At 42.9% G+C, this 144179-nt stretch overlaps 2 protein-coding genes and 4 non-coding genes across 8 annotated transcripts; 5 read left to right on the forward strand and 1 right to left on the reverse strand.

Moving 5' to 3' along the window:
* Nucleotides 1-6202: 6202 nt before the first annotated feature.
* Nucleotides 6203-44762, reverse strand: tti1 (TELO2 interacting protein 1). 3 transcript variants are annotated; one of them, XM_072280864.1, is made up of 8 exons: nucleotides 44675-44762; nucleotides 28176-30527; nucleotides 24413-24577; nucleotides 17943-18094; nucleotides 13667-13807; nucleotides 13240-13444; nucleotides 10874-10961; nucleotides 6203-10029 (listed from the first exon to the last, which is right to left on the reverse strand). In XM_072280864.1, exons 2-8 carry the CDS (start codon nucleotides 30481-30483, stop codon nucleotides 9849-9851), a joined length of 3240 nt encoding a protein of 1079 aa, XP_072136965.1. In that variant the 5' UTR covers nucleotides 30484-30527; nucleotides 44675-44762; the 3' UTR covers nucleotides 6203-9848. The 3 variants fall into 3 exon arrangements, 2 of the variants coding, with proteins under 2 accessions (XP_072136965.1, XP_072136974.1); XR_011889405.1 differs by lacking the exons at nucleotides 6203-10029; nucleotides 10874-10961; nucleotides 13240-13444 and adding an exon at nucleotides 15400-16463 and having other exon boundaries at nucleotides 13737-13807; XM_072280873.1 differs by lacking the exons at nucleotides 6203-10029; nucleotides 10874-10961; nucleotides 13240-13444; nucleotides 13667-13807 and adding an exon at nucleotides 15287-16463.
* A 65-nt stretch (nucleotides 44763-44827) lies between these two features.
* LOC140211242 (regulation of nuclear pre-mRNA domain-containing protein 1B-like) lies at nucleotides 44828-76825 on the forward strand. The gene is made up of 7 exons (XM_072280891.1): nucleotides 44828-45219; nucleotides 47266-47395; nucleotides 48473-48606; nucleotides 67238-67347; nucleotides 70533-70659; nucleotides 71250-71425; nucleotides 72103-76825. Exons 1-7 carry the CDS (start codon nucleotides 45069-45071, stop codon nucleotides 72250-72252), a joined length of 978 nt encoding a protein of 325 aa, XP_072136992.1. The 5' UTR covers nucleotides 44828-45068; the 3' UTR covers nucleotides 72253-76825.
* A 32216-nt stretch (nucleotides 76826-109041) lies between these two features.
* Nucleotides 109042-109123, forward strand: trnas-cga (transfer RNA serine (anticodon CGA)). The gene has a single exon. It is a non-coding gene; the product is annotated as a tRNA-Ser (tRNA).
* Nucleotides 109124-125528: 16405 nt separating this feature from the next.
* Nucleotides 125529-125600, forward strand: trnaw-cca (transfer RNA tryptophan (anticodon CCA)). Its single transcript has one exon. It is a non-coding gene; the product is annotated as a tRNA-Trp (tRNA).
* A 5544-nt stretch (nucleotides 125601-131144) lies between these two features.
* On the forward strand, nucleotides 131145-131216 carry trnaw-cca (transfer RNA tryptophan (anticodon CCA)). Its single transcript has one exon. It is a non-coding gene; the product is annotated as a tRNA-Trp (tRNA).
* A 10698-nt stretch (nucleotides 131217-141914) lies between these two features.
* On the forward strand, nucleotides 141915-141986 carry trnaw-cca (transfer RNA tryptophan (anticodon CCA)). Its single transcript has one exon. It is a non-coding gene; the product is annotated as a tRNA-Trp (tRNA).
* The last annotated feature ends 2193 nt before the right edge of the window (nucleotides 141987-144179 follow it).

Here is a 144179-nt window from a genome sequence, read left to right on the forward strand (position 1 = left end):
TTGCAGGTAAAGTCAACGGAGAGGAAGGCAAATCCAATGTTAGCATTCATTTCAAGAGGTCTAGAATACAAGAGAAGGGATGTGATGCTGAGGCTTTATAAGGCACTGGTGAGGCCTCAGTTGAGTATTGTGAACGGTTTTGGGCTTATCTAAGAAAAGATGTGCTGACATTGGAGAGGGTTCAGAAGAGGTTCACAAGGATGATTCCAGGAATGAAAGGGCTATCATACAAGGGATATTTGATAGCTCTGGGTCTGTACTCACTGGAATTTAGAAGGATAAGGCCGGATCTCATTGAAACCTTTCAAGTTTTGAAAGGCCGAGAGATGGAATTACATCTGTAGAAAGAGGTGACATAAAGTGTGAGAATGTCGAATCTTCCTGGCTGGAGTTAAGAAACTGCAAGGGTAAAAAAAAATTACAGGAATCATATATAGTCCTCCAAATAGTAACCAAGATGTGGGGATGAGATTGGAAAGGCATGTAATAAGGGTAATGTCATAATGTCACAATGGAATAAAGGGAATTACAGGGGCATGAGAGAAGAGCTTGCCCAAATGGATTGGAGCGGGATACTGACAGAGAAAGCTTAAGTTTCTGGGCAAACAACAGGAATTCTGCAGATGCTGGAAATTCAAGCAACACACATCAAAGTTGCTGGTGAATGCAGCAGGCCAAGCAGCATCTCTAGGAAGAGGTGCAGTCGACGTTTCAGGCCGAGACCCTTCGTCAGGACTAACTGAAGGAAGAGTGAGTAAGGGATTTGAAAGTTGGAGGGGGAGGGGGAGATCCAAAATGATAGGAGAAGACAGGAGGGGGAGGGATAGAGCCAAGAGCTGGACAGGTGATAGACAAAAGGGGATACGAGAGGATCATGGGACAGGAGGTCCGGGAAGAAAGACAGGGGGGGTGGGGACCCAGAGGATGGGCAAGAGGTATATTTAAAGGGACAGAGGGAGAAAAAGGAGAGTGAGAGAAAGAATGTGTGCATAAAAATGAGTAACAGATGGGGTACGAGGGGGAGGTGGGGCCTTAGCGGAAGTTAGAGAAGTCGATGTTCATGCCATCAGGTTGGAGGCTACCCAGACGGAATATAAAGTGTTGTTCCTCCAACCTGAGTGTGGCTTCATCTTTACAGTAGAGGAGGCCGTGGATAGACATGTCAGACTTCGCTACATCGACGACTGCATTGGCGCTGCTTCCTGCACGCATGCAGAACTCGTTGACTTTATTAACTTTCCCTCCAACTTTCACCCTGCCCTCAAGTTTACCTAGTCCATTTCCAACACCTCCCTCCCCTTTCTAGATCTTTCTGTCTCTGTCTCTGGAGACAGCTTATCCACTGATGTCTACTATAAGCCTACTGACTCTCACAGTTATCTGGACTATTCCTCTTCTCACCCTGTCTCTTGCAAAAACGCCATCCCCTTCTCACAATTCCTCCGTCTCCGCCGCATCTGCTCTCAGGATGAGGCTTTTCATTCTAGGACGAGGGAGATGTCTTCCTTTTTTAAAGAAAGGGGCTTCCCTTCCTCCACTATCAACTCTGCTCTTAAACGCATCTCCCCCATTTCACGTACATCTGCTCTCACTCCATCCTCCCACCACCCCACTAGGAATAGGATTCCCCTGGTCCTCACCTACCACCCCACCAGCCTCCGGGTCCAACATATTATTCTCTGTAACTTCCGCCACCTCCAACGGGATCCCACTACTAAACACATCTTTCCCTCCCCGCCTCTCTCTGCATTCCGCAGGGATCGCTCCCTACACAATTCCCTTGTCCATTCGTCCCCCCCATCCCTCCCCACTGATCTCCCTCCTGGCACTTATCCGTGTAAGCGGAACAAGTGCTACACATGCCCTTACACTTCCTCCCTTACCACCATTCAGGGCCCCAAACAGTCCTTCCAGGTGAGGCAACACTTCACCTGTGAGTCGACTGGGGTGATATACTGCACCCGGTGCTCCCGATGTGGCCTTTTATATATTGGCGAGACCTGACGCAGACTGGGAGACCGCTTTACTGAACATCTACGCTCTGTCCGCCAGAGAAAGCAGGATCTCCCAGTGGCCACACATTTTAATTCCACATCCCATTCCCATTCTGACATGTCTATCCACGGCCTCCTCTAATGTAAAGATGAAGTCACACTCAGGTTGGAGGAACAACACCTTATATTCCGTCTGGGTAGCTTCCAACCTGATGGCATGAACATCGACTTCTCTAACTTCCGCTAAGGCCCCACCTCCCCCTCGTACCCCATCTGTTACTCATTTTTATGCACACATTCTTTCTCTCACTCTCCTTTTTCTCCCTCTGTCCCTCTGAATATACCTCTTGCCCATCCTCTGGGTCCCCTCCCCCCCCCCCGTCTTTCTTCCCGGACCTCCCGTCCCATGATCTTCTCGTATCCCCTTTTGCCTATCACTTGTCCAGCTCTTGGCTCTATCCCTCCCCCTCCTGTCTTCTCCTATCATTTTGGATGTCCCCCTCCCCCTCCAACTTTCAAATCCCTTACTCACTCTTCCTTCAGTTAGTCCTGACGAAAGGTCTCGGCCTGAAACGTCGACTGCACCTCTTCCTACAGATGCTGCTTGGCCTGCTGCGTTCACCAGCAACTTTGATGTGTGTTGCTTAAGTTTCTGGGAATAGTTCACAAGATGCAGGATAGATATGTCCCACAGAAGAAGTTACTTTCAAATGGCAGGGGTCGGCAATGTGGATGACAAGGGAAGTTAAGGACTGCACTAAAGCCAAGAAAAGGCTATATAATGTAGCAAAAGAGAGGGGAAGTTGGATGATTGGGAAGTTTTAAAAATCCAACAAAAGGCAACTTAAAAAGCCATAAGGGAAAAGATGAAATATGAGGGCAAACTAGCCAATAATATAAAGCAGGATACTAACAGTTTTTTTTTCAGTTACTTATTGAGTAAAAGGGAGGTGAGAGTTGATATTACACCACTGGAAAATGATGCTGGTGAGGTAGTAATGGGGGACAAAGAACTTAATAAGTACTTTGCATCAGTCTTTTCTGTGGAAGACACTAGCACTGTGTGCCAGAGGTCCGTGAGTGTCAGGAAGATGTGAGTACCATTGCTGTTACAAAGGTAAACGTGCAAGGCAATCTGAAAGGTGTTAAGGTGGAAAGTCAGCTGGACCAGATGAACTGCATCCAAGAGTTTTGAATGAGGTTGCTGAAGAGATAACAGATGCATTGGTTATGATCTTTCAAGAAACACTTGATTCTGGCATGGTTCAAAAGACCTGGAAAATTGCAAATGTCTTTCAGAAAGGAGGAAGGGAAAAGAATACTGAGGCTGTCTACAAGAAGGGTCAGAGTCGTCTCTATTTCCTGAGGAGACTGAGATCCTTTAACATCTGCCGGACGATGCTGAGGATGTTCTACGAGTCTGTGGTGGCCAGTGTGATCATGTTTGCTGTTGTGTGCTGGGGCAGCAGACACCGACAGAATCAACAAACTCATTCATAAGGCCAGTGATGTTGTGGGGATGGAACTGGACTCTCTCACAGTGGTGCCTGAAAAGAGGATGCTGTCCAAGTTGCATGCCATCTTGGACAATGTCTCCCATCCAATACATAATGGGCTGGTTGGGCACAGGAGTACATTCAGCCAGAGACTCATTCCACCAAGATGCAACATAGAGCGTCATAGGAAGTCATTCCTGCCTGTGGCCATCAAACTTTACAACTCCTCCCTTGGAGGATCAGACACCCTGAGCCAAAAGGCTGGTCCTGGACTTATTTCCTGACATAATCCACATATTACTATTTAACTATTTATGGTTTTATTACTATTTAATTATTTATGGTGCAACTGTAACGAAGACCAATTTCCCCCCGGATCAATGAAGTATGAGTATGACTATGACTATGAAAGGAAATTATAGGCCAGTTAGTCTAACCCCAGTGGCTGGGAACGTGTTGGAGCCCATTATTAAGGATGAGGTTTCAGGGTACTTGGAGACTATTGATAAAGTCAGTCAAAGTCAGCTTGGTTTCTGTGAAGTAAAATCTTGCCTGACAAATCTGTTCTTTGAGGAAGTAACAAGCAGGATGGACAAAGGGGAGGCAGTGGATGTCATTTATCAGACTTTCAGAAGGCATTTGATAAGGTGCTTTACATGAGGCTGCTGAACAAGATAAAATCCTATTACATTACAGGAAAGATACTAGCATGGATAGAGGAATGGCTGACAAGCAGGAGACAGCGAGTGGGAATAAAGGTTCCTTTTCTTATCGTCTGCCAGTGACTAGTGGTGTTCCTCAGGGGTCAGTAATGGCACCACTACTTTTCACATTGTTTTGTAAATGATTTGGATAATAGAATTGATAGTTTTGTGGCAAAGTTTGCAGACGATACAAAGATAGGTGGAGGGGGAGGTAGTGCTGAGGAAGCAATGCGAATGCAGCAGGACTTAAGACAGATTGGAAGAATGGGCAAAAATGTGGCAGATGGAATAGTGTTGGGAAATGTACGATAATACATTTTGGTAAAAGAAACAAAAATACAGACTTATCTAAATGGGGAGAAAATTCAAACATCAGAGGCGCAAAGGGACTTAGGGGGTCCTCATGCAAGACTTCCAGAAGGTTAATTTATAAGTGGTCTGTGGTAAAGGTGGAAAATTCAATGTTGGGATTTATTTCAAAGGGAATAGAATATAAAAACAATGATAATGTTGAGGCTTTATAAGACTCAAGTCAGGCCACACTTGGAGTATTATCAACAGTTTTGGTCTCCATATCTCAGAAAGGGTGTGTTGTCATTGGAAGGAGTCCAGAGGAGGTTCACAAGGATGATTCCGGGAATGAAAGGTTTAACATAGAGGAGCTTTTGGCAGCTTTAGGCCTGTACTTGCTGGAATTTAGAAGAAGGTGTGGGGGGGGGGGGGTGGAGTCTCATTGAAACCTACTGAATGTTGAAAGGACTAGGTAGGGTGGATATTATGAGGATGTTTCCTATGTTGGGCGTGTCTAGAACTAGAGAGCAGAGCCTCCAAGTTGAAGGGTGACTCTTTAGAACAGAAGGAAGAAGGAATTCTTTTAACCAGAGAGTAGTGAATCAGTGGAATGCTCTACCACAGAGAGCTGTGGAGACCAAGACTGTGGGTATATTTAAAGCAAAAACTGATAGTTTTCTGCTTGGTCAGAGCATCAAAGGTTATGGTGAGAAGGCAGGAGTATGGGATTGAGTGGGATCTGGGATCAGCCATGACTGAATGATGGAGCAGACTCAATGGGCTGAATGGCCTAATTCTGCTCCTATGTCTTATGGTCTCATGGACAGATTGTAGCTTGGAGGAGTGAACAAGAAATTGCAGAATAGTCTGCAGAGACTGGAAATCCTGAGCAACAAACAAACTGTTTGTGGAACCCAGCAGGTCAGGCAGTATGTACAGAGAGATATAAACAGTTGATGTTTCAGGCCAAGACCTTTCATCAAGACTGGGGAGGAGCCAGAATAAGGTGGTGGGGGAAAGGAAAGGAGTACAGGCTGGCAGGTGAAATGATGGGAGGGGGAACGTAGGTGGAAGAGGTAAAAGGCTGAATGAAGAAGCAATCTGATAGGAGCGGAGAATGGACTGCAGGAAAAAAGAGGAGGAGCAGCACTTGGGGAGGTAATAGACAGGTGAGGAGAGGAGATGGGGTAAGAGTGGTGCCAGAAAGGGGAATGGAAGATTTTATATTGGAACAGAAGAGCTTGACTCTTTTAATCAAGAGTTCATTGCATTTTCCAGCATGACTGAAATAAATAAAATTGGTACTTTACTGTGTCTGGTAACACCTGCCACTTGGAAGTCACCATGTGATGTTTCATCAATTAACATGACTGGAACTGCAATAAATACGTTAGCCAACTGTTTCCCCGTCTTGACACTGTTCTTTTAGGGATACAAAAGATCCTGCAGTGGCATGAAATCTTCAGCAACACACACACACACTCACACACACACTCACATACACACACACACACACAAAATGCTAAAGGAACTCAGCAGGTCAGGCAGCATCAAATGAAGGGAAATAAATGTTTGGGATGAGACCCTTCAATCAGGCCTGACTTTCTGAGTTCCTCCAGCATTTTGTGTGTACTGTACTTTAAGGCATCTTTTTATGATTACAAAAAATGTACACATAAACAATTGACTAAAATTTAAAGAATGGAAATTTCACTTTTTTTTATTATAAATCATTTCAATATACAACCAGAATTGGGGAAGAAATATTTATACAATTTTAATAATCATCTGTTTGTTAATATGCATTTATTTTTATGCAGTCAAAATATGATTCACAAACCCTCTTCAGAATCTAATGCAAGAAAAAATTTTTTAAAAATGGATGGCTATGAGGGAAAGGTTAGATTAATCTTGGAGTAGTTTGAAAGGTCAGAAGATTGTGGGCCAAAGGGCCTGTACTGTGATGTAATGTTCTATGCAACAGTTTTGAAATTAAACAAATTGCAACTTATGACTTCTTATAGGCAGGAGATGGCATTTTATTTTGTAGGGGTTACATCAAAAAGGTAACCCCTACAAAATAAAACCCCAGCTTGAGTATCTCCTCAGCAGATGAATCCAGTGTGAACTCTGTACTGAGCTGTTAAACATACAGTACCTACAAATGCAGTAAGTAAAATAAATAACTTAAGAGATAAAAAAATGTAAGCTAGTACTCATAAGGAAGCAAACTGTCACTTAGGAGGCTTTAGTGGGATGGCGAATTAAGTATTAAATGGTCATAGTTCTAAAACTAGTTTTAAAAACTACGAGATGTGCACTTTGCTAGTAAAGGCAGAGTTTATTGTCCAACCCTGATTGCTCCTGCATAAAAGGCATTTAAGAAACAACTACATAGAAAGGTCTAAGGTTACATGCAGTAGGTCCCCATGTTAGAGGGTTCTGTTCCCAAGATCTGTTAATCACCCAGAATGCTCATGAATTGGAAATGAACAAGATTGCTGTAGCAGGAAAATGAGCAGCTGCCAGCCAGCTTCACTGACTCAGTGTGAGTCTTCTGATTACTCCCAGCTCCGCTTGGCTCAGTCAAGCCCCACTGTTGTGACGCAGGAGATGAGGGAAAGGGCGAAGGGGCAGCATGCTGCATTTCTATCTAGCGGGTATCTGCAGCTCCGTAAATCCACTGCCATCCAACCTACTAGTCCACCAAATGCTTGTTTGTACACAGAAGTGCCATCAAGTCGGCCTTCATCACCGGGGAGGAGTTTGACTGGGTACCATCACAAGTTTACTTTCATGCTGCTAGTTCTTTTTCTCTTAACTTAAAATCCAGTGCATTAATCTCCGTTGGTGTTTTCAAGATTATTTCAAATTTCCTTACTGCTACAGTGGGATTTGAAACTCAAGTACCAGCTGGAACAGACATAACCATTTTTTCTTTTTACTTTTGACACTGCAGAAGAGCCTTGGGATAGAGCTTGTATTTGACAGCTGAAAACTTGCTCCTAGACCATTGTATTAAGCATGCTGTAACCGTATCAGTGCATGGCAATCTGCCTATAAACCCACTCCGTTATATTTCACTTGCCACCATGCAAGGGGATGAACCTACAGAGATTTATTTTGTTTTGAAAGCGAATGCAAGGGTTGAGAGGATGCAACATCACAAGGATCAGTCATTTTGAACACAGACCATACATTTCCTCTGAGAGGCTTGCTGGCCTGTCAGAAGCCCCAACATAACCAATAATGAGATTTTTGTTCAGCACCAAGATATATTAGAGCTGAGAGGTCTTGATGGAACATGATTGAGATGCTTTTATGGGAAAAATAATTGAAATGGTCTAATTAAGGTCAAAAAATTATTGCGATAGATAACGCTTGATCCAACCTGCTCTATGTACATTGACATACTTTTCACAGTGCCACATCGTCCAAGCATCCTCTGGACTAAGCTGCTGTAGTTCTGTTCCATGATGCAAGGTCAGGTGAATTGCAGTGAGGGGTCAGGCAACAGACCCTACAGTCCTTCACCCATACCACCTTCATGGATTTTCCGCTGCTTGTACTGTTAAAGCCCTGTACATGAGTTCAAAGAGCCTCAGTTAAAGGCTCAAATTTTTAAAAATAATCTTGCTCCAATACATACAAACTTAAGTAGTGGAACTTAAGTAAATTTAAGAGTATTGGAGGAAAGTATAGGAGATGTCAGATTTTTTTTTTAAACAGAGTGGCAGGTACGTGGAACACACTGCCAGGGATAGTGGTAGTAGGAGAGGCCACTTGATTAGGCACCTCCACTGAGTGTATGTTGGTGGTCTTCTGGTGCTGTATCCCAAGGTTTGACATGCATGTTCAGATATGCTCCTCTGACACCACTGCTGTAACGTGGGATTATGTGAGTTACTGTCACCTTCCTGTCAGCTTGAACCAGCCTGGCCATTCTCCTCTGATGTCTCTCATTAACAAGGCACATTTTCACAGAACTGTAGCTCATGGATGTTAATTTTGGTTTTAGCACCTTTCTTTGTAAATTCTAGAGATTGCTGTGCATGAAAATCCCAGGAGATCGGCAGTTTCTGAAATACTCATACCAGCCTGTCAGGCATTCCACAGTCAAACTCACAGAGATCCCATTTCTTTCTCATTCTGATGTTTGGTCTGTATGTCACCAGAACGCCTCAAGCTGTAAGAGCATCACGCTAACCGCTCCACTGCCCTGGCACCCACTATGATGGAATGGTGGAGCAGACATGATAGGTAGATTGGCCTAATTCTGCCATGTTTTCTGCTCTTGAAAGACAAACAGCTATCCCCACCCATCATGTTTTGAAGGAAAAGAGTCGGATTGAGCAATTAAGAATGTCTTTAACTCCTATTCTTTCTTGCTACCTGTACCACAGTGCAGTTAACAATTTGTACATTCTGAAAAAAGGCGAAGTATACATGATACACACGAGGAATCTATTATGTTCCTGGTTCAAGCAATTCTGTAGATAACTAGTAGGACATGCAAAATCCTGAAGATATGACATTCAGACTTATTAGTGGAGCAACCTTCATTGCTTGGACTTGCAACAAGTAAGACAGAAAGTTGCTGCAATAACTCATGGCAGTTTGTACTTAATTCTCAATAGCTCAAATTTCAGCTACCTATCAGTAATCTACTTCCCTTCAGACTCTCTAAGGTGGACCTCTTGGGAACTAGTCAAGAATCGATCAATATCAAGTCACCAGCCTAAATGTGAAAAAAGCACATCTATGCTTCTGCGGTTTCTCCAAGGTCAGCAATACAGATCAGTTTCAGCAATAAACACCTCATTATTATCCACAGCTCTTTGGTAAGAATCCTAAAATTGGTGAAATAGCTTTGAGACTCAACTCTATTCAAATCTGAAGTACGCTCAAGACTTTGAGTGCATATTCAAGGAGTTTGACAGGGTTAATACAGCTGTAAATCTCAACCCAGCTACTCACCAATCAACTAAGTTCTTTGTGACTGCCTTGGGGTTCTCTAAAGTGCATGATTTATTTGTGGACACAAGCGGAAGACAGCAAGCGTGTTCTAGCCTACCACAGGTCCAGCCTCTGCAGTAAACAAGATCACTATGACTGCTGTTTAATGTGTGAAATCCTTCTATGAGTCATAGATCAAGAAGTCTGTGTACTTACATCTTTGGTGATGACATAAAATAAGCCGCGGAAGCTGGTGTTAAGTCCATCAGATAAAATTATGTACTGCAGTAACTAAGTTCCTGCACTCAATGCATTTCTTACACCAAAATGAATGTTCATGCAAAGCACCAAATGAGAGGATTTTTATGTTGAGATACCCAACATGTTTACAGGTACCACAACTTGTGTCATAAGCTCTTCAAAAGTCGAATCACATTATCAGTGAATTCGTTCCTTGGTTTTCCCATTCCACTGAGCCGAATTGGTGGAAGGCTGGTGTGTGGTGGATTGTAAGCATCTGGACAATAAAGTTCATTCAAAATCAGCCAAATGGCATCAGGGTCAACTTTAGACAGATGGGAAAACACACTGGTGAAACAAAAGAAGGCATTAAACATTCATAAGTGCCTTTGATACCAAGTGAAATAATTTTATATTGTAAGTGATTGTCATATACCGTATTTTCCATCAAATTTCTTACATTTGCTTTGATTTCAGCCAAAGACTCTTTACTATCAGTTCTCCCCTCTCCAACCCCAGGCATTGAGAACATTTGCAGAATCACTCCATCTCATGGAAATCAGACAATTTACCACAGGCTAAGATGCTCCTTGTCCAATTGGCTCAGCTATTTAGTCTTAATTATTGCACCATTATTGGGTTCTTACTTTCAATTTTGATGCATGTGAGTGGGAATGTTAAACATACCTACAAAATACTTTGTGGGGGATGAACTTACATGTAGGCCAACCACGTTAACACTCAGCATTGTAACTTCATTCTTGGGGAGGCAAGTTGATTAGGAAGAACAATGGAATTTACAGCACCATTTACCATGTTTAACATGAGACCCAATAAATCTAAATTGGAATGCCTGAAATATACATTATGCCTTGATGCTGTCCAGACACTTAAAATGTATCCAATACTTAAAAAGGATATTAAAAATTAGAATTTATTTAAATATTATATCCATCCCACAATTTGAGGGGAGTAAAAATCTTTGTGTTATGATTCCGTCGCAATGTACAGACATGTTGATTTAAAAAAGTCGAATGGCTTGTAAAAAATAAACTGTTCTGGCTTTAATGCTGCAGTACCCTTTGCCAGATGGAAGCAGCTGAAACAGTTTGTGGTTGGGGTAAATGCAATAAAAGTAGTTACAGGCAACAATTTCCTTATAATTTATTTAAATCTGTGACATATAAATTACCTGCAGGCTGCTTCCTGAAGTTTTATTGGCTGCCTGCTGCTCAGATATGATAAACAACTGCTAGCCACCGTATCCAAGTCAACTTCACCTGCAATAAGAAAAACTGTGCTTTTATCCCACATCAAGAAGATCAAACCATTTTTATGCCACTTTTATACCTCAAACTCAGTCAAGTTTATTATCAAAGTACGAATATGTCACCATATACTACCTTGATTCATTTTCTTGCAGGCATTTACAAGAAAATTGTGAGAAACAATAGAATTTATGAAAAAATATATACAAACAAAAACAGGCAAACAACTAATGTGCAAGGCAGATTGTCCAAATAGAAAAGAAAATACTGGTAACACGACTTAAAAAGTGAGTCCATAGGTTGTAGAATTAGTTCTGAGCCGAAGTACTAGATATTAACGAAACTGAACAGTTGCAGCAGCTATGCCAAGCCAAGTTCAGATTTTAGAGCTGGCTGAAGACTGAAACCAGCCACCCAAATTCAATATGGTAATCTGCCATTTGTTACATCTGCCACTCTGTAACCACTGAATGAGAAGCTAATTAAAATTATTTGAAAGTAAAAAAAAACTGCAGATGTTGGAAGTGTTCAAGAGATCAGAAACTATCTTTGGTCTGAAGCAGAAGTTAATGTTTCAGGTTGACAAAAAAGGTCATCAATAAAAAAAGTTAACTCAGGAGAGCGCAGCAGGCAAGTTGCTTGACCTTCTCATTATCGTTTTTATTTATAGGTCCCTATTTCAACTACACAGCTAATTCAGCATTTAAACAAAAAAATAAAATCACCTTTCTGATAGACCGAGATATATATTAGATACATAGTCCTCAATTACAAAGGATAACATGGTGTGCATTTTTAATTCTTGATTGTAATAAAAATGAGAATTGGCATACAATTAGTGTTGCACTAACAACTACACAATCCTATATTACCACAGCCAGAAGAACAAGTAAACACCTTACCGAAATGACATGGATTAGATACTTCTAGTTTTAAAGTTAATGAAGAAAAACTATAGAACATAGAATAGTACAGCACTTCGGCCCACAATGTTGTGCCAACCCTCAAACCCTGCCTCCCATATAAGCCCCCAACTTAAATTCCTCCATATACCTGTCCAGTAGTCTCTTAAACTTCACTAGTGTATCTGCCTCCACCACTGACTCAGGCAATGCATTCCACGCACCAACCACTCTCTGGGTAAAAAACCTTCCTCTAATATCCCCCTTGAACTTCCCACCCCTTACCTTAAAGCCACATCCCCTTGTATTGAGTAGTGGTGCCCTGGGGAAGAGGCGCTGGCTATCCACTCTACCTATTCCTCTTATTATCTTGTACACCTCTATCATGTCCCCTCTCATCCTTCTTCTCTCCAAAGAGTAAAGCCCTAGCTCCCTTAATCTCTGATCATAATGCATACTCTCTAAACCAGGCAGCATCCTGGTAAATCTCCTCTGTACCCTTTCCAATGCCCCCAACTTCTCTTACTTCTGTATACTTTATACTTTGAAAAGTACAAATCAATATGATCATTGATGAATGCGGATTTAAATAGGTAGATATCACTGTTTCAAATTCACCGAATACAGCCAAACAAAACGACGTTTCTCCAAACCAAGGTGCACAACACAATACATATAACTCACACAACACAAAGTAATATTACCACAAATAAGTTACCTACTAATATATATTCCAGAAGATTGACATTTTGCATAATGTGAATTTACAACACAAGTAAAACAGTAAACAGTATAATGCTACTGTACATGTATGAAGAAACCCACTTCAACCACCTCCTAAACACGAGGAAATCTGCAGATGCTGGAAATTCAAGCAACACACACACAAAATTTTTTGTGTGTGTTGCTCAACCACCTCCTAGATGAATAGTTGCACAGTTTTAACCGTTAACAGATTATTTTAAGTAGCTATCTCCTTACAAGTTGCAATCTGAAATGCATAAATTTATCAAAATATATAGGCATCCGTTAGTCTCTTGAGACCATGGATTTGTGCCTTGGAAGGTCTCCAGGGTACAGGCCTGGGCAAAGTTGTATGGAAGACCAGCAGTTGCCCATGTTGCAAGTCTCCCCTCTCCACGCCACCGATGTTGTCCAAGGGAAAGGCACTAGGGCCGATACAGCTTGGCACCAGTGTCGTCACAGAGCCATGTGTGGTTAAGTGCCTTGCTCAAGGACACAACATGCTGTCTCAGCTAGGGCTCGAACTAGCGACCTTCAGATCACTAGACCAACGCCTTAACCACTTGGCCATGTGCCAACACAATCAAAATATAGCTGCATTAATAGCAATAGGTCACGCATTGACTTCAGAAGTATATACTTACTAAGTTCCAGTTTCTCACATAATTTTCCAAGTCCTTGAAGCACAGCTAGCTGAAGTTTATAGGCGAGTGTGTGGCTATAGATGGGCCCAGCCTTGACACTAACCAGGGCTTGACTTACTAAAGTTTTGGTCACCTTTGGCAAAACGTCTTTAGAAACTCGGCTCCTCAGGAAATCACCACATATATCAGCTAGTGTGCACAGCACCTAAACAAGATAGAAACAATTCAATATCCTTCCCTATACATACATAACCAGAGAAAAAAAAAATCGTTATGAATTTCTGATATCCAGAACATTATTTTTCATTCATAGGCATGCAAATGTATGGTAATGAAGTCAGCCTAAAGCATCTTGCTCTAGTTTAATCTAAATCATGCGAGCTACATAAATTCACCAATAACAGCTGGTAAGAAATACAATTTTTACCTTGAATGCCCTGAGGACAACAAGGGCTTCATCATTGGTCAATCTCTGTACAAGGGGACTCCACGCACGGTGAACCATTGGAAGTAGTTCATTCAGATTATTCTGGAGAACAATTACACACAGCTCCAAAACATCCAAGATCTGTTTGAAAACGAAATTCCATAGATGCAGATGAGGCAGTTGAAAGGGTTACAGAAAAAGCAGAGGCTTTTATATATTCATTCTAACTATCTTGCATTAAACACTTCAAACACTTGTTATTAAGAAATTTTACTGTGCTAAGACATGTTGATTAAAAAAACATTTATTGTTACAATTATCTATTAGATCTATAGGGCTTGTGGGTTCAATTGTTTTGAAATTTAGGTAATTAAATAAATTACACCTCAGTCACATAAGCAACTGGGGGAACAGCAGACTGCAATTGAAAATGAAGATTTTAATAACAATATCTCTATTATTGCAAACTGTTGATTGGGGTGTAGAATTCATATTTTCCCTTGCATTTTTCTTGTAGTTTAACTTTGCTATGTTTGTTTGTGTTATTATATAATCAATTATATACATGTAATTGTTCAGTGTATTTTCCAGTAATTATGGTACAACTGCTCCTGTATTTTTCTAGAAACTTCTGTTTTCTGCAGCAGGTGTCACTCTACTTGAATCCAGCTATTCCACAGGTTAATTGCTATCACTGGAATTTTGTTAGTTCTAGTTTGAGTATGAGACGACCATAACTACTTTTTCCTTTTTACACATCTTTGTTCTCTCAGCTCCTCTTTCTTGTTTGTTTCCTGCTCTTGTAATACTTAATGAAACTATTGTAAGCAGTAAGTTTTATGCCTCATTATTGACTTCTGAAGAACCTTTGGATCACACAAGTAACAAGATCCAACAAAACCAATTCATCCCTCCCCTCCACCCACTTCCTCTTGACATTCAGAACTCCTTGTGAACACTAAAGTTGCAAGCTTGTCGGCTGAGTTATTCCCATCTTCTGGTGTTGGAATCCACATAAAATCCAATGCAGCAGGAAGAACCTGTTGCATTATACCAGAGGATTTGCTAGCTGAACCAGACCCGGATTAGCGTCATACAGAAACAGACCCTTTGATCCACCATGTCCATGCCAACCAACAAGTTTCTCTGTGCACCAGAGAAAGCAGGATCTGCCAGTGGCCACACATTTTAATTCCACATCCCATTCCCATTCTGATATGTCTATCCACGGCCTCCTCTACTGTCAAGATGAAGCCACACTCAGGTTGGAGGAACAACACCTTATATTTCGGTCAGGGTAGCCTCCAACCTGATGGTATGAACATTGACTTCTCTAACTTCCGTTAATGCTGCACCTCCCCTGCGTACCCCATCCATTATTTATTTATTTATTATTTAATTTTTTTTCCCCTCTCTCTCCTTTTTTCTCCCTTTGTCCCTCTCACTATACTCCTTGCCCGTCCTCTGGGCTTCGCCCCTCCCCCTTTCTTTCTCCCTAGGCCTCCCGTCCCATGATCCTTTCCCTTCTCCAGCCTCGTATCCCTTTTGCCAATCAACTGTCCAGCCCTTGGCTCCATCCCTCCCCCTCCTGTCTTCTCCTATCATTTTGGATCTCCCCCTCCCCCTCTCAAATCTCTTACTAGTTCTTCTTTCAGTTAGTCCTGACGAAGGGTCTCCACCGAAATGTCGACTGTACCTCTTCCTAGAGATGCTGCCTGGTCTGCTGCGCTCACCAGCAATTTTTAGGTGTGTTGCTTGAAATTCTAGCATCTGCAGATTTCCTCGTGTTTGAAGTTTCCATCCATGTTGCTTCCATCTTCCAGCAGTCGATCTGTAGCTTTTCACAGCTTGGCAATTAAAGTGCTTGCCCAGGTATTTAAATGATGAGCGAGTTCCTGTCTCCATCACCTACTTGCGTCGGTGCATTCCAAATACCAACCACATTTTTCTTCAGATCATCTCAGAATCTCTTACACCTTATTCTACCCTTATGCCCTCTAATTTTAGACATCTGTTCTATGGAGGACAAGCTTCTACTATCTATACCCCTCATAATTTCGTACACCTTCATTAGGACCCACTTCAGCCTCCTCCTCCTTTGCAAGGAAACAAACCTATTCAGCCTCTGTAAATACAACTAAAACGTTCCATTTCATGCAGCATCTGGGAAAATCCTCTCGAATGCAATCATATTTTTTCCTATACTGGAGTGACAAAAACTGCACATAATATTCCAGCAAAGGCTTAACTACAGCTTTATAATGTGTGTACTATGATCTCCTAGCTCTTATATTCTACTCCTTTGCTAATGAAGACTTATTCCTTGTGCGCATTTCATCTTCTTACCCATCTGTGCTGTCACCTTTATATACCAAGGTTTTTCTGTTCTTCAATACTCCCTGGAGACTGACTGTTCATTGTGTGCCCTACTCTTATCAGACCTCCAAAAATGCATAATCTCACACTTATTAGAATTAAATTCCAGATGCCATTGCTCTGCCTAACTCCACTGTTTATAAATATCATTCTGTAATTTAAGTCTACCATCCTCACTTGCAACCTCTCCATCACTTCTTGTGTCGTCTGCATTTACTCATCATACGTCTTGTGAAATATTCAAGACATTAAAACGCTTAAGAAATAGTAAGAGTCTAATCACAGATTCCTGTAACACACCACTGCGTACAGGCTTCCATTTGAAAAAGAAACCTTCCACCATTATTCTCTGATTCCTATAAACGAGCTATCTTTGGATCAAATTTGCCAGTTTAACTTGGATTCCTTGGCACGGAACAGCCTTGAGGAAGAATTACACAGTTAATACACAATTTTAAAATTGAGCTTAAATGCATTCTTAAACAATCAAACATTAATGTTTTCATTACATTTTTCTTTGAAGTTTTGCAAACTTTTGCTGCTTTCAGGTTTCCAAATGTGAAGACTATTCAAAGTCTTCAACATTCTTTGCCGCTGGTGAAGTTAGTGGACTTGCATCAGACCTCTCAGTTGAAGGTAACATCCGGTTGCAAGATCACAACTGAAGAATCCACAAAGGTCAGTAGCAGAACAGCAGCAAGTGCTCACTGCTCACTACTAGCATCAAACTCTGGGCCACTAAACCCACGTCTCATCTATTGTTGCTGACTGGTCTTATTTATATTTCAGCCTACATGAATTTCTTTTTGCAAATCAGGTCATGATTTCTCAACTTTTACAGACACAAATTAAAAGTATGTCACCAAAACTATTAATTTTTAGACCTATGAAATGTGTCTTGGATTTGAATCACAAAGCATCCCAATTTTGTAATTATGCAACCACATTTCAATGAGAAAAAACAAACATTTAGAAATAGAGAATTTCTCATAGACAGAGGATTTTTGATAACACAATGGCCTCAATGTATGCTGGTGACCAATTCTATGGTTCGTATCAATGCATGCATGGTTGGCTGCATATTGAAAAAGAGGTTTCAACAACACATCTGCACGACTTAAGATACCACCCTGATTTTGTCTAACCCACTGCCTCTCAAACACTGAACTCAACCTCCCTCCCCCCGCCTTCTAACCACTAACACCCTCCAACCTGTCTGCTGGTCCATCACAGTTCAAATACTAAAAATGTCTTACAGCCACTGAACAATTTCCAGACTGCCTTTATAATTGTCTAAAGCAATTCTTCAGGAAATGGAAACTGAAATCCATAACCACTTTAATATTGAAAAGGTAAATAAAGATAAATGCATCATTCTGAAATGACAGGGAAAACAAGAGTAAAGCATTTTACATAACTTGAGGTTTCAAATAAATGCTTCAGCTGGATTTGTTCACCCTGAAGTTTAATGCATTTTGTTTTAAACAGAATATCAGATGACATTCACTCTTACTCTTAGAACAGTTTATCTTCAAGGTGCGGCATGGTAGCATAGTGGTTGGAAAAACACTATTACAGTGCCAGCAACCCGGGCTCAATTCCAACTGCTGCCGGGAAGGAGTTTGTATGTTCTTCCCATGACTGCATGGGTGTTCTCTCATGCTCTTCCCATGACTGCATGGGTGTTCTCTGGGTGCTCGGTTTCCTCCCACATTCCAAAGGCATATGGGATGATAGATTACTTTGTCATATGGGTAGAATTAGGCTGTGCAGGCTCATTGGGCTGCAGGGCCTGTTAATGTGCTGCACTTCTAAATAAATAAAATATGCAACTCAAAAGATACCCAGCAAGTGCTTAAAAACTTATATTCTATCTTCTGGACATAGAACAATACAAGACCTTCAGTCGCAATTTAATGCTTTTGTCTGATAAGAGGTGAATACATCTTTCCATCACGTCCTTGGTAATTTGGATATGAGCCGGCAGTTCTTTCTTCACATCAGGGTGGTCATAGCTCACATTAGGTTCAGCTTGACTGGGAATTTCACATTCTGAAACAGAGCACATACAGACATACCTGAAGGCTGTTAGAAATCTCAACTATCATCAGCACACAAAGGATTCTGCGGATGCTGTAAATCCAGAGTAACACACACAAAATGCTGGAGGAACTCAGCTGGTCAGGCTGCGTCTACTTAAAGGAATAAAGAGCCGAATCTTCAACGGGCACTGTTACACAAAGACTATCAAATAAACAAAGCCCAGGGTTGAATAGCAGGCATGATAAATCAGATCGTCATAAATATAAGATTATTGGTTTGTTCACATAAAGCTATTAACTATAGACACAAAGTTCAAAAGCAGAAAACACCAGAATTCTGATGAAGGAATAATTGACTTGAATTGCTGACTCCATGTCTCTCCACAGGAGCTGCTTGACCTGCATAGCGGCTAGCATAACGCTTTAGTGCTAGCGATAAGAAGTCTGTATGTTCTCTCTCTCTTTCTCTGTGAGCTCCCTCTGGAAATATCAGTTTCCTCCCACATTCCAAAGACATATGGTTAGGGTTAGCAAGTCGTGGCCGTGCTATGTTGACACCATAAGCATAGCGACACTTGCTGGCTACCTCCAGCACACCCTCGAACTGTGTTGATGTAAACCACCCATTTCACTTTATGTTGCAACGTACATGTGACAAGTAAAGCTAATTCTAAATCTTTGATAGTTCATAAACTCAATAGATTCTGCATATGCTGGAAGCATACACAAAATGCTGGTGGAACAAATACAGCGTCTGTGGAAAGGAATAAAGAGCTGACATTTCAGTCTGAGACCCTTCATTGGGATTGTAAAGGAAGAGGAAAGAAGCCAGAATAAGAAGGTTGGGGACAGGAAAGTGTATAAGCTGGTAGGTTCAAAGTTCAAGGTAAATTTCTTATCAAACTATAAATATGTTACCATATACAACGCCAAGATTCATTTTCTTGCAGACCTACTCAATAACCATCTAGTAACCATCATAGAAACATTGAACCACCACACCAACAGGTGTACAAGATAATAAGAGGAATACATAGAGTGGACAGCCAGCGCCTCTTCCCCAGGGCACCACTGCTCAATACAAGGGGACATGGCTTTAAGGTAAGGGGTGGGAAGTTCAAGGGGGATATTAGAGGAAGGTTTTTTACTCAGCGAGTGGTTGGTGCATGGAATGCACTACATGAGTCAGTGGTGGAGGCAGATACACTAGTGAAGTTTAAGAGACTACTAGACAGGTATATGAAGGAATTTAAGGTGGGAGCTTATATGGGAGGCAGGGTTTGAGGGTCGGCACAACATTGTGGGCCAAAGGGCCTGTACTGTGCTGTACTATTCTATGTTCTATGTTCTAACAGGGCAGACAGCCAGTGTGCAAAAGATAACAAACTGTGCAAATACAGAAAGAAAGAAATAATAATAATAATAATGATGATAAATAAATAAACAATAAATAGAGAATATGAGATGAAGAGTCCTTGAAAGTGAGTCCAAAGGTTGTGGGAACAGTTCAGTGTTGGGGCAATTGAAGTTATCCCCTCTTGTTCAAGAACCTGATGATTGAGGGTTAATAACTGTTCCTAAACTTGGAGGCGTGAGTCCTGAAGCTCCTGTATCTTCTTTCTGATGACAGCAGCGAGAAGACAGCATGACCCGAGTGGTGAGGTCCCTGATGATGGATGCTGCTTTCCTGCAACACTACTCCATGTGGATGTGCTTAATAGTGAGGAGGGCTTTACTCGTGATGGACTGGGCCATATTCATTACTTTCTGTAGGATTTTGCGTTCAAGGATATTGGTGCTTCCATACAAGGCTGTGACGCAGCCAGTCAATATACCCTCCACCACACGTTTGACAAAGTTTTGTAAGTCATTCCGAATCTTCGCAAACTTCTAAGGAAGCAGAGGCACTGCCAAGCTTTCTTCGTAATTGCACTTGTGTGTTGGGTCCACAACAGATCCTCTGAAATGGTAACACTGAGGAATTTAAAGTTACTGACCCTCTCCATCTCTGGTCCTTCAATGAGGACTGGCTCAAATAATCAGGTTGATCTTGCTGACATTAAATAAGAGGTTGATGTTCAGCCAGATTTTCAATCTTCCTCCTATATGCTGATTCATCACCACCTTTGAGAGGTGAGGGGGAGGTAGGTGGGGGAGGGAGAATAAAGTGAGAAATATGGAGATGGAAGGTGGAAAAGATAAAAATTTGTAGGCTTTGTCTGGCCTAGAGTCAATCTAGGTTAGTGAACAATAAGTGAGATATGGGACAAGTGGAAGCTAGGGCAGAGTTTTAAATGGGCTCAGGTTTATGAAGGTGGGATCCGGCCAGGAAACGTAACACCTATAGTAAACAAAGAATATATGAAGGTGTCAGCAATGGATGAGTTGGGACAACAGCAGAGAAGTAATCCGCTACAGGGGTGGAAAGTGGTGGATTAGTGACAGATAAAATAGAAGCAAGAAGCTCAGTCCACAGTCAAAACAGTTTTGCTTTGGCACCCAGGGAGAAGTGTTGGAGGTGAAAATAAAACAAATTTCTGGCAGGTTTTAAAGCTAACACAACACCTGATCCTCTCAATTTTTTTAAAATTTAAACTTGGGGTTCCCAAACATTTTTTATGCATGGACTAATACCATTAAGGAAGTGGTCCATTGGAAACCCGTGATTTAGAGAAACAGCATAATAACAGGTTCTTCTAGCGCAATGAGCTCAATTATACCCGTCTGACCAATTAACCTTCTAATCTGTATGTCTTGGGAATGTGGGAGGAAATTGGAGCACCTGGAGGAAACCCACATGGTTATAGGGAGAAGGTAAACTCCTTACAGCTGGAGATGGAATTGAACCTGGATCGCTAGTGCTTTAATCGCAGTATGCTAATCATTATGCTGCCGTGTCACCTTAACTGCTGCAAGAAATTTCAACGAATGAAACCGCATTCTATTTTGTTAGTTGGCTTTGCAGTTGTAACCGTCCTCCTTAAAGGTTAAACAAACACCAATTCAGCACAACTGTTTCAAAGCTACAAAGTCAAAGTAGTACGTAATTATACAGAACTTACTATTCAGCATATAAAAGGACTATATAAACTTAGCGCCCATTTTATTAAGTATACTTGCTCGTTAATATAAATATCTAATCAGCCAATCATGTGGCAGCAATTCAATGTACAAAAACATGCAGTCATGGTCAAGAAGTTCAGTTGTTGTTCAGACCAAACATCAGAATGGGGAAGAAATGTGGTCTAATTGACTATCACCGTGGAATGATTGCTGGTGCCAGACAGGGTGTTTTGAGTATTTCAGAAACTGATCTCCCGGGACATTATGCACAACAAAATCCTGAGTTAACAGAGAATGGTGTGAAAAACTAAAACACGTCCAGTGAGCTGCTGTTCTGTGGGGGGGGAAACATATTGTTGATGACAGCGGTCAGTAGAGAAAGGCCAAACTAGTTCAAGCTGACAGTAACTCAAATAACCACACATTACAACAGTGGTGTACAGAAGAGCATCTCTGAGTGCTCAACACTTCGAATCTTGAAGTGGATGGGCTACAGCAGCAGATCACCATGAACATACACTCAGTTGCCACTTTATCAGGTACAAGAGGTAGCTAATAAAGTCACTACTGAGTGTACATGTTACTCAGAATGATTCCATTAGGGTTGAGCAAAAGAGAGGGCATACAAGGAAGCCAAAGCTAGTGGGAATATAGAGGATTGGGAAGTTTTTAAAAACTTGCAGAAGGAAACTAAGAAGGTCATTGGGAAGGAAAAGATGAGTTATGAAAGGAAGCTGGCGACGAATATCAAAGAAGATACTAAAAGTTTTTTTTAAGTATATAAAGGGTAAAAGAGTTGACGGTAGGTACAGGACCAATAGAAAATGATGCTGGAATCATTGTAATGAGAGACGCAGGGATGGCAGAGGATCTGAATGCGTATTTTGCATCAGCCTTTACAGTGGAAGACATCTGTACTACACCGGACATTCAGGAGTGTCAGGGAAGTGAAGTATGTGCAGTGAAAAGTATGACTGAGAAGGTGCTCAGGAAGCTTAATAATCTGAGGGTGGATAAATCCTCTGGACCTGATGGAATGCACCCTTGGGTTCTGAAGGAAGTAGTTGGAGAGATTGAGGAGGCATTAACAATGATCTTTCAAGAATTAATAGATCCTGGCCTTGTACCAAATGTCTGGAAAATTGCAAATGTTACTCTGCTATTTCAGAAGATTGGGAGGAAGCAGAAAGGAAACTATAGACCTGTTAGCCTGACATCATGGTTGGGAAGTTGTTGGAATCGATTGTTAGGGATGAGATTACGGAATACCTGGAAGCACATGACAAGATAGGCCAAAGCCAGCATGGTTTCCTGAAAGGAAAATCCTGCCTGACTAACCTACTGCAATTTTTTGAGGAAATTATAAACAGGGTAGACAAAGGAGATGCAGTAGATGTGCTGTACTTGGATTTTCAGAAGGCCTTTGATAAGGTGCCGCACATGAGGCTGCTTAGCAAGATAAGAACCCATGGAATTACAGGGGAGTTACTAGCATGGGTGGAGCTTTGGCTGATCGGCAGAAAACAGAGAGTGGGAATAAAGGGATCCTATTCTGGCTGGCTGCCGTTACCAGTGGAGTTCCACAGGGGTCAGCGTTGGGACCGCTGCTTTTTACAATGTATGTCAATGGTTTGGACTATGTGATTAATGGATTTATGGCTAAATTTGCCGATGATACAAAGATACAAAGGAGCGAGTAGTGTTGATGAAACAGAGAGACTTAGATAGTTTAGGGGAATGGGCAAAGAAGTGGCAAATGAAAGACAATGTTGTAAAGAGTATGGTCATGCACTTTGGTGGAAGAAATAAGCGGGCAGACTATTATTTAGATGGGGACAGAATTCAAAATGCAGAGATGCAAAGGGACTTGGGAGTCTTTGTGCAGGATACCCTAAAGTTTAACCTCCCGGTTGAGTCAGTGGTGAAGAAGGTAAATAATAAATGTTGGCATTCATTTCTAGAGGTATAGATTATAAGAGCAGGGATGTGATGTTGAGGCTCCATAAGGCACTCATGAGACCACACTTGGAGTATTGTGTGCAGTTTTGGGCTCCTTATTTTAGAAAGAATATACCGACATTCAGAGAAGATTCACGAGAATGATTCCAGGAATGAAAAGGTTACGGTATGAGGAACATCTGGCAGCTCTTGGGCTGTATTCCCTGGAGTTCAGGAGAATGAGGGAGGATCTCATAGAAACATTCCAAATGTTAAAAGGCCTGCACAGATTAGATATGGCAAAGTTATTTTCCATGGTAGGGGAGTCTAGGACAAGAGGACATGTCTTCAGGATTGAAGGACGTCCATTTAGAACAGAGGTGTGGATAAATTACCTTAGTCAGAGGGTGGTAATTCTGTAGAATTTGTTGCCACGAGTGGCTGTGGAGGCCAAGTCACTGGGTGCATTTAAGGCAGAGATAGATGGGTTCTTGATTAGCCAGGATATCAAAGGGCATGCGGCGAAGGCGGGAGAGTGGGGATGATTGGAAGAATTGGATCAGCCCATGATAGAATGGCTGAGCAGACTCGATGGACCGAATGGCCTACTTCTGCTCCTGTATCTTATGGTTATGGTCAGAGTTTTGTATTCTTTCTCAGCAATCTACATGGACCTAATGCAATATTACTTGTCTGAAATTAGACTGAACATGAAGGATGGCTGATCTGGGAAAAGAAGAACAAAGTACGCTGATTAGGAGACTGTCCCATTCTGATATGGAGAATTCTCACATACCACCTTCAACAACTCATATGACATTCAAGAATTAATGAATAAAAGGAGCTTAAACAAATGTGAAAGATGGAAACAAATTCGGAAAGGAAAAGGCAGATTATGAGGAGGCACATTGAAGCAAATGATGATTGTGGAATGCCACAGAGCAGATGAGAAGGGATTAAATAATTCACTCAAAGTTGGGGCTATTCAGTCATTGCATTCAATAACTAATAGGCTAAATCGAAGGAAAAGCTGGCACATTTCAAAAGAGCTGCCTGTTCATGCAACATGATTGAATTTTCACTTCCAAAATACATAAAATGGAAGTTAAAAACATTCAATTCAGTGAAATATAATAGTGTCAAGCTAAAGCTTGTACAATGCAATCTTTAGAGCATTAGTCTGCTACACAAACATGAATGGATCACAGGCTCCTAAGTGATAGCTGACGTTTTTCTACTGTATGTGCCTTGAGAATTATGTTTCCTATTGTAACTAGGATAAAATGCTTTCACTATGTGGGAGAGAAATCTTTATCCAGAAAAGTACCTGTTTGGTCCAGATCAATGCCTTCAATATCTCCTTCTGCTAGACGTTTTAGGTTCCGATATTCCTGGAAAAAGCACTGGATCTCTTCTGCCGTGGTACCAGACCTGCAGACTTCATGAAATTGCCCCACTTTCTGATCGGAATCCGTGAGTGGAAACCAGCAAGCTGTTCGGTGATTAACGATCAATAGGTTATTTTGATCTGTCTTTCAGTAATATCTGACAAACTGATTTTGTGATTTCTCAATTTACATAAGTCTTCAGGAGCCAAACAGTTAAACAGAGAAAAATATCAGGGGAACATTTATCCTTGGATTCATGTCTCTATTAAATTTGGCAGTGATCATTTGCGATGGCACAGGAATTTAATTATAAGTAGAACAGGTAGCACAATTGTTGTTCTATTTTAAATGAACATTGTCAATTATCAATGCTAGCAATGCCTGTTTAACTATCCCTAACATCAACATTTATTAAAGAACTAAATCACATTTACTGCAATGTGAAGCAGATATTAAGGTTAGATCTGTCAGATAAGTGCAACAGCTAAAAAAATAAAAATCATGCTGTGTGTTGTATTCAGCAAAACACACAGATACAGTTGAAAGAAAAAAATATTGGGCAGCAGCAAGCAGTACAAATTATGAAGAAAGCTCACCAAACATCTAAAACAAAAAAGCAAGCCTAGTAAATAGTGATATTCATGTAGGAATCCCAAAGGAAGTCAGAACACAATTAATACTGCATGCAATGCCTGGCTATTATGCTGTAGCTGATGAGGAAAAAGAACAAATTTCATGACAAATGTCAGTGGTAATAAACTGAATTGTGAGTTTCAGTCTAACAGAATTTAAAGATTAACCAGACTTTAAATGACCGTTGATATAGATCACTGAGACACTCTAAAGAACCAAGATATATCTAGCTATGTTTAATTGTCTAATTTTTTCACTAAGTTTAATAATCTTTGTGAAAGATGGTCTTTCTGGCTGTTTTGTAAAAGTAGCTTCAAGATCACACACCTCACTGTAACAGATGATATTATCACCTAAATTTCACACGTTTATTATCATTCTCTTATATGATGCAAAATTTGTTGTTTTGTGTTAAGTGTTACAGCGCACAATATAAAATTACTATAAATTGCCAACAAATAAACAGTGCAAAGAGGGTTGTGTCTACGGTGTTGCTGGCAAAGTATACAACCCTCTTCAGCATCTTGCAATCCTATGTATCATGTCAACCAGAGAGAAGGTTCTCCACCATACATCTGTAGCACAGCTCACTGAATGGTCAGGGAATTGGGAACAGCAGTGTAGCATGTGGCTGAGTGTGGCACACTGCAAACAGTGGGAGTACAAAAACCAGGAAGTCGCATTGTGAAACCTTATAGAAGGACTGGCAACCCTAACCCTATCCTATCCTCTGGAGCTAACAACAAACACATGATATCTTTTCACAGCTGTCTGAACAAAGCGAAAATCATTTTGGATACAAGATAATCACTTCATCAAATAGTGCCTTGTTTACGAGTGAACAGACAGGCTTTTAGTTTAATGTCATATCTTAAAGATAGGGGAAGCCTTGGAAATTCACTTGGACAAATTAAAGAATCCTTCGTTCAAAAAAAACTGAGGTAACCTAGAGTAGAACAAATATGTGCACACTCCCAGTGTTTTACACTGAAATTGCCCTCATATTTATGTCCTTATGAGAACCAATGACCTCCTGACTGGAAGACCTGGCTGTAAACAGAGTCTCTATAACACCTACATATAAAGAATACGCTTCCTATAGATACAGCATTTTACCAATAAGACTAGCCCCCTCCCCCTGCCCCTCATCAGGTCACTGGGAGCATGTTCCAACAATTTCCCATTATTGCAGTATCCACTCATTTAGCAACAACACTCCCTTTTGGTTCTAAGTGTTGTCTGTATGTGGTATACGCCTTTAAGAGCTGATCACAAATACCTCTCACTACGCTATTTGCTAAGAACAGTGAAGAATGCTATGTTGAAAATTGCAGCTTGACATTACATAGGGAAACCTGACCTCAACTACAGTTCTCGCTCTATCAATGGCTTTTATAGACAGAGTCTGTGGGGCCTACACTAAATAATCTCTTGGCCTCACTTCCAACATTAACCTAAGGGGTTTCAGGGTCAGGCATAAGACCATAAGGCGTAGGAGCAGAATTAGGCCATTCGGCCCACTGAGTCAGCTCCACCATTCTATCATGGTTGATTTATTATCCCCCTCAACCCAAGTCTCCTGCCTTCTCCTGTTACCTGTTAGACTAGTACAGTGTCTAAGATCCAGATGAACTTGATAGCTACGGAAGGAAAACATAATGCAGTAACCAAGCAATGTACTTGGAGGACCAAAATGCCAGAACGCCCGTAGAGAATCTGTTGTAATGCATAAGATATGACTTTTAACTGTTGCTTAAGTAGGCTTGTGTTCCATGAGTGGGCCATCTTATTCAGGAAGGCTCTGATGTGTAAGTTAATTTAGCACGAATGACATCAAACCACATGTGCTGAGAAACATTGTGCTATTTCAAGCATAAACGATCTGCAATAATTGTTCACAATAAATTTAACTGCATCATCAAACGAGTTTCCATTAAACTCCTTCACATTGTGCAGTTAAACACTGCATCACACAAAAACATTTCAAGCCCATTTACTTTAAACTATAAAATTTAACAGAGCCAAAGAAACCAAACCTTTATTAGATCAACATAGAGTATCATCACCCTCTAGTGGTGAAACCACATATTACTATTTGCATGAAATTTTATAGGTTATATTTGATTTAATTGAAATGCCTACTTGGCAACCTCTAAAGGTCTTATTTTCCTGAAACCATAACTAGATCAGTAAAATCTTCTCTAGAGCAGAATGCAATAGGTACAGGAGTCGGTCCCCAGCCCTTTGAACCAACTCCACCATTCATTAAGATCCTACTGAGGTTTTAAAATGCATTGGTCAGACTGCACTTGGAATACAGTGAGCAATTTTGGGCCCTTTATCTAAAAAAGGATGTGATGGCATTAAAAACGTTCCAATGGAGGTTTATGAGAATGAATCCAGGAATGCAAGAGTTGATGTATGAGGACCATTTGACGGTTCTGGGCCTGCATAAGCAAGAACGAGGAGGGGGATCTCATTCGAACCTACTGAATATTGAAAGGCCTAGAGTGGATGTTTCCAATAATTGGGAAGTCTAGGGCCAGGAGGGCACAGACTCAGAATACAAGGCATTCCTTTAGAAAAGAGATGAGGAGGAATTTCTTTAGCCAGAGTGATGTATCTGTGAAATTCATTGCCATGGACAATGGTGGAGGCCAAGTCATTGGGTATAATTAAAGCGAAGGTTGACAGGTTAGTAATTAGTAAGGGTGTTAAAGGTTACAGGGAGAAGGCAGAAGAATGGGGTTGAGAGGGATAATAAATCAGTCATGGTGGAATGCTAGAGCAGACTCAATCAGCCAAATGATGTAATTCTGCTCCTATGTGTTATGGTCTATCTTCTATCTTAGCTCCATTTTCCAGCATCACCCCAAAGCCCTTGATTTCATCAATATCCATGTCATGTCCTAGTTTTTACCCTCGAAACAGTGATGCTATTTATAAAATGAGAGAGCTGGTTAAATTTGGAATCTTTTTGCTATGGCACATTATTTGATATACGTCAAAATTCACACACAAATTAACAACATTCTGGTAGTATACTTTTCCTCAATGCACATTACCTACCAATGGCTGTTAACAGGGAGTGGAGGACAGTAAAAATTAGCTGAGCATTTTCATTATGGTAATGATCAAGAGAGAGGAGCACATCCTGAACCACGTCATCAACTAGAGGCAGAAAGCTGGCATCCAAATAGCTAAACATAACGTTGATAACACGGGTTGTGTGAGGGTGCTGAGCTATTCTTCTCAAATTCAGTGAAATGGTGTTCACTAAATAGTCCGAATTTTGATTTATCAATTCCTGAAATGAATTATAGCCACATGATTGGCATATGTCTACCAATGTACTTCTTGCCATTTGACTAACAAGCACGGTTTCAGCTCCAAATTTTTCTAACACCGGGTAAAGAGTAGTCATCAAAAGCAAACGGAATTCCTTCTTTAACACACGAGCAAAATACCCAATCCCTTCGAGCTGGATGCAGATTTGCCAGATATTGCTGTTCATAGAGTGAACTGTTAAAGTTGAATATTGGAAACTGCTTTGGATTCCTTCAGCGAAAACCTGACGTTTTGCATGATTTTTATGGAGGCCAACTTGATATTCTGACTCCAGACTTGTTACCAAGTGCCAGTTGTCCATGCTTGTATATTCTTCAACAACAGATGTGATGGTTGCCTTCAAATCATCGGTGCTAACTGGAGTTCCTCTTTCATGCAGAACACTCACATCTAATCCAGCACCTCCCAGCAATAGTTCATTAATCACCAGTGCAGCCTGTTTCCTGTACATTACAGACTCGTGGTACAGTTCCATAAAGTGATCCACCAGTAGATAGAGGTTACCATAATAACCTAAAAGCCTGCAAACCTGTAGAAGCAATGTAAATATATGTCCTTCATTAAAATATTTGAAGTATTTTCTCTGTGTAGCAGGCTTGGCAAATGCTTGTAAATAACCCATGCTGGATGAGCAGCGTGCTGACTCCTGCAGATTTGCAGCTTCAGAAGTCGATTGTCTTTCTTCCACAATCCTCACATCTGTAACATCCAACTCTAGGATTTGCATCAGTGCTTTTGAAAGACGCCTAAGATGAACAGTTGAATTTAGAACGATGTTGACTTTACTACCTAACAATCTTAAGTAACCAAGCAACAAATTTAATGACGCCACTTTGTTCTGGTCATCATGAGTTCTCATGAGTCTTGGAAGGGCTGTTGCAAATGCATGCAGGTTCTCTGAGAGTACATCCACGAAATCTCTGTTGTCACACATCACACACTGCACAGAGACGTGCTTCAAAACTTCACTACATCTTGTCTGCACCTCTAGTCTTTCGTCTCCTACAAGCCTTATGAGAACTTCCAGAAGATGGCTGATGGATTCCTTGAGTGATTTGTTACACTGTGACAGCAAATGGTGAAGCAGTTCAACCAATTCCAGTCGTACTTTCCAATGTGGATGACCAGCAGCACAACTACATAGCTTCTGCAGCAGCACATCCAGTTTGCTTGCTGTGCTTTTTACCCATTCAGGCTTTCTGCAGATTACAAGTTCAGCATGCTTACTTTCCTTTGTACAAGTCAATTTTTTGCCAAGCTCGACATTGGACAGTTGTTCGTTGGCCATGACAATACACACCACCTTGTACCAAATCCTGATGGCATGAGTCGTTACTAAGTAACCCTGCTTGACGTCTCCAGAAATTATGCGTGTCATTCCTAAAGTGACCCCAGGCAAAAACGAGGCAAATGTGTCTCCAACACGAATCAGGTCACTGTTGTCAAAAGAACAGTGCGTATCTGAGCAATTACATTGCAAACTCAAGGTCAACAAACATTTCAGAGCATGAATTTGGAGCTGTCTTGATTTCTCATGTTCAGCAATGCTTAAGAGCACAGAAATAACATAACCAAGGACAGGAAGCATGTTTGGCTCATATAAACTTAGAACTATGTCACCATATGCTGAATGCAGAAGGGCATCAAGTCCTTGGATAGCAGACAATTTAAGCTCTTCAGAAGTCTTGGCTAGCTTTCCATGGTTGCCCGGAGAGGACAGGGAAAGGGAAAGTTCAGAGAAGAGTTCATGGAGAAGTTGCTGACTCCGTACACATGTTCGAGAAATAATAAAATTTATGCACTCCACGATGCTTTGGAGAAGCCTGTCTTGCTTTGGACCAGGTGTCTTCAGTGAAAATCTGAGTGGAAACAGTACATATTCCTGCAGATCTTGTAATGCCGCATCTCCAACATTCTGCAGTTTTGACTGAAGGCACTGTATGTTACTAATAGTCTGCTCCTTCGTTATCTTAACACAAATTGGACGCAGAACATTAAAAGCCTCCTTTGGCGTGTCAAAGATGGCCATATCGCAATCCTTTGTGCTTCCAACACTTCATCTGCTGCTCTATCCTGTAAAAAAACAAAGAATGTCAGGTTCACTTCGCACTACAGAATCAGAAAGGTTACAAGAATAAATTTATTATTAAGCAGTTACATTGAATAGAGGAAATTATTTAGAATGGTGCACAGAGATGAAAACCAAATAAGCAATAACCACAGTGAAACCAATTCACATATCACAGTATGAGGATTTATGTACAGTCTGACAAAATGGTGCAGACATTACAGTCAGTTACTGATCAAAGCCCATGCTCTGTTCTCAAAATGCAGAAAAATAACATAACGATCTCTGTGAATTGCAGTTAACACAGATCTGAAAACACCTATTAGCCTTATTTATCATGTCCTGAAAAACCCCCAATGTCAACTCAGGACTATATTTCTTTTTTTCGCTCCCTCAACTTGAGCTAATGCATTAATGTTTGTTTTTATTTATTTTGTTGTGCTAGTTATATTCAATTAAGTTTATAAGACCATAAGACACAGGAGCAGAATTAAGCCATTCACCCCATTAAGTCTGCTTCCATCTTGGCTGATTTATTATCCCTCTCAGCTCCATTCAAGTGGAGCACATGAGCAAAACTTCAAATTCTAGGTAAGGCTATCCAAGTAGCAGTATCATATATCATGGAAGTAACCATTCAGCCAATTTGTCCACATTAACTAGTGGGCACCCTCACTATACTAATCCCCTCTTACAGCAATTGGCCATTGCCTTCTGAGCACCAGCGATTTAAGTGCTTATCCGAACACTCCTTAAATGTTGTCATTTATTTTTGACATATTTGTAATGTAATGTGCTGCTGCTACAAAAAGCTAATTTTCGTGGCATTTTCACCCTGAGTATATACACCCATGACAATAAACTTGAACTTGAGACCTTAGTGACATTGCATTTCTGGTGTTGCATTAAAAACATGGAAGTTTATCTGCAACCATGCAGCATCTATCATGGAGCATTCTCCACTGGAATTTATCTGAGAATGGTGCTGCACATTAAATATATACAACCTCAAGCTTTGTAATACAAGTTGAATACCCCTTATCTGAAATGCTCGGGGCCAGAAGTATTTCGAATTTTTGAATATATAATGAGATAGCTTGGGATTGGCATAATTCCTGAATCTGAATTTATGTGCTATAGACAAGCAGTCATTGTCTAAAACTCATTCATCACATATATGTACTTAGTCATAAATTTAAGTCAAGTCAAGTCAAGTCAAGTCACTTTTATTGTCATTTCAACCATAACTGCTGGTACAGAACATAGTAAAAATGAGAGGTTTTCCAGGACCATGGTAAATGTCTCATTTTTACTATGTTCTGTACCAGCAGTTACTACATAACATTAATATAATGAAACTATAACGTGCACAGGGTAACAAAAGCAGCACAGCAACATCAGGAGAACACCTGAATCAGCTGTTGAACAACAACAAACAATGGTAGGTTTTCAGTCTCCACCTATGATGCCGTGTTTTGATTAAAAGGTTACAGTATATTGTGTTTGTATCTTACATATTTTTAGTTTGTGAAGGTATAAAACCAAACAGCATTGTAGACTTGTTCTGATGTTAGATTTTCACCAGCGAAGATCTTCACAAGCTTATCAATGAATTTCTCTGCTGCTTTCTGATCAGAGGCTTCATCTTCAAAGTGTTTAAAATCTTAAACTTCTGCAAACCAGCCTGCTGAATATTCACAATTACCTTCAATTTTCAGTTTGTTGTGATAGATCTTTGTTTCATGAAAGCATACTGTTAAATGGAATATGTTCACTGACAATTCTTTCAATACATGATCAAGATCTTTTTGCTTTATGCGGTGCTTTTCTACTTTTCATTAACTTCTGCTCATTGCATATGTGACTTCTCAAGCCTGCCAGAGCCTTATGGAATTTTCCATTTGTGAAATTACAGATTTGGAGGTTTTTGGATTTTGAAATTTCAGATAAAGGGTACTCAACCTGTACTACCAACAGTGGAATTACCTGAAAATATTTTCACAACATTCAGCAAAAGGTACAGAGGGCATCCCATGCCAATGGAGTTGAACTTCTGGAATAGGTGGAAGAAAAATATCTTCCTATTCATTACAACGGCTAAGAACAAGCAATGAATGAATGAAACAGAGCAAAACTATATATTTAACCAGTAATTTTACAAGATTATTGTTCATTTCAATCGAAGACTTATACCAGCATTGAAAATTTACAACTGTGCAAGCAAGAACCATCTAAATGAAATGTATTTTTCTGTACCTATGCAATTTCCAACTGTGAAGTCCAGACCCTTTGAGGTAAAAAATCATCTTCTTCATCTGTCCCCAATCCAACCAAAATTACGCTAAACCTTCCCTCCCACATAGTTCTCCATTCTTCTGTCTCTTAAATCTCCTTATGTATCCACCTCTACCACAATGCATTTATCACTCTATGTCAAAAACAACCACCTCTGATATCCATCCCCCTATATTTTTCTCCAATCACCTTAAAATGATGCCCTCTTCTATTAGCCATTTCTGCTCGAGGAAAAAGACACTGTCCACTCTACCTATGCTCCTTATCAACTTTATACATACCTATCAAGTCACCTCTCATCCTCCTTTACTTCAACCTTTCCTCATAGGACATGCTTTCTAATCCAGGTAGCATCCTGGTAAAAATCCTTGTTACGTGACCAAAAATGAACCCAATACTCCAAGTGTGGTACAACCAGAGTTTTATAGATCTGCAACATTGATGAACCAAAGCCACTAATGAGGGCCAACACACAATATGCTTTCTTAACCATCCTACCAACTTGTGCAGCAAATGCACCTGTACCCCAAGATCCTGCTATTCCTCCACACTGCTAAGAATCCTACCATTAACCTCGTACTCTACCTTCGCTGGACTTTCCAAAGTGTATTATTTCACACTGTTCCAGATTGAACTCCATTTGCCATTTCTCAGCCCAGCTCTGTATCCTATCAATGTTCCATTGCAACCTATGACAACCTTCTACACTATCCATAACACCACACCTACTGCTCTACCTTCAACTTGTTTTGTCACTTCTTCAAATAATTTAATCAGGCTTGTGAGACAACCTGTTCCTCACAAAGCAAAGCTAGTTATCCTTATTCAGACTATGCTTCTCCAAATGCTTACATCTCCAATCCTCTCCACCACTGATGTAATTATAGTCTCACTGGTCTATAATCCCCAAGATTACCCCTATTACTTTTCTTGATCAAAGGAATAACACTTGCAACCCTTCAGCCTTCTGGTACTATTACAGTTAGTGAAGGCGCAAAAGTCATTGACAAAGGTGCAGCAATCTCTTCCCTGGTTTCTGTAGAAAACTGGGGTACATCCCATCTGGCACTTGGAACTTATCTATCCAAGCAACACACACAAAATGCTGGAGGAACTCAGCAGGCCAGGCAGCATCTAAAGAAAAAAGTACAGTCGACATTTCGGTCCAAGACCCTTTGGCATAGATGGAAAAACCCTTTCATCTGTTGCTTGGATTTCTAGCACCTGAAGATTGAACTTCATCTATCCTAATGCTTTTCAAAACTTCAGGCACATTCTCTTTCTTAATGTTGACATGTTCCAGCATATTAGCCTGTTCTTTGCTGGGCTCACTTTATCAAAGTCCCTCTCACTGGTAAATACTGAAAGCACTTAACATTTAAAAAATAATTGGGAAATCTTAATAACTTACAATTGCTACAGGAATTTTAGAATAAAAATACATGATCAAAAATTTGAATAGAAAGAGGGTTTGTGGACAGGAAGTTCAAAATGAATCCTAATAAATCAATCCCAGACAGAGAAACCCATGGTACAAGCTGTCAGGAGGAACACAAACAAAAAGTTGTGCTAATGTGCAAAGGGGCAGGTCTTCATAATACCACAAGCATGTTCCTCAATTCAACTGGATCATGGCTAACATATAGCTTAAACTCACTATTGATAAAGTTATGAATATCCATTGAAACTGAAAAATATCAAGCAAGAATACTGAAGAAACAGTATTAGGCAAAATTATAGGTTCACAAGATTATAAGTCACCTGGATGCATCCTTGGTCTAAAAATTGCCCATCAAGACATTGGGTACATTGGTTGCAATCTACCAAACTGGAAATGTATTTTAAATGATAACTGAGCTAGATCTACACCAGTCAATTCAAATGGCAGAATCATATGAAATATTGTCCAAAAGAGTAATTCCTCACTCATTCCCACAGCCTGCACATTATTCCCTCACAAGTGCCCATACTAATCCCTTTTGAAAGACTTTGACAGTTTTCATTTTAAGCACTTCCTCAGTCCTTTAGCTTAGAGAGGAATTGGTGTGATATATTGGATTAAGGCGCATCCTTTAAGCAGGAATTCAATTGCATTCCTAATTTAGTCAATTGCATTTGGTACTCAGAATGCACTGCAGTAACTAAATACAGACTGGTGATCACTTTGCAGGTCATCTCAATTCACTGCATAACATGTAACCTGAATTTCAAATGGCTGTCCCATTACTTCTTTGTATCCTTCCCACTCTGACCTCCATTACTATTGCAATGTTCAATGCAAGCTCAGAGAACAAATACTTTACCATCAGATCATAAGACATAGGAATGAAACCTTCTGGCCCATCAAGCTTGCTCTGCCATTCCATCATAGCTGATTCACAATCCCTCTCAGCCCCATTCTCCTGCCTTCACCCATAACCTTTCACATCCTCACTAATCACGAACCTGTCAACCTGTTTTACATATACCTGACTTGGCTTCCACTGCTGTCTTTGGCAATGAGTTCCACAGATTCACCACCTCCTAGCCAAAGAAATTCCTTCTCACCTCTGTTTTAAAGGGACATCTTACTATGCAGAGGTTGTGCCTTATCCGATAAGATCACAAGACACAGGAGCAGAATTATTGCATTCAGCCCTTTGGGTCTGCTCTGCCATTCCATCATGGCTGATCCAATTCTTCCAATCATCCCCACTCTCCTGCCTTCACCCCATACCCTTTGATATCCTGGTTAATCAAGAACCCATCTGTCTCTGCCTTAAATGCACCCAATGACTTGGCCTCCACAGCCACTCGTGGCAACAAATTCTACAGATGTACCAACCTCTGACTAAGGTAATTTCTCCACACCTCTGTTCTGAATGGACGTCCTTCAATCCTGAAAACGTGTCCTCTTGTCCTAGACTCCCCTACCATGGGAAATAACTTTGCCATATCTAATCCGTGCAGGCCTTTTAACATTTGGAATGTTTCTATGAGATCCTCCCTCGTTCTCCTAAACTCCAGGGAATACAGCCCAAGAGCTGCCAGACGTTCCTCATACGGTAACCCTTTCATTCCTGGAATCATTCTCGTGAATCTTCTCTGAATGTCAGTATATTCTTTCTAAAATAAGGAGCCCAAAACTGCACACAATACTCCAAGTGTGGTCTCATGAGTGCCTTATGGAGCCTCAACATCACATCCCTGCTCTTATAATCTATACCTCTAGAAATGAATGCCAACATTGCATTTACCTTCTTCACCACTGACTCAACCTGGAGGTTAACCTTTTGGGTATCCTGCACAAGGACTCCCAAGTCCCTTTGCATCTCTGCATTTTGAATTCTCTCCCCATCTAAATAATAGTCTGCCCGTTTATTTCTTCCACCAAAGTGCATGACCATACATAGAACCATAGAAACTACAGCACAGAAACAGGCCCTTTGGCACTTCTTGGCTGGGCCGAACCATTTTCTGCCTAGTCCCACTGACCTGCACACTGACCATATTCCTCCATACACCTCCCATCCATGTATCTGTCCAATTTATTCTTAAATGTTAAAAAAGAACCCGCATTTACCACCTCATCTGGCAGCTCATTTCATACTCCCACCACTCTCTGTGTGAAGAAGCCCCCCCCTAATGTTCCCTTTAAACTTTTCCCCCCTCACCCTTAACCCATGTCCTCTGGTTTTTTTCTCCCCTTGCCTCAGTGGAAAAAGCCTGCTTGCATTCACTCTATCTATACCAATCATAATTTTATATACCTCTATCAAATCTCCCCTCATTCTTCTACGCTCCAGGGAATAAAGTCCTAACCTATTCAACCTTTCTCTGTAACTGAGTTTCTCAAGTCCCGGCAACATCCTTGTAAACCTTCTCTGCACTCTTTCAATCTTATTTATATCCTTCCTGTAATTTGGTGACCAAAACTGAACACAATACTCCAGATTTGGCCTCACCAATGCCTTATACAACCTCATCATAACTTTCCAGCTCTTATACTCAATACTTCGATTAATAAAGGCCAATGTACCAAAAGCTCTCTTTACAACCCTATCTACCTGTGACGACACTTTTAGGGGATTTTGTATCTGTATTCCCAGATCCCTCTGTTCCACTGCACTGCACTGTTCCACAGTGCCTTACCATTAACCCTGTATGTTCTACGTTGGTTTGTCCTTCCAATGTGCAATACCTCACACTTGTCAGTATTAAACTCCATCTGCCATTTTTCAGCCCATTTTTCCAGCTGGTCCCAGTCCCTCTGCAGGCTCTGAAAACCTTCCTCACTGTCTACTACACCTCCAATCTTTGTATCATCAGCAAACTTGCTGATCCAATTTACCACATTATCATCCAGATCATTGATATAGATGACAAATAACAATGGACCCAGCACTGATCCCTGTGGCACACCACTAGTCACAGGCCTCCACTCAGAGAAGCAATTCTCTACCACCACTCTCTGGCTTCTTCCATCGAGCCAATGTCTAATCCAATTTACCACCTCTCCATGTATACCTAGCGACTGAATTACTGAATTTTCCTAACTAACCTCCCATGCGGGACCTTGTCAAAGGCGTTACTGAAGTCCATGTAGACAATATCCACTGCCTTCCATTCATCCACTTTCCTGGTAACCTCCTCGAAAAATTCCAACAGATTGGTCAAACATGACCTACCACGCACAAAGCCATGTTGACTCTCCCTAATAAGCCCCTGTGTATCCAAATGCTTGTAGATTCTGTCTCTTAGTACTCCCTCCAATAATTTACCTGCTACTGATGTTAAACTCACCGGCCTATAATTTCCCGGATTACTTTTCGATCTTTTTTTAAACAACAGAACAACATGAGCCACTCTCCAATCCTCCGGCACTTCAACCGTAGACAGCGACATTTTAAATATTTCTGCCAGGGCCCCCATAATTTCAACACTAGTCTCCTTCAAGGTCCGAGGGAACACTCTGTCAGGTCCCGGGGATTTATCCACCTTAATTTTCCTCAAGACAGCAAGCACCTCCTCCTTTTCAATCTGTACAGTTTCCATGGTCTCACTACTTGATTCTCTCAATTCCATAGATTTCATGCCAGCTTCCTTAGTAAATACAGACGCAAAAAACCTATTTAAGATCTCCCCCATTTCCTTTGGTTCCGCACAAAGCCGACCACTCTGATCTTCAAGAGGACCAATTTTATCCCTTACAATCCTTTTGCTCTTAATATACTTGTATATATACACTTATATACTTAATATACACTTTACATTACAACATTGTATTTCATTTGCCACTTCTTTGCCCATTCCCCTAAACTATCTAAGTCTCTCTGCAGGCTCTCTGTTTCATCAACACTACTCGCTCCTTTGTATCTTTGTATCATCGGCAAATTTAGCCATAAATCCATTAATCACATAGTCCAAATCATTGACATACATCGTAAAAAGCAGCGGTCCCAACACCGACCCCTGTGGAACTCCACTGGTAACGGCAGCCAGCCAGAATAGGATCCCTTTATTCCCACTCTCTGTTTTCTGCCGATCAGCCAAAGCTCCACCCATGCTAGTAACTCCCCTGTAATTCCATGGGTTCTTATCTTGCTAAGCAGCCTCATGTGCGGCACCTTATCAAAGGCCTTCTGAAAATACAAGTACAGCACATCTACTGCATCTCTTTTGTCTACCCTGTTTATAATTTCCTCAAAAAATTGCAGTAGGTTAGTCAGGCAGGATTTTCCTTTCAGGAAACCATGCTGGCTTTGGCCTATCTTGTCATGTGCTTCCAGGTATTCCGTAATCTCATCCCTAACAATCGATTCCAACAACTTCCAAACCATGATGTCAGGCTAACAGGTCTACAGTTTCCTTTCTGCTTCCTCCCAATCGTCTGAAATAGCAGAGTAACATTTGCAATTTTCCAGACATTTGGTACAAGGCCAGAATCTATTAATTCTTGAAAGATCATTGTTAATGCCTCCTCAATCTCTCCAACTACTTCCTTCAGAACCCAAGGGTGCATTCCATCAGGTCCAGAGGATTTATCCACCCTCAGACTATTAAGCTTCCTGAGCACCTTCTCAGTCATACTTTTCACTGCACATACTTCACTTCCCTGACACTCCTGAATGTCCGGTGTAGTACAGATGTCTTCCACTGTAAAGACTGATGCAAAATACGCACTCAGATCCTCTGCCATCTCTGCGTCTCTCATTACAATGATTCCAGCGTCATTTTCTATTGGTCCTGTACCTACCGTCAACTCTTTTACCCTTTATATACTTAAAAAAAACTTTTAGTATCTTCTTTTGATATTCGTCCTTCATAACTCATCTTTTCCTTCCTAATGACCTTCTTAGTTTCCTTCTGCAAGTTTTTAAAAGCTTCCCAATCCTCTATATTCCCACTAGCTTTGGCTTCCTTGTATGCCCTCTCTTTTGCTTTTACTTTGGCTCTAACTTCACTTGTCAGCCACAGTAGTGTCCTTCTTCCGTTCAAAAATTTCTTCCTATTTAGAATATATCTGTCTTGCACTTCCCTCACTTTTCGTAGAAACTCCAGCCACTGCTGCTCTGCTGTGCTTCCTGCTAGTGTTCCTTTCCAGTCAACCTTGGCCAGTTCCCCTCTCATGCCACTGTAATTTCCTATATTCCACTGAAATTCTGACACATTGGAATTTACTTTCTCCTTCCCAAATTTCAAAGTGAACTCAATCGTATTGTGATCACTGTTCCCTAAGGATTCCTTAACCTTATCACCTCCGGATCATTGCACAACACCCAATCCAGCACAGCCAATCCCCTAGTGGGCTCAACAGCAAGCTGTTCTAAAAGGCCATCCCTTAGACATTCTATAAATTCTCTCTTGAGGTCCAGTACTGGCCTGGTTTTCCCAATCCACTTTCATGTTAAAATCCCCAACGATTATCATGACATTGCCCTTCTGACGCACCTTTCCTATCTCCTGCTGTACTCTCTCACTAAAAAATTTCCTCCTTACCTCTGTTCTAAAGGGTCACCACTCAATTTTGAGGCTGTGCCCTCTAGTTTGGGATGCTCCCACCATGGAAAACATTCTCTTCACATCTACCCTATCCAGTCCATTCAACATTCGGTAGATTTCAATGAGATTCCACTCACATTCTTCTAAATTCCAGTGAGTACAGGCCCAAAACTGCAAATTGTTCCCCAAATGTTAACCCCTTCATTCCCGGAATCATCTTTGTGAACCTGCTCTGTACTAGCTCCAATGACAACACATCCTTTCTGAGATATGGGGCTCAAAACTGTTGACAATACTCCAAAAGTGGCCTGACTAGTGTCTTAATAAAGACTCAGCATTATCTCCTTGCTTTTATAATCTATTCTCCTAGAAATAAATGCCAACAATTGCCTTCTTTACTAAAGACTGAACCCGTAACCTAACCTCCTTCGAGTCCTGCCCAAGGACTCCCAAGTCCCTCTGAACCGCTGATGTTTGAACCTTCTCCCCATTTAGATCATAGTCTGCACCACTGTTCCTTTTACCAAAGTGCATTATCATACACTTCCCAACATTGTATTCTATCTGCCATTTTCTTGCCTACTCTTCCAATCAGTCCTGCTGCAAATGCATTGCTTCCTCAGCACTACCTACCCCTCTACTTATCTTCGTATCATCTGCAAATTTTGCCACAAAGCCATCAATTCCAATATCCAAATAATTGACAAACAATGTGAAGAGCAGCAGACCCAATACTGACCCCTGTCACTGGTCACCAACAGCCAACCAGAAAAGGCCCCTTTTATTCCCACTCACTGCCTCCTGCCTGTCAGCCATCCCACTGTCCATGCCACACACGCAAAATGCTGGAGGAACTCAGCAGGCCAGGCAGCATCTAAGACAAGAGTACAGTTAACATCTCAACCCAAAACTTCCCCATACTCTTTTCCTAGCTGCTGCCTGGCCTGCTGAATTCCTCCAGCATTTTGTGTGCGTTGCTTGGTTTTCCAGCATCTGCAGATTTTCTCTTGTCCAATACCCATGCCAGTATCTTTCCTGTAACACCATAGGATTTTATCTTAAGCAGCCTCACGTGTGGCACTTTATCAAACGCCTTCTGAAAATCCAAGTAAATGATATTCACTACCTCTCCTTTGTCCACCCTGTTTGTTACTTCCTCGAAGAACTCTAACAGATTTGTCAGGCAAGATTTCCCTTTACAGAAACCATGCTGACATTGACTTATTTTATCGTTAGTCTCCAAGTACTTCGAAACCTCACCCTTAATAATAGACTCCAACATTTTCCCACAGGTAAGGCTAACTGGCCTAAAATTTCCTTTCTTTGTCTTCCTCCCTTCTTCAAGAGTAGACTGACATTTGCGATCTTCCATTTCTCTGGGGCCATGGCAGAATCAAGTGATTCATAAAAGATTATGACCAATGCCTCCGTTATCTCTTCAGCAACCTCTCTCAGGACTCTGGGATGTAGTCCATCTGGCCCAGGTGACTTATCCACCTTAAGACCTTTCAGTTTGCCAAGCAATGACACTCACTCCTGCTCCCTGACACTCACGGAGCTCTGGCACACTGCTAGTGTCTTCCACAGTGAAGACAGATGCAAAGTAGCCAAACAACAGGAATTCTGCAGATGCTGGAAATTCAAGCAACACACATCAAAGTTGCTGGTGAATGCAGCAGGCCAGGCAGCATCTCTAGGAAGAGGTGCAGGCGACGTTTCAGGCCGAGACCCTTCGTCAGGTCCTGACGAAGGGTCTCGGCCTGAAACATCGACTGCACCTCTTCCTAGAGATGCTGCCTGGCCTGCTGCGTTCACCAGCAACTTTGAAGTGTGTTGCCTGCAAAGTAGCCATTAAGTTCATCTGCTATTTCTTTGTCACCCATTACTACCTCACCAGCATCATTTTCCAGTGGTCCAATATGAACTCTCATCTCCCCTTGACTCTGTATGTAACTGAAAAAGCTTTTGGTATCCTGCTTTATATTATTGGCGAGTCTGCCCTCATATTTCATCTCTTCTCTTCTTATAGCTCTTTTAGTTGCCTTTTGTTGGATTTTAAAAGCTTCCCAATAATCCAACTTCCCATTCACTTTTGCTACCTTATATGCCCTTTCCTTGGCTTTTATGCAGTCCTTAACTTCCTTTGTCAGCTGTGTTTGCCTAGCCCTACCATCTGAGAACTTCTTCCTCTATGGGATAAATTTATCCTGCACCTTGTGAAATATTCCCAGAAACTTCAGCAACCTTAGCTCTGCCGTCATCCCCACCAGCATCCTCTTCCAATCCACCTGGGCAAGCTCCTGTCTCATGCCTCTGTAATTCCCTTTATTCCATTGTGATACTGATACATGTGATTTATGCTTCTCCCTCTCAAACTGCAGTATGAATTGAATCATATTATGATCACTGCCTCCTAGGGTTTCCTTTAAATTAAGCTCCCTAATAAGATCTGGGTTATTACACAACAGCCAATATATGACAGCCTTCCCCCTAGTAAACTCAAGCAGAAGCTGCTCTAAAAAGACATCTCGTAGGTAATCAACAAATGCCCTCTCTTGCGATCGGACACCAACCTGATTTTCCCAATCCCCTTGCATATTCAAATCCCATTACAATTGTGACATCACCCTTCTCACATGCCTTGCCCAGCTCCCTGTGAAATCTCAACCCCACACCTTGGCTTCTACTTGGAGGCCATAATGGTTTTTTATCCTTGCTATTTCTTAACTCCACCCACAAAGATTCAACATTCTCTAACTCCCCGTCATCTCCTTGTAAAGATGTAATTCCATCTCTTACCAACAGAGCCACACCACCATCTATGCCTTCCTGCCTGTCCTTTTTGATACAAAGTATATCCTTTGATTTTAAATTCCCAGCTATGGCCTTCTTTCGGCCACAACTCAGTGATGCCCACAACGTCATACTGACCAATCTCTCATTGCGCCACAATATCGTCCACCTTATTCTGAATGCTATACACATTTAAATACAGCAACTTCAGTCCTGCATTCTTCACCCTTTTGAATTTTGCCTCTGCGGTACAATTTAACTCTGCTCTGTCTGTATTTGTACCCATTCCCTTTTGTACAGGTCCCACCTGCCCCAGGAGGGGTCCCAATAATACAGAAATACGAATCCCTGTCCCCGCTCCAATACTTCAGCCACACATTTATCTGCCAACTCCTTCTACTCCTATCCTCAATGACACATGGCACAGGCAGCAATCCCAAGATTACTACCCTTGAGGTCGTACTTCTCAGCTGCCTTCGTAACTCCCTGTATTTTTTTTTCAGGACCTCCTCCCTTTTTCTTCCTATGTCATTGGTACAAATATGTACCACAACTTCTGGCTGCTCACCCTCCCTTTTCAGGATATTGTGGATGCATCTAGAAACATCTCAGGCCCTAGCACCTGGGAGATAAACTACCATCCGTGTTTCCTTTTTGCGTACACAGAATCGCCTATCTGTTCCCCTAACTATACAGTCCACTTTTACTACTGCCACCCTCTTCGGTTCCCTACCCTTTTGAGCCACAGGGCCAGACTCAGTGTTACAGGCTGTCCTGACGAAGGGTCTCGGCCTGAAACATCAACTGTACCTCTTCCTAGAGATGCTGCGTTCACCAGCAACTTTGATGAGTGTTGCTGTTGCCTCACTCAGGTACACTGACCCCATCCCCCCCACAAACAGCATTCAAAATGGAGTACTTATTGTTGAGGGGGATGGCCCTTATTCTTGAGTCTAGGCCTTCAACTTACACCAATTGCTTTCGCCCTCCCCCATTCTAGTCTTCACTTTCATTCCCATGCCAGCTGCTACCAATCACCCTTGCTTCCTCAAAGCACCTCACCCTCCCCAAAACCTCCCTCTGCCACAAGCACCTCACCCCCTGCCTAGACACAGCTCAGCCTACCACAAAAAAAATCATCTCCTCCTTTAAATTTCTCAATGCCTCAGTAAAGCAGCCAACACATTTTTCCACTTTGTATAAGATACAAAATGGTGAAAGACTGTACTACTAGGCTCAAGAATGTAGATATAGTAAGACTCTTGACCTCACAATCTACCTTGTTACGACCTTGTACCTTATTGTACACCTGCAATGCGCTTTTTCTATCACTTTATTCTGCATTCTGAATATTCACCTGTATTCTAGGACAGTTATTTCCCCTCAACCATCAGTCTCTTGAACCAAAGGGGATAACGTCACACACCACGACACTTAAGTAATTCTACAAATTATGGACTTGCTTTCAAACACTCTGCAACTCCTGCTCTCGATAGACATTATTTAATGTTTTTTCTCTTTCACTTGTTATATGTAGTTTGTTGTCTTTTGCACATAGGTTGCTTTTCCATCTTTGTTGTGTACGGTTTTTTCATTGATTCGTAAACACGAGGAATTCTGCAGATGCTGGAAATTCACCAGCAAATTTGAGAAACGTTCACCAGCAAACTTGAGGTGTGTTGCTTTTTCATTGATTCTGTTTCTTTGAAATTCTATTGTTATTGTGAAATACCCACAAGAAAATTAATCCCAGGTAGTACTGTATGTGGTGACGTACACGTACTTTCGTAATAAATTTACTTTCAACTTTGCTTTCTTTTGCACTACACCAATGCACTGTGCAATGAATTGATTTGTACAGCGACATGTAGACAAAGTTTTTCACTCTATCTCGGTACACGTGACAATAATAAACCAATTTACCCTTCAGCCCCAAGTACCTCACCCTTTCGCCTTTCACCTCAAAGTTTACCTACACCAGGTATGTCCCTCTACCCTCCGTGCCCAAAAGGTAGGACTGGACTTCCGTCAGGCCCCCCAACTCAGCCGGTACCCCGACCCACCACGTTCGCCCCCTACCCACCTCAGTGCGCACCCCGCGTCCAATACTCCTGCCGCTAACCTCCACCGCGCATGCGTCAACTCCAAGCTCGGCACGCGCACGCAGGCTCGCCCTTTGCGCCTGCGCGTTAACATCGACGCTCTCCCCTCACTTTCGCGGGGATTCGCCCCCACCTCTACCCCTCAGATGAACAACATGCACACTGGTGAAGTTTTCCGACCGTCGCTGAGCCCGCGAGGTCGTCTGTTAATGCCAGAAGCCCCCCGGACACCCGCTGTCACGTGATCCGATCCCCCCGGCGGCGACACCCTCTGACCTCCCGGGGCGGGGTGAGAGGTCACGCCGCCATTTCACCAGCTGGGGAGCGGAGCGCGGGGAGTCGGTATCTCTCCTCTTCTCTGTCCGCTGCAAGGAGATGTCCTCCTTCTCGGAAAGCGCGTTGGAGAAAAAACTCGCCGAGCTGAGCAACTCGCAGCAGAGCGTGCAAACCCTATCGCTCTGGCTGATCCATCATCGGAAACACGCCGGCATTATCGTGCACGTCTGGCACCGAGAACTGAAAATAGGTGAGCGGGTCCCTGGTCACAGTAACCCCGCCTCTCGGCCCTCCGTCCTCGCTATCAGCGCAGCTCGTTATGTTGGTGTACGGATCCGATATAGTAAGCTCCCACAGTTAGAGCAATATTACCTGTTTCTGTGGGAATTGGGAGAGAGGACAGCAAACTTTTATGAATGTTGGACATCTGTAAAGTGAGCAACAGTAGGTGCTGTGAGTACTTAGAACGGTCAGGCAGCGTCAGTGAGGGAGTACGCAATTAATGTTTTAGTTGAGTAATCAGAAAGGGTCGTAGGGAGAAATTGAGGTGTTCAGGTCATTGGAGTGACTTTATTTCTGCTTTTGCATACTGTAAAGGCATCTTTTACTTCCTGCTTACATGAAATAATGCGATACACACCGCCTGTGACGATCTCTCAGTAATATCGTGCATTGTCAGTTATGATTTCGCAGTAAAAAAACTTGACTCCATAATTTTCTGACCTCTTGAAAAAGTAGATTGATGTATATTAAAGTGCTGACATTTGTATTTAATAGTAAACCGTTAAATAGTATTCCTGGATTTGTAGTTAAGCTACAATAGGAGTCAATTTCAGAAATGTTTGTATGGTTGTGTAATGTACTCTTATAATCTAATTATTATTTTAATGCTGCAAGTATTACTCCAAACAGTGTTATTCTACAACGTTCATATGGAGTTGAATATTTTTCAAACGGATGGAAATAGGTAATATTTTAATAACCCAACTGCAAAAATATCAATACATTGTATTACTTCTGATAATTTGCTTTATCTTACAGTTTTTTCTGCTTGTGATTGATTTTTCAATTTGACTTTTTACTTTTATTGTTTGATAGTCAATTTATTTTGGCTTTCTTTATTCAAATGTATGAAATTGATGTTTTGCATTCAAAGGATGAGGAGGTAGAAGGTGACATTTGTGGAGGATGGGAGTAGGGTAGAGAGCAAATTATACAGAATAGCATCTTGGATTTCTATCTATTCTATCGGCTATGACCAGCTGATCTTTGTAACTTATTGCTCTGTGCTAAAGCTAAACACTATTCTGTTTTTGAATTACAATGTCTATTTAAAATAGGTTTAGTCCCAGCATTTCTGTTAATGGACTGGCACAATTGTTTTAAGTTTGCTGGCAATTGTTAAAACAGATTTAAGGACACAAACTACTTGAGATCGAGTTGTATCTCAGCTCATATACTGTGTGATCAAAACTTTTTAATACTTGCAAAGTTAATTTTCAGGGATGCTTTCTCAGTCAAGTACTATAGGCTTCTAACAAAATATTACCATTTTAAAGAATAATAAACTTGAGGCTGTCACCTACATATTCAACCAACTGACAAAGAATACCATTAATTGTGGATTTAGACACTATCAATCATAGTTGCTGCCTTAAATGGGTTGACTACAATTTGGAACAAAACTAGGGGCTTTTATAAATTTTTAAATGATTCAAACTGAAGTAAGTTGACAAGATGAATGTGGAGCTGATGTTTCCTCTCGTGGAATAATTTAGAACTTGGGTGTCATTATTTTAAACTAATAAGTAGATAAGAGAGAATTTTTTTATTCTCCAAGACTTGTGTTTAGAACCCTCCCTCTTCCTAAAAGTGCCTTGACTGAATAGCGTTTCAGTATTTTTAAGGTATGTTATCTTTGACCAGCAAGGTTACCATACGTAAGCAGGAATTGGGTTACAATCAGATCTACCTAGATTTTATTAAATGGTGGGGCAGGCTTGAAGAACACAGTCATCTCGTATTCTAAATTTGTATATGTGTAAAACAAAGTAAGTTACTAGAAGTACAAGCAACACACATAAAAGTTGCTGGTGAACACAGCAGGCCAAGCAGCATCTCTAGGAAGAGGTACAGTCGACGTTTCAGCCCGAGACCCTTCACCAGCAACTTTTATGTGTGTTGCTGAAATTCCAGCATCTGCAGATTTCCTCATGTTTGCATTACTGGAAGTGCAGTTATGTTACCTTCAATGTTTGTGTTATCACTGATGGTGACTTTGTTAAACCACATCTAGCTAAACCAAGCAGGAAGCTGACGTTCATCTATCTGGCTAACGATGTCATTCAGAACAGTAAGAGAAAAGGTCCCGAATTCACCAAGGCCTTTGAAGGAGTTCTTGTGGATGCATTTTCACATGTTGCCAGGTATTTTTTTTTACCTAAACCTAAAAGTATTGATGCCATTGGGTCATTGAGTGTATTCCTTGCTACTGATCAGTTAGAATGGTCCATTTGGAGTGCAAGCCAGTCCAATAAGGTACAGCATATCAACTTCCACAGACTAGACTTTGTTAGGATGGGATCTACTTCCTCGGGCAGGGCTTTGTGCGGGTCAGCTGTAAGTAACCAAGGCAGTAAAGACTTTTCAGTGTTTCTTTTGGTCAGCCAGTGGCGCAGTGACATCAGCGCCAGACTCCAGAAGGGAGGTTCCCGGGTTCAGATCCAGTCGGGTTGTTCCCGACTACGCTTTCCATCCATGCCGGGTTGAGTGTTGAGTTCACAACTCGACCTCGTAAAATAGACAAAATACTGTATTGCGAAATGTCTGTGCGAGGAGTGCCGCGCCACACAGTCTCTCGTTCTGCGCCTTGTAAGGCGTGAAAATGCCCGACGCTAGCCTCTCAGGTCTGAGTCGACATCATCATCATCATCTTTTAGAAAAAAAAAAGTGTGGCGTTTTGAGTGCAGTTATTCATGATGAAAAGCACTGATGTCTGATATACATTTATTTTGCGTTAAAGTGGTATGAAGTGCACTGTATCTTGTTGTGTTACTGTTTTAACACGGGATTCTACAGATGCTTGAAATCCAGAGTAACGCATAAAATGCTGGAGGAACGCAGCAGGTCGGGCACACCTATGGAAAGGAATAGGCAGTCAGTGTTTCTGGTGGAAATCCTTCATCCATCCTGATGAATGAGAGGAATAATCTGGACTGTTTATTCCTTTCCGTAGATGCTGTTTGACATGCTGTAGGGCAGACAGTCTTAATGAATTCTTTCTATTTTCATCAGAAGAATAGTTTTCTGAAGGCTTAGACATACTAAACCTATCTTTACAAAAATAATTGTTATAGTCATTATGGGCTTTATATATCTTGCTAATTTCTCTACGCTGAGTATCTTTTAATGCTGAACTACTTTATAAAGTACCTCAGTATTGCCACATTCTTCAAAATGATGTTGTTACTGGTGTTTTTGTTGATCTTTCTTTCTTCTCCCAGAGAATCTGAACAGAGCTGTAAGAAGCAAATGGAACGAGTCCTGAATATATGGCAAGAAAGAGTCGTGTACGATGCTGATTTTATTCAGCAGCTTAAGTTGACCGTGGATGAGTCCAGCAGTCCAGTTTCAGTAGGTATGCACATAATAAACTGAAATCATATAACTTTGCATGCTATAATCTCAATCATATCACAAGACAAAGGAGCAGAAGTAGGCCATTCGTCCCATCGAGTCTGCTCCGCCACTCCACCATGAGCTATACTATTCTCCCATCTAATTCCAGTTTCTGGCTTTTTCCCCATATCCCTTGATAACCTGACTAATTAGATATCTTTGCATCACAGGTACTTGGTTGCAATAAACTATTTAAGAAAGTTCACTGGCATTGCTTTGAGCTGGTACCTTGAGGCCCTCCATTGGTTGAGATTAACCATGGATGTTGTGCCCTAGCTGTTTACAAGATATGTGAGCCAGGGCAGAATGATAAGGAGCCCAAGCTCAGCCCATGCAGCAGTTTCCCCCTCTCTTTTTAGCTAATGAATCCAAAGAGATGACAGGGACCCATACAGCTTGGTACCAGTGGTGTCATAGGAGTTGCCAGTTCAACTCAATATAGGACTGCCTTAGGGACTCCAGCTCCAGATTTTTCCTCAGGGTTTATTTCCAGAGCTTCCCCATGAGTGGCTCCATCCCTCCCCCTCCTTTCTTCTCCTATCATTTTGGATCTCCCCCTCCCCCTCCCACTTTCAAATCTCTTACTAACTGTTCCTTCAGTTAGTCCTGACGAAGGGTCTCGGCCTGAAACGTCAACTGTACCTCTTCCTAGAGATGCTGCTTGGCCTGCTGCGTTCACCAGCAACTTTGATGTGTATTGCCACAAGGCAGCATAGGTTTGAGATAAGAGTTTTCCTTTTCCTTCTAGGTGAGCCGCCAAACACAAATGGTTAGCTCCATCTGCCCAGAGCAACTTGTTTTAAGGCGTCAGTTACCCGCCCTTGCCCCTTCTCCTGTCAGAAATGGTTCTGCCATGCTTGGAAGCTAATCATGCGTGAAGGCCAGGGGCTGGATTTAGTTGTCAGGAAATTTAAGATGCATGCTATTGGAGCGTTTAATCAGTAGCAGATATCAAATTCAGTGTATTCATTATTGCGAAGTTTGAGACTACTGGAGGATCATCTATTCCAGTAGTCTTAAACTTTGCCTCCACGTATGTGGCTTTGTGGTTAGCAAGTAATGGTCTGAATATGTTTCCACTCTATCCTTTTAAAAGGAAAATGTGGAGTCAAATCATAAGAGGTATCTTAAATGGTAGAGTCACAATGGGATTGTAAAATTTCAAGAACATAACTCATAACTCTGTGCTGTAGAAGGAATGGCACAGTTTATACCCTGCATGCAGAAAAGTTGCTCTGCAGTGATTTAATTGAAAATAATTGAGCCAAGGTGAAATGTTTACCAAAGTGAGGAAAATACTTTATGCAGTATTGTGGTAACGAAGAATGAATAAGGATGGATCCTCATGTACAGCTCATGAATTTAATCATGTAAACTGAATTCAGATCAAATTGGACATTAGTTACTGGTTTGTCTCTTGGTTTGCACACATGTGGATTTGAGTAATTGAAAGTACGGGAGAATAGTAATGGATTCTTTTGACGGTTTTGAACAGTAAACAGGTTGATGTCAGCATATTTGCATGTTTGTGTAACTTAGGCAATTACAGAAACAGTGTGATATAGCAGTTACAATTGCTTTACTGCACCAGTGATCACTGCTTGCAGTTGGATTCCCATTATACATTCTCCCCATACTGCATGGGTTTCAACCAAGTACTCTGGTTTCCTCCCACATTCCAAATATGTACAGTTGTGGGCATGTTATATTGGCTCTGTAAGTAGGCATAAGTACACATTTCACTGTTTCAATGTACATTTGACAAATAAAGTTAATTGTTATTTTTTTTTAAATCTTTGTTATGAGCCACAGGAAATAATGGTGAAGCTGTAAGAAATTTTGAGTGAACATTACAAAGCTCTCCAACATTGATTTTGGGAACAGTCAAACAGCTCTTGCTTTAGAAATATTAGTTGTTGATTAAAGTATGGTAAAAACATTTTAAACTTCAGTTTATTCTGCCCTTCTCTGGTTGTCACAAATCTTAATTAAGTTATACTTGAAGTTAAGTTGAAGACTGAGTAGAGCCAATAAAACTGCATACTGCTTGACAAGTTATTCATTATATCCTTTGAAAATCACAGATACAGATAGTTACCAGGTAAGGCTGCAAAGAAAGCACTGAATTAATCACTGACGTATTGTAAATAAGCATTTGAAAGAATTTATAGGTGAATTTTTATCCTACTGGCTAATATTAAGCTGTACAGAGAAAGGTAATAGGAAGATTAAATTGATACTGTATTAACAAGACAATAAATTAAGTGGGTTTTAAAGTTCCTGCTACATGGGAGGAAAAATGTTCTTGTTAAAGCATTTGGCTTTAATTGTTTCAGAAATGTTTAGTTGCTTTCTTGAATCCCCTTTGAAAACTATTAAAGCTTAAAAAATAATTACAGCTAATGAGAATTGAGACTATTTATTTTGGGGAAAAGAATCAAGAGAATAGTGTTCAGCAAAAGTGAACTAAATTTTGACAGTAAAATTTAATGATAGTTTTGATTTGTTCTTTAAAATTATTTTGATATAACAAAAGTGTTAATCTTCAGCAGTAAGGTAAGTATTTTGCTTAGAAATGTTACAGAATTTGGCACTGAAGATGAATAACAAAGAATATTACATGTGATACCTTCATTTGCTCTTTTGGGGAACTGTCTTGGCCATGTAATATCACTGTCCTGTTAGATTTCTTTTTGGGAGGAATTAAAACACATCATAATAATTGCAAATGTAGCTGAGCTAGGTAGTGTATTTGCCTTTTCTGTTTGCCTCCCATATCAGATGATTATTTCACTGAATTCATCACTTTAACATTATTGGTTAATATTAAAATATGCTTGTAGCCAATTGTATTTTTTTTTTGCAGACCTTCAATAGTGGCCTTTTTTTGTGACAAGAAAAGCTGACTGTGTGCGTGTATATCGTAATAAATTTATTGTGTGTCAGATGTATGTCTCGTTTGGTGGCGCAATAATATCAGCGCCGGACTCCGGAGCGAAGGTTCCCGAGTTCAAATCCAAGTCAGGTTGAGCATCGAGCTAGCAACTCGGCCTCGTAAAAACAAGAATAACTTGCTATGGAAACACCATCATGACGGTGCCCCGATAACTCCACTGTCGAGTTGAGGGCTATTCTTCCTTTTCTTCTTCAGATGTATGATAACTCAAAGCAAAATATATAGAAGGATCTCTAAGCATCTAATTTAGATATTCAGTTTGTTTTTAGTTGCCTCTTGACAAATTCAGTAAATTATCAGGTGAATTACAGCAAGGAGGTTGGAGAAACCTGTGAAGAGACAATACAGAAATGAGTAAATTGTAACAGTAGTGCTCGCTATAATTTAAACACCAGTACTTTTAAAAAATATGGAAAACCTGTGCCACAGATTTTCTATGTGACAAAATGTTCCATGTCATTCAGTATCAAATAAATGTAGTCTTCCGTTTATAATGTGGTCCGTTCCTGAGAACTGTTCATAACCTGAACTATTTGTAAGTTGTAAATGTACAGATTATACTATGGGAGAGCAAGTAGGTTTGGGAAGAGTGGATATGCCGTTTGGCCTCACTGACTCAGTGAGTCTGTTCATCAGTCAAAGCGTGGGAATAAAGGGAGCCTTTTCTGGTTGGCTGGCAGTGACTAATGATGCACGGGGGTCTGTCTTGAGTCTGATACTTTTTCCGTTCTATGTCAATGATTTGGATGATGGAATTGATGGTTTTGTTGCAAAGTTTGCAGATGATATGAAGATTGGTGGAGGGGCAGGTTATTTGTGAGGAAATAGAGAAGCTACAGAAGGACTTGGGCTAGAAGAATGGGCAAAGAAATGGCAGATGCAATATAGTGTCAGGAAGTGTATGGTCATGCACTTTGGTAGAGAAAATGAAATGAAAGGGTTAACTTTTCTAAACGGAGAGAATATACGAAATAAATTGAAGCACAAAGGGACTCGGGAGTCCTTGTGCAGGATTCCCGGAGTCTGTGGTGAGGAAGGCAAATGCCATATTAGGGTTAATTTAGAGTATTGAGAGATATTTTGGGCTCCTTACTTTAGAAAGGATGTGCTGTAACTGGAGAGGGTTCAAAGGAGGTTCATGAAAATGATTGCAGGATTGAATGGCTTGTCACATGAAGAGCGTTTAATGGCTCTGGGCCTGTATTCTCTGGAATTCAGAAGAATGAAACCTATCAAATGGTGAAAGGCCTTGATAGAATGGATGTGGAGAGGATGTTTCCTATAGTGGGAGTCTAAGGTCAGAGGACAGAGCCTCAGTATAGATTGCTGTCCTTTCAGAACAGATGAAGAGGATTTTTTTTTTTATCCAGAGTGTGGTGAATCTGTGGAATTCTTTGCCACAGGCAGCTGTGAAGACCAAGTTTTTATGTGTGTATTTATAAGGCAGAGGTTGATGGGTTCTTGATTGATCAGGGCATGAAGGGGTATGGAGAAAAGTCAGAACATGGGAGCTGAGAGGAAAATTGGATCAGCCATGATGAAATGGTGCTGCAGATTTTATGAGCCAAATGGCCTAATTCTGCTTCTGTGTCTTGTGGTGTATTAGTGCATATATTTGAAAACAAGGTTAAAGTGAATCATGTAAAACAAGTAGTTCTGAAGTACATTTGACTTCAAATATTTTTGCTGTAATCAAAATTTGTACATAAATTCTCTGACCAGGAGATGTAATTTATAAGCAGTAATTATGGCTTTGTACACTAAACATTCCTACAGCATTCAAGTGTAACTATCAGGTCTTTTATGATGTATTTATTAATGATTAAACTTCAACTTGGAGCACTATATTAAAATTGAGCTGAAGAACACTGCAGAATTCTGGAAGAGAAAGTCACTGGCAACAACAACTATTATGCTTAGTTCAGACATTGTTTTGCTGTCAACACAATTTCACAGTTCAGGTCACTTTGTATAAACTCCAGATAAGTTGCCCAAGCTGTAATTAGAGTTCCCAAAGAAATTGCTCTTTTAAAAGATAAGCTGTGATAATATTGAGAAGAGGGGAGCTCTTAATTTATTTTGAAAACAAAGGAATTGGAGCTAGGATTCACTTAGGATGTTAACCATTAATACAAAAAAACACAATTTTAGCAACAAAATAGGGAACTGTATACATTACAATTGTATAACCAGAAAGAATGTCTTTTCTTCTGCTTTGGATGTTGTGAAATGCAAATTTTGTTTTCTCTGTCTCAGCAGATGGGAAATCCTCAGACCTTTGTCTGTGATTCTGGGTTAGTGATTTATGTCAAAATTGTGATGGTCTAACATTAGAACCATATTTTTGATCTGTAACAATAACAATTCAGTGGAATTGGGGAAAATTTTTGGAGAGGGAAAAGAGGGAAAGACTATTATAGCCTTTGTTAGGCTATAATCAAAAATGATCAGTTTTACTTCCCCATTCTTCCCACTACACAGAAGCATTTCTACCACTTAATCTTTTTAGTACTTGTTCAGAGCTTTGAAATCTGAAACTATTGACTAGGCTAAATGTATATTTCTCAATAAATATACACTGCCATATTGAGCCATAAATTGCACTTGTATTGATGTGAAATTTATCAAATACTTCACAGCCGGTGGTAATTTAAAACTCTTTTATAGTCTGCTTTCAGCAGTTTAGACTGGGAATCTGGGAATTAATTCTAAACAGACTTGGCCAACATACATTGCTTATGTCAAAGTATACTGGCTGTATGAAATACTTAAATTCTCGGTATCAAAATATTACTTAATGACAACTGCTATGAATGCTGAATACCATTACATCTCTTTTTTTTCCTCCATATTTCTTAAACCAATAGATGTTGGTCTTTATTTGTGTCTGCCGTGAGAGCTGTTCATTGGGTAAAATGCCCAAGAGCATTTTAACTCCACAATCATTAATCGGCTTCAAATCAGTAGTAATGCCTTGTGGCTGTTATCTGTCTTCTGCTAGTCTGAATCAGAATCAGCTTTATTGTCGCTAACATATGTCATGAAATTTGTAATTTTGTGGCAGCTGTACAGTGCAAGAGAAAAAATACACTGTGCAAAAGCAGAATAGTAAAGTGTTTATGGGCCTGTGGGCAGTTCAGAAATCTGGCAGAGGGGAAGAGCTGTTCATAAAACATTGAGTGTGGGTCTTCAGGATCCTGTAACTCCTTTTGTGATGGTAATAATCAGAAAAGGGCATGTCCCAGATATTAACGGTCCTTCATGACACATGCGGCCTTGTTCAGGCACTACCTTTCGAAGATTTCTTGGATGTTGAGGAGGATTATGCCTGTAATGAGAGTTGGCTGAATCTGCAACCCTCTGCATCCTCTTTCAATCTTGTGTATTGGAGCCTCCAGAGTAGGCAGTGATATAACCAGTCAGAATGCTCTCTAGGATATATCAGTAGAAATTCGCTTGTCTTTGGTGACATGCCAATTCTCCTCAAACTCCTATAAAGTATAGGCACTCGCTTGTCTTCATGACTGCATTGATGTGTCAGCCCAAGAACTTGAAGCTGCTCACTCTTTCCATGCTGACCCCTCAATGAAGATTTGAGTGTTCTCCACAGTCCTAAAGTCTGAGTGTTCCTGAAGTTGACAATCAAGTCTTTAGTCTTGCTGATGTTGAGTTCAAGGTTGCTGTTGTGACACTAATCAGCTATCTCGCATCTGTATGCTTCATTGCCATCTGAGATTTTGCCAACAATAGTAAAAATCATTGGTGAAGTTATGGCATTTGAGCTGTGTTTAGTGACATCATGAATTTAAGGAGTAGAACGGTAGCACTGACTGCTCTCTTGATGACAGTATCAATTATGCAGTAGCAGAGGGAGATAGAGGCTCAGGGTTTGAAGTTTGTTGAGGGGATGATGGTATGTTTATTGAATTAGCCTTTTATGTAAAATTGGCTATGACCATGTGGAAACTAATAGGTGTGGCTCAGATTAGAACTTGGTTGGTGGTTAGGCTTTAGCAAGGTACATTGCACTTTATGTATTTTCATAATTAAGTTTTAGTACAATTTGTTAGCTGTGGTGAGAATCTGTAGAAATGCAGGAATCTGGATATTATTGCAGGGGCTGTAAGAAGAAGATAGTTTCATGCTTATTGCACCTTTCAATCCTCTAGTCATGTAAAGGCCTTCCTGTTTATCCATTACTTTATAGTTAATATGAAGGTAACTAAACCAATGAAATTAGTTCAAGAAGGCATTGCAATTGCATTGAAATCAAGGGACATAAATACATTTGGGGTGACTAAGTTCATTCAGAGAAGGAAAATGCAGTAGTCCCTCAGTTAATCTCGATGTACACAGTGGCCGTTTTATTATGTACCTCCTGTACCTTATAAAGTGGCCACGGGAGTGTATGTTCATGTTCTTCTGCTGCTGTAGCCCATCACTCAAGGTTCGATGTGCTATGCTTTCAGAGATGCTCTTCTGCACACCACTTGTAGCACTTGGTTATTTGAGATACTGAGTTCCTGTCAGTTGGAAGCAACTGGGCATTCTCCTCTGATCTCCCTTATTAACAAGAAGTTTCACCCACAGAACCACTGCTTACTGGATGTTTAGTTTTTTTTTGTTTTTCACAGCATTCTCTGTAAACTCTAGAGACTGTTGTGCGTGAAAATCCCAGTAGATCAGCAGTTTCTGCAATACTCAAAACATTCCACCTTGCACCAACAATCATTCACTTAGATAGATTTCTTCCCCATTCGTATGTTTGAGTCTGAACATCAACTGAATCTCTTGACCTCGTCTGCATGCTTTTATGCATTGAGTTGCTGCCACGTGATTGGCTGATTAGATATTTACATTAATGCATTAATTTGCATTATTCACATATCAAACGTGAATGCTAAAGCAAGCTGACCAATACAATGATCAATTACAAAAATATGACAAATGTGAGGAAAATATTGCCAACACTGGAAAAGGAAAGCATATTATAAGTAGTGGTAGTGTCTTGAGCTAAAATTATACATTTTGAAATTAAACCCCTGGTTTATTCAACTTTAGTATTTTTGTAAGTGCTGTCACCTTATAAATTTTGTTTCAGCTGTTTTAGAATGGGGAGCTGGTGATCAGAATTGATCAGTGGTGCTCAGGGCAATAATCAGTGGGGCAACTTGGACCATTACTTACACATCTGGTGGTTGCTGGCTGACTTAATATGCATCCACAAGGGCGTGAGCACCCTGTTCAGGGTAGGTGGGCTTGGGTTAAACACAATGAAAAGACTGCACTAGTTTATCATGACCTCAGTCATTACGGCATTTTTACCAAGCATCTTCATATCATTCTTTCATATATAACCATATAACAATTACAGCACAGAAACAGGCCATCTCAGCCCTTCTAGTCCATGCCGAAAGCTTACTCTCACCTAGTCCCACCGACCTGCACTCAGCCCATAACCCTCCATTCCTTTCCTGTCCATATAGCTATCCAATTTAACTTTCAATGGCAATATCAAACCTGCCTCAACCACTTCTGCTGGAAGCTCGTTCCACAGAGCTACCACTCTCTGAGTAAAGAAGTTCCCCCTCATGTTACCCCTGAACTTTTGCCCTTTAACTCTCAACCCATGTCCTCTTGTTTGAATCTCCCCTACTCTCAGTGGAAAAATCCTATCCACGCCAACTCTATCTATCCCCCTCATAATTTTAAATACCACTATCAAGTCCCCCCTCAACCTTCTACGCTCCAAAGAATAAAGACTCAACTTGTTCAACCTTTCTCTGTAACTTAGGTGATGAAACCCAGGTAACATTCTAGTAAATCTTGTCTGTACTCTCTCTATTTTGTTGACATCTTTCCTATAATTCGGTGACCAGAACTGTACACAATACTCTAAATTTGGCCTCACCAATGCCTTGTACAATTTCAACATTACATCCCAACTCCTATACTCAATGCTCTGATTAATAAAGGCCAACATACCAAAAGCTTTCTTCACCACCCTATCCACATGAGATTCCACCTTCTGGGAACTATGCAGTATTATTCCTAGATCCCTCTGTTCTACTGCATTCCTCAATGCCCTACCATTTACCTTGTATGTCTTATTTTGATTAGTCCTATCAAAATGTAGCACCTCACATTTATCAGCATTAAACATCATCTGCCATCTTTCAGCCCACTCTTCTAACTGGCCTAAATCTCTCTGCAAGCTTTGAAAACCTACTTCATTATCCACAACTCCACCTGTCTTAGTATCATCTGCATACTTACTAATCCAATTTACCACCCCATCATCCAGATCATTAATGTATATGACAAACAACATTGGACCCAGTACAGATCCCTGAGGCACACCACTAGTCACCATCCTCCAATCTGACAAACAGTTATCCACCACTACTTTGGCGTCTCCCATCCAGCCACTGCTGAATCCATTTTACTACTTCAATATTAATACCTAATGATTGAACCTTCCTAACAAACCTTCCGTGTGGAACCTTGTCAAAGGCCTTACTGAAGTCCATATAGACAACATCCACCGCTTTACCCTCGTCAACTTTCTAGTCAAAAAATTCAATAAAATTTGTCAGACATGACCTTCCACACACAAATCCATGTTGACTGCTCCTAATCAGACCCTATCTATCCAGATAATTATATATATCATCTCTAAGAATACTTTCCATCAATTTACCCACCACTGATGTCAAACTTAACAGGCCGATAATTGCTAGGTTTATTCTTAGAACACTTTTTAAACAAATGAACAACATCAACAATACGCCAATCCTCCAGCACCATCCCTGTTTCTAATGACATTTGAAATGTTTTTGTCAGAGCCCCTGCTATTTCTACACTAACTTCCCTCAAGGTCCTAGGGAATATCCTGTTAGGACCCGGAGACTTATCCACTTTTATATTCCTTAAAAGCGCCAATACTTCCTCTTTAATCATCACAGTTTCCATAACTTCCCTATCTGTTTCCCTTACCTTGCACAATTCAATATCCTTCTCCTTAGTGAATATGGAAGAAAAGAAATTGTTTAAAATCTCCCGCATCTCTTTTGGCTACACACATATCTATCCACTCTGATTCTCTAAGGACCAATTTTATCCCTCACTATCCTTTTGCTATTAATATAACTGTAGAAACCCTTTGGATTTATTTTCACCTTACTTGCCAAAGCAATCTCGTATCTTTTAGCTTTTCTAATTTCTTAAGATTCTTTTTACATTCATTATATTCCTCGAGCACCTCATTTACTCCGTGCTGCCTATAATTATTGTAGATATCTCTCTTTTTCCAAACGAAGTTTCCAATATCCCTTGAAAACCATGGCTCTCTCAAACTTTTAACCTTTCCTTTCAACCTAACAGGAACATAAAGATTCTGTACCCTCAAAATTTCACCTTTAAATGATCTCCATTTCTCTATTACATCCTTCCCATAAAACAAATTGTCCTAAGCCACTCCTCCTAAATCCTTTTGCATCTCCTTAAAGTTGGCCTTTCTCCAATCAAAAATCTCAACCCTGGGTCCGGACCTATCCTTCTCTGTAATTATATTGAAACTAATGGCATTGTGATCACGGGACCAGAAGTGCTCCCCAACGCAAACCTCCGTCACCTGACCTATCTCATTCCCTAACAGGAGATCCAACACTGCCCCTTCTCGAGTTGGTACCTCTATGTATTGCTGCAAAGAACTATCCTCAACACATTTTACAAACTCCAAACCATCCAGCCCTTTTATAGTATGGGCTTCTCAGTCTATGTGTGGAAAATTACAATCTCCCAGAATCACAACCTTGTGCTTACTATAAATATCTGCTATCTCCTTACAAATTGGCTCCTCCAATTCTCGCTTCCCATTTGGTGGTCTATAATACACCCCTATAAGTGTTGCTACACCTTTCACATTCCTCAATTCCACCCAAATAGCCTCCCTAGACGAGCTCTCTAATCTGTCCTGCCAGAGCACTGCTGTAATATTTTTTCTGACAAGCAATGCAACACCTCCCCCTCTTGTCCCTCTGATTCTTATCACACCTGAAGGAACAAAATCCAGCAACATTTAGTTACCAGTCACAGCCCTCCTGCAACCATGTTTCACTAATAGCTACCACATCATACTTCCAGGTATCAATCCATGCTCTAAACTCATCCACGTTTCTTATAATGCTCCTAGCATTAAAATAAATGCATCTAAGAGATTTTCCCCCTCTTACTCTCCATTTATCACTAACAGTGCAAACAACTTTACTATTTTCTTTTTCTTCCTTTTCCCCTACATCTGTTCCTACACTCTTGTTCCCCTCCCCCCTTGTATCTCGTTTAAATCCACTGGAGCCTCTCTAGCAAACCTACCTGCAAGAATATTTGTCCCCTCCAGTTCAGATGTAAACCATCCCATCTTCCCTGGAAAACTGCCCAATTAGATTAGAATATGAAGACACTCAGTCCTTGTTTATTATCATTTAGAAATGCATGCATTTAAAAATGATATAGTGTTCCTCCAGAATGATATCACAAGAAACACAGGACAAACCAAGACTAAAACTGACAAAATCACATAATTATAACATATAGTTACAACAGTGCAAAGCAATACCATAATTTGATAAAGAGCAGACCATGGGCACGGTATAAATGTCTAAGTCCCGATAGCCTCGTCATCTCATGCAGACGGTAGAAGGGAGAAACTCTGCCTGCCATGAACCTCCAAGTGCCGCAAACTTGCCGATACAGCGCCATTGGAAGCACCCGACTGCAGTGGACTCTTGAGTCCGTCCGAAAACTTTGAGCCTCCGACCAGCCCTTCGACACCGAGCACCATCCGCTGCCGAGCGCTTCGACCCCGCCCCGGCCACCACGCAACAAGCAAAACCGAGGACTCAGGGCCTCCCCTCCAGAAATTTTGGACCACACGGTGGCAGCAGCAGCGAAGCAGGCATTTCAGGCGTTTCACCAGATGTTCCTCCGTGCTCTCACGTCTGTCTCCATCAAATCAGGATTGTGCACGGCCTCCTACTTGACAAATAACAGACATCACCACCAGAGTGGCCACTGTGAGCTGTGTCGCATTGCCATCTTCTCCACTCCTATAGATTATCTCTAAATCTAAGCCCTCCCTCATGCACCATGTATTCAGCCACGTGTTGATCTGTGCTATCTTACTATTTCTAAACCTGCCCACACATGGCACTGGTAGCAATCCTGAGATTGCTATCCTGGAGGTCCTGTCCTTTAACTTGGCGCCTAGCTCCCTAAACTCGCCTTTCAACACCTCCTCACTCTTCCTACCTACGTCATTGGTCCCTACATGGACCACGACATCTGGCTGCTCACCCTCCCTCTTAAGAATACTGAGATATCGCGGACCTTGGCACCAGGGAGGCAACAGACCATCCCGGATTCTTGATCTCTTTCACAGAACCTCTTATCTGTCCCCCTAACTATCGAATCCCCTATCACTACTGCTCTCCTCTTTTCCCTCCTTCCCTTCTGAGCTGAGGGTCCCGTCTCGGTGCCAGAGACGCAACCACTGCAACTTGTCCCTGGTAGGTCATCCCCAACAACAGTATCCAAAATGATATACTTATTATTGGTGGGAATGGCCACAGGGGTGCTCTGCTCATTCTGCCTATTCCCCTTCCCTCTCCTGACAGTCACTCAGCTACCTGTCTCCTGACCCTAAGGGGTGACTATCTCCCTGTAACTCTTGTATATTTCTGTCTTTGCCTCCCGAATGATCAAAAGTTCATCCAGCTCCAGCTCCAGTTTCCTAACTCGATGCATCTTTCACAGGTGTAGTCATCAGGGACAATTGTGCTCGCCCTGACTTCTCACATACTGCAAACGGAGCACTCAACTGCCTCCATTATCTACTCCTAAGTTAATTAAATTAATTTAAGGAACTTACCCAGCCTTACCTCACTTGGAGTGAAGCTGGTCCTCAACCTCTGCTCGCCAAAGCCTTCCTACTCTTGTCTCCCTCTGCTCCGTCGCCCGCTCCGTTAACCTTCTGACTTTTAAACACTCCTGATGCCTCACAGTCGGACTTAACACACGCTTGCGCAGTTGTACCCCATTCAACTGCCGAAGAAATCATGTATTTATTAGAACTGTCAATATGTCACGTACAGTGCTTTTCACTGGGCATTTGTGAACTTCATTTCAGTTTGGCAGTTGCATGAACTCCTATGGATTGGGAAACACAACACTGAAAAGAAATTGGACCATAAGATATAGGAACAGAATTAGGCCATTCGGCCTATTGAGTCTGCTCTGCCATTTGATCATGGCTGATCCATTTTCCTCTTAATCCCATTCTCCTGCCTTCTCCCCATAACTCATCAGGCCCTGACAAATCAAGAACCTGACCTGTCAACCGTTGCCCTGCATGCACCCAATGATCTGGCCTCGGAGCTGCCTATGGCAACAGATTCTGCAGATTCACCACCTTCTGGCTAAAGAAATTCCTCCTCATTCTGTTCTAAATGGACGTCCCTCTAATCTGAGTCTAAGCCCTCTGGTCCTAGACTTCCCCCACTAAATGCACTGTCTAGGTCTTTTTTCAAATTTCGATGTGTTTCAATGAGATCCCCCCCCTTATTCTTCTAAAGTCCAGAGCCATCAATCACTCTTCATACGATAAGCCATTCATTCCTAGAGTCATTCTTGTGAACCTCTGAACCTTCTCCAATGTTAACACATCCTTTCTTAAATAAGGAGCCAAAACTGCTCTCAACACTCTGTGAGGCCTCACCGGTGCCTTGTCAAGCCTCAGCATTACATCCTGGCTTTTACACTTGTCCTCTTAAAATGATTGCTAACATCGCATTTGCCTTACTCACCCCAGACTCAACCTGCAAATTAACCTTTAAGAAAACCTGCAGAAGGATTCCCAAGTTCTTTGCACCTTAAATTTTTGAATTTTCTCCCCATTTAGAAAATAGTTTATGCTTTTATTCCTCCTCCCAAAGTGCATAACTACACTTCCCAACACTATTCCATTTGCCACTTCTTTGCCTATTCTCCTATTCTGTCAAAGTCCTTCTACAGCCTCCCTGCTTCTTCAACACTACCTGCACCTCCACCTGTTTTCATATTGTCCACAAACTAGGCCATAAAGCCATCAATTCCATCATCTAAATCATTGACATATAATGTAAAAAGAAGTGTTCCAACACCGGCCCCTGTGGAACACCACTAGACACCAGCAGCCAATCAGAAAAGGCTCCCTTTGTTCCCACTATTTGCCTCTTGCCAATCAGCCAATGCTCTATCCATGCTAGTCTTTTTCCTACAATACCATGGGCTCTTATCTTGTTAAGCTGTCTCCTGTACAGCACCTTTTCAAAGGCCTTCAGAAAATCCAAGTACGCAACATCCATCGATTCTCCTTTGTCTATCCTCCTTGTTATTTAGTTGAGGGATTCTAACAGATTTGTCAGGCAAATTTTTTTCCCCTTGAGGAAGCCACGTTGACTTTGATCTATTTTATCATGTGCCTCCAAGTATCCCAAAACAACATCCTTAACAATCTGCTCCCACATTTTCTCAACCACTGATGTTGGGCTAACTGGCCTTTGATTTCTTTTCTCCAGCCATCTTCCCTTCTTGAAGAGTGGAGTGACAATTAGGAGCTATCAGATCACCAGGAGGGTTCCTTTCCTGGAACTCCTTGCGGGCCAGAAGAAATGAGTTTGCTCCCTTAGATGTTTTCACTTTTTTTTTTGTCCCATTTCACTCTTGTGCTCTTTCTGCACTCACTCTTACTTTGATCATAGAATTCCCCAGAATAGCTCTTCTTTTGATTGCTGCTCATCTGTCATTTCCATACTTCCACCTTTTCCCAAATGCCTCAGCTGCTGTCTTGTATAGTTGTTTGTCAGCTGGTCTGGTTGTCATTCTGTCAAGATGAGAAACAAGAAACTAAAGAAAGAAGTGATTGACCACCTTAAATGGCCTTGCTGGGTTCCTCTGCTGTTTTCTGTCATCTCATAAATGGTATACATAACAGTTTACAGATTATTTGTTTTGCCACTGCTGTTTGAGCAACAGGTGTTCACCAGTATCCAACTAATCAAATTGTGCCATGGGAATTTTTTTTCCATACTACTGTAATGTATCATCCAAACCACTGCACCTCTGACAAAATATAATTTGCTTATTACTGTATTGGCTTGTCACCCAATATATTGCAAAAGCTAAAAGAAATATTCCACACTTCCTTTTTTGTATGTGGTTTGGATTTGCAGCATCTGCAGATTTTCTCTTCTTTTCTCGCTTCCATATCTAGCTTGGCCTTAATGGTAAGTTATTAACTAACATTTTCAGAAATAACTGCTTTCCCAAAATTTCTGTATTAGAAATTGCACAATTTGAGTTGAATTTCTATAACAGTGGGGAATATTTTTTGCATTCCAATATTTTTGACAACACACTTTACCACTGTTATACCACCATCAAGAATGCTTACCATGCTTTGGCAAATCCGATCACCCAGCTGTACTTATACTCCTGAATTGTAGGCAGAGACTAAAGACTCCAGTAGCAGTGGTGAGGACCAAGAAGTTATGGTCAAGGGAAGCAGAGGAGTACTTATAGCACTGCCTTAAATCAGTGGATTGGACAATCTTCAAGGAGTCCTCTTTAAATCTGCATGAATATGCTACAATTTGTCACCGATTTTAAGACCTGTGTGGCTGAGTGTTGCCTTTTGACATACCCAAACCAAAAACCATAGTTGAACTAGGACACTTGAGGGCTAGGTCTATGGCATTCAAGACCAGTGATTCAGAACCAAACAAGAAGTCCGGGTACAACCTATAGAACACGGTTTAAGAGAAAACAATTTTAATTGATGTTAGAAATGGAAGCAGATGTACATCAGAGGAGAAGATGGCAGCGCGACACAGTGCACAGCAGCCACTCCCGTGACTGATATCTGTTATCTGTCAAGTAGGGTGCCGTGCACAATCCTGATTTGATGGACAGACATGAGAGCACGGAGGAACATCTGGAGAAACTTCTGGAATGCCTTCTTCACTGCCGCTGATCCAGAATCTCTGGAGGAGAAGGTCCTGAGTCCTCTGCTTTGCTTGTTGCTTGGCGGCCAGGGTGGGGTCGAAGCGCAAAGGGCAAGAATCATACCAGCACCCAAGAGCAGGGTGCGCTGTCTCAACAACTATCACCCAGTTGCACTCACATTTACTGTGATTATGTGCTTTGAGAGATTGTTCAGTTGCTGTCTAAGCATGGACCTGGACCGGACCCACTGCAATTTGCTTGTCGTCACAACAGGTCTACAGCAGATGCAGTCCCTCTGGTTCTGCACTCGGCCTTGCATCACCAGGAAAATTGTCATATCTACGTCAGGCTGCTGTTTATTGATTACAGCTCAGCATTCAACACAATCATACCCTCAGTTCTAATGAACAAGCTCTAAAACCTGGGCATTTGTACCCCCCCTCTGCTACTGGATTCTTGACTTCCTCACTGGACGTCATTGTCTGTGTGCATCAGAAATGTCATCTCCTCCTTGCTGGCAGTCAGCACTGGCGCATCTCAAGGATGCCTGCTTAGCCCACTGCTTTACTGTCTGCACCCACGACATCGGTAACTTTGAGAGAGATGGGTCAGCTGGTGGTATCGTGATAACAGCCTTGCACTCAATGCCAGTAAGACCAAGGAATTGACTGCGGACTTCAGGAAGGGGAGGTTGAGGGAGCACACACCAGACCTCATCGAAGGATCAGCAGTGAAAAGAGTGAGCAGTTTCAAGTTCCTGCATGTCAACATCTCTGAAGGTCTTTCCTGGGCCCCAACATACTGATGCAATTACAAAGAAGGTATGAAAGTGGCTAAAGTTCATCAGGACTTTGAAGAGACTTGGTATGTCAGCAAATACACTCACAAATTTCTTTAGATGTACTGTGGAGAGCATTCTAATTGGTTGCATCACTGTCTGATATGGAGGGGCCACTGCACAGGGAAGTTGTAAACTCAGACAGCTCCATCATGGGGACTAGCCTCCCTAGCATAGAGAGCATCTTCAACTAACATGGTTACAAACAATATTGCTAATGTGGTTAGAGCATTGGCTGATTGATAGGAGGCAGCAAGTGAGAATGGAAGGATCCTTGTCTGGTTGGCTGCCAGTGACTATGGTGTTCCGCAGGAGTCAGTGTTGGACTCTTCCTTTTTATGCTGTATATCCATTATTTAGCTAATGGAATAGATGGCTTTGTTGCCAAGTTTGCAGATGATACGAACATTAGTGGAAGGGCAGGTACTGAGGAAATTGGAAGGCTGCAGAAGGACTTGGACAGAATAGGAGAATGGGCAAGAAAGTGACAAACGAAATCGTGCTTGAAAATGTATAGTCATGCATTTTGTTAGGGGAAGTAAATGTGCGGAGTATTTTCTAAACTGAGAAGATCCAAAAATCTGGGATGCAAAGGGACTTGGGAGTCCTAGTGCAGAACACCCTAAAGGTTAACTTGTAGGATGAGTTGGTGGTGAGGAAGGCAAATGCAATGTTACCATTCATTTCTAGAATACAAGAGCAGGGATGTGATGCTGAGACTTTATAAGGCACTGGTGAGGCCACATCTTGAATATTGTGAACAGTTTTGGGCTCCTCATCTAAGAAAAAATATGCAGGCATTGGAGAGGGTTCAAAGTCGGTTCACAGGGATGATTCGGGGAATGTAAGGGTTATCATGTGGGGAGTGTTTGATGCCTCCGGGTCTGTACTCGCTGGAATTTAGAAGGATGAGGGACATCTCATTGAAACCTTTCAAATGTTAAAATGCCTGGACAGAGTAGATGTGGAAAGGATGTTTCCCATAGTGTGGGAGTCTAGGACAAGAGGGCATTGCTTCAGGATAGAGGGGCATCCATTTAAAACATATGTGGTGAAATTTCTTTAGCCAGAGGGTGGTGACTGTGGAATTTGTTACCGCAGGCAGCTGAGGAGGCCAGGTTGTTGGGGGTATTTAAGGCAGAGATTGATAGGTTCTGGATTGGGCATGGCATCAAAGGTTATAGGGAGAAGGCTGGGGAAATGGGGTTGAGGAGGGGATAAAAGGATTAGCCATGATGGAATGGCAGAGTAGACTCGATGGGTCAAATGGCCTAATCCTGCTTCTATGCCTCAGAAAGGTGCATCCATCATTAGGGACTCCCATCACTAGTACATGCCGTCTTGTCATGGCCACACGCTCAAAGTTTCAGGAGAGCATTTCCCCTCTGCCATCAGATTTATGAATGGACAGTGAACCCATGTGCACTACCTCACTATTTCTCTCTTTTTTTGCTCATTTTGCATAATTTAATTTTTAATGTATTTTTTACTATAATTTATCATTGTTTTGTACAATTATAAAAACATTGCCAGTGATACTAATTCTGATTTAGATTTTTCTTTCTTTTAGATGCTATCAAAACTTAATGGTCTGCATTTCACCTTTTTTTTTGTTACCTATATGTTGTAATATACTTTTAATCCAAAAAACATCTACAAATAGCTCCACTTTAGCCAGATTTAAGCAAGTTACTATACTACTTTGGTTTAACTGTGTCTGCAGAACTATAACATCTAAAGCTCTTGTTTTCAAAGGTGAAGAGAAAAGAACACTGAAACGCAGTTATCCAGTTGTTGAAGATGATGAAGATGACGATTATAGAGTCAACTATTCCCCTATTGACACTGGTGCAGGTCCAATGTTGGTATGTTTTTGAAGCCAAAGAGTTATCGCATGTGATGCTAAAAGTCCTGACTACTTCAGTGTGTATATTGTCTTCGCTACACAAGTGTGACTTAATTGTCAGTGGATATCAATAGCCAGTAAAGTTGGGTATTACTATTGAGGACAAAATGGTTATGTTGTAAACATTCGTTATAGATATGATGTCAGCCCTTCCCATTCTTGAGATATTAAGTTTACCTGCCTAACTTGTGCTAGACAAACACAACAGTATATGTTCTGTATCTGCTTACAATACATTTCCATTAATTGTGAAACTTAGAATAACTAGAATAAAAGTTCAATGTACTTATTGGCTAAATAGCCAGTATCCACGCTAAATAGCCAGTATCCACTCTTATGTTTCTGATGTTATTTTTCAAATTGCCCATACTGATGTGTGTAATTGCAATATTTCATCTTGTATTTTCAAAAAAAACTTGAATCATTCATCCAGTTCAAATAGCTTACTATAGGCTATCTATTTTTATAATGTCAGATTAATTTTGTATAATTATTTCAATAATATGTCAAATTTGATTTTTCCTTAATTATACCTTCTGCATGTATAGTTGTGAAGCCTTTGCAATTACCTGGTTTCCTGCATTAATTACTAATAAAATATTAGATTAGATTAGATTATGAGGACACGCAGTCCTCTTTTATTGTCATTTAGTAATGCATACATTAAGAAATGATACAATGTTCCTCCAGAATGATATCACAGAAACACAAGACAAACCAAGACTGAAAAACTGACAAAAACCACATAATTATGGTCTGATCTTCGAAGTTACAATAAAAAACAAACACAATCTGCCTAAACTAATAACACAAACAATTGTACTTTTTATGTCTTTATTGAACACATTGTTTAATAATTCATAGTCCAGGCTAGAAAGAGTATGTGAACTCTTGTATTTAATAACCGCTGGAACCTCCTTTAGCAATAATAACCTCAACCAAATGTTTCCTGTAGCTGCTGATCAGACTTACACAACACTGAGGGATTTTGAACCATTCCTCCATATAAAACTGTTTCAGTTCATCAATATTTCTGGGATACCTTGCATGAATGGCCTTCTTCAGGTCTTGCCACAGCATTTCAATTAGGCTAAGTTCCAGACTCTGACTTGCCATTCTAAAACATGAATTTTCTTCTTAAACCATTCTGGTGATTTACTCGTGTCTTTCAGATCATTGTCTTGTTGCAGCATCCATCATCTATTAAGCTTCAGGTGATGCTACCCTGACATTCTCCTGTCAAATGCCTTGATACAGTTTTTAATTCATTGCTCCCTTGGTGATAAATTGTCCAGGCCCTGAGTCAGCAAAGCAGTCCCAAACCATGATGCTCCTCTACCATGCTTCACAGTTGGGATGAAGTTTTGGCACTGGTGTGCCAATGCCCTTTGTCCTCCAAGCATTTTTGCATTTCTGCCGAAAAGGTCAACTTTTGTCTCATCTGTCCACAGAACATCATCCTAGAAGTGTTGTGGAACATCCAGGTGGTCTTTTGAAAACTTGAGACATGCAGCAATGTTTTGTTTTGGAGAGCAGTGGTGTCCTTCCATAAACAACATTCTTGTTCATTAGGAGTTTGAAGAGATTTGGTATATTAACAAAAAGACTCAAAAGCTTCTATAGATGTACTGTGGAGAGTATTCTGACAGGCTGCATCATTGTCTGGTATTGGGGGGGGGGGGGGGGGCACTGCTCAGGACCAAAAGAAGCTGCAGAGGGTCGTAAATTTAGTCAGCTCCATCTAGGGTTGGGTACTGGCCTACAGAGTACCCAGGACATCTTCAAGGAGTGGTATCTCCAAAAAGCAGCATTGGTTTATTAAGGACCCCCAAGCACCCAGGGCATGTCCTTTTCTCACTGTTACCATCAGGTAGGAGGTACAGAGGCCTGAAGGCACACACTCTGCGATTCAGGAACAGCTTCTTCCCCTATGCCATCCTATTCCTAAATGGATATTGATCCCATGAGCACTACCTCACTTTTTAAATATACATTTATGTTTTTGCCCAATTTTCAATCTATTAAATATACATATACTGTAATTGATTTTTTTTCTATATTATGTATTGCATTGAACTGCTGCTGTGAAGTTAACAAATTTCACAACACATGCAGGTGATAAACCTGATTCTGATTCTTGTTCAGTGTTTTTCTTATAATGGACACATGAACAGAGACTTCAAGTTCTGGAGGTTTCTACATGTCTTTTGCTGTTGGCCTTGGGTTCTTTTTCACCTCCTCAGCATTGCACATTGTGCTGTTAGTGTGATATTTGCAAGAAACCCATGCCTAGTGAGAATAGTAGGAGTGCTAAATTTTTTGCTATTGTAAGATAATTTCTCTTACGGATGAACACTTGGGTCTTCAGAAATGTTTTCGTAGCATTTTCCAGTTTCATGTATCTCTACAATTCTTCTAAGGTCCTCCAGTAGTAGTTCTGATTAAGGCATGGTGCATAAACAGATCTTTCTTGAAGAGCAGCTCGTTCATACATTTATTTGTTGAGAACACAGCATGGAGTAGGTCTTTTGGCCCCTTCAAGCTACACCACCCAGCAATCCCACAATTTTAATCCTAGCCTTATCACAGGACAATTTACAATGACCTATTAACCTACCAATCAGCCCATCTGTTGGACTGAGGGAGGAAACCAGGGCACCCAGAGGAAACTCACACATTCATGGGGAGAACGTACAAACTCCTTACAGGCAGTGGTGGGAAATGAAACTGGGTCACCTGTACTGTAGTGTTGTGCTAACTGTTACACCACCGTGCTTCCTAAGCAGAGCATCTCTGCAACCCATACTCCAATCTCACCTCATTGATGGAACACCTGACTCCAAATAGCTTTTGTAGGAGGCATTACCCCAGAGGATCGCATACATTTTTTTAAAATGGTGTACTCGGTACTGACAGGAAGAAGTATAATTGTGTGTTATTAATTTAGGCAGATTGTCTTTATCTATCGTGACAGATGAAGATCTGACCACGGTTTATGAGTAATTAATGCAGAAAACCAGGTAATTGCAAAGGGTTCATAAAGTTTTTCTTGCAACTGTAAATATCTTATTGTACGTACCATTAACTGTTCTTGTTTACACCAGCAAGTATATTCTTAATGTACTTTTTTTTGTTAAAAAAAAGACTGAAAATCTGATTAAAGCTTTGCAAGACTTGGAAAATGCAGCATCTGGGGATGCAACTGTTCGTCAGAAGATTGCATCGTTACCTCAAGAAGTACAAGACGTCTCACTCTTGGAGAACATTGCAGGTAATTAGTTTGCGATGTAATTGATAGCTTGGCTTGGATGGTATGTCTTTATTGACCAGTACTATTAATGTATAAAATAAGCAACCTAATTTGCCGTTATGCCAGTGAGTAACATTGTTAGAAGTGTAAATTAAAATCAAACTGGAAATTCACATCTGTCGTTGTCTGTCAGGTACAATTGGTAGGAGGAACCAGAATATTACCCTTAGTTTCTTTATGGTTGCTTTTTATTATTTAAATTTTACAATAACCATTACAGTATATAGATTAATAGTTCAGAGGAACTTGTGTAGTTCTCATTTTTAGTTAAAGTAGGTTGAGTATATGCACATGAACTTTGTCCTTATTTTTGACATAATTACGTAACTTAGCCTAGGTTAACCACATTGGTTCTTTGCACACAATTTCAGAATATTGTTTTCTACTTAAACTGTTAATGTGGTTTCAGGCATTGCGTTGTCAACAAATCCAAGTAGTTTTATTTCTTTTAGCAGCTGAAAACATTTGGCAGCAGAAAATTGGTTTTAATTTTCCCGACTCTAAATCTGAAATTTGCTGCAGTGTTAATTTTGCCTGTCTCTTACACCTAGATAAAGCAGCTGCTGAAAGGCTATCAAAAACAGTTGATGAAGCTTGTTTGCTGTTGGCTGAATACAATGGGCGACTTGCAGCAGAACTGGATGACCGAAGGCAGCTGGCAAGAATGCTGACTGAGTACATCAGTAGTCAGAAGGAGATCCTGGGAGAGAAAGAGAAAAAGCTAGCAGTGGGTACCTCCTTCTCTACAATATTAATCTAAACAATATCTCCTCATCTGCTTATCGCCCTTGTCACCTCCCCCTTGTGCCCCTCTTCCTTCTGTTTTTCCCATGATCCACTCTCCTCTCTTAAAAGATTCCTTCATCAGCTTTTATTTTTTCTGAACCTGTGTTACATTAAAATCCAAAGGGTTAATCTGTGTTTTATATAAGCTGCTGCTCTTGCTCAAAACTGGAGAGTTTTATGAACTACTGTTCAGCAAAGTTGCCTCTTAAACAGGTAGTATTTTTGTACTTGCCTGCAAATGTAATAGATCAAATTTTTTTTAAGCCTTCATCCAAAAGCTTGAAATGCTGATTCATTTCAATTGATAATATTTAGCAATCCAAGCAGAATCTTTTTTTTTCCTTTGGGTACAGGAGGTACCTAATGTAGTGGCCACTGAGTGAATTTCTGTAGGTTCATGATCTTCTGTTGTTCTACTTCAAGGTTCAACACGTAAATTCAGAGATGCTCTTCTGTTGGAAAACATAATTATTTGACTTACTGTTGCCTTCCTGTCAGCTTGAACTCACCTGGCCATTCTTCTGACCTCTGGCTGGTTAGATTTTTGCATTAATGAGCAGGTGTACCTAGTAAAGTGGCCACTGAGTGTAACTTTGGTTTGTTTGTTTTTTTTTGCAGGAATATAAACAGAAACTGGCTCAAGTAACACAAGTTCGGAAAGAGCTGAAATCGCATATCCAGAATTTGCCGGACCTATCGTTGCTTCCCAACGTTACTGGTGGTTTAGCACCATTGCCTTCTGCTGGTGACCTTTTCTCCAGCGACTGAACCTCTACCCATTTCTCAGGCGTCAAACCACAATACCTCCACTGTGTGACTTCTTGATGGTGTGGACTTAGAATAAATGATGGAAGTGAATCAGCAAGGCCAAACTTAGGCACAGCATCTGTGTGCAAACTTCATTAGAGCTGTAGTAACCCTAACATAATGGCTTACAACAGATTGAAGCATACAGAGGAAAATAAACACTATTCACCTGCAAGTTCCAAACACAACTTCAGTCCTAGACCAGGGATGGTGGGAACTCTGTAACCAGGATGGCAAGTGACACCTAGTATGAATCAAATGAACAGTGTTAGCTGTGCTCATGAGTCCATTGTACAGAACATGCTGTTCTTCTCAGGCTTTAATATTCAGGAAGCGGGCAAATTGTTGGCAGTAAAGGTGGTGCACTATTGCTGGCTGCTTGTATACATTTCCTGTTGACAGATTAATTGCAACTGAATTTGACATAATAAATATGCATTTCTCCAGGTTGACCAATCAACTTGCCCTTTTTAGCCAAATCATTTTTAAATTTTTACATGTCTCTCCAAGAGTAAGGAAACTTTAACCATGACTGTTACGTAAACTGGAATAAACATTTAGTATGTAGCTGGTCTTTTTGGCTTGTGGTGAAAAGATGTCTTAAAAGCTGTTCCTTCCAGTTTGTGGTAAGAGCACAAACTCTTTCCCAATTTAATCAAACAATGAAAGGAAATCCAAAAAAAAAAAGATTTTTAATGTTGGAAGTGTTGTTTCCAGAATAGAACAAGAATTACTTTGGGGCTTCCAATCTGTCTGACAATACTGCTTTATCTTTAGTGCACTGTGACAGTGTTCAGACATTAAGCAATTTGTCCAGCTGTGTGACTGCTACGTTTGGTTTTATACTGTGGGCTCATAATTCAGCTTTTTCCTCTCTAAGAGCTATGTAGCCTACGGTAAAGTCTGCTCCGTTTATACAGTGGCATGCAAAAGCTTCGGCACACCTGGTCAAAATTTCTGTTACCGTGAATAGCTGAGTAGAAGATTGAACTGATCTCTAAAAGTCATAAAGTTAAAGATGAAACATTCGTTTCAACATTTTAAGCAAGATTAGTGTATTATTTTTGTTTTGTACAATTTTAGAGTGGGGGGGGGAAGGAAAGGAGCACCATGCAAATGTTTTGACACCCCAAGAGATTTGAGCTCTCAGATAACTTTTACCAAGGTCTCAGACCTCAATTAGCTCGTTAGGGCTATGGCTTGTTCACAGTAATTGTTAGGAAAGGCCAGGTGATGCAAATTTCAAAGCTTTATAAATACCCTGACTCCTCAAACCTTGTCCCAACAATCAGCAGCCTTGGGCTTCTCTAAGCAGCTGCAAAGCACTCTGAAAATTAAAATAAATGATGCCCACAAAGCAGGAGAAAGCTATAAGAAGATAGCAAAGCATTTTCAGGTAGCCGTTTCCTCAGTTCGTAATGTAATTAAGAAATGGCAGTTAACAGGAACAGTTGAGGTCTAGAAGACCAAGAAAACTTTCCGAGAGAACTGCTCGTAGGATTGCTAGAAAGGCAAATCAAAACCCCTGTTTGACTACAAAAGACCTTCAGGAAGATTTAGCAGACTCTGGAGTGGTGGTGCACTGTTCTGTGCAGCGACACCTACACAAATATGACCTTCATGGAAGAGTCATCAGAAGAAAATCTTTCCTGCATCCTCACCACAAAATTGAGCGTCAGACGTTTGCAAAGGAACATCTAAACAATCCTGATACTTTTTGGAAACAAGTCCTGTGGACTGATGAAGTTAAAATAGAACTTTTTGGCCACAATGAGCAAAGGTATGTTTGGAGAAAAAAGGGTGCAGAATTTCATGAAAAGAATGTAAGCACGGGGGTGGATCGATCATGCTTTGGGCTTGTGTTGCAGCCAGTGGCACAGGGAACATTTCACTGGTAGAGGGAAGAGTGAATTCAATTAAATACCAGCAAATTCTGGAAGCAAACATCGCACCGTCTGTAAAAAAAAACAAAGCTGAAGATGAAAAGAGGATGGCTTCTACAACAGGATAATGATCCTAAACACACCTCAAAATCCACAATGGACTACCTCAAGAGGCGCAAGGTGAAGGTTTTGCCATGACTCTCACAGTCCGCCGACCTAAACATCTTCGAAAATCTGTGGATAGACCTCAAAAGAGCAGTGTATGCAAGACAGTCTTAAGAATCTCAGAACTAGAAGCCTTTTGCAAGGAAGAATGGGTGAAAATCCCCCAAACAAGAATTGAAAGACTTAGCTGGCTACAGAAAGTGTTTACAAGCTGTGATACTTGCCAAAGGGGGTGTTACTAAGTACTGACCATGCGGGGTGCCCAAACTTTTGCTTCGGGCCCTTTTCCTTTTTTTGTTATCTTGAAACTGTAAAAGATGGAAATAAAACAGTAATCTTGCTTAAAATAGTAAACAAATGTGTCATCTTTAACTTTTATGCCTTTTGGAAATCAGGTCATCTTTTACTCGTTTAGCTATTCACAGTAACAAATTTTGACCAGGGGTGCCCAAACTTTTGCTTGCCACTGTAGCTCTCTGTTGCATAACCATGTGTTAGATGTTCCAGGTATTTGACGGTATGGAACCAAATCAATATTGCCTGAATAGCTTTTCCTTTAAATTAAATCTAGCATTATTTTAAAGATCATCCACCTGAATGAAATCAGTTTAGTTGTGCAAACAAGACTTGTACTGGACTAGCTTTTTGTTGAAAAGAATTCTTATTTCAAGTTTAAACATTTTTGAAGCTGCAGTTTAGAAGTATTGTGACTGAAGTTCAGCCTTTTACAATGTAAAGGTACGAGGTGGTACGCCATTTTTACTTTTCATTAATTTGATTATAAGCATACTTTAGAAAAAAATCAGCTGAGAAGCAAATTAATTGAAACATCATTATCTCACACTGAATGTACAAGTTTTTGAATGAATTCAGTGGGTTAGAAACTTGTGTATTTCAAGACCACCCCCCCCCCCACCCCACCATGGATTTCGCTCCAACAGTTCTGAGAAAAGATTTTAAGCTTTTTTTTAAGAAAAGGTTTCAGCAGCCATTGTAGTACTTTTTTTTTTGGCATGTCCACTTCACATTGGTTTCTTTTTGATGGTAGAGGTTTTTTTTTTAGCATGTTGCACCAGTCAGCCAGCCATTCTTGTCTGGCGTGTGGTGTCAGGATTGGTCTCCTTTTGGATTAACCGATGTGAACGTTCCTGACTCGACCCTGTTTTTTTTTTATGAGGCTGAGTGGCTAGCTCGATGCTCAACCCGGCACGGATGGAAAGCGTGCTCGGGGGTGGCTCGACTTGGATTCGAACTCGGGAGTCTTCGCTCTGGAGTCCGGCGCTGATGCCATTGCGCCACCAGCCGGCCACATGGTAGAGATATTAAGAAGGAAAGTATAGTATTCACTCTTTAGATGAGATTTGAAAAGCAGTTGTTTCTCAGTAAGTGAAGTATTAAAATGCTAATCTTCTGAGTTATCCATGGAAAATGGACGCATTATCATTGGGTTTACATGGTTTGGAAAGATTGATTTAACTGAAATGCCCCGACCCCCTGCAAAAACTCAGTCATAACTAATAGCCCTCTGACCACATGAAATTGGAATCATTAGTATCATAGGCATTTCTAACCAGCCATAGTGGGAAGTGCAGGTCATAGAGTAATCTGAATTAATTTGAGAAAGGAACAAAAGCTTTCTAATTTTATATTTACACTGTGTTTGTGGCATACAATTGGAACTGCCTGTCACAGTGTCACAGAGTAATTCATTCATTTTAAAAGGACTGACTCAAGATTTGACTGACTAGTGTCAGTTGTTAGTTTTCTTTATGATTGATACCTTTCCGTTATCTCTGCAATCTGTACAAGGGTCATCATTGCCTTTTCAAAGTGTTTTCTTCAAAAATTACTAATTTCTATAACTAAAAAAATTACTAGCATTTGAAATGTGTTTCAAGAATTCACATACAAGTTTGCCTGCATCACACATGCATCCCATTATTTGGCACATCTATTAAATATGTACCTGAAAATTTTGCTTGGTTGAGGGTAAGTTCTTTGCAAGGCATTTTTTTTCTTTAGGAAGCTTTGACAAAAGTAGTATTTTCACAATTTATTCTGGGCAAGCTGTCACTTCTGCTTTCACAATTTTTTCCCAAATATGGTACACTTACACGAAGTTTGAGCATCTCGGTGTTTGATCTCCGTGTAAATATATAGTATTTTCAGTGGAATCGCATATTTTTCCTCCAGAAGTGTACTTTGTTGGGATCAACATCTTTTTGGACGGCTATTAGTGAGTGATTTCTGTTTCAAATAATGAGTCATAATGTGGATACAATGGAATACAACACAAATTGTCATGTTATCTTTAACACCCTTCAGAATATGCCTTGTCAAAGCCATGCATAGTTTTCCAAAATGAAGCATTCTGGAATAAAAGATTATTTCTTTATTTTGTGGGAAATTTCTCCACTTTGAAAATGTGCAGAAACTTTTGAATGTATTTTAAGAAACCTTAATAAAACTAGTAATTTTGAATAGAACTCAAATTGCCAGTAAATGTATAATGGGTTCATTTTGAATATATTTAAAAAATGGATAAATCATCATATTTTGAGGCACTAATTAGTCAATACATCTATTCTTAGATTGATTGGAAAAACACATCCAGCCAGACCAGTAAAGGTTGGAAGGTATTCCTCTAGGTATAGTGGGATGCAGACACAATTCATAATGAGTTGTACACATTGGTTGTAAACAAGTAACAACCAATTTGTTTAAATGAAAGTTCCAGCAAGAAAACACACAACTTGAATCAAAAATCTTTGTATACTGTGCAGCCATAACTTTTTAAAGTTTATTATGATTATTTTGCATAACCTGAGCATCAGAAAGCATAAAAGGACTTAATTTGACCAAAACAGAAATGCAACTTTTCTTGCAGATCCCACCTTTCCTACAACACCATATTAAGTAGAAGTTGAGGATCAGACCTTGCAATTCAGCCTTTAGCTTGATTTAACTGATCTGCCTGGGCTTACATATTAAAGGAAAAAGAGACGGAATACTCCAATATGGTCATCTACAAATTTAAACTGCACCCTAGAATGTAACCTAGGATATTGAAATCTTGCATGACAGGAACTCCCTCACTATCTGACCACGAAGTGGGGAGTGTCGGGGCTGGGCAGTGACAGGTAGGAAAGGTGAACGGACAGGTTAGATTTCTGCTTGACGTTTGGGGTCACTCATTGCCAGCCACCAGCTGACAAGTTGCATAATTTGCTGGATGGGCAGGAAAGCGGAGGAGTGGGGGGGAGGGATTGTGGTAAGGTGATGGAGCAGGGCAAGGAAGGGACAGGAGGGTTGGGGTCTTGGGAAGTTGGGAACATGTGGAGGGATAGTTGAAAGGGAGAAGGGGTATCAAGATAGGTGCAGGTGGAATGGAGTGAGAAGAGAAATGGAACAGAAGAAGGGGAGATGGGGTTCAACAAAAATGGGAAGGTTTGGGGAATAGGCTGAGGGGGATGGGCATTTGGGTATCAGATAATGGGCAATGGGAAAGATATCTATCTTGTGTTTATTGATCTTGTTACTTCAGATTATTTTCCAGCAGCCCAATATCGAATCGCTTCTCTTAATTGTTATATAGCTGAAAAAACTTTTGCTATCCTCGTTGACATTAGTGGCTGGATTACTTTGGTTCATCTTTTCTCCCCTTATGGTTTTTCTAGTCGCCTTCTGTTGGTTTTTAAAAGTTTCTCAATCCTCTAACTTCCCACTAACTTTTGCTCTATTATATACCCTCTCTTGTCAGCTACCGTTGCATCATCCTACCTTCAGAATATTTCTTCTTCTTTGGGATATATCTATCCTGCAACTTCTGATTTGCTCCCAGAAACTTCAGCCACCGGTGCTCTGCTGACATCCCTTCTAGTGTCCCCTTCCAATCAACTTTGGCTAACTGCTCTCTCATGCCTTTGTAAATCCCTTTACTCCACTGTAATACTGATGCATCTAACTTTAGCTTCTCCGTCTCAAATGGCAGAGTTCTATCATTCTATAGTCATAGTCATACTTTATTGATCCCCGGGGAAATTGGTTATAAATGAGACTTCAGCCGGGGTGCCCGCCGCTCTGCTCGCTAAACCGGCCGGCATAAGCTCTATCAGCTGGTCCCTGGAAGAAACAATGCGGCCATCCTGCTGCCACGCTAATGAGACGTGTCCGAATGTAACTATTTCCAGCGCTAAAAAAACAAATAAAACTCTCTCCACCAGCATGTTAGAGAGGGTGCAGCTTCAACGTGTTACCGTGAGAAAAAAATACAACAAATAACCTAAGTTAAAAAGTTTAAAAAGTAAGAATCTTGACGGAGCAACTGTAACAGGCTGCATACACGACCGGCGCAAGCGCACTATTATATTATGATCGCTACCTAAAGGTATGCTCCCTAATCAATCTGATTCATTGCCCAAAATTTAGAAGGGTGAGAGGGTACCTCATTGAAACCTCAAATGTTGAAAGACATGGTAGATGTGGAAAGGATTTTTCACACAGTGGGAGAGTGTAGGACAAGAGGGCACAGCCTCAGGATACAGAGTTGCAGAGAAATTTCTTTAGTCAGAGGGTGGTGAATTTGTGGAATTTATTACCAGAGGCAGCTGTGGAGGCCAGCTCATTGGGTATATCTAAGGCAGAGCTGGATAGGTTCTTGTTTGGACATGTCATCAAAAGTTATGGGGAGAAGGCTGGGGACTGGGGCTGAGGAGGAAGGAAAAAAGGTTCCGTCATGATGGAATGGCAGAACAGACTCAGCAAGCCAAATGACCTCATTCTGCTCCCATGACTTATGCTCTCGTGGCCTCATGATCAATCTAAAATAGCTGATTCTTTCGTGGGCACAACCACAAGCTGCTCTAAAAAGCCATCTTGCAGGCATTCGACAAATTCTCTCTTTTGGGTTCCAGCATCAACTTGATTTTCCCAATCTACCTGCAATCTATCGTAATATTGTCCTTGTGACATACATTTTCTACCGCCTATTGTATTTGTAGTTCACATCCTGGCTACTGTTTGGAGGCCTGTATAGAACTCCCATCAGGATCTTTTTTACCCTTGCGGTTTAACTCTACTCTCAAGGATTCCACATTTTCTGATCCTATGTCACCTCTTTCCAAGGATTTGATTTCTACTCTCACCATCAGAGCCACTCCACACCTCTGCCTACCCGCTTGTCCTTGGATGTTAAGCTCCCAACTATAATCCTCTTTTAGCCACAAGTCAGTGATGCCCACAATGTCATAACTGCCAACCTCTAACTGTTCTACAAGGTCATCTACTTTATTCTGTATTCTACATGTATCCGAATATAACATTTTCAATCCTGTATCTGTCACCCTTATCAGTTTTGTTCCCCTTTTATACTGCAACTCATCCCACTGACTGCAATTTTGCCTGTCCTTCCTGACAGTCTCATTGCACACTACCGCAGCTTGCAAACTGATGAGCCTATCCTCAGCATGATTTCTCAGCTTCCCATCCCCCTGCCAAATTAGGATACTGGTTTCCCTCAGGTCAGGTGTAACCTGTCCTTTTTGTACAGTTCATACCTTCCTCAGAAGAGATCTCAATGATCCATAAATCTGAAACTTTGCCCCCCTGCACCAGTTTCTTGGCCACATATCCATCTGCCAAATCCGCCTATTCTTACCCTCACTGGCACATTGTACATGCAGCAATCCAGAAATTGCTACCCTGGAGGTCCTGCTTATCTGCTTTCTACCTAGCTCAATAAATTTTCTCTTCAGGGTCTCCTCGCTTTTCCTACCAATGTCATTGATGCCAATATGTACCATGATTTCTGGTTGCTCACTTTCCCCCTTTAGAATGCTGTGGACCCGATCTGAGATGGCCCTGACCCTGGCTTCCGGGAGGCAACATACTATCTGGGAGTCTCTTTCACATCCCCAGAATCTCCTGTCTGCTCCCTTCACAGTTCAATCTGCTATCACCACTTCACTGCTTTTCTCCCCAACCTTCCATTCTGAGCTACTGAAGTCAGACATTGCCAGAAATCTGATCGCTGCACTTTCCCCCTGGACAACAGCGTCCCAAACGGTATATACCTGTAAGTTTTCAAAAATAAAATGACGTGAGGCATTTTATGTTTAAGAAAAGCAGTAACAACTCATTTATTGTACTCCAAACGCCGACCACAAAAGTGCAGTAACAGTACTTCACGTAATTACGTCATCACTTCAGACTAGCCTCTAAAAAGTGAACCCCAACTCAATAACGGAGGTTGCGAATCACGTACGAAAAGGAAAGGTACGTTGCATCTGAAGTTTCTCCGGTTAGCAGACGACTTCCCTCCACACCTCTCTGATGTAGTGGGGAACCGCGTACGAGGCAAGTTACAGCAGTGGTTTGCCATGCCTTCTGCCGGGTGAGTTTCCAAAGAGATCACCAGCTGGCAACCCAGCACGGATGGAAAGCGTGCAGGGGAGCCAGCTGGATTCGAACTCGGGACCTTTCATCCTGAAGTCTGGCACTGATGCCACACCACCACCAGCCGGGTCTGAATTATGTACATTTCCACTAACTACATTAGCCTACACCCCCGCCCCCAGAATTCACTAAAACCAGCATCATGAGCCGTCTGGCTTGTGTCCTGTGTTCCATGGGTGGAGGACCAGCAGGTGCATCTGGCTCATTCAGAGGTGTGTTCACACACTTATGGTCAAGTTGTGACAGCAGGTGCACGGCAGCAGAATCTTCCAAACTTTGGTGAGTTGGTTTAAGGCGATCTACCAGAGCGCATTCAGATTTACCTCACTTATCTATGATAAAAGTCTTTTCTCTCTGTTCCAAAATGTGGAATAGGCCATCGTTAGGGGGCCTAAGGGGATGTTGGTGTGCATCATGGCGGACAAAAACAAATGAGACAGAATGTAAGTCAACAGGAACCCAAGAGTGCTGTACTCTTGGTAGTGCAGGAACATGGGAGCAAGGAATAGGTGCAAAGGAATTGAATTCACTGAGGAGGGTGGAATGCTGTTGAGAGGCCAATTACATGGTCAGGCATAAAATCACCTGGCACTTGTAACAGCTGCTGTATACCAGCTCAGCCTTGGTGGTCCTTTTTTGGAGCTGATCTGAGCCACAGCCAGACCCATGGGAGATGATCAGGCCAACTCTCAGGGAAACCCTCAGAGCAGCCTTTAGGGAGTGATGAAACCGCTGGCATAAGCTATTGGACTGTGTGATGTAGCCTAATGCAGAGGTTCTGGGCCATCACAGCCCAGAGGTCTGGTATGAATTGGGGACTGGTCATAGGAAATATCAGATGGGTTGCCAAACCGAGCTGATGAATGCCCAAGCCATGTCTGCGGCAGTAATCAATGTCAGAGGGACGACCTCCGACCACCTGGTGGTACTGTTCACCATGTGTGAAACTGCGGAAGGGGGCAAGCCTTGGTCAAACCGCCGCACAGGGACCTTAAGCGGTGCCAATGACACGTGTACAGGGCGGTTAATCTTTGCCCGCTCACACTGACACTCCACTTCTGGCCCGGAGGCGAGAGGTCATGTATGGAGTTAAAATCAGCCCGCCTCTATGGCGTGAAGGCGACTGGTTGAGACATCGCGCAGGAGAGAAACCCCAGTTTCCCCGAACTTAATGTCAGCAAACCACAGGCCTCTGACCGCTGTTCGGTAAGCCTGGGCCTGTGGCTCAGTAGCCTGGTCGGATGCCCTTATGAGTATAGATAGCCTCAACGGGTGGCATGAGAGGCAATCAGCCACGGCATTATTTTTCCCCTTGGTATCTTGTATATCAGTAGTGAATTCGGATAGTTGCCGTTGCTGCCGTATTTTGGCTATCGCCTGTGGTCGACAAACGCTGTGAAATGGCGACCCTCGAGAAGAAAACGAGTATGACGGAGCGAGAAGCTCACGGCCAACCATGCTGTACTTCCTCTCGGGGAGACGGACGTGCTGGCTGAAGAGGGCGGGCGGCTGCCTCACGCCTCGACGGCGCTCACAGCGTAGTGTGAAGCGTCAGCAGTGGCGGCTATGGGTGCGTTAGGGAGCAGGTACGCCAGCAGGGAAGCTTTGGAAAGAGCTCGTCTGTTATGAAATACCCTGATCATGCCCGTCAACCAGTCAAGCATGTGATTAGGGGTATTGCCTTGAAGCGCACTATACAGGGGAAGCTTAATTTAAGCGGCTCACGGAATGAAACGGTGATAGAAATCCGCCGTACTTAAAAAGACTTGTTTTTTATAATAGTGCGGGGAGGTGGGAACTCCATATGAACGACTAACTCTGACGGGAGAGGTTTCGCACCTTTTTCGGAGATGCGATGGCCAAGAAAAATCAATGGTTGACCATCCGAACTGGCGTCCAGAAGCGTAAATAATCAGCCTGTGTTGGTTTAGGCAGTTGAAAAGTGAGCGGAGATGAGATCACGTGCTCGGATTAGGCTGCACTGTCGACAAGTATGTCATCCAGGTAAACAAAAAGAAAATCTAAATCTTTCATCGGCCGTTGGACAGTCTGTGCTGCACTTTCAGCCCAAACGGCATGCAGAAAGTCAGAGAGGCAGAACGGGGTAATCACAGCCATGTCCTGGATGTCCTGAAAGCACGCAGGCCCCTAACTAGATTGACTTTGGGAAAAATTAACTTTCCGACTAAAAGTGCCAAAAGACTTGGATTTGTGGGAGTGGGTAATGACCGGGGGGTGGTGGCCTCGTTAAGGCGTTGGTAATCACCACTTGGAGAGCAACCACCATTGGTCTTAGGGGCGGTGTGGAGGGGCGAACCAACTTTTCTGTTTGGTTGAACCCATATCATTCTGGCCCTACATGTGTGTTGCTTATTGAAGGCGGCCTTCTCACTGGTTCCTGAGTCCCATGGCTCTTAGCCAGAGCTAGCTAATGAGCCAAGTTTGTTACGAGCCCCAGTGAGAGGGTCACATTTTATTTTGTACTATTTAGAGAAACTGTGTCCATACAGACCATTTCAGAACATCAGAATGTCAAGGGGGTACAGATGTAGAATAAAGTGAGAGTTACAGAGAAAGTGTGGTGCAGGCAAATAAGTGGCAAGGTCATTACGAGGTAGATTGTGGGATCCCGTGTCTACGTTTCATTCTAGGGAACCATTGAACTATCTTATAGCAGCGGGATGGTATCTGTCCTTGGGCCTGGTGATACATGCTTTCAGGCTTTTGCCCAATGGGAGAGGGGAGAAGAGAGAATAAAATGCCTCATCCCATGCTGGGAGGAAGAGACAAGATAAGAAATGAGTGGGGGGGGGAGGTGGTTGGTAGGCAAGGGGCAGGTCTAGCCCATATATTATGGGGGTGAGAACAACTCTCCTTCCCCCTAGTCTTGTGACATCTCCCTCTCTGGGACGTCATATAGCTCTCCTGTCCTGGCATCTGGGGAATTGGTGAAGACCTGGACAGATATTTCTGGGGTGGCCTAAGTGAGTCAGGAACATCATAGAGCCTCTCTCCAACATACTATTTGATTCCAATGAGGAAGATGTGTTAACTTTGAAATTGCTGAATACATCGCCGATGCGACCTACATCTGCCTACCAGACCACAGAGAGAAGGTGGAGTACTGCAATTTGAGAGGGAGAAGCACAAGTCAGATGTATCAGTATTGCAGTGGAATAAAGGGGATTACAGAGGCGTGAGAGAGGAGCTTTCCCAGGTGGATTGGAGGAAGATGCTGATGGGGATGATGACAGAGCAGAGATGGCTGAAGATTCTGAGAAAGGACATATTTCTGGGAATATGCCTCACAGAAGAAGTTCTCAAATGGCAGAGATAGGCAACCGTGGCTGACAAGGGAAGTTAGGGACTGTATAAACGCCAAGGAAGGGGCATATAAGGTAGAAAAAGTGAGTGGGAAGTTGGATGTATAGGAAGCTTTTAAAATCCAACTAAAAGGCAACTAAAAAGGCTATAAGAAGAGAAAAGATGAAATATGAATACAAACTAGCCAATAATATAAAGCAGGATACTGAGAGCTTTTTCAGTTTCAGGGGGTGATTGATAGGTTCGTGGCCCAAGGTGGAAAGAGTCAATTTTAGAAAACCTAGCACATTTATTTTTCCTGCATTTACACACTTAGTCCAGCGGTCATGGAGCATACGGATCCCTTCTTCGTGGAAATTGGCATCTTGGACCTCCAGAAAGTGGTCCACAGCAGGGGTGATTGATAAATTTGTGGCCTAAAGTAGAAGGAGATTAGAAGAAACCTCAAACTTTCTGTATTTTCACTCAAAGAGTTGAACTGCACATGCATGTAACCAGAGCTGTATAACTCATCTCCTTCTATCTTAGGCTATGAACTTACCAGTCACCCCTGCTGTGGACCACTTCTACAAAGAAGGGATCCGTATGTTCCACGACCGCTGGACTAAGTGTGTACATGTAGGAAGGGACTATGTTGAAAAATAAATGTGCTCGGTTTTCTAAAATTGACTCTTTCTATTTAGGCCACAAACTTATCAATCACCCCTCGTATATAAAGAGTAAAATGGAAGTGAGAGTTGATATTGGACCACTGGAAAATGATGCTGGTGAGCTATTAATGGGGAACAAAGAAATGGCAGATGAACGTAATGGCTAATTTGCATCTCTCTTCACTGTAGAAAACACCAGCAATGTGCCAGAAGTCCGTGAGTGTCAGGGAGCAGAGTGAGTGTCATTGCTATTACAAAGGAAAGTGTACTAGGCAAACTGAAATATCTTAAAGTGGATAAGTCACCTAGACCAGATGGACTACATCCCAGAGTCATGAGAGCAGTTGCTGAAGAGACAACAGATGCATTAGTCATGATCTTTCAAGAATTACCTGATTCTGGCATTGTCCCAGAGGACTGGAAGGTTGCACACGTCACTCCACTCTTTAAGAAGGGAGGAGGGCAAGAGAAAGGAGATCATAGGCCAGTTAGTCTAACCTCAGTGGTTGGGAAAGTGTTGGAGTCCATTATTAAGGATGAGCTTTCCGGGTACTTGGAGACTAATAATAAAATAAGTCAAAGTCAACATGGTTCCTATGAAGGGAAATCTTGCTTGACAAATCTGTTAGAGTTATTTGAGGAAGTAACAAGCAGGGTGGACAAAGGGGAGGCAGTGGATGTCATTTACTTGGATTCTCAGAAGGTATTTGATAATGTGCCACACATGAGGCTGCTAAACAAGATAAAATCCTGCAGTGTTACAGGAAAGATACTGGCATGGATAGAGGAATGGCTGACAGGCAGGAGGCAGCAAGTAGGAATAAAGGGGACATTTACTGGTTGGCTGCCAGTGACTAGTGGTGCTCCTCAGTGGTCAATATTGGGACTGCTACTTTTCACATTTCCTGTCAATGATTTGGATAATGGAATTGATGGCTTTGTGGCAAAGTTTGCTGCTGATACGAAGATAATGGAGGAGTAGGTAGTGCTGAGGAAGCAATGCGATTGTAGCAGGACTTACACAAATTGGAAAAATGGGCAAAAAAGTGGCAGATGAATACAGTGTTCGGAAATGTAAAAGGAACATTTTTGTAAAAGGAACAATAGTATGAACTGTTTTCTAAATGGGGGAATGTTCAAATATCAGAGGTGCAAAGGGATTTGGGAGTCCTTGTGCAAGACTCCCAGAAGGTTAATTTACAGGTTGAGTCTGTGGTAAAGAAGGCAAATGCAATGTTGGCAGTTATTAAAGGCAAGGAATCTTCAGCGGTTTTAGATACGGAGCGAGAAGGCTGCGAGAGGAACAGCTAAGGATTTCCGGAGTGAAGGCATTTTACTACCTGGGGAAAAGAGAGACAAGACTGCACAGGCACGTGACATCCACCAGTGGAGCGGGAAAAGTTTAAAAAGAAGACTGCCATATCCAGCAGGCAGCGGATTGAGAGGTTAGCAGAGTGAAAGGGCTTTGGCTCAATGGGCTTAGGCAGTAATGGGACGAGGCGTGGTAGGTTTACCTGTGTTAATTGCGGAAAGGTATGTGTGTGAGGCCGGTGTTCTGTGCTTGGTGTCATATGTGGGAAATCCTGGAGTCTCCCAGCCTCTCAGGCAGCCATATCTGCACCCAGTGTGTCAAGCTGCAGCTCCGAAGGGACAGCATTAGGGAACTGGAGCTGCAGCGTGATGACCTTCGTCTGGTCAGGGAGAGCGAGGAGGTGATAGAAAGGAGTTATAGGCAGGTGGTCACACTGGGGCCAAGGGAGGTAGACAAATGGGTAACAGTCAGGAGAGGGAAAGGGAAGAGTCAGGTACTGGAGAGTACCCTGTGACTGTAACCCTTGACAATAAGTAGTAGCAGTAATCATAGTCATACTTTATTGATCCCAGGGGAAATTGGTTTTCGTTACAGTTGCACCATAAATAACAAATAGTAATAAAACCAGAAATAGTTAAATAGTAATATGTAAATTATGCCAGGAAATAAGTCCAGGACCAGCCTATTGGCTCAGGGTGTCTGATCTTCCAAGGGAGGAGTTGTAAAGTTTGATGGCCACAGGCAGGAATGACTTCCTATGACGGTGGACTGAGTCTCTGGCTGAATGTACTCCTGTGCCCAACTAATACCTTATGTAGTGGATGGGAGACATTGACCAAGATGGCATGCAACTTAGACAGCATCCTCTTTTCAGACACCACCGTGAGAGAGTCCAGTTCCATTCCCACAACATCACTGGCCTTACGAATGAGTTTATTGATTCTGTTGGTGTCTGCTACCCTCAGCTTGCTGCCCCAGCACACAACAGCAAACATGATGGCACTGGCCACGACAGACTCGTAGATCATCCTCAGCATCGTCTGGCAGATGTTAAAGGACCTCAGTCTCCTCAGAAAATAGATACGGCTCTGACCCTTCTTGTAGACAGCCTCCGTGTTCTTTGACCAGTCCAGTTTATTGTCAATTCGTTTCCCCAGGTATTTGTAATCCTCCACCATGTCCACACTGACCCTCTGGATGGAAACAGAGGTCACCAGTACCTTAGCTCTCCTCAGGTCTACCACCAGCTCCTTAGTCTTTTTCACATTAAGCTGCAGATAATTCTGCTCACACCATGTGGCAAAGTTTCCTACCGTAGCCCTCTACTCAGCCTCATCTCCCTTGCTGATGCATCCAACTATGGCAGAGTCATCAGAAAACTTCTGAAGATGACAAGACGCAAACACGAGGAATTCTGCAGATGCTGGAAATTCAAGCAACACACATCAAAGTTGCTGGTGAATGCAGCAGGCCAGGCAGCAACTTGGAAGAGGTACAGTTGAGTTTCAGGCCGAGACCCTTCCTAACTGAAGGAAGAGCTAGTAAGAGATTTGAAAGTGGGAGGGGGGAGGGAGATCCAAAATGATAGGAGAAGACAGGAGGGGGAGGGATGGAGCCAAGAGCTGGACCCTTAGTCCTGACGAAGGGTCTCGGCCTGAAACGTCGACTGTACCTCTTCCTAGAGATGCTGCCTGGCCTGCTGCATTCACCAGCAACTTTGATGAAGGTGACAAGACTCTGTGCAGTAGTTGAAGTCCAAGGTGTAAATGGTGAAGAGAAAGGGAGACAAGACAGTCCCCTGTGGAGTCCCAGTGCTGCTGATCACTCTGTCGGACACACAGTGTTGCAAGCACACGTACTGTGGTCTGCCAGTCAGGTAATCAAGAATCCATGACACCAGGAAAGCATCCACCTGCATCGCTGTCAGCTTCTCCCCCAGCAGAGCAGGGCGGAGATTACACAGCATCAACACAAACTGGGGCTTGGGGTGGGAGGGCCGTCTCAATCTCACGGGTTTGGTGGTACCGGAGTGTCTCTTCCCGACACTTACATAGCCAAGGAAACCAGCAGGGGTTCATTTTGAAGCAGGGGAGCACTCTACACTGGGAGAGGGAGAGATTAGAAATGTCACAAAGACACCAACCAGTTATGCTGCTCACGTTCTGAGTACCCGCCCTGGGATGCTGTCTGGTCTCACAGCCTAGTAGCTGTCCAATCATTGGAAACACCTGCGTACTTCAACCTCAGAGATGACCAAGGTGCAGGTTGTATTGGCAGCTCTGCTCGAGCTAATAGAAATCTAAGATCAACGTTTTCATCTCAGAACCCGGTCAGTATATGGAACAAGCTGCCAGATGAAGTGGTTGTACAATAACAATATTTTGAAGGCAGTTGGACAGGTACATGGATAGGAAAAGGGATGTGGGCCAAATGGTGGCAAATGGAACTGGCTTAGATGGACATCTTGGATGGCATGGAACAAGTTGAGTCATAAGGCCTGTTTCCATGCTAGATGACTCTTGAGAAAATGTGGTGATAGAGTAATATCTTACCCCTGTGCAAGAATGCCAGTACATTTCATTTGTCTTGCCGTGCTCTTTTTGAGGATAATGGTGCTCATCATCTTTGATAGACCAATGCTTTTTGATGACTGGGCCAAGACTGTCAGAACTCACTTCACGTAGGACTGCTCACAGCAGTGGAGAGATGTAATCACCATCTCATCACTGTGGGCAGGATTTAAAACCATCCAATCCCATCATTAGAGGTTTTAGGGAATAGGCACAGAACAGCTGAAGGAAGTAGAGAATGAAAGGTCACCTTTAAAATAAAATTGATTTGAAAATACATTTCACACAGCTGACTCCTACAGCTGCCAGGTGGGTGTTGCTGTTATTTAATTAACTTTGTGGAAGTTTGTATGAAGTATAAATCAGTACATTTTATAAAAGCAGTGTCCCATCCATTTAGTCAGTCAGGCTTATGATTGCTCTGCATTCTCCTCACGATGACTTGTTTCCCAAACCAGGTCAGGTGTGAAGCTGTGAAACATTATCAATCAAGTTCGAGATGCAATCATCTTGAATTGTTTTGCAGAGGCAGGCTGCAGGTTAAGGCAGTCAATATATGTACAGTACATTGACCTTACCTTGACCACCATCAACTCACTAAGCCAACCACTACCAAGGGCTGTGTGTAGTTTGTACAGTCATGTGCTTTATATCATGAAGCTAAATATGGAATAGGAGAAAAGTCTACCACATTTCTTTCAACCTCCACCTTCTTCCCCTCTCAACCTCTCACCTACAGTGGTTAAGCAAGCTGAATCCATTTTACTTCAGATAATGAAGTCCATCCCATATGATTTGACTGCATTGACTTCCGTCAGAGAGGAACCATTAAATTGGTAAATTGGTTTAATATTGTCAAAGCACAGAGCAAAAGTGAAAAACTTGTCTTACATACTGTTCATACAGATCAATTCATTACAACAGTGCATTGAGGTAGTACCAGAACTTCTGCTTCCTGGGGGGGGGGGGGGGACTAAAGAAATTTGGCACGTTCCCTTTAATCCTCATCAATTTTTATTGATGCGACATAGAAAACATTCAATCCAGATTCATGACGGTTTGGTATGGCAACTGTTCTGCCGGAGAACATAAGAAACTGGAGAGAGTTGTGGACACAGCTCAGCCCATCACAGAAACCAGCTTCTCCTCCATGGATTCTGCTGGCAGTTCTTGCTGGCTTGGTAAAGCAGCCAGCATAATCAAAGAAACATCCCATCCCGGACATCGTCTATGTTCAACCCTGACATCAAGCAGAAGATACAAAAGCCTGAAGGCATGTACCACAGGCTCAAGAACAACTTCTATCCCCTGTTATTGAATGATCCCTAGTACAACAAGATAGGCTCTTGATTTAATAATCTACCCTATTATGAACTTGCCGGCTGGTGACGTAGTGGCATCAGCGCTGGACTTCGGAGCGAAGGCTCCCGAGTTCGAATCCATCCGGCTCCCTTGCACGCTTTCCATCCGTGCTGGGTTAAGCGTCGAGCTAGCAACTCGGCCTGGTAAAAATAAGAAAACCTGTTAAAAAAAACGCTGTCATGACAGCGTCCCGATGACTTCACTCGGAGTTAAGGGCTTTCTTCTTCTATTATGACCTTTGCACCTTATTGTCTGCCTGCGCTGCACTTTCTCTGTAACTGTAATACTTTCTTCCGCACTCCTTTATTTCTTTACCTTGTCCTACCTCGGTGTACTGAGTAATAGTTTGATCTGTGTGAATAGTATTGCAAAACAAACATTTCACCGGACCACAGTACATGTGACAATAATAATAAACAAATGAGGGACATGGTAGGAAGCGGTTAGCGTAATGTTATTATGATAACAGTGACTCTGGTTCAATTCCGGTGCTGTCTGTAATGAGCTTGTACATTCTCCCCATAGCTTGGCTTTCCTCTGGGTGCTCCTACATTCCGACCACACCCGTCACATGGGTGCAATTGGGTGACATGGGCACATTGGGCTGGAGGGGCTTGTTACTTTGCTGTATGTCTAAATAAAATACCTGTAGCCACTGATGCTGAAGGGGCTGAATGTTTCTAGAGGTGTATAGGACTCCAAAAGTCCAGGTTGCATGGTTTTGGATGTTACCAGACCTAGCAATGACCTTCTGATGCACGGAATATAATTGGAAGCAGTGGGAAATGGCTGGACAGCTGAGAGGTGAGAGATACTCCTGCAGCAGTGCCCTGCAGATGAAATAATTTACCTCTAAGAAGCATGCCTATTTTTATCCATGTTGCCTGAAATTACGCAAGTTTCTCTGTCCACGGATGCCTTCTGACCTGCTAAGAGTTTTCAGTATTTTCCATGTTTTGTTAAAGTTTCAGATTTCTACAATCCTAATTATTCCCTGAGTAGCGTTCCTATTGATTCCTATTGACTACAGTTGTGTGGAACATGTTAATGTCCAGCTTAGTTTAATGCTGAAACCAGACTGTGTACTGTCAGTTCCCACAAATACTAAACACCAGATAATTGGTTTTACTGAAGGGAGAAAGTATTGACCAACAAATCTGGGAAACCTGCTCACTTGTTTTCAAACTAACAGCATTGCATCTTTTGAATCCACAGCAATCTTGTTATTCTTCTGTGGCTGTTACCTAAACGACAGAAGCTAGACAGGTGCAGTCTGTTCAGTGTACCAGAATATCATCATGAATGCACTTATTCAACCAAATAAATGACATAGTACAGTGGATTCCAGTTAATTGGAACTCATCAGGACCGGTACATTTTGGCCCAAATAAGGGGCTGCCAAAATCAAAGTTTGAAGTAAATTTATCATTAAACTATATACTGTATATGTCACCAGATACAACCCTGAGATTCGTTTATACTACGTATAACCCTTGTGGGCATACTTAGTAAATTCAAGGACCTTAAAAGACTTGTGAAAGGTGAAACCCAACAACCAATGTTCAAAAGACAAATATGAAAGAAAAAAATAATCATCTTAAATATGTAAGCAATAAATATTGAGAACTTGAGATGAAGAGTCCTTTAAAGTGAATCCCCATAGGTTGTGGGAACATTTCATTGATAGAGCATTGAGTGAAGTTATCCCTACTGGTTCAAGAACCTGATGGTTGAGGGGTAATAACTGTTCCTGAACCTGGTGGTGGGGGTCCTTAGGCTCCTGTACCTCCTTCCTGATGGCAGCAGCAAGAAGAGAGCATAGGCTGCGTGGTGGGTGTCCCCGATCATGGATGCAGCTTTCTTGTGACAACACTCCATGCAGATGAGCTCAATGTTGGGGAAGGCTTTACCCATGACGGACTGGGTTTTATCCACTACTTTTGCAGGATTTTCCTTTTAAGGAAATAGTCAAAGTTTCATAGAACTAGTTATAAAGGTATAAAAAAGACAAGTTACCAATTAATTGTGTAACAAATTATGTATTTAAATGAAGTACAGAATAAATTAGAACACTATCAATGCTGCTACAGTCCTATGAAACTGCGTATTATTTACTGATATTTATCGAGGGAGGAATTAATCCAGTGTCTGTGTTAAGAAGTACAGCATAGAAAAGGCCCTTTGGCCCATCTAGTCACTGCTAAACCATTTAAACTGCCTACCCTCAATGACCTGAACCTGGACCGTAGCCCTACTATAAATGTATCTATCCAAACTTCCCTTAATTGTTGAAATGGAGCTCACATGCTGGCAGCTCATTCCATACTCTCACGTCCCTCTGAGTGGAAAAAGTTACTCCTCATGTTCCCTTTAAACTTTTGACCTTTAAGCCATCACCTCTGTCTGTAGTCCCACCAAACCAAAGTGGAAAAAAGCCTGCCTTCTTACCCTCTCTATACCCCGCATAATTTTGTTTACCTTCTCTCAATCTATTACGTTCTAAAGAATAAAGTCCTAACCTATTCAATCTTTCCTTATAACTCAGATCCTCCAGTCCAGGCAACATCCTTGTAAATTTTCTCTGTACTCTTTCAACCTTATTTACATCTTTCCTGTTCGCAGGTGACCAAAACTGCACACAATACTCCAAATTAGGCCTCACTAATGTCTTATGCAACTTCAACACAACACCCCATCTTGTGTACTCAATACATTGATTTCTGAAGGCCAATATGCCAAAAGCTTTCTTTATGACCCTATTTACCTGTGACACCATTTTAAAAGAATTATACACCTATATTCTCAGATCCATTATTCTACCACACTCCTGTTTCCAACCATTCACTGTGTAAGGTAGCTTGGTTGGTCCTGCCTAAGTGCAAAACCTCACAGTTGTCTGCAATTACTTCTTCCATTTTTCAGCCAATTTTTCCAGCTGATGCAGACCCCTCTGCAAGCATGATAGACTTCCTCGCTGTCCACTACACCCCAGTCTTAGTCTCCTCCACAAAACTTGCTAATCCAGTTGACCAAATTACCATCCAGATCAAAAAATCAAAGGATCCAGCACTGATTCCTGTGGCACACCACTAGTCACAGGCCTCTAGTCAGAGAGGCAACCCTCCACTACCACTCTCTGGCTTCTCCCACAAAGCCAATATCTAATGCAATTGACTACCTCATCCTGAATGTCAAACAACTGAAGCTTCTTGACCTGTCTCCCATGCAAGACTTCATCAAGAGTCTTCCTAAAGCCCATGTAGACCACATCCACTGCCTTGCCTTCATCCAATTTCCTGGAAATTTCCTCAAAAAAGTCTATAAGATTGGTTAGACATGACCTACCACACACGAAGCCATGCTAACTATCCTTAATCAGTCTATATCTGTCCAAGTACATATATCTGTTGCCTTAGAATACCTTCCAATACTTTTCCACAACTGATATCAGACTCTCTGGCCTGTAATCTCCTGGTTTCTGTTTAGAGCCTTTTTTAAACAGCAGAACAACATTGGCTACTCTCCAATCCTCTGATACCTCTTCCGTCACTAAGGATGTTATAAATATGTCAGCTGGACCCCGGCAATTTCCGATCTTGCCTCCTGTAGGGTCTGAGGGAAGATCTTGTCAGGCCTTGGGGATTTATCCACACTGATTTGCCTCAGAGTAGCAAACACCTCCTTCTTTGTTATCTGTATAGTGTATATGAAGTTAGTTCCACTTTGACTCACTTCTGTAGACTCTGCATCCATCTCCCAAGTAAATACAAAGGCAAAGAGAGCATTTAAGATCTCCCCCATCTGTTTTGGCTCTACACATGGACTACCATTCCGATCTTCCAGTGGACCAATTTTGTCCCTAGCAATCCTTTCACTCTTAAGGTCCCTGTAGAATCCCTTAGGATTCTCCTTCACCTTGTCTGCTAGAGCAGCTTCATGCCTTCTTTTGCCTTTCCTGATTTCTCTTTTTTAAGTGTTCTCTTGCATTTCTTATACTTCATAAGAACCTCATTTGTTCCTACTTGCTTATACCTGCTGTGCACCTCTGTTTTTCTCTTAACCAGGGTCTCTCGAAAACCAATGCTCCCTGCACTTGTTATCCTGACGTATTCTGACAGGCACATACAGCTTTATACTGCAAAAAATTTGTTTTTGTAGGCCTTCCACTTTCCAAGTAAATCTTTGCTGGAAAACAGCCACACTTGCTAGATCATTTCAGCTACTGTCAAAATTGGCCTTTCTCCAATTTAGAATCTCAACCCACTTACCACATCTATCCCTTTGCATATTTACTTTGGAATTAATGCCATTGTGATCACTGGAGGCAAAGTGCTTCTCTACACAAAGTTCTGTCATCTGCCCTGTCTCATTCCCTAATAGCAGATCCAGTATTGCACACAATCTTGTAGGGACTTTTGTGTACTGATGAAGAAAAACTTTCCTAAACACATTTGACAAACTCTATCCTGTCCAGCCCTTTTACAGTATGGGATTCCCAGTCAATACGTGGAAAGTTAAAATCACCTATTATAACAACCTTTCTTGCAACAGTCTGCGATCTCCTTACAAATTTGTTCCTCTAAATCCCTAGGACTGTTGGATGGTCTGTAATATAGCCCCATTAATGTGGTCATACCTTTCTTATTTCTCAGTTCCACCCATAACACCTCACTAGTTGCTGTGGATGTTCTTCGAGTTTGTGGTGGCTAGTGCGATCATGTTTGCTGTTGTGTGCTGGGGCAGCAGGCTGAGGGTAGCAGACACCAACAGAATCAACAAACTCATTCGTAAGGCCAGTGATGTTGTGGGGATGGAACTGGACTCTCTGACGGTGGTGTCTGAAAAGAGGATGCTGTCCAAGTTGCATGCCATCTTGGACAATGTCTCCCATCCACTACATAATGTACTGGTTGGGCACAGGAGTACATTCAGCCAGAGACTCATTCCACCGAGATGCAACACAGAGTGTCATAGGAAGTCATTCCTGCTTGTGGCCATCAAACTTTACAACTACTCCCTTGGAGGATCAGACACCCTGAGCCAATAGGCTGGTCCTGAACTTATTTCCTGGCATAATTTACATATTACTATTTAACTATTTATGGTTTTATTACTATTTAATTATTTATGGTGCAACTGTAACGAAAACCAATTTCCCCCGGGATCAATAAAGTATGACTATGTCTATGGTGGTGTGCTGAGGCAATGGCATCAACATGGTGATGCCAACAGGCTCAATAAACTGTTTAATATGACTGTCTATGTTATAGGAGTCAAACTGGACACACTGGAGTCTGTGGTAGAACAAAGGACACTATGGAAAAATCCTGACAATTCTGGGCAATGTTTCGCACCCTCTGTGTGCCCCCTTGGCTGAACAGAGGAGTACTTTTAGTAATAGACAAAGGCAACTGCACTGCTCCATAGAGCACTATATGAGGTCATTCTTACTCTTGGCCATTAGGTTTTATAATGAGTCAATCTACAGCTGGGGAAGTGCTCACCCCCTCCTGTTAGACAGTTTGTGATAATTTGTTTTTTATTCTTTCTACTTCTCTTCTAATATTTTTATCTGTGCACGTAATGCTACTGTGACACTGTAATTTCCTTTGGAATCAATAAATTATTTATCTAACTCTCCTCTACTATGTTTTAAGTGGTTAAACAGTCAGCTGTGCACAGTCTATTTACTTGAACATTTGGCATAATCTAACCAGCTGTGTACAGTGCATTTGAATTTTGACCACACATTCTATTGATTTAGGCTTTTAGCGCCCATTAAGTAAACAATTGTTGTATATCTACATGTGTAGTAAGAGAAGGATCAAAGCCATGGACAAATTAAAGAGGAAACCTACTTCAGGAGTGAGCCTCTAGTAGTTACGTGTGAATGGATGACTGAGGGTTTGAGTTCTTCCAACTGATAAAACTATTGAAGGAATCAGAACTAAATACACCATCAATGCTGAACCTAATGTAACTTAACTCCTAATGCAACTGGGTCCTCAATTTCCTCACTTGCAGATCGCAGTCAGTACAGACTGGCAACAACACAGTTGTGGAATGATTAATACAATGTTATTATAGCTCAGGGTGTTAGAGTTCGGAGTTCAGCTCCGGTGCTGCCTGTCAAAGTTTCCATGCCCTCCCCCTGACAAGGTGTGTTTTGTCTGGGTGCTCTGGTTTCTTTTCATAGTCCAAAGACATACTGGTTAGTTGGTTAATTGGTCGCTGTGAATTGTCCAGTGGTTTGGCTGGTGTTAAATAAGTGTGTCGCTGGGATGTGAAACTTGTTGAGCTGGAATGGCCTGTCCTACGCTGTATCTCAAATAAACATCCTCTCGACAATCACCATCAGCACAGGTGCACCACACAGTTATGTGCTTAGCCCCCTGCTCTGCTTGTTTTCTACTTATGCCTGTGAGGCCAAGTACAGCTCCAATGCCATTTTTAGGTTTACAAGTAACACAATTGTTGTTGGCTGAATCAACTGTAGTGATGGAGGGAGATTAAAAATATGGTTGAATGGTGTCACAACCTTTCACTCTCTCAAAAGCTCACACCTCTCAAAATCAAAGAGCTGATTATTGCTGATAGGATGTCATGGCCCGGTCCATGAAGTCCGTATTCCGGTTCACAGTCCAGTCCATCGACCCTTGCTCCAGGTTTTCCTGTCTACTCTGTTTCTGTTCCTGTTAAGCACTAATTAAGGCAGCTGATGCTCGTTGGGGCTGGCTGCATAAATACCTCCAGAGACCAGGGCGTGGCTGCTGGATTGTTCTTGTCCTTACTCCTGGTATCCCTTCCTCTGCCTTCTGTTTCATCACCTGAAGCCTTGCCTTGTCTTGCCGGCAACTCTCACCTCACCTGAAGTTCTCGTCTCGCCTTGCTTTGCCAGAAGCCTTGCCTTGTCTTGCTGAACTCTCGCCTCGTCTCGCCTGCAGTCTTGTCCTGGAGCCACCTTTTGAGGAAGGACATTCTTGCTACTAAGGGAGTGCAGCGTAGGTTCACAAGATTAATTCCTGCAATGGCGGGACTGTCACATGTTGAAAGATTGGAGTGACTGGGCTTGTATACTCTGGAATTTAGAAGGCCGAGAGGGGATCTTATTGAAACATATAAGATTATTAAGGGCACAAACAAGCGGAATTCTGCAGATGCTGGAAATTCAAGCAACACACATCAAAGTTGCTGGTGAACACAGCAGGCCAGGCAGCATCTCTAGGAAGAGGTACAGTCGACGTTTCAGGCCGAGACCCTTCGTCAGGACTAACTGAAGGAAGAGCTAGTAAGAGATTTGAAAGTGGGAGGGAGAGGGGGAGATCCAAAATGATAGAAGACAGGAGGGGGAGGGATGGAGCCAAGAGCTGGACAGGTGATTGGCAAAAGGGATATGAGAGGATCATGGGACAGGAGGCCCAGGGAGAAGGAAAAGGGGTAGGGGGGGAAAAACCCAGAGGATGGGCAAGGGGTATAGTGAGAGGGACAGATGGAGAAAAAGGAGAGAGAGAGAAAGAATGTGTGTATATAAATAAATAACGGATGGGGTACGAGGGGGAGGTGGGGCATTAGCAGAAGTTTGAGAAGTCAATGTTCATGCCATCAGGTTGGAGGCTACCCAGACAAAATATAAGGTGTTGTTCCCCCAACCTGAGTGTGGCTTCATCTTTACAGTAGAGGAGGCCGTGGATAGACATATCAGAATGGGAATGGGATGTGGAATTAAAATGTGTGGCCACTGGGAGATCCTGCTTTTTCTGGCGGACAGAGCGTAGGTGTTCAGCAAAACGAACTCCCAGTCTGTGTCGGGTCTCGCCAATATATAGAAGGCCACATCGGGAGCACCGGACGCAGTATATCACCCCAGCCGACTCACAGATGAAGTGTCGCCTCACCTGGAAGGACTGTCTGGGGCTCTGAATGGTGGTAAAGGAGGAAGTGTAAGGGCATGTGTAGCACTTGTTCCGCTTACAAGGATAAGTGCCAGGAGGGAGATCAGTGGGGAGGGATGGGGGGGACGAATGGACAAGGGAGTCGCGTGGGGAGCAATCCCTGCGGAAAGCAGAGAGGGGGGGAGGGAAAGATTATTAAGGGATTGGATATGCTGGAGGCTGGAAGCATGTTCCCACTGATGAGTCTGTGAGTCCAGAACCAGAGGCTACAGTTTAAGAATTAGGGGTAGGCCATTTAGAACGAAGTTGAGGAAAAACTTTTTCACCCAGAGAGTGGTGGATATATGGATTCTCTGCCCCAGAAGGCTGTGGAGGCCAAGTCTCTGGATGCTTTCAAAGAAGAGATAGATAGAGCTCTTAAAGATAGCAGAATCAAAGGTTATGGGGATAAGGCAGGAACTGGGTACTGATTGTGGATGATCAGCCATGATCACAGTGAATGGCGGTGCTGGCTCGAAGGGTCAAATGCCCTACTCCTGCACCTGTTGTCTATTGATATTGATCCCCTACTTTTCAAATCACTTTGGTAGCTTCTTGGATGTGATTTACCAGGTTAGTTACATTTTCTGATTTATCAGGTATGTAATACAGCAACACAGGAGTCCCATTTGCCTGATACAATAAAATCCAAAGTCATTCTGTTCAGTCCAAACAGACGTCGGTTCTGCTGACAACTTGGTTAATGTTATTTGGGTTTGATCAAAGGCATATATGGTTTCATTCACTATTTCTCCAAAACCCAGGACAGTCTAGCAGTCCCATGTCCTGGAAAAGGCAACCATTCAGAAATTCTCAGCCTTGCTATGGACCTCTGGTCCCGCCAGACCAGAGGGTGGTCAGGTAGTGACACCAGGTGTTGCTTGTGGGGCACTTCGTTGGCAAGATAACACCAGTCGTTCCAGGGCCACGGCTCTCTCCACTTGTCACCTTACTCGGGGGACAGCCCCAGCATCCAGGGTAGGCTTGGAATCTGTGGAATTCGTTGCCACAGGCAGCTGTGGAGGCCAAGCCTTTATGTATATTTAAGGCAGATGTTGATAGATTCTTGATTGGTCAGGGTATGAAGAGATATGGGGTGGGGGGGAGGGGTGGAAGACAGGAGATTGGGACTGAGAGGAAAAATTGAAATCAGCTATGATGAAATGGCGGAGCAGACTCAATGAGCCAAATTCTGTGCCCATATATTATGGTCTTGCTGGGGGACACTGTCGAGTCCATGTCACACCCATCCTGTAATTCCTCAGAGTTCAGACAGTGGCGCTGCACAGGGAGACTGTTCAAAGTGAACTGTAATTCCTTGGGTGGAATAGATGGTTCCCACAGGAATAGGTGTTTCCCATATGGTCCAAACAGAATGAAGAGAAATCTCCAGAGGCTTTCAGGGCACTCTCGTAAAAATATTCCAAACTTCTTGATAGGTGGTAGTAAGTAACTGCCACTTATTCATAATAGGTTGATTAATACAGAAATAGTATAATCCACAATGGCTCTCTGGTGTACAAACATTAAGACACTCAGGAGTGCAGGTAATAGAAGCTCCTATTTTACATAATAAAATTCTTCCAAATAAGTTTACAGGTATACCTGGAGAAAATAGGAAGGGATAATGAAAATCAGACAGTATATGAAACTAAACATAGTTTGCTGATACTCATACTGATACTAAACATAGTCTGGATTTTGGTAGTCCTCACTATTGTTCCATTTTCTGTACAATCTTCCTTATATATTCTTCTAGGGACTTGCATCCATCTTGTTGTGTCTCCATAATCTTAGACCAATGAGCATTTTTAGGAAATACATTGTACACATTTTTATAAAAATCTTTGGCATGGTGGCAGGTCCTGGCTTAGCTGTGCTATGGTGTTCCTGAATGCCCTTAATTTAACCTCATAAAATTTGAATTTGGGCCTAACCATGCCTTCATTAAGTTTTCCAAATGTATAATACTAGGTTTATGACACAAAGCAATAGTTTTAAGTTTCTGAATAGCTTTTCCCAAACCTGTCTCTGTCAGGCTGTTCTTCTATGATGCTGTGTACTCCTCCTGCTATCGAAGGTTAATGTACCCACCCCTTAATTATTCAACATATGCCATGCTACTCTACCCTTATTTGAGACAGGGAAGGATTTCCCTTGTCCCATTATTATAAATTTCTAATCTATCTTCCTCACCCCACTGACTGATTTTCTTTCTTTTGTTTACTACAATGTCCTGTAGGGATGAAGCTTATCTCAGTTTCCACAAATCCTACTCTTACTTGCTCTTTTTACCAGCACCAGTGCCCCCCCAACCCAATACCAGATCTGATATGTCCTTGATGTCAGATCTTACATATCCCTGACACTCTTACCATATGGATTTGCTGTGCCCCTGACAGGGAGCAGGCAGTCTCCAGAATCCCCTTAGGTCCACTCCCGCACCTGATCATACCATCTCAGTGGAACCTTGAGTACCCTTTCACTCTGTTTGATAACAAACAACATTCAGAGTGAATCAATCATAAATGTATTTATTTTACTTGCAGCAAGAGAAGGCCATCACCTCGCAAGAGCCAGTTTCATAAAAACAGACAGCATAGTCACGATTTTATGCACAAGGATTATCTATCCACGCCAGTTCAAAGTTAGGGTGCATTCTGCTTGCCTGCATTCTTCCAGTAACTGAATCCACTTGTCTTCCTTTAGTTTGTCATATACTCCAGGTCCATTGGCATAATATTGCATGAACACCATCAGCATAGAGTTTCCATGCTGTTACAGATAAAAATACTTTACTTGCAGTAACAAGATGATATATTTCAACGAAAGATAGCGAATAATATCAAAGAGGATACCAAAAGTTTTTTCAGATACACAAAGAGTAAAGGAGAGGCAAAAGTAGATATCAGACCACTGGAAAATGCCACTGGGGAGTTAGTAATGGGAGACAAGGAAATGGCACACGAACTAAATAAGTATTTTGCATCTGCCTTCATTGTGCAGGACACTAGCAATGTGCTGGAAGTTCGAGAGTGTCAGGGGCAGAAGTGAGTACAATTTCTATAGCATTGGACCTTTCCAGATCGACAACCATTCAGGCTGACCCACTGCTGATACAGCCTTGGCTCTCTATTCTGTCCTGTCACTTCTGGAAAATGATGCCTCGTACACCCGAACGTTGTTCATTGACCAGCTTTGCTTTTAACATGATCATCCATCAGAGGAAGGCGGGCAACCTGCCCTCATTAGGACTCAGCATCCTTCTCTGTAACTGGATGTTGGACTTCCTGACAGAAAGACCCCAGTCAGTCCGAGTTGTCAGCCACAGTTGGCATACAGTGAGGAGGAAGAGAGGCTTAACAAATGAGACCATGAGACCCAGATGCAAAATTAGGCCATTCAAGTCTGCTCCGCCATTCCATCATGGATTATTTATTATCCCTCACAAACCCATTTTCCTATCTTCTCCCCATAACCTTTCACTCCCTCAGTAATCAAGAACCCATCAACCTCTGCCTTAAATATACCCAATACCTTAGCCTACAGAGCCATCTGTGGCAAAGAAATCCACAAATTCACCACCTTCTGACTGAAGATTTTTTTCTCATGTCTGTCTAAATGGATGTCTCTGAATTCTGAGGCGGAGCCACCTGGTCTGAGACTCCCCCACTATAGGACACAGCCTGTCCAATCCACACTATCCAGACCCTTCAGTGAGATTCACCCTCATTCTTCTAAACGCCAGTGAGTACAGATCCAGAACCACTACATGTATTCTTGGGATGATTCTTGTAAACCTCCTCTAGATTCTCTTCTTAGATAAGGGGCCCTGGTGCTGGATCAGAGGAGGGAAAATTTCTAGAGTGCCCACGAGATGGCTTTTTTGAGCAGCCTGTAGATGAGCTCACTACAGGATCAGCTATTCTGAATTGAGTGTTGTGTAAAGAACCAGAATTTATTAGAGAACTTAAGGTACAAAAAAAAAACTTAGGGGCAAGTGATCATAATATGATGGAATTCACCCTGAAATTTGAGGAGAAGCTAAAGTCAGATGATTCAGTACAACAGTGGAGTAAAGGGAATTACAGAGGCATGACAGAGGAATTGGCCAGAATTGAATTGAAAAGAACACTGGCAGGGATGATGGCAGAGCAGCAATCGCTAAAATTTTTGGAAGCAATTTGGAAGACATAGGATATATACATACCAAAAAGGAAGAAGTATTCCAAAGGAAAGATAACACAACTGTGGCTCACAAGTCAAAGCTAACATAAAAGCCAAGGAGAGGGCATATAATAGAACAAAATTAGTGGGAAGTTACAGGATTAGGAAACTTTTAAAATCAACAGAAGGTAATTGAAAAGTCATTAAGAAAGTAAAGATAGAATACGAAAGATTGCTAGTCAATAATATTAAAGAGGATACCAACAGGTTCTTCAGATACATAAAATGTAAAGGAGAGGAGGGAGTGGATATCGAAGTGCTAGAAAATGATGCGGAGAAATAATGGGGGACAATGAAATAGCAGATGAACTGAATAGGTATCTTACATCAGTCTTTACTGTGGAAAACACTAGCAGAATGGTCAAAGTTCCAGGTGTGAGGGGTCATGTAGTGTGTGAAGTTATCATAATGAGAGAGAATGTTCTTGGGAAACAAGGACCTGAAGGTAGCAACCTGGACCAGATGGTTTAAACCATAGGGTTCTGAAAGAGGTGGATGAAGAGATCACGCAGGCATTAGTAATGATCTTTTAAGAATCACGAGATTCTGGAATGGTTCCGCTAGATTGGAAAATTGCAAATCCCACTCTATTGTTCAAGAAGAGAGCCAGGCAGAAGAAAGAAAACTATAGGCCAGTTAGTCTGACCTTTAGCAGTTGGGAATATGTTGGCGTCTATTATAAAGGATGAAATCTCAGGGTACGTGCAGGCACATGATAAAATAGGCTGTAGTCAGCGTGGTTTCCTGAAGAAAAAGTCTTGTCTGACAAATCTGCTGGAATTCTTTGAAGTAACAAACAAAATAGACAAAGGAGAATCAGTTGATATTGTGTACTTGGATTTTCAGAAGGCCTTTGACAAGGTGCCACACGAGACAGTTTAACAAGGTACGAGCCTATGTTATTACAGGAAAGATTCTGAATGGATAAAGCAGTGGCTGACTGGCAGGAGGCAAAGTGTGGGAATAAGGGAGCTTTTTCTGCATGGCTGCTGGTGACTAGAGGTGTTTTACAGGAGTTTGTGTTGGGACCGATTCTTTTTACGTTATATGTCAATGATTTGATGATGCAATTGTTTGCTTTGTTGCAAAGTTTGCTGATAATATGAAGATAGGTGGAGGAGCAGGGAGTTTTGAGGAAGTAGAAAGGCTACAGAGGACTTAACTACTTTAGGAGAATGGGCAAAGAAATGGGAGATGGAATATAGTATCAGGAAGTGTATGGTCATGCTCTTTGGTAGAAGAAATGAAAGGGTTGACTATTTTCTAAATGGAGAGAAAACACAAAAATCTCAGATGCAAAGAGACTTGGAAGCCCATGTGCAGGATTTCCTTAAGATTAATTTGTAGGTTGAGTCTGTGGTGAGGAAGGAAAATGCAACAATATCAGCATTCATTTCAAAAGGACTAAAACCTAAGAGCAAGTTGAGACTTTATAATGCACTGGTGAGACCCCACATGGAGTATTGAGAGCAGTTTTGGGTCCCTTATCTTAGAATGGATGTGTTGAAAGTGGAGAAGGTTCAAAGGAGGTTTACGAAAATGATTCCAGAATTGAATGGCTTGTCAGATGAAGACTGCCTGATGACTCTGGGCCTTCATTCACTAGAATTCAGAAGAATGAGGGGTGACCTCATTGAGACCTATTGAAAGGCAAGGTCCTTGATAGACCGGATGTGGAGAGAATGTTTCTTATGATGGGTGAGCCTAAGATCAGAGGACACAGCCTCAGAATGGAAAGGTGTCATTTTAGAAAGGAGATGAAGAGCAATTTCTTCAGCCAGAGAGTGATGAATCTGTAGAAGTCTTTGCCATGGGCATCTATGGAGATCAGGTCTTTATATATATTTAAGGCAGAGGTTGATAGATTCTTGATTGGTCATGGCATGAAGGGATACAGGGAGAAGGCAGGAGATTGGGGCTGAGAGGAAAATTGGATCAGCCATGATGAAATGGTGGCACAGACTCATGGTCTAATTCTGTTCCTATATTTTATGGTCAAAGCTGCTCACAATAAGCCCAGTGCAGTCTGGCCAATACCTTATAAAGCCTTAGCAATACATCCTTGCCTTTGCATTCTAGTCCTCTTGGAATAAATGCTATCGTGCATTTGCTTTCCTTACCACAACATCAACCTGCAAGTTAATCTTCAAGGAATCCTGCACGAGGACTCCCAAGTGCCTCTGCACCTCCGATTGTTGATTTTTCTCCCAAATCACAAAATAGCCCATGCCTTTATTCCCTCTTCCAAAGTATATGTCCATGCACTTCCCTACATTATTTTCCATCTGCCACATCTTTGCTTATTTTTAACATATGAGCAGCGTTTGGCAGCTTTGGGTCTGTACTCACTGGAATTTAGAAGAATGCACGGGGATCTCATTGAAACCTACCGAATGTTAAAAGGACTAGATAGGGTGGATGTGGAGAGGATGTTTCCTCTGGTAGAGATATCCAGAACTAAAGGACACAGCCTCAAAACTGAGGGACAACCCTTTAGAACAGAAGTAAGGAGGATTTTTTTTTAAACCAGAGAGTAGTAAATCTGTGGAAAGCTCTGCCACAGACTGCGGTGGAGGCCATGTCCATCATATATTTAAGATGGAAGTTGATCGGTCAGGGCATCAAGTAATATGGTGAGAAGGCAGGTGTGTGGGGTTGACTGGGATCCTGGATCAGCCATGATGGAATGGCAGAGCAGGCTCGATGGGCAGAATGGCCCAATTCTGCTCCTATGTCTTATGGTCTTACTCTCCCAATCTGCCTGTGTCCTTCTGCAGACATCCTGCTTCTTCAATACTACCTGCCCTTTCACCCATCTTCGTATCGTTCGCAAACATGGCGAAAGAGCCATCAATCCCTTCATCCAAGTCATTGACATAAAATGTAAAAAGATGCAGTCTTTTCACTGACCCCTCTGCACACTATTTGTTACTGGCAAACAACCAGTAAAGGCTCCTTTATTCCCACTCTTTGTGTCTTGTCAGTCAGAAAATCTTCTGCAATGCGGCCTAAAGATGACAAGTGGCTGCTCTAGCCTTCCACCGGCAGGTTGCTCCCAGGGGATCTTGACAAGACGAACCAGCAGCCCACACTCGACCCCAAGGCTACTTATTTTCCAAGCCCCAAGATGGGAATCAGGTGCGTATGATTAACCCAACCGAAATAAGGGACAACTGGAAGACCCGGAACCCTGAGACCACAGACCGGACCGTGAACCGGAATGCGGAGTTCATGGACCGGACCATGACAGTCATATATCGGTCCCTTAGAATACCTTCCACTAATGGATGTATAGGTACTTCAATAGTAAATTAACTTTGAACTTTGTTATGCATGTTTGCAGTGTGTGCACTGGTATATCTTCTGATGTGCGTACATGAAAACATGTCGCTCAATGTTATGTAATGCATCTTGGTGTATATATATGAGTCTGTACACTTTGTGGCTATTTTATTAGGCACACCTGTACTTCTGCTCGTCAATGCAAATTTCTAATTCGTTTTGTGTGCCAAATTATGATGTACGTCAATAACTACCGTATTCCCTCAACATTGACTTTAAGCTATTCTTCTATCTTGTTCTATATTGATATGGAGCACTGCAACACAAGGTACGGGAACAGTTATCAACATTCAGTCTCAGGTTCCTGAAACACGGTGGATAACTTCACACCTCATTTCTAAACTGCTTCCACAACCCATGTATTACTTTCAAGGACTCGGTATTGTTTATTTACTCTTCTCTCTATCAGCTCTATAAAACTCTGGTTAGGCCACACTTGGAGTATTGTGTCCAGTTCTGGTCACCTTACTATAGGAAGGATGTGGAAGCATTGGAAAGGGTACAGAGGAGATTTACCAGGATGCTGCCTGGTTTAGAAAGTATGCATTATGATCAGAGATTAAGGGAGCTAGGGCTTTACTCTTTGGAGAGACGGAGGATGAGAGGAGACATGATAGAGGTGTACAAGATAATAAGAGGAATAGATAGAGTGGGTAGCCAGCGCCTCTTCCCCAGGGCACCACTGCTCAATACAAGAGGACATGGCTTTAAGGTAAGGAGTGGGAAGTTCAAGAGGGATATTAGAGTAAGGTTTTTTACTCAGAGAGTGGTTGGTGCGTGGAATGCACTGCCTGAGTCAGTGGTGGAGGCAGATACACTAGTGAAGTTTAAGAGACTACTAGACAGGTATATGAAGGAATTTAAGGTGGGGGCTTATATGGGAGGCAGGGTTTGAGGGGCGGCACAACACTATGGCCAAAGGACCTGTACTGTGCTGTACTATTCTATGTTCTATTTGAACGGGTTTGGTCCCGTTCAGAGCATCAATATCCTGATCCCGCGAAGACAATTTCATCGGTGTTGGGTTTTGCTATCTGATTTACCTGTCCGTTAAACACTAAGTAATTGCACCCACTGTTCAAGCAGCATCTTAAAAACAGCTCTGATTGACCAATTTGATTCCTGGTGATCTGCTGCGCAGCAGTCCTGATTGCAATGTCGATGATCGAACTGGTGTAGTGACGTTTCCCGGAGTGGAATAGGAGTTTGTATGGATGAAGGTGAAATAGCTTCCAGCAGAATTTGACCTGCAGAGATTTAGCATCTGAGAAAGGGAAGTGTTGGAGGGGTATTGTCCTTGGACAGACAGTGTCTGGGAAACAGGGTTTTTCAGAGCTACTTTTGCCGGAGCGTCCGTGCAGCTGATGAGAGGAGACTAGAAGGATTGTAATTATGATTATTAAATGTACAAACAGGAAAACAGTGTTTTCACCATCAGTGCTGCTGTCATTGATATTCGGCAGAATCTCTGCAGTCTATCAATTTAGGACCAACCAATCTGTATCCTGGCAAATGTACAGTTTTCGCAGTCTGGCCGACAGAAACGTCCCGATACTCGCCATCTGCGATAAGCATTTAGAAGTGCAACTTGCAGTGACGAACCCCAAAACACAACGCCTTTCCGGCATTGGAGCGTACAGATCGGGAGTTTGATGATATGTTTTCCACTTGCTTGCCGGGCAGAATACCACCAGGCAGAGGGAAAAAAAAATGTCGGTTGAGTGATGCTTCACTAATTTCCCTAAACGTTGACTCTTCCCATTCTTGGAGCACTGTTGCCGCAGTGTTGCGACACCTACTCTCCTGCATTATTCCACAGCACTTCCGCGGTTTCGGAGCACCTCACGGATTTGTAGAGCTTCTTCGAAGCGTCTCGGCGCACAGGTGATCTGCCAAGAGGCTCGACAGTTGAACACCTGAAAGAGGCCAAAATTCGGGAAAACAAACCGGAAAGGTGGGATAAACACCTTTCCACTATTTCAAACAAGGCTGGACAAAGGCTTGGTGCTCTGCAGAAAGTAGTATCCAAGCTAGACAAAGAGGGCAGAGCCACGGTTTACAAAGCCCAGGTACGAAGTATCATGGAGTATGCCTGCTTATCATGGATGAGTGCCTCACAGAGTGTGCTCAGCCAGCTTGACTTCATTCAAAGAAAGGCTCTCAGGATTACAGGTGTAGATGAAGCCACAGCTCATGAGAAGCTAGCTATCAGTAGCTTACACCACAGACGACAGGTTGCTGCAGCTACTGTGCTGTACAAAATGCACACCAGCCACAGCCCCGCAGACCTTCGCGCCACGCTGCCTTATCTTATGAGAGACGGCGCACCACATGATCAAGTTTATCTATGCCTGCTCATGCTGTTTCTATGCCTGATGCGAGAACCTACACACTGGATAGAAGCTTCCTTCACTGCTGTCAGAATTTGGAACAGCCTTCCAGATGCTGTGGTTGGAATCATCTGTGACGATGGGGTCCAAGCCTTCAAGAGTCGAGTGCACAAACACCTATCATCTCTGGGAGGGAAGTCATTTGCTTCTTCCTAAGCTATCATGAAGGGGACCAGGATGGTAATACTTGGTTGTTGGTAGGTAGGGTTAATACCGGACTTTCAAGAGCACTTGTGAGTTATGTTCCGGCTGGACTTAGTCCTTAAACTGCTGGAGAACAGTGCGGAAAGAACAGGAACTGTTTTCTCCCGGTAGAGATTAGTTTTTAGTTTCAAGTGCTCCTGCCACATTTTGTCAACCTTATCCTTCAATCTCTTTGAATTATGGAGGACAGTATGTGTATAAATGTCTCTCTTCAGCAGACTTCATCATGATCATCATGACTCCAGTATCTCTACTATTCTTTATGTTTCTTAATTGTACATATGATTTTATTTTGTGTTCTATCGCTGAGCAGCAGTGAACCATCTGATCGGCCTATCAGAGTTCTCTTTGGGAACTAGTTGACTTTATCAGCATTTCCGATCTGGCTATTGTTCATATTTCACTTAATAAAAAAAAAATTCGCCATCATTTTCAAAGATCTTTTTACGTCATGGCAGCTTGATGAAGATACGAACTTCGCTCCCTTGTCCATAGCAAATCTGTATCTGTGGCCTGGAGTATTCTTCCTCTTTTCACGGCTGAATGAGTAGGTATAAGTAAAGAGACATCATATAGAGCTAATTGTTTCCACGTGTTAGCACGACGAATGACGTCATTGATGTAAACGCCTCAGTAAAAGGACCAACAAATCATCCCTGTCGTGCGGTGTTGAGTACTTTACACTGTTCCGTTAGCATTCCTGTGAATAATTTGCTGTTTAATTTCTGGAAATGCAATTATCCAATAGTCACTGCAGATTTTCTGATATTCTTTCACCTTTCACTTTCATGAACATTCTTCAAGTTTCTTTTTGAAAATAATTTTGGGTTTAACTACGCTGAATTAAAAAATAAAATTACTTATAATTACCTGTGTTCACCGTTGTAAGAGTCACCTCCAGAATTATAAATGACATCCATCCCAATTTCTAATGGGTGCTGCGATGGCCGAGTGGTTAAGGCGTTGGATTCGAAATCCAATGGAGTTTCTCCTCGCAGGTTCGAACCCTGCTCGCAGCGGGTTTCCATTTACCTGAGCAGTTACATCTGAAAAGATGGAAGCTAATGAGCTTTTGTCATTGTCTGCCTACAAAAACAGAGAACAGCATTCCACGCCAGCAGGTGCTCTTCTGACAGGAAGTACACACCACTAAATTTAAACGAGAGCAGAACCCTGAAGGAGTATTATTGAAGGAAAGTTAAACAACGGAAGAGCATGACCTTCCATGGACGTCATCCCCAAAGTCTGAGCAGACTAGATGTCGACAAGGAAGCGTCGAGCGCTTGGCTCAGAGTTGAAGACTTCTTCCGAAGAACAGAAGGGTTTCCTGTGGCAATACATGACAAGGTGGTTAACAGAAAAATATCAAAAATACTTGATAAAAGACCAACAAATTCAAGATGACAAATGAGGAAAATGCCGTGAAAAAAGGGGAAACAATCCAACACATTGCAAGATCCTGCAGCAGTTTAACTTTATCTGATTACTTACACAGGCACAATCAAGTAGAGAACATCATTCATCAAAATCTTGCGTTAAAATACAAACTAATATATAAAGCACACCTTCCTATAAATATAAGCTTGATACAGTTTTAGAGTCAGAATACCACAGATTATATTACGCCCAATCAGTTACTACAGACAGGACAATCCATAATAACCTCCCAGCTATAGTAATACAGGATAAACAAGCAAGAACAACTTAATAGATATAGCCATTCCAAACACACATAGCATACAGAAATCAATAACTGAAAATCACCAGAAATATGATGAATTAAAAGAGGAAATTGAAAGACTTTGGAATATGAACAGGGTATACGTTGTTCAGATAGTACCATCTAAATTGGCATCAGTGTAAAGTCACTACACACAACAGCATTGAACAATTAGGGGTACACAACAATATCTGCAGAAGTCTACAGTACTATAATAGAATAGCCCAGAAGTTCCTAGCAACTCAGAAATGAGTGTGCTTAGCTATGCACGTAATTTGGATTTCACTAGCTTGAGCTGAGAAAAAGTACATTACAAAAATATTAATACTAAATAAGCAATAAATATCGTGGACATGTGATGGCGAGTCCTTGAAAACAAGTCTTTAGGTTGTGGGAACTATTCAGTGAAGTTGAATGTGGTTATCCCCTCTGGAGGAATTTAAGGTGGAGGCTTATATGGGAGGCAGGGTTTGAGGGTCGGCACAACATTGTGGGCCGAAGGGCCTGTACTGTGCTGTACTATACTATGTACTACTACTACTACTACTACTAATAAGTTCAAGGGCCTGATGGTTGAGGAGTAATAAATGTTCCTGAACCTGGCAGTGTGAGTCCGGAGGCTCCTGTACCTTCTTACTGGGCAGTGGGGGTCTCCTGCGACAACGCTCCGTGTAGATATGTTCAATTGTGAGCAGGGCTCTACCCGTGATGGACTGAGCCGTATCCACGACTGTTTGTGGACTTTTCCGTTCAGGGCCATTGGTGTTTCTATACCAGGCTGAGAGGCAGACACTTAATTTACTCTGCACATAGTTCTATGGAACTTTGCCAAAGTTCGAGACGTCATAACGAACCATTGCAAACTTCTAAGGAAGAATAGACACTGTCGTGCTTTCTTCGCAATTGCACTTACAGTACGTGCTGGGCTCAGGACAGGTACTATGAAAATGAAAACACCTAGGAATTTGAAGTTACTGACCAGCGGCAAATGCAGCATCGCTGAGAAGGAAAATGGATTATTGATATATTGCCACATAAATGATGTTATTGTACTTTATTGACTTTCGCAGTTCACTTTACCTTGAACTTGCGATGCCGCGCTGAGCACCTGACTCAGACGATGTTTGATCAAACTACTAGATAAGCAGATAATATGTAAAACTAAATCACACATCTGTTGGAGTGAAGATCAGTGCTGACAGGGATAAGGAACTTCGAAGGACGCATGTGGCAAGTTTATTGAACGGACTATAAACAAAATGCTTATCAGGGCTGTAGAATACGCCTAGAAGGGCATAAAATGTGTGCATGATGGACATTTAGCAGATCATGTAAATATGAAACCTTGGAGATCCGATTAATATATTAAAAGGAAAAAGGTGACCAGGGAGAGGACATGATTCGATAATGTTCTCTGTAGTTCTCTTTATGTGGAGCGGCAGGAGAAGGGCGTAGTCTTCAGTGAATATTGATAGTCTGTATGTACCTGGAGGAAGTCCTGAAGGGAAGAGAATGAAGGGTAGATATTGTGCTGTATGTGGAAGACCGAAGGATGATTTATAGTGGTATGTAAAATCATGAGGAGGATAGGTAGGTTCAGCGGTTGTTTTTCCAGGTTGGGGGAATCCAAAATAGTCATAGTCAAAGTCATACTTTATTGATCCCGGGGGAAATTGGTTTTCATTACAGTTGCACCATAAATAATTAAATAGTAATAAAACCATAAATAATTAAATAATAATGTGTAAATTATACCAGGAAATAAGTCCAGGACCAGCCTTTTGGCTCAGGGTGTCTGACCCTCCAAGGGAAGAGTTGTAAAGTTTGATGGCCACAGGCAGGAATGACTTCCTATGACGCTCTGTGTTGCATCTCGGTGGAATGAGTCTCTGGCTGAATGTACTCCTGTGCCCAACCAGTACATTATGTAGTAGATGGGAGACATTGTCCAAGATGGCATGCAACTTGGACAGCATCCTCTTTTCAGACACCACCGTCAGAGTCCAGATACGTAAAGATTAGAGGTAAAAGGTTTATTATGAACGCGAGGGGCAACGTTTTTTCACACTGCGGGTGGTAGATCTATGGAATCAGTGGCAAGCAGGAGTGATTGAAGTAGGAATGTTCGAAATATGTGGACAGATACTGCACTGTGCGACAATCATGCACCTACATTTAGCTAGGGCGCCTAAGATTTTTGCATATTGCTGTACTAATTTTATGTATTACACTGTACTGCTGCGGAAAAGAATCATTACATATGCGAGAGATGATAAACCTGATGCTGAAATGGGTCTCTGTTGTGGACTGAGAGTGGCAAAGGTGCAGAGATAAGGGAATCATGGTTGGGTAAAGGGGAAAGCAGAAGGAAATGAGCAGGAAACATCAGAGATACATTCTGTAATGATTAATAAACCAATTGTTTAGAATCAAATGGCCTGGTGACTTACAGCTGGGCGTGTCTGCACTCACGCCACTGGCACATCTTGTCTGCTACTCTGCTTCCGCGGCCCTATACCCTCGCCATTCCGAATATCCTTTGCTCCCGTCAGATTTACAAATTCGCTTTCCGCTGAATGCAACACTGGCTTGTAGAGGAATCAGTGGATGGTAGTGGAGTGTACCGTGTCTTATAGACTGGAGATCTTTGGAGTGACGCTCCATCCTGGAGTGACGCTCCTCACGGGTATCTGCAGGGTCCCCTGTGGTCTGCCATATGTAGTAGTGACAGTGTTAAGATTTAAGAATGTTAGTGGAATGCTGAGTGTGCTAACGGGTGACGCCGGCGTTGCTGGAGTAGTGGAGAGTGAGTACAGATAACGATCTAGATCTACCGGGATTGTGAGCCAAAGAGCGGAAAATGGGCTTTAGCTCTGACAAGTGCGGCGTGCGTACTCTTGGTATGTTACATTTGGGCAGCGCTTACACAATAAACGCCAGAGTTTTGGAGAGTGTTGTAGACCAGTGAGACATCGGGGCGAAAGTATATAATTTTATGGTGACAGAGGAAGACAAGATGTTGAAAAAGGCGCTTGCCACGATTGGTGAGACATCGTGAAACATACCGTCCTATCCCTTAATCGCTTAAGTCCTATTCAACGCGAAAAGACCTTTCCATTCTTCTGAATTAAAAATCGATGTAAAGACACCGAAACCCGTGCCTTCCAGTAACAGGAAAACCGCAGAATGCGGAACAGAACAAATTTTATTAATTTGTGCCTCTACAACGTTACGCTTTCTGCCTTTGCAGCTTTTCACTGTATGTGGGCGAACATCAGCGTCGTCTCTGTCAGCGGTCAATCAGCCACGTCTTTCAACCGGAAGCTCGAGCCTGCCCAGCCAGGACGGTTAGATAAAGTTTTTTTAAAACGATTTTTAGCATCTTTGCGGGTCGCAGATATTGAAAATCACTATTTCCTCAGAAATGTCTTGCTTGATAACTGCACAAACTCTGCATAAATTTTAAAGGTAAATTTTGATGGGTCTATATAATCCGAAGAATTAAAAAAGAAACGGGGATAGAGACGAGTTGTCTCCTGGCACGGAAAGAAATCAAGGAATTCCCTAAGGCAGCACTATTTTGAGTTTAACGCTGACTGGCAACTCCTGCGACGCCGCTGGTGCCAAACTGTATCCGTTTCCACCGTTCGTTTGGTTTCTTCAGCTGTGTGTGGCGGGGGGAGGGGCAGGGGGAGCCTGCTGATTGGGTAATAGATTGTTCTCCATATCGTGCTGCCCTGGACTGCCAATCACGTAGACAGAGTGGACGTAATACCCATATCGACCAATGGAAGGCCTCAATTTCGCTTGGAAGCATCGTCCACATTCTCACTCTCCTCCGTGCTGACCGGCGACTTCTGCGTATCCATGAAATACTGGTCTGCTGCCCAGACAGTTAACATATCACCTGGCGGCTCATCGGGTCATCTTTCAGCAGGAAAACGGATATTTCTTAGCGTCTTGGGGTTCCATCAGTCTTTTAAGGACGAATCTCTATACGTCTCGGATGTTGCAGCGGTGTCTCCGAGATCACTATCCACCTTGTCAAACATTTCCCACAATTTCCTCCTTTCTCTTCATTCGGGAGAGCTCAGCAGGAACAAATGAACATAGAGTTATAGATCAGGTGATTCACAGGGGGTGTGGGTGCACGACAGCAGAAGAAATAACTTCTTCTTCGAAGTGTGTCTGTATGAGAGTACAGAGAGAGTCAGAGAGTTAGTGGGGAAGAAAACACTGCACCGTGGAGGCCGCCCTGGCACTGTTACACCAGGAAGCCGCTGTGTCGAAAGAATAACGCCCTGATCGGGAACTTGCTGCAATCTCAGCAAGACAGCAGCTTTCTGTACAAATTATTCGTTTGATAAAGCCCCACTCAAAGCCAGGCAGGCAAGCAAAGGGAATGGAACACGTAAAAACTTACTCACTCCAACTCCAGATTGGAAGTGGTACAGGGTTCAAACCATTCTGAAGCATCGCGGATCATTTGCGGACACCGGGATCAGCGGCGGCAGAGCGAAAGAAAAGGCGTTCCATACAAAACGCCGGAAGAGCTCAGCGATTCAAGCAGCATTTGTAGAGGGGAATGAACAGTCGACTTCCCCCCTCACCGCCATTTATGGCCCAAAGCAGTCCTTCCAGGTGAGCCAACACTTCACCTGCGAATCTGTTGTGGTGGTCTACTCTATCCGCTGCTCTCAATGCGGCATCCTCTCCATTATTGAGAACCGACGAAGATTGGGGAACTACTTTGTCGCTCCATCCGCAAAAAGCAGGATTTCCTGGTGGCTAAGAATTTTAATTTCAGTTCCCATTACCATTCGGACATGTCGATCCACGGCGTCCTCTACTGCCACGATGAAGCCACCCTCAGGTTAGATGAGCAATCGTTTGGACCAGGACTAGAGAGCGGCGTGGTAGCTTAATTCTGAAGGAAGGCAGTGTTTTTAAAAACTTCTTCGAGTGCAAGAAGGACGAGACTGCGCAGGCGCGTGACGTCAACAGGACAGCGCGGAGAATTTAAAAAGGAGACCACCCTATACAGCGGGCAGCGGAGTGAGTGGGAGCAGAGTGTAGGGCTTTGGCTTCAGCGGTAAAAGGGAAGAGGCGAGAGCGAAGCACCAACTCTTTTTTTCACTCCCCCCCCCCTTTCGCGAATCGGCCCGGACAGACAGGAACAGCAGGGCTCTCACAGTTAACGGTACGAGCAAACGGTTTAAAAAGTTCGTCTGTTTGGCGAGGTAAGTGGGTGAGTAGACTTATTTTTCCTGTTTCATTCCTGTAGAATTAGATAGCATGCCTGCAGGGTTAGTGCTTTGTTCTGGGTGTCAGATGTGGGATTCCTGGGAGACCTCCAGCCTCCCTGATGGCCACATCTGCGCCAGGTGCACCGAGATGCAGCTCCTCAGAGACCGTGTTAGGGATCTGGAGCTGTAGCTTGATGACCTACTTCTTATTAGGGAAAGTGAAGAGGTGTTAGACAGGAGCTACAGGGAGGTAGTCATCCCTAGGCTACCGGGGTCAGAAAACTGGGTTACTGTCAAGAGAGGGAAGGGAAATGCCCGGATAGTGGAGAGCACACATTGTGGCTGTCCCCCTCAGCAACAAATATCTTGTTCTGGATGCTGTTGAGGGGGATGACCTGACAGGGGACGCCCACGGTGACCGGGTCTCTGGCACTGAGCCTGGCGCTGTTGTGCAGGAGAGAAGGAGGGTGAAGAGAAATGCGGTAGTTGTAGTCGTAGGGGATTCCATAGTCAGGACAGACAGGAGATTTTGTGAGCCTCATAGAGATACCTGCATGGTGTGTTGCCTCCCAGGTGCCAGGGTACGGGATGTCTCAGATCGGGTCCTGAATATTCTAAAGGGGGAGGGGGAGCAGCCAGTTGTCTTGGTACATGTTGGTACCAATGACATAGATAGGACAAAGGAGGAGGCCCTGAAGAGAGATTTCCAGGAGTTAGGAAGGAAGCTGAGAAGCAGGACCTCCAGGATAGTAATCTCGGGATTGCTACCTGTGCCACGTGCTAGTAAGGGCAAGAATAGTAGGAATGTGTGGCTGAGAGACTGGTGCAGGGGGCAGGGCTTCAGATTCTTGGATAATTGGGATCTCTTCTGGGGGAAGTATGACCTGTTCAAAAAGGACAGGTTACACCTGAACCAGAAGGGGACCAATATCCTGGCGGGAAAGTTTAACAGAGCCGTTAGGGAGGGTTTAGACTAACTTGGCAGGGGGATGGGAACCGGAATGATAGAGCGGAGGAAGGGGAAAACAGAAATAAATCTAAGATAGTGAGCAGTAAAGATGTCAGGAAAGACAGGCAGGTGATGGGGCAAATTTGTAGCCATTGGGATGAGTTGCAGTGCAATAAAGTTGCAGTGAAATCAAAGCGAAAAGTGCCAAATACTGGTCTTAAGGTGTTATACTTAAATGCACGCAGCATAAGAAATAAGGTGGATGATCTTGTCGCACAGCTACAGATTGGCAGGTATGATATTATGGCCATCACTGAGACGTGCCTAAAGGATGCATGTCTCTGGGAGCTAAACGTCCAAGGATACACAGTGTATCGGAGGGATTGGAAGGTAGGCAGATGGGGAGGCGTGGCTTTATTGGTGAGAAGTTATATTAAATCATTTGAAAGAGGTGATATAGGATCAGAAGGTGAAGAATCTTTATGGGTTGAGCTAAGAAATCGCAGGGGTAAAAGGACCCTGATGGCAGTTATTTATAGGCCTCCAAACAGCTGCAGTGATGTGGACTACAAATTACAACAGGAAATAGAAACGACTTGTCAGAAGGGCAGTGTTATGATAATTGTGGGGGATTTTAACTTTAGAAAGCATAGAAACCATAGAAACTACAGCACAGAAACAGGCCTTTTGGCCCTTCTTGGCTGTGCCGAACCATTTTTTGCCTAGTACCACTGACCTGCACACGGACCATATCCCTCCATGCACCTCCCATCCATGCATCTGTCCGATTTATGCTTAAATGTTAAAAAAAACCGCATTTACCACCTCGTCTGGCACCTCATTCCATAGTCCCACCACTCTGTGTGTGAAGAAGCCCCCCCAATGTTCCCTTTAAACTTTTCCCTCCTCACCCTTAACCCATGTCCTCTGGTTTTTTCTCCCCTTGCCTCAGTGGAAAAAGCCTGCTTGCATTCACTCTATCTATACCCATCATAATTTTATATACTTCTATCAAATCTCCCCTCATTCTTCTACGCTCCAGGGAATAAAGTCCTAACCTATTCAACCTTTCTCTGTAACTCAGTTTCTCAAGCCCTGGCAAAGTCCTTGTAAACCTTCTCTGCACTCTTTCAACCTTATTTATATCCTTCCTGTAATTTGGTGACCAAAACTGAACACAATAATCCAGATTCGGCCTCACCAATGCCTTATACAACCTCATCATAGCATTCCAGCTCTTATTCTCAATACTTTGATTAATAAAGGCCAATGTACCAAAAGCTCTCTTTACGACCCTATCTACCTGTGAAGCTACTTTTAGGGAATTTTGTATCTGTATTCCCAGATCCCTCTGTTCCACTGCACTCCTCAGTGCCTTACCATTAACCCTGTACGTTCTACCTTGGTTTTTCCTTCCAACGTGCAATACCTCACATTTGTCTGTATTAAACTCCATCTGCCATTTTCAACCCATTTTTCCAGCTGCTCCAAGTCCCTCTACAGGCTCTGAAAACCTTCCTCACTGTCTACTGTACCTCCAATCTTTGTATCATCAGCAAATTTGCTGATCCAATTTACCACGTTATCATCCAGATCATTGATATAGATGACAAATAACAATGGACCCAGCACTGATCTCTGTGGCACACCACTAGTCATAGGCCTCCACTCGGAGAAGCAATTCTCTACTACCACTCTTTCGCTTCTTCCATTGAATCAATGTCTAATCCAATTTACCAACTCTCCATGTATACCTAGCGACTGAATTTTCCTAACTAACCTCCCATGCGGGACCTTGTCAAAGGCCTTACTGAAGTCCATGTAGACAATATCCACTGCCTTCCCTTCATCCACTTTCCTGGTAACCTCCTCAAAAAACTCCAATAGATTGGTCAAATATGACCTACCACACACAAAGCCATGTTGACTCTCCCTCATAAGCCCCTGTCTATCCAAATGCTTGTAGATTCTGTCTCTTAGTACTCCCTCCAATAACTTACCTACTACCGACGTTAAATTTACTGGCCTATAATTTCCCGGATTACTTTTCGATCCTTTTTTAAACAACGGAACAATATGAGCCACTCTCCAATCCTCCGGCACCTCACTGTAGACAGTGACATTTTAAATATTTCTGCCAGGGCCCCTGCAATTTCAACACTAGTCTCCTTCAAAGTCCGAGAGAATACCCTGTCAGGTCCCGGGGATATATCCACTTTAATTTTCCTTAGGACAGCAAGCACCTCCTCCTTTTCAATCTGTACAGTTTCCATGATCTCACTAGTTGTTTCCCTTAATTCCATAGACTTCATGCCAGTTTTCTTAGTAAATATAGACGCAAAAAACCTGTTTAAGATCTCCCCCATTTCCTTTGGTTCCGCACATGGCCGACCACCCTGATCTTCAAGAGGACCAATTTTATCCCTTACAATCCTTTTGCTCTTAATATACCTGTAAAAACTCTTTGGATTATCCTTCACTTTGACTGCCAAGGCAACCTCATGTCTTCTTTTAGCCCTCGTGATTTCTTTCTTAAGTATTTTCTTGCACTTCTTATACTCCTCAAGCACCTTATTTACTCCCTGCTTCCTATACATGTCATACAACTCCCTCTTCTTCTTTATCAGAGTTACAATATCCATTGACAACCAAGGTTCCTCATTTCTATTCACTTTGCCTTTAATCCTGAAAGGAACATACAAATTTTGCACTCTCAAAATTTCTCCTTTGAAGGCTTCCCACCTACCGATCACATCCTTGCCAGAGAACAACCTGTCCCAATCCATGCTTTTTCGATCCTTTCTCATTTCTTCAAATTTGGCCTTCTACCAGTTCAGAACCTCAACCCTAGAACCAGATCTATCCTTGTACATGATCAAGTTGCGAGTGGATTGGGAAAATCAAGTCGGCACTGGATCTCAAGAGAGAGAATCTGTAGAATATCTGCGAGATTGCTTTTTAGAACAGCTTATATTCTAGAAAAGAAGAAATTTTCGAATGGAAAAAGGATACAACCGTGGTTGACAAGAGAAGTCAAAGCCAAAGTTAAAGCAAAGGAGAGGACACACAAGAAAGCAAAAATTAGTGGGTAGACAGAAGATTGGGACGTCTTTAAAACCTTACAAAAGGAAACTAAGAAGGTCATTGAGAGAGAAAAGATTAACTATGAAAGGAAGCTAGCAAATAATATCAAAGAGGATACTGAAAGCTTTTTCAAGTATATAAAGAGTGAAAGACAGGTGAGAGAAGATATAGGACCGATAGAAAATGATGCTGTAGAAATTGTAATGGGAGATAAGGAGATGGCAGAGGAACTGAACGAGTATTTTGCATCAGTCTTCATTGAGGAAGACATCAGCAGTATACCGGACACTCAAGGATGGTAGGGAAGAGAAATGTGCGCAGTCACAATTACGACAGAGAAAGTACTCAGGAAGCTGAATAGTCTAAAGGTAGATAAATCACCCGGACCAGATGGAATTCACCCGCGTGTTCTGAAGGAAGTAGCTGTGGAGATTGCGAAAGATTGATGATCTTTCAAAAGACGATAGATTCTGGCATGGTTCTGGAGGACTGGAAGATTGCAAATGTCACTCCGCTATTTAAGAAGGGGGCAAGGAAGCAAAAAGGAAATGATAGACCTGTTTGCTTGACATCGGTGGTTGGGAAGTAGTTGAAGTCAATTGTCAAGGGTGAAGTTACAGAGTACCTGGAGGCATATGACAGGATAGGCAGAACTCAGCATGGATTCCTTAAAGGAAAATTCTGCCTGACAAAGCTGTTGCAATTTTTTGAGGAAATTACCAGTAGGCTAGACAAGGGAGGTGCAGTGGATGATTGGCAGGAAATAGAGAGTGGGAATAAAGGGATCCTATTCTGGTTGGCTGCCGGTTCCCAGTGGTGTTCCACAGGGGTCCATGTTGGTGCCGCTTCTTTTTACATTGTACATCAATGATTTGGATTATGGAATAGATGGTTTTGTGGCTAAGTTTGCTGACGATACGAAGATAGGTGGAGGGGCCGGTAGTGCTGAGGAAACGGAGAGTATAGGAGTAGGGATGTGATGTTGAGGCTCTATAAGGCGCTGGTGAGACCCCACTTGGAGTACTGTGGGCAGTTTTGGTCTCCTTTTTTAATAAAGGATGTGCTGACGTTGGAGAGGGTACAGAGGAGATTCACTAGAATGATTCCGGGAATGAGAGTGTTAACATATGAAGAACGTTTGTCCGCTCTTGGACTGTATTCCTTGGAGTTTCGAAGAATGAGGGGAGACCTTATAAAAACATTTCCAATGTTGAAAGGCATGGGCAGAGTGGATGTGGCAAAGTTGTTTCCCATGATGGGGGAGTCTAGTACGACAGGGCATGACTTAAAGATTGATGGGTGCCCATTCAGAACAGAAATACGAAGAATTTTTTTTAGTCAGAGGGTGGTGAATCTATGGAATTTGCTGCCACGGGCGGTAGTGGAGGACAAGTCATTGGGTGTATTTAAGGCAGAGATTGATAGGTTTTTGAGTAGCCAGGGCATCAAAGGTTATGGTGAAAAGGCAGGGGAGTGGGACTAAATGGGAGAATGGATCAGCTCATGATAAAATGGCGGAGTAGACTCGATGGGCCGAATGGCCGACCTCTTCTCCTTTATCTTATGGTCTTATGGTCTAACATCCGTTTGCGTTCCCTCCAACCTGATGGCATGAACGTAGGTTTCTTCATCTTCCTGCATTTTACTCCTTCCTCTTCCCTCTTCTTCCATTCCACACTATGCCCTCGCCCCATCTCTTCTCTCCTCCTCACCTTCCTATCAACTCCCTTTGGTGGCCCTCCCCCTTTCTTTCTCCTATGCTCCGTTCTCCTCTCCTATCAGATTCCTTCTTCTCCGTCCCTTTATCATTCCACCTGTCACCTCCCAGCTTCTTAGTTCATACACAGTGCCTCACCTAATTGGCTTCACCTATCTTTGGATTACAACCCTTTGGATTGTTGTCCTACCTACCTATTCTGAATTATTCACCCTTTCTACCCGTCCTAATGAAGGGTCTCGGACAGAAACGTGTAATACTTATTCAGTTCGATATATGCTGCCTGGCCAGAAGAGGCCCTCCATAGTTTTGTGTGTGTTGCTTTGCTAATGTGTACCGTGCGTGCAGGGAAACGGCGGAAAGTAGGTGATGAACTGCTGTCGGTAGTGAAAGGATCAACAATTACATTTAATTGAATATACAGTGGCATGCAAAAGTTTGGGCGCCCCTGGTCAAAATTTCTGTTACTGTGAGTAGCTAAGTGAGTAAAAGATGAACTGATTTCCAAAAGTCGTAAAGTTATAGATGACACATTTCTTTAATACTTTAAGCAAGAAAACTTTTTTTATTTCCATCTTTTACAGTTTCAAAATAATAAAAAAGGAAAAGGGTCGAAAGCAAAAGTTTGGGCACCCTGCATGATCAGTACTTAGTAACACCCCCTTTGGCAAGTATCACAGCTTGTAAACGCTTTTTGTAGCCAGCTAAGAGTCTTTCAATTCTTGTTTGGGGGAATTTCGCCCATTCGTCCTTGCAAAAGGCTTCTAGTTCTGTGAGATTATTGGGCCGTCTTGCATGCACTGCTCTTTTGAAGTCTATCCATAGATTCTTGAAGATGTTTAGGGTGGGGGACTGCGAGAGCCATGGCAAAAACTTCAGCTTGCGTCTCTTGAGGTAGTCCATTGTGGATTTTGAGGTGTGTTTAGGTTCATTATCCTGTTGTAGAAGCCATCCTCTTTTCAATTTTTGATTTTTTGTTTACAGAAGGTGTGATAATTGCTTCTAAAATTTGTTGGTATTTGACTGAATTCTTTCTTCCCTCTGCCAGTAAATGTTCCCCGTGCCACTGGCTGCAACACAAGCCCAAAGCATGATCGTGAAAAATAGGGTGCTGGGAACAGACCCAAATGCGAGACACAGACACTGAAGTACAAGGAACAGGACTTCACTAGAGTACGGACGTGACAGGATACAGGCAAGGCTCAGGGACAAGAACGCAGACTAGGGCTAGGGAAAGCGGGACCAGGACTAGAAACCATGGACTAGGAGACAAGGCTTCGACTCTGAGCCCGAGACCGGACAACGACCCAGAACCAGGGTCTTGCCTCGGACTCGGACCCCAGAACCAGGCAAGGACATGACATGGTTTCAGGACAGGACGTGGCTGGGGTCTAGAGGCCTGAGCTTGGAGACAGGCCAGGGTCTTTGCTCTTGAGGCTTGAAGCTGGGCTCTTGGGACTAGAGGCTGGAGCTTGGAGGCCGGCTGGGGTCTTGGGTCTGAGGCTGGAGCTTGGAGGCCGGTTGGGGTCCTGGGTCTTGAGGCTGGAGCTTGAAGGCTGGCTGGGATCTTGGATCTTGAGGCTGGAGCTTGGAGGCCGGCTAGGGTCATGGGTCTTGAGGCCAGAGCTTGGAGGCTGGCTGGGGTCTTGCGTCTTGAACCTGGAGCTTGGCTGCAGGATCTTCGAGGCTTGGGTTCTTGGAGCTTGGCTGCGGGATCTTGAGGCTTGGGTTCTTGGAGCTTGGCTGCGGGATCTTCGAGGCTTGGGTTCTTGGAGCTTGGCTGCGGGATCTTCGTCTTGAAATGCGGAGGCTGATAACTTGGAGGCTGGAGCTGAGAGACCGACTGGGAACTGAACATCAACATTGAGCCAGGACTCCTCCTTCAAAGAGCCGGGACTCATCGTTAACACGACACCAACATCAGACAGGACAGTACATAGACATAGAGCCGGAACTTATATTTAGACATGCCGGGACGCAACCTCTCCACACCCAGGTGGGACAGGTCCACCTGTTGGGTAACGGCAGAATGGCCGGACTTACCCAGCAGAGGCAAAGGCAAAACAAGACATGTCCCTCCGCAGGGTAACGGCAAAACGGCCTGACCTACCCCACGGAGGCATGGACAAGAAGAGACAAACACCAAAGAACGACAGACAGTTCCATCTCTGCTTCAGAGTAGCTCCGAGTCTCAGTTCGGCCAGCAACCTCGGCTGGCTACGGAAAGAGCCAGATCCCTACCTAGCTCGGAGTGGGGGACAGCCACTCAGCTGGCCCGAGAAACAGTCGAATCCATATCACAAAGACTACTCCAATGAGTGGCAACAAGGCTCCATGAAGTGGTGGTCCTCCAACCAGGCCTAGAGATCACGAGTGGTTTCGCTAGCCTTCCAACAGCAGTTTGCTCCAAGGGGGACTGACAAGACAAACCAGCAGCCCACACTGAACCCCAAGGCTACTAATATTCCAAGCCCAATGATGGGAATCAGGCGCCTATGATTAACTCACCTAAACGAGGAACAGCTGGAAGACCCGGAGTCCTGAGTCTACGGACCGGACCATGAACCGGAATGCAGACTTCCCGGACCGGACCATGACAGATTGATCCACCCCCATGTTTAACAGTCGGAGAGGGGTTCCTTTCATGGAATTTTGCACCCTTTTTTTCTTCAAACATACCTTTGCTCATTGCGGCCAAAAAGTTCTATTTTAACTTCATCAGTCGGCCTGGACCTGCCCAAGGCCTCCGCCTAAGGAAGGGCCGAGCTCGAAGAAACGGCCGCGCATGGAGGCCGACACGGCTTCGGGGTCCAGTTCGGCGGGGGCGGCGGCGGGTGGTGCCAAGGCGGACAGCGAAAACAAACTGGAGGAGAGGCTATACTCTGTGCTGTCGCAAGATCGAAGAAAATGGAGGTGCATAGCCGCCAACCCCGGATTCGGGACGGCACCCACTGACTGACTGATGTTTGAAGAAAGAAGGGTGCAGAATTTCATGGAAGGAACACCTCTCCAACTGTTAAGCACGGGGGTGGATCGATCATGCTTTGGGCTTGTATTGCAGCCAGTGGCACGGGGAACATTTACTGGTAGAGGGAAGAATGAATTCAATTAAATACCAGCAAATTTTGGAAGCAAACATCACACCGTCTGTAAAAAAAGCTGAAGATGAAAAGAGGATGGCTTCTACAACAGGATAATGATGCTAAACACACCTCAAAATCCACCATGGACTACCTCAAAAGGCGCAAGCTGAAGGTTTTGCCATGGCCCTGACAGTCCCCCGACCTAAACATCATCGAGAATCTGTGGATAGACCTCAAAAGAGCAGTGTATGCAAGACGGCCCAAGAATCTCACAGAACTAGAAGCTTTTTGCAAGGAAGAGTGGGCGAAAATCCCCCAAACAAGAATTGAAAGACTCTTAGCTGGCTGCAAAAAGCGTTTACAAGCTGTGATACTTGCCAGAGGGAGTGTTACTAAGTATTGCCGTGCAGGGCGCCCAAACTTTTGCTTCGTGCCCTCTTCCTCTTTTGTTATTTTGAAACTGTAAAAGATGGAATAAAAAGGGTTTCTTCCTTAAAATATTAAAGAAAAATGTCAACTTTAACCTTATGCCTTTTGGAAATCAGCTCATCTTTTACTCGCTTAGCTATTCACAGTAACAGAAATTTTGACCGGGGTGCCCAAAATTTGCATGCCACTGTACATCTGGTTCTGTCCAATTCCTGTTATTCAATCCAAAAAAATCGGAACGCTTCTGTTTGCATTCGAAGCAGGAATATTTCGCGTGTGAGGCGAACGTGCTGACCACTGCACTACAGAAATACTGGCCGCCGAATACTCTGTACCGCTTGAGGGGACGCGAATATCCTCTATCCAATGCACACTGCCAGATGTTTGTTCAGCTCTCCAGCATGAAAGGACGGCTAAAATATCTTTAAAAATCATTCGCGGTGCCAATAAAAAAGTGAACCACGCGGTCATTTCCACTGACAACAACCGAACAACCCCGCCGCAACTGAACTGCATCATACGTTTCACATCCCGCTCGTGGTCCTGCGGGTTCCTTCCTGTGTGTTTAAGACTCAGGCACGATGAGAACAAAGTGAGATTAATTGTGTACTTCTACAATTAATGTACGTGGCTTTGCACTGGTCCAGTACTTCGGCCAGCCACAGATGGTCGTAGTCGTTTGAGAGTTTGTTGGGGTGTTTTCAAACTGAAAGTGTATTCCCATGTTTCTGCAGCAAGACTTCGGGAACCTGTTGTAACAGCCTGACATCCTCTGCTTGGTCAATATGGAACTTGGAAACTTTCGCGTGTAATGGGAAGGTGATAACTACGACACTACGAAGACATCTATGTAAAGATACAGACCATGGAACCTAGTTGGGCGTAAAAGATGAAAGGGAAATATGCAATTTCAGTCAGCTGATCGGTAGCAGAAGCTGTTGAAAGGTTTCTACACAGTCTCAGCTAATGAATTTCTGTCCAATTTGTTCGCTTCCGTACCACTTGGAGCTGACGACGCCTGGATGCAGGAATGTACACACATGGAATAATTCTCAGTAGGGGTGCGTCAACTTAAACACAGCAGGCCGGCAACTAAATTTCTGCAAACCGAGCCGATGAACTATACACAGCCGCTACCTTCTGCAATTATCAATGCTATATGGCCGGTGAACCTCACTCAATCCAGCGGAACACCTGACCTCGTGGCGCAATGGTAGCGCGTCTGACTCCAGATCAGAAGGTTGCGTGTTCGAATCATGTCGAGGTCACATGCGCTGCCTTCGGATTTTGTCACCAAAATGTTTGCTGCGTGTTCGCTCAGTTGTTCTTTCCGGATTTCGACGCACTTTACCCTTCGGAAAACAACTAGCAGAAGTGGAGCTGTGTGGCTAATTTTAACAATGTCATGCCGTGTCGAAAATTAAATACTGTGTCGAGAAACAAAATCGTCTTTTCTTTTATTGCAAAACCTTCAGTTGCTGTGATTTTGAAATAATAAAGAAAGATAATGGTGGGAACATTCAGTAGGTCATTCAGCATCAGTGGAAAGGAGCTACATTTCAGCACATTCCACGTTCCCACCGTCTCCTCGTTATTATGAAAGGTCACCACCCTGACACAGCGGTGTCAGGAAAACATCCTCTGCCTCAACGGCGCAGAAACACAGGAGCTGGCTGTGGGCTGCAGGAGGAACGGAGACAGGCGAACCCCTATTGACATCAATGGAGAGGGTGAACAGCTTTAAGTTCCTCAGCAGACACATCACCGAGGATCTCACATGGCTATGTGATGAAAAAGGCACAACAACGCTTCTTTCACCTCAGACGGTTGAAGAAGTTTGGTATAGGCCCACAAATCCTAAAAACTTTCTACAGGGGCACAACTGAGAGCATCCTGACTGGCTGCATCACTGCCTGGGTATGGGAACTGTACCTTCCTCAATCGCAGGACTCTGCAGAGTGGTGCGGCTAGCCAGTCTGTAGATGTGAACTTCCCACTATTCAGGATATTTACAAAGACAGGTGTGTAGAAAGGGCCAGAAGGGTCATTGGGGACCAGAGTCACCCCAACCACAAACTGATCCAGCTGCTACCATCCGGGAAACAGTACCATAGCAGAAAAGCCAGGACCAACAGGCCCCGGGACATCACACTGATTAATTCATGCTGATACAATTGTATATCTATGTTATATTGATTGTCCTTTTGTATATGCTATTTATTATAAATTACTATAAATTTCATATTTAGACAGAATCATAAGGCAAAGAATTTTACTCCTTAGGTAGATGAAGGATGCAAGTAATAAAGTCAATGCAATTCAATCTTCCTTCGTAAAGCCGATGGAAGCCTCCGCCTGCCCAATAGCAGATTTTTCAATGTAACATAGCACATAGAACAGGACAGCACAGCACAGGCCCTTCGGTCCAAAACGACTAGCTCAAAATTATCCTATTCTAAGATCAATCGAAGTCTCCCCTCCCACAGAGCCCTCCAATGTTCATATTTTGACCAGATCGAGGAAGGTTTTAAAGTTTCGTCAGAGAGGAACGGGTTCTGAAAAAATGCAAAATTTGCAGTGAGTGAATGAAAAGAAAAGAGAAGTCAAAGCCAAAGTTAAGGCAAAGGAGAGAGCATACAAGGAAGCAAAAATTAGTTGGAAGGCAGAGGATTGGGAAGTTTTTAAAAGCTTACAAAAGGAAACTAAGAGGGTCATTAAGAGGGAAAAGATGAACTATGAAAGGAAGATAGCAAATAATATCAAAGAGGATACTAAAAGCTTTTTCAAGTATATAAAGAGTAAAAGGCAGGTGAGAGTAGATATAGGACCGATAGAAAATGATGCTGGAGAAATTGTAATGGGAGATAAGGAGATGGCGGAGGAACCGAACGAGTATTTTGCATCAGTCTTCACTGAGAAAGACATCAGCAGTATACTGGACACTCAAGGGTCGCAGGGAAGAGAAGTGTGCACAGTCACTATTACGACAGAGAAAGTACTCAGGAAGCTGAATAGTCTAAAGGTAGATAAATCTCCTGGACTAGATGGATGCACCTTCGTGTTCTGAAGGTAGCTGTGGAGATTGAGGAGGCATTAGCGATGATCTTTCTAAAGTCGATAGATCCTGGCATGGTTCCGGAGGACTGGAAGATTGCAAATGTCACTCCGCGATTTAAGAAGGGGGCAAGGAAGCAAAAAGGAAATTATAGATCTGTTAGCTTGACCTCGATGATTGGGAAGTTGTTGGAGTCGATTGTCAAGGATGAGGTTACGGAGTACCTGGAGGCATATGACAAGATAGGCAGAACTTATCATGGTTTCCTTAAAGGAAAATCCTGCCTGACAAACCTATTACAATATTTTGAGGAAATAACAAGTAGGCTAGACAAGGGAGATGCAGTGGATGTTGTATATTTGGATTTTCAGAAGACCTTTGACAAGGTACCACACATGAGGCTACTTAACAAGATAAGAGCCCATGGAATTACGGGAAAGTTACATATGTGGATAGAGCGTTGGCTGATTGGCAGGAAACAGAGAGTGGGAATAAAGGGATCCTATTCTGGTTGGCTGCCGGTTACCAGTGGTGTTCCACAGAGGTACGTGTTGGGGCCGCTTCTTTTTACATTGTACATCAACGATTTGGATTATGGAATAGATAGCTTTGTGGCTAAGTTTGCTGACGATACAAAGATAGGTGGAGGGGCCGGTAGCGCTGAGGAAACGGAGAGTCTGCAGAGAGACTTGGATAGATTGGAAGAATGGGCAAAGAAGTGGCAAATGAAATGAAATGTTGGAGAGTGTATGGTTATGCACTTTGGCAGATGAAATAAACGGGCAGACTTTAAGTGGGGAGAGAATTCAAAGTTCTGAGATGCAACGGGACTTGGGAGTCCTCGTGCAGGATAACCTTAAGGTTAACCTTCAGGTTGAGTCGGTGGTGATAAAGGCGAATGTAATGTAGGCATTTGTTTCTAGAGGAATAGAGACTAGGAGCAGGGATGTGATATTGAGGCTCTATAAGGCGCTGGTGAGACCTCACTTGGAGTATTGTGGACAGTTTTGGTCTCCTTATTTAAGAAAGGATGTGCTGACCTTGGAGAGGGTACAGAGAAGATTCACTAGAATGATTCCGGGAATGAGAAGGTTAACATATGAGGGACGTTTGTCCGCTCTTGGACTGTATTCCTTGGAGTTTAGAAGAATGAGGGGGGTCCACATGGAAACATTTCGAATGTTCAAAGGCATGGACAGAGTGGATGCGGCAAAGTTGTTTCCCATGATGGGGGAGTCTAGTACGAGAGGGCATGACTTAAGGATTGAAGGGCGCCCATTCAGAACAGAGATGCGAAGACATTTTTTTAGCCAGAAGATGGTGAATCTATGGAATTTGTTGGCACGGGTGGCAGTGGAGGCCAAGTGATTGGGTGTATTTAAGGCAGAGATTGATAGGTATCTGAGTAGCCAGGGCATCAAAGGCTATGGTGAGAAGGCGGGGGAGTGGGACTAAATGGGAGAATGAATCAGTTCATGATAAAATGGCGGAGCAGAATCGATTGGCCGAACGGCCGACTTCTGCTCCTTTGTCTTATGGTCTTATGGTCTTATGGTCTAGTTCTCTGAGTGGAGGCCTGTGACTAGTGGTGTGCCACAGGGATCAGTACTGGGTCCATTGTTATTTGTCATCTATATCAATGATCTGGATGATAATATGGTAAATTGGATCAGCAAATTTGCTAATGATACAAAGATTGGCAGTGTAGTGGACAGTGAGGAAGGTTTTCAAAGTTTGCAGAGGGATTTGGACCAGCTGGAAAAATGGGTTGGAAAATGGCAGATGGGGTTTAATACAGACAAATGAGGTATTGCACTTTGGAAGGACAAATCAAGGTAAAACATACAAGATAAATAGTAGGGCACTGAGGAGAGCAGTAGAACAGAGGGATCTGGGAATACAAATACAAAATTCCCTAAAATTGGCGTCACAGGTAGATAGGGTCGTAAATAGAGCTTCTGGCACATTGGCCTTTATAAATCAATGTATTGAGTATAAGAGTTGGAATTTTATGATGAGGTTGTATAAGGCATTGGTGAGGCCGAATTTGGAGTATTGTATACAGTTTCGGTCACCAAATTACAGGAACGATATTAATAAGGTTGAAAGCGTGCTGGGAAGGTTTACAAGGATGTTGTCGGGACTTGAGAAACTCAGTTACAGAGAAAGGTGGAATAGGTTAGGACTTTAGTCCCTGGAACGTAGAAGAATGAGGGGAGATTTGATAGAGGTACAGTATATAAAATTATGATGGGTACAGATAGAGTGAATGCAAGCAGGCTTTTTCCACTGAGGCTAGGGGAGAAAAAAACCAGAGGACATGGGTGAAGGTGAAGGGGGAAAAGTTTAAAGGGAACATGGGGCGGGGGCTTCTTTACACAGAGGGTGGTGGGAGTGTGGAATGAGCTGCCAGATGAAGTGGTAAATGCGGGCTCACTTTTAACATTTAAGAAAAACTTGGACAGGTACATGGATGAGAGGTGTATGGACGGATATGGTCCATGTGCAGGTCAGTGGGTCTAGGCAGAAAAATGGTTCGGCACAGCCAAGAAGAGTGAAAAGGGCTGTTTCTTTGCTGTAATGTTCTATGGTTCTAAAAGTATTTGGCCATTTTGACTTCACTGACAATCTCTGAATACACGATTGCTCGTGAGCTCAAAAAGCTCCTCGCGTGTTTTAGGTGAAATATATGAAGGGGTGCCTAATCCTGCATTTTCAAATTTCTGTATGTGAGCCTTCAAAAACGGGTTAAACTCACTTATTACCTCTAGAATGCCCCTGTCAATGCCATTATCAGGCCTGCCAAATATGCCACTGGAGCCTCGGATAGCCAGTCCCCTCTCGACCAAAAACTTCACAACCGCCACCACTCTTCTTAATACGTCGGTCCAGTAGGCACACTCTGACTCGAACTGTTTTTGCAGTTCTGTATCTATTCTTCCGCTGTCAGACGCTAGTGTAACGTAGGTCAGTATCGTTTTCCTGTGGTGTTCGCTATTTTCATGCTCTCCTATGCGCTCAGCGGCATGTTTCCAGTCGCTAAAGCCAGTTTCGAAGATGTACTGACAGTTACAGGGCGGTGGTCCTGTGCTAACGCTGGTGCTAGCGCTAACTGTTGAACAAGTCTCCGTTTGTCCACCGGTCTCAGATTGTGACAAGAGCGACGATACCGCTGCATCATCGAGAACAGGTTTAAAAAATTCTCTCAATTTCAATGTCTTTTTTAACGGTTCTTTCTCACGGTCCTCTCCTTGCTGTTTCTTTTTTCTTTTCTGTGCTCCACTCTCGTAATTTTTTCGTCCTCCATGATGAAAACTACCAGTTTTGGGCCCCTAACAGCTCTGGCCCCAGCAGCTCAGCCTCGCCCAGCCTAAAGTCCGGCCCTGACAACGGCACTACGAAGACGGCTATGTAAAGATACACACCATGGAACCCAGCTGGGCAGAAAAGAGGAAAGGGAAATATACAATTTCAGTCAGCTGATGTAAAGCAGAAGCTGTTGAAAGGTTGCTACACAGTCTCAGATAATGAATTTCTGTCCAACTTGTTCGCTTCCGTACCACTTGGAGCTGACGACGCCTGGATGCAGGAATGTACACACAAGGAATAATTCTCAGTAGTGGTGCGTCAACTTAAACACAGCAGGTCGGCAACTGAAGTTCTGCAAACTGAGCCGGTGAACTATAAACAACAGCTACCTTCTGCAATTATCAATGCTATATGGCCGGTGAACCTCACTCAATCCGGCAGTACGCCCGACCTCGTGGCGCAATGGTAGCGCGTCTGACTCCAGATCAGAAGGTTGCGTGTTCGAATCACGTCGAGGTCACAAGCGCTGCGCCGGATTTTGTCATGAAAATGTTTGCTGAGTGTCCGCTCAGTTGTTCTTTCCGGAATCAACGCACTTTACCCTTCGGGAAACAGCTGGCGGAAGTAGAGCTGTGTGGCTAATTTTAACAATGTAATGCCGTGTCGAAAATGAAATATGGCGTCGAGAAACAAAATCGTCTTTTCTTTTACTGCAAAACCTGCAATTGCTGGGAATTGGAAATAAAAAATGAAAATAGTGGAAACATTCAGTAGGTCATTCAGCATCGGTGGAAAGGAGCTACATTTCCAGCACGTTCCGCATTCCCACCGTCTCTACGTTGTTATAAGAGGTCACCACCCTGTCACGGTGGTGTCAAGAAAACAACCTCTCCCTCAATACAAAGGAGCTGGTTGTGGGCTACAGAAGGAACGGAGTCAGGCTAACCCCTATTGACATCAACGGATCTGGGGTTGAGAAGGTGAACAGCTTTTAGTTCCTCGGCATCCACGTTACCGAGGACCTCACGTGGTCTGTACACACTAGCTGTGTGGTGAAAAGGCCACAACAGCGCATTTTCACTTCAGACAATTGAAGAAGTTTGGTATGGGCCCACAAATCCTGAGAATTTTCTACAGGGTCACAACTGAGAGCATCCTGACTGGCTGCATCAGTGCCTGGTATGGGAACTGTACTTCCCTCAATACTAGGACTCTGCAGAGAGTGGTGCGGACAGCCCAGCACATCTGTAGATGTGAACTTCCCACTATTCACGACATATACTGTACACAGAGAAAGGGCCCGTGGGATCATTGGGGACCCAAATCACCCCAACCACAAACTGATCCTGTCATGGTCCGGTCCGTGGACTCAGCACCCCGGGTCTTCCAGCTGTCCCTCGTTTGGGTGAGTTAATCATAGGCACCTGATTCCCATCTTTGGGCTTGGAATATAAGTAGCCTTGGGGTTGAGTGTGGGCTTCTTGTTTGTCTTGTCAGTCCCCCTTGGAGCAACCTGCTGATGGAAGGCTAGTGAAAATATTTGAGATCTCTAGGACTGGTTGGAGGACCACTGCTTCATGAAGCCTTGTTGCCACTCGTTGGAGTGGTCTTTGCGGTATGGATTTGGCTGTTTCCTGGGCCAGCTGAGTGGCTGCCAGCCACTCCGAGCTAGGTAGAGATCCAGCTATTTCTGTAGCCAGCTGAGGTTGCTGGCCGAACTGAGAATTGGAGCTACCCTGGAGCAGAAATGGAACTGTCTGTTGTTCTTTGGTGTTTGTCTCTTCTTGTCCTCGCCTCCGTGGGGTAAGCGAAGCCGTTTTGTCATTGCCCTGCGGGGGAAATCTGTCTGTCTTGTCCTCGCCTCCGTGAAGTAAGTCAAGCCGTTCTGCCGTTGCCCTGCGGGGGATCTGTCTTGTCTTGTCCTCGCTTCTGTGGGGTAAGTCTGACCGTTCTGCTGTTACCTGACGGAGGGACCTGTCCCACCTTGGTGTGGAGATGAAGTGGAGTCCCAGCTTGTCTTAGGATAAGTCACGGCTCTATGTCTATGTTCTGTCCTGTCTCATGTTAGTGTCGGATTAAGATGTTGATGTTCGTTTCCCAGTCTGTCTCTGAGCTCCAAGAACCCAAGCCTCGACGATCCCGCAGCCAAACTCCAAGGACCCAAGCCTCGAAGATCCCGCAGCCAAGCTCCAAGGACCCAAGCCTCGAGGATCCCGCAGCCAAGCTCCAAGGACCCAAGCCTCGGGGACCCCGCAGCCAAGCTCCAAGAACCCAAGCCTCGAGGACCCCAAGCAAAGCTCTAAGAACCCAAGTCTCGAGGATCCCAAAGCCAAGCTCTAAGAACCCAAGCCTCGGGGACCCCAAGCCAAGATCCAAGAACACAAACCTCGACCATCCCAAGCCAAGCTTCAAGTATCCAAACCTCGAGGATCCCAAGCCAAGGTCAAGACCCAAGACCCCAGCCTGCAGCCATGTCATGTCCTTGCCTGGTTCTGTGGTCCGAGCCCGAGGCAAGACCGAGGTTCTGGGTCCTTGTCCAGTCTTGGGCTCGGAGTCCAAGCCTTGTCTTGTCTCCAAGCTGAGGCCTCTAGACCGCAGCCATGTGCTGTCCTGAAGCCATGTCATGTTCTTGCCTGGTTCTGGGGTACGAACCCGAGGCAAGACCCAGGTTCTGGGTTCTTGTCCAGTCTCGGGCTAGGAGTCGAAGCCTTGCCTCCTAGTCCATGGTTTCTAGTCCTGGTCCCGCTTTCCCTAGCCCAAGTCTGCGTTCTTGTCCCTGCTGCTGGTCTGAGTCCTGTCACGTCCCTACTCTAGTTAAGTCCTGTTCCTTGTACTACAGTGTCTTTGTCTTGCATTTGGGTCCGTTCCCAGCACCCCATTGTGACAGATCCAGCTACGACCATCCGGAAAAAGGTACCGCAACATAAATGCCAGGACCAGTAGGCTCCAGGACATCAAAATGATTAATTCATTCCGATACAATTGTATATCTATGTTATATTGATTGTCCTTTTGTATATGCTATTTATTATAAATTGCTATAAATTTCATATTTAGACGGAGTCATAAGGCAAGGTGTTTCACTCCTTAGGTAGATGAATGAAGGATGCAAGTAATAAAGTCAATGCAATTCAATCTTCCTTCCTAAGGCCGATGGAAGCCACCGCCCGCCGAATAGCAGATTGTTCAATGTAACATAGCACATAGAACAGGACAGCACAGCACAGGCCCTTCGGTCCAAAACGATTAGCTCAATATTTATCCTTTTCTAAGATCAATCGAAGTCTCCCCTCCCACAGAGCCCTCCAATGTTCACAATTTCACCAGATCGAGGAATGGTTTAAGGCTTCGTCAGAGAGGAACGGGTTCTGAAAAAATGCAAAATTTGCACTGGGTGAATGAAAAGAAAGATGTACCAACTCCTGTGCCAAATGCATGTTTGCACAGTATTTATCTTCCCTGCAGGTATCTTGGTCCCAGACTTCGGGTCCAGAGCTTTATTCATAATGCAACACGTCAAATTGGCTTTAAGGATATATGCGTTGTTCAATGTGTAGCCAGGTAAATTGGGAAGTTTATGTTGAGGATTATGGTGAATCGTCAGAAGAATTTCAGATTTCGGTCAAGATTGGTTAGTTGTTTGATATACCGGGGTAGAAAGAATCCTCACAAAGAAGACAATGGTAAATATTTCAATAAATGTAATAAAAGCAAGTCACAGATTTGTCCAAAGATTGCACTTCAATCTGAAGTAATGCGAAAACAATGCTTACGTGTCGATAATGGAAAATCGAGAAAGGCAGTGAGTCCAAATGCGCGGCCGCACCTCTGGAAAGGGGATGCGAAACGGGTGATTGGTTCAGTAGTCTGACAGCACTGAATTGAAAGCTGTTCTCAAGACTGGTCGTCTGGACTTTCAAGCTCCTGTACATTCTCCCTAAATATATGTGGCCCCCTGGCCGGCCTCAGGGTCGCTCAGCTCGCTGTCGCCTAGGAAAACAACCCTCGGCCCCGCCAAACTGGGTAATAGTTTGTGTGGATGCTGTGTGATGTACCCCACCCCGCCCAAATAACAGACAATACACCAGATACGATTAAATGATTTACAGTTTATAGATGTTACCGGAACTATATAATTAATAGAGAATAAAATATAAAATGAAAATAAAAGGCGCCACACTTATCAAACTTCAATCTCTTCGTGCACAAACAGTTGGAGCTCGGAACCCTCCTTCTTCACCCTGCAACCCCTCGGACCACCTCGACCTGCCGTCAGGGACCAACAACGGTGGTCGACCAGACGCTCTACACGAGTCCATCTCAGTCTCCGGTCCTCGCCGAACACCCCGGACCTCGGACTCCTACTCGGGGTCCGACCCCGTTAGCGGACTCACAGCACCTGGTCCATCTTCTGTTCCGTTCTCCCGCCTTCTCCCCAAAAAACCCGCGCGTCAGAATATCTTACAGACAGACAGAAACCATAGCAACTATCCCAATTGGTTCGTAACACCCTCTTATCAGTAACATAATCCAAACAAACTACTAGCGGGAGGACTTTCTCAGCAGTTAACATAACAAAGAAGCGATTTCAATTATAACATAACAAAGATGCCATTTTAATTAGACTACGCAGTTAACATAAAAGAAGACACCCCTTACATGTAGAAGAAAAATTGGGATGGCTATATTGACAGGCATCCTTTAATATCAAAAAGCACACACGAGGAAACGCCGCTCGATAAAATTTGGAGGCATTTATCTTTTCCGACTGTCCTCATTGACGTCGAAGGAGGGTAGGAAAGCGCCACTAGCCCTTAATTAGATTCTGCTTAGGAAACGATACTGTAGGTTGTTTCCCTCTCTCTCCCATAGACGGTGATGACTGTCGATCCGAAAATTCCTATCCACCTCTATGCTATCCAATGGAAAAGATCTTAGAAGGTATGTCCTGTAAAGCAGATTCAAAGACAAGCTGGAAGGGATCTCATATGAACCTGGAGCTTGTTATACGAAAGATTATTTTTATTGACAGCAATGTGTTATCTTCTCTAAAAATATTCAAAGTAGGCATAATGCATATATTCTTTTTATCTTGAAATGAACATGTTTAATCTTTGAATCATTTTCTGAGATCCATGCAGAAGCAGTGTCGGAAGATCTTCACTAAGGCGGCTTTGACTATCAGAATTCTCACCCTGTAGATATTCTGCTCTGTCAGAGCGGAGGGGATCTGAGCTTCTGTGGGGTCTTTCATACTGGAGACACACACTGTCGCAGAAATGGTCCTGTGGGAAATATGTCGCTGTCGGGATCGAGTGTCTGAGAGTCCGATGCACTGCCTGAGGGACAGTACTCGGTCATCTATGAGACGTTCCCTCTGCGGAGTGTGCCTGGTCTGTGGGAACTGTGGGAAGCCCTCCTTGGTGCTTACCTATGTTCACATTGCTCAGTGAATAGAACAGAGAAGAAACAGAATCTGCGTCCTTATCAATGTGCTCCTGCTGTGCTACATCATGACTTCCTCTTTGATGATAGTGACCACAGTTTACTTTTCAATCAATCGCTAATATAACGTGATGAGATTTGGGATTTGTGAGCTACTGTCTCCCTGCCCTGACAATCTCTTTCTCCAAATCGGCATCGAACTTGACTGCAGTTCCCAGAGTTCCCCAACTATGCCTGCGTAAATAGCAGTCAAAGGGATGTGACCCCTTCAGACTTCCCCATCCCGTCGTCGAGCTGCGTTCTTAGCTGCCTATACCTGGAACAGGTAAAACGATGGGGAATGTCCCCTCTCCCTCCGACCCGATCGCTTCTCCACCGCCTGCCCACACCCAGTACGGCCTGGAAACATCCACTATTGATATTTTTAGTCGCCTTATGTTGGTTTTTAAAAGACTCTCAATCCTCTAACTTCCCACTGATATGCCCTCTCTTTGGCTTTTATGTTCGCTTTGACTTTTCTTGTTTGGCACGTTTGTGTCATCTTCCCTTCAGAATATTTCTTCCTCTTTGAGATGTGCCTGTGAATAGCTTCCAGTAATTTCCGCTATTGCTGTTCTGCCATCATCCCTGCCAGTGTTCTTTTCCAATCAATTCTGGCCAACTCTCTCTCATGCGAAAAAAGGGCTAGTGTTTCCCAGCATAAATGACAAATAAACTTCTCGGGTTTCTAGCAGGGTACAGGTATCGGTTATCAACAACGTTTCGAAGTCAAACTCTGCCATCTTCTTCAGAGATTATGCGTGGGCATGTCAAGTCCGGTGGTATTTATACCCCGGTAGTCCGTCCCTCCTAATTATTTAGTCCTCATCAAATCAGGTTTACGTTCTTACACCCTGCTTACAAGCGAATTCCAGTTCTTCTCCTCTAGTTTCAATTTCATTGTCTTTCTTTACCAGGTGGACCCTGAAGCCATTGGCGCGGCACCGTTGTTTTGCACCGTCGAGGTCAATCCTATGGTCTTTGCGAACGCAACCTTCGGCTACGGCCGATTTCTCCGGTAACCCAAACGGATACACCTCCTGTGCTCCTTGATGCGGATTCCGACGGTGCGTCCCGCCTGGTCTATATATGCTGCTCCGCATTCACGGAGAATCCTGTAAAAGCCAACCCACCGGAGACCAAGGTGATCGTTCACTCGCATAGCTTGTGACTTGGGCTCTTTAATGGGATGGTGCTAATCCGGTATTTCTTCATGATCCTCGCGATCCCTCCGGAAACCGTGGAAATATAGGGAAGACAGGCAGTAGCGTCGGGTTCCTTTTCGTTGTTGGGGTTCCTGGTTCTTCTGTCGGCCTTTTTAAGTGTCGGATTGGTTTACTTCACCTTGTACCCATTCTGGAGGAACGTCGTGCGTAATCGTCTTATTCCCTCGGGGAGCCTCTCGGGATCCGAAATAGTTTTCGCTCGGTTAATCAAAGTAGAAAGAACCGCTCTTCGTTAGGAGACGTGATGGTGGTTGTTACAGTTGAGGTATATGTCCATGTAACAGAGTTTCCGATAGACGCCATGTCCGAGGCTACCATCCGGTTCCGGTATTAGAATGTCCAGGAGCGAACGGCAATCATTCTTCTCCATCTCCTTCGTAAACTGAATGTCTTAAATGTATGCTGTACTAATCAATCAGGTAGCAAGGACTACGGGATGTAAATACCACTTTACCTGACATGCCCAGGCATCATCCTTGAAGAAGATGGCAAAGTTTGTCATCGATACGTCGGTTATGATCGATACCTGCTCCCAGCTGGAAGACCGAAAAGGGTTTATTCGGCTTCTCTCGTGCCTCAGCAAATTTCTTTACTCCACTGTAATACTGATACATTTGACTTTTGTTTCTCCTTCTCAAATTTCATGGTGAATTCGATCATATTACGATCACTTTCCCCGAAGGGTTCTTTTGCCTGAAGCTCTAATCAACTCTGGTTCATTGCACAACACCAAATCGAAAATAGCTAATCCTCTTGTTGGCTCAACCACGCCACCTCGTGGGTACTCTCGAAACGCCGCCTCCTGGAATCCAGCACCACCCTGATGTTCGCAATCTACCTGCATACGTCAGTACCCCGTTACTATTGTAACATTGCTATCCTCGGTTGTAATTTGTAGGCCAGATGTTTACAACTTGTCTGTATACAATTTATAAAATTGCAGTTCCTTAGCTCTATCCACAATGGTTTAACAACTTCCGACCACTAATTCTCTAATGATTCGGTTTCATTTTTTTTAACAGGGAAACACTCCCCCCCCACCTCGCTCCCTCTCTGCCTATCTGCGTACCGTTTCGATAAATTTGTATCCAAATACAAGAGGCTGCTTGTTGACTACGGAGCAAATAAAATCACACGGGAGCCATCAGTGACAGGTTCCAAACTCCTGTGTGTGCCTAAGATGGAAATGATCATTTCGTCATGTGAAAAAATGATGATAACGGCGGGACTGCGAAATCCTGCTGAAATAAACTGGAAAACCAAGACTTAATAGTGGACTGCCACACATTTGTCCATCAGCCGAGCCTGTTTGCACCTACGCATTTGCGTCTGCAGAGGTACAGTATGTACTCCGTCAGTCAGCTCGGATTGGCAACAACAACTCCTGCACAATCTCGTTCAGCACAGTGTACCACAAGGCCATGTGCTCATCCCCCAGCTCTGCTCGCTTTATATTTATGACTGTGAGACTAAACACAGCTCCAATGCCATATTTATGATTTCCGACGACGTCACTGTCCAATGTAATAATAAATTAACTTCGAACTTCGTTTTGTACGTTCGTAGTGTGCAGACACGTGTGTGCGTGAGATGATGTCTTGAAATGCATCTGGGTGATTGGACGAGGAGGTGATAGATAAGAGCTATAGACAAGTAGTCACAGCGGGACCTCCGGAGACAAGTAAGTGGGTAACAGTCAGGAGGTGGAAGGGCAAGAATCAGATATTAGTCAGGAGGTGGAAGGGTAAGAATCAGATACCTGACATTTCCGCTGACAACAATCTTAACAACTCCACCGCAGTTGAACTGCACCAGACATTTCACATTCCGCTAGTGGTCCTGTGAGTTCCTTCCTCTTCCTGTGTGTGCAAGTAGGAGATGTCAATCCGAAAGGTAAAGGAAAAAAAACAGTACAGTGCAATCTGGGTGAGAGAGAGAGAGAGAGAGAGAGATTGATACGCACGGGGAAGGGAAGCGCTGATTGTTGGCGGTCTAAAGACTTAGGCACGATGAGAACACAATGGGATTAATTGTGTACAATGACTTTGCAATGGTCCAGTACTTCGTCCAGCCAGAGGTGGTCATAGACGTTTGAGAGTTTGTTGGGATGTTTTATATTTATGACTGTGAGACTAAACACAGCTCCAATGCCATATTTCAGATTTCAGATACATCAGGACAGTGGTGACACGCGGCGCATGTGGAAGGGTATTCAGGAAATCACCAACTACAGGATAACACCACCTCCCTGTGCTGGTGATGCCTCCCTCCCAGATGTGCTGAACAACCTCTACGCTCGTTTTGAGGCGGAAAATGATGTGGCGGCGAGGAAGACCACCCCTCCTCCAAATGACCAGGTGCTGTGTCTTACCATGGCCGATGTGAGGAGAATCCTGTGCAGGGTCAACCCAGGGAAGGCTGCTGGAGCAGACAATATTCCTGGCAGAGTGCTTAGAGGATGTGCAGACCAGCTAGCTGAGATTCTCACTGACATCTTCAACATCTCCCTGAGAAGCGCCGTCGTTCCTACGTGTTTCAAGGCCGCCACCATCGTCCCCGTGCCGAAGAAGTCTTCAGCGTCCTGCCTCAATGACTACTGTCCTATTGCACTCACATCCATCATCATGAAGTGTTTCGAGAGGCTCGTCATGAGGCACATCAAGACTCTGCTGCCCCCCTCATTGGACCCCCTGCAGTTCGCGTACCATCCCAACCATTCAACAGACGACGCCATTGCCATCACCCTCCACTTGGCCCTAACCCACCTGGACAAAAAAGACACGTACGTTCGAATGCTGTTCATAGATTTCAGTTCAGCATTCAACACAATCATTTCTCAGAAACTGATTGAAAAGCTGAGCCTGCTGGGCCTGAACACCTCCCTCTGCAACTTGATCCTAGACTTCCTGACTGGGAGACCTCAGTCAGTCCGGATTGGAAGCAACATCTCCAACACCATCACACTGAGCATGGGGGACCCCAGGGCTGTGTGCTCAGTCCACTGCTGTTCACTCTGCTGACCCACGACTGTGCTGCAACACACAGCTCGAACCACATCACCAAGTTCGCCGATGACACGACCGTGGTGGGTCTCATCAGCAAGAACGATGAGTCAGCATACAGAGAGGAGGTGCAGCGGCTAACGAACTGGTGCAGAGCCAACAACCTGTCTCTGAATGTGAACAAAACAAAAGAAATGGTTGTTGACTTCAGGAGGACACGGAGCGACCACTCTCCGCTGAACATCGACGACTGCTCCATAGAGATCGTTAAGAGCACCAAATTTCTTGGTATTCACTTGGCAGAGAATCTCACCTGGTCTCTCAACACCAGCTCCATAGCAAAGAAAGCCCAGCAGCTTCTGTACTTTCTGCGAAGGCTGAGAAAAGTCCATCTCACCCCCACCCCCCCACCCCCATCCTCACCACATTCTACAGAGGTTATATAGAGAGCATCCTGAGCAGCTGCATCACTGTCTGGTTCGGAAATTGCACCATCTCGGATCGCAAGACTCCGCAGCGGATAGTGAGGTTAGCTTAGAAGATCATCGGGGTCTCTCTTCCCACCATTACAGACATTTACACTACACGCTGCATCCGTAAAGCAAACAGCATTATGAAGTATCCCATGCACCCCTCATACAAACTCTTCTCCCTCCTGCCATCTAGCAGAAGGCACCGAAGCATTCGGGCTCTCACGACCAGACTATGTAACAGTTTTTCCCCCAAGCCATCAGATTCCTCAATACACAGAGCCTGGACTGACACCAACTTACTGCCCTCTACTGTGCCTATTGTCTTGTTTATTATTTATTCTAATGCCTGCACTGTCTTGTGCACTTTATGCAGTCCTGGGTAGGTCTGCAGTCTAGTGTAGTTTCTGTGTAGTTTTTACGTAGTTCAGTGTACTACTTCTATTGTTTCATGTAGCACCATGGTCCTGAAAAACGTTGTCTCGTTTTTTACTGTGTACTGTACCAGCAGTTATGGTCGAAATGACAATAAAAAGTGACTTGACTTGGCTTCAAACTGTAAGTGTTTTCCCAAGTTCCTGCAGCAAGACTTCGGGCGCTTCTTGACATCCTCTGCTTGGTCAATATCGAACTTGGAAATTTTCGCGTGTAATGGGAAGGTGATAACTACAACACTACGAAGACGGCTATGTAAAGATACAGACCATGGAACCCAGTTCGGCGTAAAAGGTGAAAGGGAAATATACAATTTCAGTCAGCTGATCGAAAGCAGAAGCTGTTAAAAGGTTTCTACACAGTCTCAGCTAATGAATTTCTGTTCAATTTGTTCGCTTCCGTACCACTTGGAGCTGACGACGCCTGGATGCAGGAATGTACACACATGAAATGATTCTCAGTAGGGGTGCGTCAACTTAAACACAACAGGCCGGCAACTAAAGTTCTGCAAACCGAGCCGGTGAACTATAAACAACGGCTACCTTCTGCAATTATCAATGCTATATGGCCGGTGAACCTCACTCAATCCGGCGGAACGCCCGACCTCATGGCGCAATGGTAGCGCGTCTGACTCCAGATCAGAAGGTTGCGTGTTCGAATCATGTCGAGGTCACAAGAGCTTCGTCGGATTTTGTCATCAAAATGTTTGCTGCGTGTCCGCTCAGTTGTTCTTTCCGGAATTCAACGCACTTTACCCTTCGAAAAACAGCTGGCGAAAGCGGAGCTGTGTAGCTATTGTTAACAATGAAATGCCGTGTCGAAAATGAAATACTCCGTCGAGAAACAAAATCGTCTTTTCTTTTATTGCAAAACCTGCAGTTGCTGGGATTTGGAAATTAAAAAAAAAGAAAATAGTGGAAGCATGCAGTAGGTCATTCAGCATCGGTGGAAAGGAGCTACATTTCCAGCACATTCCGCATTCCGACTGTCTCTACGTTATGATAAGAGGTCACCACCCTGACACAGTGGTGTCAAGAAAACAACCTCTCCCTCAAAACAAAGAAGCTGGTTGTGGGCTGCAGGAGGAACGGAGATAGGCTAACCTCTATTGACATCAATGGATCTGGGGTTGAGAGGGTGAACAGCTTTAGATCCTCGGCATCCACGTCACGGAGGACTTCACGTGGTTTGTCCACAACAGCTGTGTGGTAAAAGGGGCACAACAGCGCCTTTTCACTTCAGATAGTTGAAGAAGTTTGGTATGGGCCAACAAATCCTAAGAACTTTCTACAGAGTCACAATTGAGAGCATCCTGACTGGCTGCATCACTGCCTGGTATGGGAACTGTACTTCCCTCAGTCGCAGGGCTCTGCGGAGAGTGGTGCGGACAGCCCAGCGCATCTGTAGATGTGAACTTCCCACTATTCAGGACATTTACAACGAGAAGGGGCCTGAAGGGTCATTCGGAACCCGAGTCACCCCAACCACAAACTGTTCCAGCGGCTACCATCCGGGAAACGGTTCCGTAGCATAAAAGCCAGGCCCAGTAGGCTCCGAGCCATCAGACTGATTAATTCATGCTGATACAACTGTATATCTATGTTATATTGACTGTCCTTTTGTATATGCTATTCATTATAAATTACTATAAATTGCATATTTAGACGGAGTCATAAGGTAAAGAGTTTTACTCTTCATATGTATAAAGAATACATGTAATAAAGTCAATTCAATTCAATCTTCCTTCCTAAAGCCGATGGAAGCCACCGCCTGCCCAATAGCAGATTTTTCAATGTAACATAGCACATAGAACAGTACAGCACAGCACAGGCCCTTCGGTCCAAAACGATTAGCTCAACTTTTATCTTATTCTAAGATCAATCGAAGTCTCCCCTCCCACAGAGCCCTCTAATATTCACAATTTCACCAGATCAATGAAGGGTTTAAGCTTTCGGCGGAGAGGAACGGGTTCTGAAAAAATGCAAAATTTGCATTGAGTGAATGCAAAGAAAGATGTACCAACTCCTGTGCCAAATGCACGTTTGCACAGTATTTATCTACCATGCAGGTATCTTGGTCCCAGACTTCGGGTCCAGGGCTTCATTCATAATTTAACACGTTAGATTGGCTTTAAGTAAATATACGTCCTTCATCATGTAGCCAGATAAAATGGGTAGTTCATGGCAAGGATAATGGTGAATCGTCAGAAGAATTTCAGATTTCTGTCAAGATTGGTCTATTGTCAGATACGCCGTGGTAGAAAGAATCCTCACAAAGAAGACGGTGTACATGATAACGGTAAATATTTCAATAAATGTAATAAAAGCAAAACAGCAGATTTGTCCAGATATTGCACTGCAATCTGAAGTAATGCGAAAATAATACTAACGTGTCGATAATGGAAAATCGAGAGAGGCAAAGAGTCCATATGCACGGCCGCACCTCTTGGAAGGGGATGCGAAACGGGTGATTGGTTAAGAAGTCTGACAGCACTGGAGTAAAAGCTGTTCTTAAGACTGGTTGTCTGGGCTTTCAAGCTCCTGTACATTCTCCCTAATGTAGAAGACTAAATGGGATGGCTATATTTGCAGACATCATTTAATATCAAAAAGCACACGTAAGGGAATCGCTATAGATCGCATTTGGAGCGATTTCCCTTTTATGACTCTTCTTATTGATGTCGGGTTGAACTGTGGCTGGGTGGACGGAAAGGGAGGTTAGGAGAGCGTCCATAGCGCTTAGCTAGATTCTGCTTAGGAGACGATACTGTAGGTTGTTTCCCTTTCTCTCCCATAGACGATGATGACTGTTGATCAGGAAATTTTAATCCACCATCTGTGATATCCGGTGGAGGAGATCTTAGACG

This window comes from Mobula birostris, chromosome 2 (genome assembly GCF_030028105.1).
Source record: "Mobula birostris isolate sMobBir1 chromosome 2, sMobBir1.hap1, whole genome shotgun sequence".
Lineage (NCBI taxonomy): Eukaryota > Metazoa > Chordata > Chondrichthyes > Myliobatiformes > Myliobatidae > Mobula > Mobula birostris.

What these genes read in the sequence shown, in the direction of transcription:
- tti1 (XM_072280864.1), bottom strand. Translation starts at nt 30,483, where the DNA reads ATGGCCATCTTTGACACGCCAAAGGAGGCTTTTAATGTTCTGCGTCCA. An exon ending in CTCCCTGTTAACAGCCATTG is followed by an intron (nt 24,578 to 28,175) that starts GTAGGTAATGTG and finishes ATCACCGAACAG; the next exon opens with CTTGCTGGTTTCCACTCACG. An exon ending in CATTGATCTGGACCAAACAG is followed by an intron (nt 18,095 to 24,412) that starts GTACTTTTCTGG and finishes GCTCTGTTTCAG; the next exon opens with AATGTGAAATTCCCAGTCAA.
- LOC140211242 (XM_072280891.1), top strand. Translation starts at nt 45,069, where the DNA reads ATGTCCTCCTTCTCGGAAAGCGCGTTGGAGAAAAAACTCGCCGAGCTG. An exon ending in CAGCAGTCCAGTTTCAGTAG is followed by an intron (nt 48,607 to 67,237) that starts GTATGCACATAA and finishes TTGTTTTCAAAG; the next exon opens with GTGAAGAGAAAAGAACACTG. An exon ending in CTGGTGCAGGTCCAATGTTG is followed by an intron (nt 67,348 to 70,532) that starts GTATGTTTTTGA and finishes GTTAAAAAAAAG; the next exon opens with ACTGAAAATCTGATTAAAGC.